This window comes from Saccopteryx bilineata, chromosome 7 (assembly GCF_036850765.1).
Source record: "Saccopteryx bilineata isolate mSacBil1 chromosome 7, mSacBil1_pri_phased_curated, whole genome shotgun sequence".
Lineage (NCBI taxonomy): Eukaryota > Metazoa > Chordata > Mammalia > Chiroptera > Emballonuridae > Saccopteryx > Saccopteryx bilineata.
The window spans coordinates 90,305,117-90,448,254 of record NC_089496.1 but is presented as its reverse complement, the minus strand read 5'-3'; the positions used below and the strand labels follow the sequence as shown (position 1 = coordinate 90,448,254).

At 46.2% G+C, this 143,138-nt stretch overlaps 3 protein-coding genes across 5 annotated transcripts in view; 1 reads left to right on the top strand and 2 right to left on the bottom strand.

The window, feature by feature from the left end:
• Nucleotides 1-10,595, bottom strand: part of BORCS7 (BLOC-1 related complex subunit 7) — an 11,329-nt gene extending 734 nt beyond the window's left edge. Inside the window, exons 1-5 of one of the 2 annotated variants that reach the window (XM_066240086.1) lie at nt 10,444-10,595; nt 2,039-2,101; nt 1,888-1,931; nt 536-556; nt 1-24 (exon numbers count right to left, since the gene is read on the bottom strand). The exon at nt 1-24 is cut by the window's left edge and continues 734 nt beyond it. In XM_066240086.1, coding sequence (XP_066096183.1) covers nt 21-24; nt 536-556; nt 1,888-1,931; nt 2,039-2,101; nt 10,444-10,581 — 270 coding nt within the window. In that variant the 5' untranslated portion in view covers nt 10,582-10,595 and the 3' untranslated portion in view covers nt 1-20. The remainder of the gene's footprint in view (nt 25-535; nt 557-1,887; nt 1,932-2,038; nt 2,102-10,443) is intronic. The other variant, XM_066240085.1, reaches the window with a different exon arrangement.
• Nucleotides 10,596-50,876: 40,281 nt separating this feature from the next.
• On the top strand, nt 50,877-57,966 carry CYP17A1 (cytochrome P450 family 17 subfamily A member 1). Its single transcript, XM_066239954.1, has 8 exons — nt 50,877-51,242; nt 52,912-53,050; nt 53,252-53,481; nt 55,145-55,231; nt 55,617-55,832; nt 56,127-56,296; nt 56,875-56,978; nt 57,455-57,966. Exons 1-8 carry the CDS (start codon nt 50,946-50,948, stop codon nt 57,736-57,738), a joined length of 1,527 nt encoding a protein of 508 aa, XP_066096051.1. The 5' UTR covers nt 50,877-50,945; the 3' UTR covers nt 57,739-57,966.
• Nucleotides 57,967-66,512: 8,546 nt separating this feature from the next.
• WBP1L (WW domain binding protein 1 like) lies at nt 66,513-141,302 on the bottom strand. 2 transcript variants are annotated; one of them, XM_066240296.1, is made up of 4 exons: nt 141,108-141,302; nt 88,018-88,120; nt 72,227-72,388; nt 66,513-70,051 (listed from the first exon to the last, which is right to left on the bottom strand). In XM_066240296.1, the coding sequence occupies exons 1-4, from the start codon at nt 141,195-141,197 to the stop codon at nt 69,303-69,305; spliced, it is 1,104 nt and encodes a 367-aa protein (XP_066096393.1). In that variant the 5' UTR covers nt 141,198-141,302; the 3' UTR covers nt 66,513-69,302. The 2 variants fall into 2 exon arrangements, with proteins under 2 accessions (XP_066096393.1, XP_066096394.1); XM_066240297.1 differs by lacking the exon at nt 141,108-141,302 and adding an exon at nt 112,653-112,829.
• Nucleotides 141,303-143,138: the final 1,836 nt, after the last annotated feature.

Sequence of the window (143,138 nt, the reverse complement as noted above, 5' to 3'; positions counted from 1 at the left end):
CTAGAGATTAGAGGAACAGTTTATCTGGAATGAGCAATAAAGACATCTCTGTGCAAATTATTTGTACTTTAGTGTATAAGTACTGTTGAAGTGAAGTCAAAATGTATATTATGGGCTACTAGAGTCCCCAAAGTTTTTAAACTACAAAGAACAGGGCTGTAAAGCTGATTAGTATTGTAAACAATATAAAAAGGGACAGATATAATCCTCTTGAAAAAACCCAGGCAGTTTAATGACTTTAACACATTTACTCTACTTAATGATTATCACCACTGTAAAAAGTTTTCTTAAGGTTGGTCTCTACACCCTGTAACTTTTAGAAAGCCTTTACTAGCAGTGCATACCTTTGACTTACTGCCTGCCTTTAAAATATGTACATTGTATTCTTTATATCCCAGCTGAGCTATCCCAGAGTGTGTGTCAATTTCAGGGCTTCTGTCAACCAGAGCTCTGCACTGATAGTAGGCCCAACAGTATAATTCCCTTCCGACTGCTTCAGTTGGCCATCCACTCTCCTACCTATGCAGTTACTTACTTCTTCTGAATAGCTTCTTGCCTAAATCAGAAAAGGAAAGAAGAAAATAAACATAAGAAAACTCAGTGAACTAGAAGTTAGTTATGGTCAGATACATATAGGCTGAACGAATTTCCAGTTTATGTCACATTCTGTATTTCTGCCCATCCTGTCCTAAGTTTGTGCTATGAACCTGTTCGCTGAGTGCAGAGCTGCTAAAGAGGTAATAATATTCCATCAGAGTGTGGGATGGGGTCCAACAAACCACACACAGAACTCAGATTCAGTTTGCAGAGTATGTGGAGTCAAATGGTCACATACCTGATATTTTTCACACCCAAAGAATGAACATCTAGTTATTTAAACATCAAGAGTTGAATTCCCAACCATATATTTCTAACAGGTACATAAATATAATATCGACTATCTAAAATATAAAACAAAATAAGATGAAAAGCTAATAAAATTATAATTTTATCCAAAATTATAATGGGAAAAAAATATATAATGGAGAAGGTATCTTTACATTTCAAAATCTCCTGGATGATATACATGTAGCTAGGACTAGGCCACATGTTGGAATGTAGGATGTACGTCACAGTTAACTCTTGACTCCCCAGGGAAGGAGCAGACTCTCCAGAGGGAAGCTTAATCACAGACAATCAACAAAGACTGATAAAGCCCTGGCCGACTGGCTCATTGGTAGAGCGTCCGCCTGGTGTGTGGAAGTTGATTCCTGGCTAAGGCACACAGGAGAAGTGCCCATCTGCTTCTCCACCCTTCCCCCTCTCCTTCTTCTTTCTCTCTCTCTTCCCCTCCCACAGCTAAGGCTCCGTAGGAGCAAAGTTGGCCCGAGCACTGAGGATGGCTCCATGGCCTCAGCCTTAGGTGCTAGAGTGGCTCCGGTTACAATGGAGCAACAGCCCAGATGGGCAGTGCATCACCCACTGGTGGGCTTGCAGGGTGGATTTCGGTTGGGCACATGCAGGAGTCTGTCTCTGCTTTTCACTTCAGGAAAACACACACACACACACACACACACACACACACACGACTGATAAAGTGCCTACTGGGTGCCAAGCACTGGCATAGTCCTGGCATGGGCCCTGCCCTGTTGGGTTTACAGTCTCTTCCTCTGAGAAGCCCTCAAATTAACACATAAAGTTCACAAAAGACAATCCTTGCTCCTGATCTCACTCCAACTTCTACTGCAATCTCAGGAGTCTTTTCCACAGAGAACTCATCCTCGACCAACCTCACCTGTACTCCTAATTCCTGCCTCCGCAGGAAAATGAGCTGAGCACGAGGGCAACAAGAAGCAGCCCAAGGGTAACGATTTTGTAGCAAGTAGTCAGCAGAGAGGGCATACTCACTGGTATTGAAGATGTGTTGTTATTATTGCCATTTTCCTTAAACTCTGCATTAAAAACAAAACAAAACCAGAAATAGAACATTCCACTTCCCTGTAGCCACTCAAACTATTCATATATATAAAACGCAAATCATAAAATAAATGATTCTTACATCTTCCGAGTGCAAGATGGCATCTTCCTGTAGTACCATGTTTCGAGCCGCCTGACCTAGCAGCTGGAAGACAATGGTAATATTCAAAACTTCCAAACTTCCTGTTACCCCTCTCTGCAGCTGTTATACCCCTGCCCTCTCCCTTCCCCCAACTCTCCCGCACAACAAACACTCCAAATATAATGGAGGATAATGTCCCATTTGTTCACGTTGAGAATCCATTTCACTGTCACAGTGACAGTTCTGGCACGGGCTCAACATCTGTTCCAAGGGCCACTGCCTGAGAAATCAGTGCTCCGTAACTGCTGAGCTCTCTGCCAGCTTCTTAGTCAAGTGCTGCGAAGAGAAGTCTGCCAAAAACACCTTTGGCTACGCAAGCCCAGTGAGAACCTAACTTCTGATTCTTTAAAGACAAATCTGAAACTGACCTATACGGGCACTGGAATGCTGAGGTCGCCGGTTCGAAACCCTGGGCTTACCTGGTCAAGACACATATGAGAAGCAACTACTACAAGTTGATGATTCCCACACAACCCACCCTCCTTTTATTTTTCTCTCTCTCTCTCTCTAAAATCAAAAAATAAAAATCTTTAAAAAAATAAAAAGAATAAAAAAGACAAATTTGGGATCTAGGGTGGTTTGAGAGGAGTGTGGGGCAGGGCTTCCAGTAGGACTGAAAAGGAGAGAAAAAATGCAGCTGTTTAGAAGTGGAATGAGAACCTCAGAGAAGGAGAAAAAGGGCCTGGGAAGAAGCTTGGGATTTGAAGTGGGGAACCCCCACATGAAGGACGGCAAGAGAGGGCTAGGGAAGAGGAAAGAAAGGAGACATGTGGAGGCAGATTTAATGAGTTCACTGACCGCTGGGCCCTGAGCTCTAATTCAGCTGGGTGGCCTGTGGTCAGATATGTGACTCAGCACCAAGAGACAAGAAGAGATCAACAGAGGTTTCTGGCTACTGTTGCCCCCTGATCCTGGCAGACATTAAGTCCACCATGGCCCTGGACGGTTGGCTCAGCGGTAGAGCATCGGCCCAGCATGTGGAAGCCCCGGGTTCGACTTCTGGCCAGGGCACACAGGAGAAGCACTCATCTGCTTCTCCACCCTTCCCCCTTTCTTTTTTCTCTATCTCTCTCTTCCCCTCCCGCAGCCAAGGAGGCTCCATTGGAGCAAAGATGGCCCGGGCGCTGGGGATGGCTCCTTGGCCTCTGCCCCAGGCGCTAGAGTGGCTCTGGTCGTGGCAGAGCGACGCCCCGGAGGGGCACAGCATCGCTCCTGGTGGGCGTGCCGGGTGGATCCCGGTCGGGCGCATGCGGGAGTCTGTCTGACTGTCTCTCCCCGTTTCCAGCTTCAGAAAAATACAAAAAAAAAAAAAAAAAAAAGCTCAATTACTGAGCAACGGAGCAGTGCCCCAGATGGGCAGAGCATTGTCCCATGGGGGCTTGCCAGGTGGATCCTGGTGTGTCTCTCTGCCTTACCTGCTTTCACTTAATGAAAAAAATATTTATTTACTTATTTTATTTATTTTTACAGAGACAGAGAGAGAGTCAGAGAGAGGGATAGACAGGGACAGACAGACAGGAAGGGAGAGAGATGAGAAGCATCAATCATCAGTTTTTTGTTGTGACACCTTAGTTGTTAATTGATTGCTTTCTCAAATGTGCCTTGACCATGGGCCTTCAGCAGACCGAGTAACCCCTTGCTCGAGCCAGCGACCTTGGGTCCAAGCTGGTGAGCTTTTTGCTCAAACAGATGTACCCGCACTCAAGCTGGCGACCTCGGGGTCGCTTCTCCTATGTGCCCTGGCCGGGAATCGAACCCGGGTCCCCCACACGCCAGGCCGACGCTCTACCGCTGAGCCAACCAGCCAGGGCCAGTAATTGAGATTTTTAGCGCCTGAGGCAGAGGCTACCAGAGCCATCCTCAGCGCCCAGGGCCAATGTGCTCAAATCAATGGAGCCACTGGCTGCAGGAGAGGGAAAGGGAGAGAAGCAGATGGTCACTTTTCCTATGTGCTCTAACCAGGAAACAAACCTGGGACATCCATATGCTGGGCCAACACTCTATCCACTGAGCCACTGGCCAGGGCCAATAAATATTTATTAAATGAATGCTGTGGGGACTACATCAGACTAAGAAGTTTTTGCTCAGCAAGAGAAACTGACAACAAAATAAACAGATAGCCAACTAAATGGGAAATGATATTTTCAAACAACAGCTCAGATAAGGGCCTAATATCCAAAATATACAAAGAACTCATAAAACTCAACAACAAACAAACAATCCAATAAAAAAATGGGAAGAGGACATGAACAGCCACTTCTCTCAGGAAGAAATACAAGTGGCCAACAGATATATGAAAAGATGCTCATCTTCATTAGTTATTAGAGAAATGCAAATCAAAACTGCAATGAGATACCACCTCACACCTGTTAGATTAGCTATTATTAACAAGACAGGTAATAGCAAATGTTGGAGAGGCTGTGGAGAAAAAGGAACCCTCATTCACTGTTGGGAATGTAAAGTAGTACAACCATTATGAAAGAAAGTATGGTGGCTCCTCAAAAAACTGAAAATAGAACTACCTTATGACCCAGCAATCCCTCTACTGGCTATATACCCCAAAAACTCTGAAACATTGATACGTAAAGACACATGCAGCCCCATGTTCATTGCAGCATTGTTCACAGTGGCCAAGACATGGAAACAACCAAAAAGCCCTTCAATAGAAGACTGGATAAAGAAGATGTGGCACATATACACTATGGAATACTACTCAGCCATAAGAAATGATGACATCGGATTATTTACAACAAAATAGTGGGATCTTGATAACATTATACAGAGTGAAATAAGTAAATCAGAAAAACCAAGAACTGCATTATTCCATACGTAGGTGGGACATAAAAACGAGACTAAGAGACATTGATAAGAGTGTGGTGGTTGTGTGGGGGGGTGTGGAAGGAAAAGAGGGAGGGGGAGGGGCACAAAGAAAACTAGATAGAAGGTGACGGAGGACAATCTGACTTTGGGTTATGGGTATGCAACATAACTGAATGACAAGATAACCTGGACATGTTTTCTTTGAACATATGTACCCTGATTTATTGATGTCATCCTAGTAAAATTAATAAAAAAAAAGAATGCTGTGGAATAAACATTTTACATATGAAAATTGTCAGTTAATCAAACAAAATAGCTTTGTGGAGTCTGCTGAAGAGAGAAGCAATGCTCTACGGGCTGAGAAGGACTGAAAATCAGTAAGACACTCCGATAACCTCCGAATCTACTAAAGGAAATGCTAAAAATATGTAAGCAATTATAGAAAAAGGAAATACAGTATGTGATAAGTATCATGTAAGAGATCCAGAAAAAGCCCCTGACCAGGTAGCTCAGTTGGTTAGAGCATAGCCCCAATACACCAAGGTGTGGGTTCAGTTCAATCCTGGTCAGGCACATACTGAGTACATAAATAAGTGAAACAACAAATCGATGATTTTTTCTCTCTCCATCTTTTTCTAAAATGAACAATTTTTTTTTTTTTAACAGAGATAGAGAGTCAGAGTCAGATAGATAGGGACAGACAGACAGGAACGGAGAGAGATGAGAAGTATCAATCATCAGTTTTTCGTTGTGACACCTTAGTTGTTCATTGATTGCTTTCTCATATGTGCCTTGACCGTGAGCCTTCAGCAGACCGAGTAACCCCTTACTCGAGCCAGCGACCTTGGGTCCAAGCTGGTGAGCTTTGTTCAAACCAGATGAACCCACGCTCAAGCTGGCGACCTCAGGGTCTTGAACCTGGACCCTTCGCAACCCAGTCCGACGCTCCATCCACTGCGCCACCGCCCGGTCAGGCTAAAATCAACAAATTTTAAAAATTAAAAAAATAGAGAGATCCAGTAAAGTTCAGAAATGTAAGAAATGATATGTCAATCCTGACCCAGAAAGCTGCAATGGTTTCAATTTAACTCAAGCCATACCACTTATTGAGTACCCTATTGAAATCTACTACAGAATCAGCCCATGTATAACATACAAGGAGGCCCTGGCCAGATAGCTCAGTTATTTAGAGCTTCATCTCCGGACGCCAAGACTGTAGGCTGGATTCCACTCAGGGCACATGTAACAGTCAGCCAGCCAGTGAATGCATGGATTGGCAGTACAGCAAGTCAACGTTTCTCTCTCTCCCCCTTCTTCCTCTCTAAAATTAGTAAGTAAAAAAAATAATTTTAATCTACTATTTAAAAAAAAAAAAAAAGCCTGACTAGGCGGTGGCACAGTGGATAGAACACTGGATTGGGATACGGAGGACCCAGGCTCGAAACTCTGAAATCACCAGTTTGAGCACAGGTTCACCAGCGTGAGTGCGGGGTCACTGGCTTGAGCGTGGGATCATAGACATGACCCCATGGTTGCTGGCTTGAAGCCCAAGGTCGCTGGCATGAGTAAGGGGTCAACTCACTCTGCTGTAGCCCCCCCCCCCGTCAAGGCACATATGAGAAAGCAATCAATGAACAACTAAGGAGTCACAACAAAGAATTGATGCTTCTCATTCTCTCCCTTCCGGCCGGTCTGTCCCTATTTGTTCCTCTATCTCTCTCTCTGTCTCTGTCACACACAAAAAAGAAAAGAGAAGTACACAAGGAGGAGGAACAAAAAGGAGGAAACCACATAAGGACAGTCAATGGTGGCACAGTGGGTTTTTGGCTACTTAATCCAACTAGTACCACATGGGAGGTGGTATCCAAAAACGTGGGCCTGGGCCTGGTTAGTTGGCTCAGTGGTAAACTGTCAGCCCAGCATATGGATGTCTTGGGCTCCACTCCCAGTCAGGGCACACAGGAAAAGCAACCATCTGCTTTTCTAACCCTCCCCCTCTGCCTTTCTCCTCCCTCCTCCTCCCATAGCCACAGCTCAATTGGTTGGAGTGAGCTGGCCCCTGGTGCAAAGGATGGCTCAGTGGCCTCCACCTCAGACACTAAAAATTGCTCAGTTGCCAAGCAACACCCCAGATGGGCAAAGTATAGCCTTATAGGGGGCTTGCCGGGTGGATCCTGGTCAGGGCACGTGCAGGAGTCTGTCTCTCTCTGCCTCCCTTCCTCTCACTGAATAAAAAAAAAAAGTGGGCCTAAAACCAACCTGCCTAGGATTAAATCTTAGCTCTACCCCTTCCTAGCTATTGTGTGACCTTGGACAAGTTAAATTCCTCTCTGAATCCTCTATATAAGAAAACTACCTCCTTTATTAGTGATTATAAAGACTTAATGAATTAAGCTATATAAAACAGCAGTGTCCAGCACATAGTAGATGCTCAACAAATGTAAGTTTATTATGATAAATATGGATGTTCAATATACACTAGTGGTTAATTATGAACACCATCTATTTTTTTAATTTTATATTATTATATCATGTTTCTCTCCAGAAAAGATTCAAGGCAATTTATACCAAACTATATGTGTATGTACACATACATACATACATACATTTTAAAAGCAGAAATAGAATCTAAAAGTCATGCCTGACTAGGTGGTGACACAGTGGATAGAGCATTGGACTGGGATGTGGAAGACCCAAGTTCGAAACCTGGAAGTTGCCGGCTTGAGCTCAAGTTCACCAGCTTGAGCGTGGGGTTGCTGGCTTGAACATAGGATCATAGACATGACCCCATGGTCGCTGGCTTGAGCCCAAAGGTCTCTGGCTTGAGCAAGGGGTCACTCGCTCTGCCTCCCATTCAAGGCACATATAAGAAAGCAGTCAATGAACAACTAAGAAGCCGCAACGAAGAATTGATACTTCTCATCTCTCTCCCTTCATTTCTGTCTGTCCCTATCTGTTCCTCTCTTTCTCTGTCCCTGTCCAAAAAAAAAAAAAAAAAAAAAAAAAAGGAATCTAAAAAAGAAGGCATGAAAAGAAGAAGGCAATAAATGTATCTATCACTAAAACTGACATAGGAACTTCTGTGCAAGCAATGCAAAACATGAAACACAAGTTGCATAATTCTTATTTGGTAAAAGGCAGTATTACAATTCTTTGAAAAAGATAACTTTTCTGATAATGAATCATAAAATGAGTACATCATGTGGGACCTCACAAAAAGTATATTTAGGACACCAGATCAGTGACTTCAACAACAGTGTTATGGTAAAGCAAATACCTCATACAGTTGTTTCTTATAGCCACTATCAATAAAAGCTAAAGACAAAACATGAAAGCTAATTCTGTAAAGACAGTTCTATTGGACCCTAAACTAATATGAATAAAGCTGAAATTAACATTCAAATATAAGTCTAAAGACTTGTATACATGTTATGCTTGCTACTGCAACTATAAATTTAATGAATATAGAAACTGATGTAAGATGAATTTAAAAAGGGAAAGAATTCATGCTATTTCTATGAAAATTAAGTTGAAAATCAAAAATACTTCTTGAAGACGAGTAGTGAAGATACACTACTGGCCCAGATAGCTCAGTTGGCTGGAGCGTCGTCCTGGAGTGCAGAGGCAGCCAGCACATACAGGAACGAATCGATGTTCCTGTTTCCCTCTTTCTCCCTTCTTCTATCACTAACGTCAATAAATTTAAAAAATTAAAATATACTACTGAGTTAATTATGAGAAAGACAAGAGTATATAGGAGAAAGTCATAGAAATCTAAAAGACTAAAAAAAAAAAAAAAGGCCCTGCACTCAAATTGTTCAACAAGTGTATTCAAGATGTTCTACTTTGGCCTGTTCTGTGGTGGCGCGGTGGATACAGCATCGACCTGGAATGCTGAGGTCGCTGGTTTGAAACCCCAGGCTTCCTTAGTCAAGGCACATATGGGAGTTGATTATTTCTGCTCCTCCCTCCCTTCTCTATCTGTCTCTGTCTCCTCTCTCTAAAATGAATAAATAAAATTAAAAAAAAAAAACAAAAAACCCTAAGCTTGCCCGGTCAAAGCCCTTATGGGAGTTGATGTTTCCAGTTTCTCCTCCTTCTCTCTCTCTCCTCTCTAAAATGAATAAATAAAATCTTTAAAAATTAAAAAAAAAAAAAAGATGTTCTACTTTAAGATTTTTTAAAATTCATTTTAGAGAGGAGAGAGAGAGAAGGAAACAGAAGCAGGAAGCCTTATCTCCTGTATGTGCCTTGACCAGGCAAGCCCAAGGTTTCAAACCTGCGACCTCAGTGTTCCAGGTCAATGCTTTATCCCACTGTGCCACCACAGTCAGGCCCAGATGTTCCACTTTAAAGAAACCAAAGTTGGAAATCATAGATGATATTTAATGTGTGTAAGGCTGGTTTACATAACAAAATGATGGGCATATTTTCCATTTCTCCTGGGTAAAAAATGACACATGGAATGGCTTGATCTTAGACCCATTTTGTTAGTCCATTCACCTGTCAGTGGGCAGTTGGGTTGGTTCCAGTTTGGTGCTATTATGGCAAAAGGTGCAATGAATATGTACGAGTCTTCCGGTGGTTATATATTTTTATTTTGCTTGGATGAATATCGAGGAATACAACAAATTTATTTTTTTTTTATTTTTTATTTTTTTAGAATGGCAGAGAGTAGTATGTAAAGCTTTCTGGTGTGAAAAGACATCAATAATTCCATACATGGAACCAACCTAATTAAGGGGAACTTACGACAGAGAAGAAACTTAATCTAAAAGGAACAAAATCAAGAATATGACCTCAAAAACAAATCACAAAGGAATAAATGCATAGACAGATCATGTACAAAAGTATGAGAGAAATACTGGATGTTGAAGGCAAAACCATGCAGAATTTGGGGGCCACAAGGGACAGAGACAACCCCGAGAAACAAATCCGGAACTGGTTAGGACCACTACCTCATCACGTCCTGCGACAATTGCCGCTTTAAAGCACAGATTCCGGAGAGAAAGGGAATTGGGGACTGGGTGAAAAAAGTGAAGATATTAAGCAAAGGGGAAAAAAAAAAAACTCACTCAAAAGACACAGACAACAGTATGGTAATTATAAGTGGGAAAGGGAAGTGGGAGTAGGTAGAAAAAGCTAAATGGGGAAGAAATGTTGATGGAAGGAGACTTGACTTGGGGTGAACACACAATACAATCTACAGATGATGTATTATAGAATTATACACCTGAAATCTATACAACTTTATTAACTGATGTAATTCCAATACATTCAATTTTTTAAAATAATAAAGCACAGATTTCCCATCATCTCCCTTTCTTTCCCCTCTTATACCGCTAGTCCTCCAAAAGAGACTACGCATCCCAGAATGCAACACTTGCCCCTGGCGAAAGAGCTCTAGTCTCCGCCACAATTCACGACCTACAATTCCCAAGATGCAACGCGACCTCCTTTCGCACAGTTCTGAAAGATAGGAGTCCCTCCGAGTATGTGTCCCAGAGAGTGAATTCCCAGCTCACCTCCGAGCTCCGGGAGCCCTTCAGCACCTGTTTAGTGAGGGCGATCACGTCAGTACCGCAGGTGTTCACCTTCTCCGTGAGAAGCCCCTTCACGGACTGGCCGAATCGCGCCTGCGATTCTGGCGTCCCAGTCGCCATCGCCTTAGCTAGTGAACGCCTCCGTACAAGCGATGGCGAGTCACCGGGGCCAAAAAAGCGGCAAAGCGGAAGGTAAAAAGGAGGCGTCTTTTTCTTTCCTACCGTGGGAAAAGGAAGGAACACATTTTGCCTAGCGCCTTGTATTTAACTTTAAATTCATTTAAAATACTCAGTTGAGCTCTGGCCAGGTAGCTTAGTTGGTTAGAGCATTATCCTGATACCCAAGGTTGGAGGATCAATCCCAGGTAGGGCACATAGAAAGATCATCCAATACGTGGATGGATGGATGGATGGGTGGATCAGCAGATGGATGTTTCTCCCTCTCATTTTATCTCTTCTTGCCTCTCTAAAATCAGTCAATCAATAATTTAAAATTTTAAAAATAAATAAATAAAATACTCAGTTGACACCCTAAAGGTGACAGGTCCCAGGCAAACGGCTCTGATGGGAATGAAGGACAATTTTAGTAAATCCATGGTTTAAAATCAGAAGGCCAAATTACAATCCCAATTGTGCCATTTGTGTGCCTGCAAATTACTCAACCTCTGCATCTTATGTTCCTCATCTGTGAAATAGAAATAATAATGTTAAAGTCTCCAAAAGGTCAGGAGAATAAATTAAGATCATTCAGATCTATTTTAGCAAACATTTCATGAATGAAATACCAAACACTGAGCTGGGCTGAGGATAGAGAAAGAACTGAAATCCAGTCGTTGTCTACAAGAATCTCCCAGGCTGATGAGGCCTATAACCAGAGAAACTAGAAAGAACAACCCAAAAGAAAAATTGGTAAAATTTACAAACAGGCAATTTTAAAAAATTTAAATGGCCAATTAATGTAAAAAATGTTCAACACCATTAGGTAATTTTTCAGTGATAAATGACCTCTTTGTTCTAACTTATTAGTACCTTGGAAAATTGTATCTGAAATGTTTCATGTAGCTTTATTTCTTTTTACCTAATGTATTTATATAAGAGAGGTAAGAATGACATATTACAAATTTTGTTGTTTTTTTGTTTGTTTGTTTTTTACAGAGACAGAGAGTCAGAGAGAGGGATAGACAGGGACAGACAGACAGGAACAGAGAGATGAGAAGCATTAATCATTAGTTTTTCGTTGCGCATTACAACACCTTAATTGTTCATTGATTGCTTTCTCATACGTGTCTTGACCGCAGGCCTTCAGCAAACTGAGTAACCCCTTGCTGGAGCCAGCGACCTTGGGCTCAAGCTGGTGAGCTTTTGCTCAAACCAGATGAACCCGTGCTCAAGCTGGCGACCTCAGGGTCTTGAACCTGGGTCTTCCACACCCCAATCTGACGCTCTATCCACTGCACCACTGCCCAGTCAGGCCAAATTTTGTTTTAAATCACCTGTAATCAGCCTTGGCTAGGTAGCTCAGTTGATTAAGAGCACTGTCGTGCCTGACCTGTGGTGGCACAGTGGATAAAACATTGACCTGGAATGCTGAGGTCTCCAGTTTGAAACTCTGGGCTTACTTGATCAAGGCACATATGAGAAGCAACTATTACTACAAGTTGATGCTTCCCACTTTTCTGTCTCTTTCTCTCAAATTAATAAATAAAATCTTTTTAAAAATAAAAAAGCATTGTCCCAACACACCAAAGTTATGGGTTCCATCCCAGAATCAGGGCACATGGGAGAATCAACCAATGAATACATAACTAAATAGAACAAGAAGTCAATGTCTCTCTCTTTCTTCCTGTTTCTCCAAGATGTTTCTCTCTTCCTCTAAAATCAGTCAATAAAATAAGTTTACAAAAAAAATTTTTTTAATAAATAAAATCATCTGTAATCATTATCAACATTACTTTTACTTTCAAATGCCTAGATTCATGTCTCTGTTGATTCTTTCATTTAATTCTTGGGGTTTCTTTTGTTTGTTTGTTAGCAAGAGAGAGAGACAGACAGAAAGGGAGAGAGATGAGAAGCATCAACTCATATTTGCAGCACTTTAGTTGTTCATTGATTGCTTTTTCATATGTTCCTTGATTGGGGATAGGGGACTTAAGCAGAACCAGTGACCCCTTGCTCAAGCCAGTGACCTTGGGCTCAAGCCAGCAACCATAGGGTCATGTCTATGATCCCACACTCAAGCCAGTGACCCAGCACTCAAACTGGAGACCTCAGGGTTATGAACCTGGGTTCTCAATATCCCAGGCCGATGCTCTATCCATTGTACCACCACCTAGTCAGGCTTGTATTTTTAATTGCTTTTGTTTTGTTTTTTAATGTATTTGTTGGTTTAGTCTTGTATGTGCCCTGACCAAGGATTGAACCCACAATCGAACCCACAACCTTGGCATGTAGGGAGGATGCTCTAACAAACTGAGCCACGACCTAATTTAATTTTTATTCTTTCTTTTTTTTTCTTTTTTTTTTTTACAGAGACAGAGGGAGAGTCAGAAAGAGGGATAGATAGGGACAGACAGACAGGAACGGAGAGAGATGAGAAACATCAATCATCAGTTTTTCATTGCGACACCTTAGTTGTTCATTGATTGCTTTCTCATAAGTGCCTTGACCATGGGCCTTCAGCAGACCAAGTAACCCCTTGCTCAAGCCAGCGACCTTGGTGATCTTTGCTCAAACCAGATGAGCCTGCACTCAAGCTGGCGAACCAGGAGTCTCGAACCTGGGTCCGCCGCATCCCAGTCCAACACTCTATCCACTGCGCCACCTCCTGGTCAGGCCTAATTCTTATTCTTAATCAACTTTATTATGGTATAATTAATTGATGTGCAATGGCTACATTCTTTGAAAGTATACAATTTTTTTATTTATGTTTTAATTTATTCATTTTAGAGAAGGGAGAGAGTGAGAGAGAGAGAAAGAGAGAGTGAGAGAGAGAGAGAGAAAGGAGGGAGGAGCAGGAAGCATCAACTCCCATATGTGCCTTGACCAGGCAAGCACAGGGTTTCGAACCGGCGACCTCAGTGTCCCAGGTCGATGCTTTATCCACTGCGTCACCACAGGCCAGGCTAAAGTATACAATTTGATGAGTGTTACAGATATGTAACACTAGTGAACCACCACGACTATTAAGATAAGATCCATAAGATTTTCGTCCCTGGTCAGTTCAGTTGGTTAGAGCATCATCCTGAAACACCAAGGTTGCAGGTTTGATCCCGGGTCAGGGCACATAGGGAAGCGATCAATGAATGCACAACTAAATGGAACAACAAATGAATGCTCTTCTCTCTCTCTCTCTCTCTCTCTCTCTCTCTGTTTTTCTAAAAATAAATCAATAAAAAAGATAAAGAACATTTTCATCACCCTCAGAAGTTTCCAAGTGCCCTTTGTAGTCCACCTGCCCCTCTCTCCAGGCAGTAACTGATCTGCTTTATTGCACTATAGATTAATTTGCATTTCTAGAATGTTATATAAATAAAATCATACAGAAAATACTTTTTTGTGTATGACTTCTTCCTCTCAGCATAATGATTTTTTGTGCCCCTCCTCCTCCCCCTTCCCCTCTCCCTCCTTCCCTCCCCCCGCCCGCCATAACCACCACTCTCTTGTCCATGTCTCTTAGTCTCATTTTTATGTCCCACCAATGTATGGAATCCTGCAGTTCTTGTTTTTCTCTGATTTACTTATTTCACTCCGTATAATGTTATCAGGATCCCACCATTTTGTTGTAAGTGATCTGATGTCATCATTTCTTATGGCTGAATAGTATACTATGGTGTATCTGTGCCACATCTTCTTTATCCAGTCTTCTATTTTTTTTTACAGTGATTAAAGCCTTTAAGCAAACTCTTGGACAATACAGCAAGAATCCATAAAAGAGTAGTGTCCTTAACATGTTCACCAAGTCCAAGTTGGCCCCAACACCATGCCAAATCCCTGAAAAATGCAACCCAACCCCAGTTCAGTCTGTTAGGAGCTGTCACAGGGAGCAGGAGTCCAGGAAAAGTCCACATCCAGGAAAAGTCCGCATGGCACTGGGATTGTTGTCACAAATCTATACTTTGCAGCTCACATCTAAGTCCCAATGACCGCTGCTTCTAGCTGGTAATGATTCAGGTAGACTGGAAAAGCCATCTGCAGCATGTGTGGAGATGGAGCTTCTGTTCTCCTCTGCCTGGAGAGATGAGACCAGGTTGCTTTTCCCTGGAGTTCTGCAACTGTGGCTTGGTAAAGAGAACCTTGGGATACACTAAGCTGGGTGGCAAAGGTAGATTCATAATAGAAGTTGGCAAAAGGGGGAAAGAGAGCTCTAAATTAGGAGTAGGTCCCACCTGAAATATGAGTGGGGCATTGAGGTAGGAGGAATAAAGGAAACACTATATATTAAACAAAGCAGCAGAAAATAGGACTATCAACACCCACAACAGATCTCTTCGAGGGAAGAATAAAAAACCTGACTATTCAGGCAAGACATAGTTAAGTGGCCCTTGTGCAAATGAGATCAGTTTACCTGCTTCTTGAAAGAAATACCTTAGGCTCATCCACAGTGTCATAGATGGGGCCGACAGCCCCGGGCACCTTCAGCCTTCAGTGGCAAACCCCAGCATTCTGGGCAAGGTTAGGTCATAGGTGGCTGGAGCAGGGCTGGAAGAGACTGAACCCTCCCTTAAAGGAGTGAGGGGGAAGCCTACCTTCCAGTGTTCCTGTTTCCTCACAGCAGAGGCGTGTAAGTCTGGCAGGCTTTAGCTCAATGACCTTCCTTTCCACTATTGAAGCAGGACCTGGATGGCATCCTATGAGACCCCTTTGGGGCATTGGAGCCTTTAAGGGCGTATCCTAAAAGCTGGTAGTTTCCCTGATCCCTATTGGGCTTTTTCTGCCTCTTGGTATCTTAAAAGCCATGCTCAGAAGATCTCGCTGAGGGGTTTGAGGATCCCCATCCGCCTATATAAGTCTTTTCCATATATCTGGAGCTTTTTGGAAAAATACAAAACAGTGTTATTAGCTGTATCAAATAAAGGAGGTAGTAGTTTGCAGGAGAAAAAGATTTGTTCAGCAGCATTCAAAAGAAATTAAAAAAATTTTTTTAAGTAAAAAGCATGATATGGTAGACCCGTAGGAGTTCCAGGATATGACTCCCCCCTTTTAAATTTTTTTTAATTGACCTTAATATTTTAAGGTCACTTAATAATACCTTGACTTAGCCTGACCAGGTGGTGGCACAGTGGATAGAGCGTCGGACTGGGATGCGGAAGGACCCAGGTTCGAGACCCTGAGGTCGCCAGCTTGAGCTCGGGCTCATCTGGCTTGAGCAAAGAGCTCACCAGCTTAGACCCCAAGGTTGCTGGCTCTAGCAGGGGGTTACTCGGTCTGCTGAAGGCCCGCGGTCAAGGCACATGTGAGAAAGCAATCAATGAACAACTAAGAAGTCGCAATGCGCAACGAGAAACTGATGATTGATGCTTCTCATCTCTCTCCGTTCCTGTCTGCACCTGTCTATCTCTGCCTCTGTAAAAAAAAAAAAAAAAAAAAAAACCTTGACTTTAAAGATTGTAAGAAATACACATAATTCAAAAGGTTTGACAAAATACAGTAAATACTTTTGCTCCATATGCAGGAGCATTGTCAGTTTAACAGTTTAGGAAATCTAATAATAGAAAAATGCATACAGACAATGAGCTATCACATGCTTAGCAGCCTCTCCTGTTCTGACAGAGGTTACTATAGATCCAGAATATGTATCCACTGTAACGTGGACATAGGACTGTTTGCCAAATGAAGGTATATGAGTAACATCCATTTGCCAAAGTTGTCCTGGTAGGGGTCCTTGAGGATTAACTCCAAATGAAGGGAGAGATTGTAGTATAGGACCCCTTGGACAGGATTTCCCAATTTGCCATGCTGCTTCCCGAGAAAGTTGAAACTGTTTACACCGGGCTGCAGCGTTCTGGTGATGAATAGTATGAGACTGAATTGCTCGATCTGTCATGGTTGCTCCACATAATTTTCTTTTGGGTAGCTTGATCAACAAGGGCATTCCTAGGCCCTGGCCTGTTGGCTCAGTGGTAGAGCGTTGGCCTGGCGTGCAGGGGTCCCAGGTTTGATTCCCGGCCAGGGCATCAGCATAATGATTTTGAGAGTCATCCACATGGTAGTGTGTATCACTAGTCTGTTCCTTTTTATCGATGAGAAACATTCCATTGTTTAGATATACCTCATTTTCTTTATCCACTCACTTGATAGATATTTGGGTTGTTTCCATTTAGGGGCTATTATGAATAAAGCTGTTATGACCATTTATATACAAGTTTGTTTTTTATTTTTTAATTAATTAATTAATTCACTTTTTAGAGAGGAGAGAGAGTGACAGAGAGAGAGAGAGAGAGAGAGAGAGAGAGAGAAAGGGGGGAGGAGCAGGAAGCATCAACTCCCATATGTTCCTTGACCAGACAAGTGCATAGTTTTGAACTGGCAACCTCAGCATTCCAGGTTGACGCTTTATCCACTGCGCCACCACAGGTCAACTATATACAAGTTTTTATGTGAGTTGTTTTCATTTATTTTGGGAAATATCTAGGAATGAAATGGCTGGGTCATATGGTAGGTATTTAACTTTTCAAGAAACTGCTAAAGTATTTCCCAAAGTTGTTTACCATTTTACATTTCTAACAGTGGTTTAGCAGACTCCAGTTACTGCACACTCATAAACTTACAAAAGCTTAAATGTTCTACAGTCATGGTAACAAGTAGAAAACTAGTAAATAGACTGATCACTGACAGCTGGCTTTCATGATCCCTATCTCCTGGTTTCTGGTTTTCAAGCCCTTGTATGGTCCCCTTCTCTTACTTGTGGGAAAAACATGCGACTTGTTTCTAACCGATAGTATATGCATAGATGTAATGCAGGAGGTCCAGACTTGGAAAATATATCTAATGTAAGTGTGGGATCCCAAAGAACCCACAAGGAGGAATAGATAGAGCAGACACAGCCTTTATTTCTTACCTACAGGGGCAGCTCCAATGGTGGCAGGTAGGTGAAAGCTCCTCATCTTGCTGGGTAGAGTCACAGTTTACCTAAGCCCTGGGCAGTTACACACATGAAACTTTTTGTCTACATGCAAGCAAGCCGGTGAACAGAGGGTAGGGGAAAGGGTACAAGCCATTCTGTGTTTTCCCTCCTTGATATATATCTGGTGACTCAGTTCCATTGTTCTTAGTAAAACCTTAGATACAGTTTTATTATCATTTATCCCATTCCCATGGCTCACAGCCAGGACCCTCGACCATGGTGCCACATGGTTGGGGAAGGAGAAGGGCCACGTCCAAATCAACTCTACAATCCACATCGACATTACTCTTCCACCTCACAATCTACTGTATAAGCAATTCTTATCCAAGCATCCCTGTGTGGGTAGAGCATTAGTAGCACATTGCACTCAGATACCACAAATACAGTATAAGCCATAAACACAAAAAAGCAAAAGGAGAAGGAAATCTACTAAACCAGCTAAAGCATATTCAAGATTGCCTCCTAGGGATATCCACCAGGAGGTTGGGGGCATGGCTTAGAAATGGTTTTGTTGCTTGCTTGTTGTACCTCTTCATATGCCAGCTGGAAGACTTGCCTCTGGGTCATGTTGAATGCTGGGTCAGTGGCGTTCCAGCATCTAAACCAGGACCTGCATAGTGTAGCTCAGGGGTCGGGAACCTATGGCTTGCAAGCCAGATGTGGTTCTTTTGATGGCTGCATCTGGCTCGCAGACAAATCTTTAATAAAAAATAATAATAACATTAAAAATAGAAAACATTCTCATGTATTACAATCCATTCATTTCCTACCGCTCATGTTCATGGTGGATGACACCAAATTTTTATTGGATAATGCGTAATATACACGGGTCGTTGTATGGCTCTCACGGAATTACATTTTAAAATATGTGGCGTTCATGGCTCTCTCAGCCAAGAAGGTTCCCGACCCCTGGTGTAGCTTCTTGTGCAGCCACTTGGCTGTGTCTGCCACTGGAGTGTCTCTCAGCCAGCGAACTGGCACCAAGGTATCTGCTTCATTGTTGCCCAGTCTCTCCAAGGCTTGGTGACCTCTGACGTGGAATACAGTCACAGTCATCTCATGGCACATACACCACAGGTCAGTCCAAAGAGCCTTCCCCAAAGGGGATTCTGATGTCACTGTCCACTCTGCATGTTCCCAGGCGGGGAGCCAGAGTGGCAGTCTTCAGTAAACTGCTGAACTGTCAGTGCAGGTGGTCAGTGGTCTAGACTCCCACTTGATGATGGTCCACACAGCTCAGAATTAAGCCCATTGGCTGCTTTGTCCTTCCCTGTCCTCTAGCCAGATGTTCCTAGTTGCAGGTTGGTACCCAACCGCACACCACCAGGGTGGGGTACTCCAACAGGAGCCATCCATATACCATGCTTCTTCAGCAATAGGTGGCTCCCCCTAGTGGACAGGTGATGGCAGCAGCATCTCTGGCTCAAACTGATTGTTCAGCATTCTAACACGTTACAGCCTGAATGAAGTTCTTTGATTAACTGACTAGTAGAAAGTGGTTTTTCTGATGGAGAAATGCACTCCACTTGATCAGAGTGGACCATACTCTTGGGCCATTGCATGGCCAAGTGCACCTAGCCAGCAATGGTATAGGTCAGGGGTCCCCAAACTTTTTACACAGGGGGCCAGTTCACTGTCCCTCAGACCATTGGAGGGCTGAACTATAAAAAAAACTATGAACAAATCCCTATGCACACTGCACATATCTTATTTTAAAGTAAAAAAACAAAACAGGAACAAATACAATATTTAAAATAAAGAACAAGTAAATTTAAATCAACAAACTGACCAGTATTTCAATGGGAACTATGGGCCTGCTTTTGGCTAATGAGATGGTCAATGTGCTCCTCTCACTGACCACCAATGAAAGAGGTGCCCCTTCCGGAAGTGCGGCAGGGGCCGGATAAATGGCCTCAGGGGGCCGCATGCAGCCCACGGGCCGTAGTTTGGGGACCCCTGGTGTAGGTGGTGAAGACGTTGAATGGGGCCGGTCCTGTTATGACTTCTGTTGCTAATAGGGCTTGTATGCTGCATTAACTTGTTGTTCAACGGGATTATTTGGTCGTTGGCCCCACACCACAGTTGGTGTCCTCATCCTGCCTTGACATTGCCATAATCCCCAACTATACCCCTCAAGTGTTACGTGCACATCTAGCTCACATGGTTGGCTCTGGATGACTATGCCCAGAGCCTGGACAGTGGCTACAGCTCGCTTAGCAGCCTAAAAGCTGCCTCGTGGTGCTCCGTCCAATCCCAGGCAGCCCCTTTATGCACAGTAATTGGGCCAAATTGAAGACGAAGACCCCTCCAGTCACGTAACAAAGATAAAAACTCCTTTAATTGTTTGGCCCACTGTGGTTCCACATAGCCCTGTATTTTTTTTCTTACTTTTAAAAAATTTATTTATTTATTTATTTATATTTTTCTGAGGTTGGAAACGGGGAGGCAGTCAGACAGACTCCCACATGCGCCTGACCAGATCCACTCGGCAGGCCCACCAGGGGGCAATGCTCTGCCCATCTGGGGCATTGCTCTGTTGCAACCAGAGCCATTCTAGTGCCTGAGGCAGAGGCCATAGAGCCATCCTCAGCACCGGTGCCAACTTTGCTCCAATGGAGCCTTGGCTGCGGGAGGGGAAGAGAGAGATAGAGAAAAAGAAGAGGAGGTGGAGTGGAGAAGCAGATGGGCGCTTCTCCTGTGTGCCCTGGCTAGGAATCGAACCCGGACTCCTGCACACCAGGCCGATGTTCTACCGCTGAGCCAACTGGCCAGGGCCTATTTATTTATTTTTTACAGAGTCAGAGAGAGGGACAGATAGGGACAGAGAGAGATGAGAAGCATCAATCATCAGTTTTTCATTGTGACACCTTAGTTGTTCATTGATTGCTTTCTCATATATGCCTGTCTGTGGGCTTTCAGCAGACTGAGTAACCCCTTGCTCGAGCCAGCGACCTTGGGTCAAGCTGGTGAGCTTTTGCTTAAACCAGATGAGCCCACGCTCAAGCTAGTGACCTCGGGGTCTCGAACCTGGGTCCTCCATATCCCAGGCCAATGCTCTATCCACTGCGACACCGCCTGGTCAGGCACTTTTTTTTTTTTTTAATGATTTTATTTATGGATTTTAGGAAGAAAAGAAAGAGAGAAAGGAGAGAGTGGGAAGCATCAACTTATAATAGTTAATAAGATGCACTCTTGAAGGCTGCGAGCCCGCCGCTCCTTGCAGGAGCGCCTCTGTGGAATCCCTCTGCTGAGCAGCAGGACTCTAGGGGGTCAGGCCATTGAAGACGGCAATTTGGAAGAAATGGAAGAGGAAGTGCAGCTTAAGAAGCAAGAAAGACGAAGAAATGTAGATAAAGATCCTGCAAAAGAAGATGTGGAAAAAGCTAAGAAGAGAAGAGGCTGCCTTCCTGCTGAGAAACTAGCACCAAATCCCCCCAAACTGACAAAGCAGATGAACGCTATCATCGATACTGTGATCAACTACAAAGACAGGTGTAATGTGGAGAAGGTGCCCAGTAATTCTCAGTTGGAAATAGAAGGAAACAATCTCGCGAGAAAAGCCCTGGTGCTCAGATCTGCGGTGCACTGTGCCTGACATTCTGGAGTGAAATCGGGGCGTATGGAGGGTATGACTTCTCGGCCTACCTGTCACGGGTGCTCCTGACTCTCCCGAGTGTCCTAGCCAGCCTGTTTAACCTTCGTGTGCCTTCGCTTCTGTTGGGTGGAGAGTAGAAATGCTTTTCTCCTAAAGATCTTGTGAGAATGCGATGATATTCGTTGAGAGGGATTTGTGTAATTTACTAGGGTCGGGAGTTGTTATTGATGTGTTGAAAATAACATTTGTTTTCCCGTTTCAGTCAGCTGGTACCTTTACAAAGTGTCAGTGTAATACTTTACCATCTGTATTCCACATTTGTCAGTTGAACCAATAACGTCCTTTAAGGCATTTTCTCCCACTTGTATGGAATCTGATTAAGGACAAGGAGGAAAAAGAACAGAAACTGTGTCCTTTGTTTCAGAACAAATGTCGATTGCCAGTTGTGGAGACTAAAGTAGGGGTGATTTGTACCTATCCAGATTTGTATGGAGACGAAACTATTGGGCAAGATTGTCCTTTTTTTAAAAAAAAAATATTTTATTTATTGATTTTTTAGAGAGAGAGGAGTGAGAGAGAGAGAGACAGCGAGAGAGAGAAGGGGGAGGAGCAGGAAGCATCAACTCCCATATGTGCCTTGACCAGGCAAGCCCAAGGTTTCGAACCGGCGACCTCAGTGTTCCAGGTCGACGCTTTTATCCCACTGCGCCACCACAGGTCAAGCAAGATTGTCCTTTTTTAAAAAATATTTTCTTTGGTGTTCAGTAAGCAGTTATCCATCTCCTGGAAGCCAGACACACCATCCATTACGTGTATTGGGAGATGTCAAAAATTGTGTTCTGTTTTTGCCACTATGAGAAAGAACTCAGTTTGGGTTTGAATTTTGGGATTGAAACAATAAACACTTGTCTTTATTAATGTGGGCAGTTTAAATAACGAGCCAGCTTGGGTAAATATGTCCACCCCTCAACATAGAAAGGAGGCTTTTGGGTCTAAATGGTATACTGTAGGCTAAAATGTAAACGAGGACGGATGAAAGCTTTTTCCCCTCTTCTATCAAAATGGTCATGTGACCATGGAAAGTGGATTAATAACAATATTAAAGGCTATTGCAAACCAAAAAAAAAGATTAAAAAAAAAAGCTTATAGTAGTTGCTTCTTGTATGTGCCTTGACCAGACAAGCCCGAGGCTTCAAACCGGTGACCTCAGCATTCCCCGGCTACACCGCACCCACTACGCCACCACAGGTCAGGCGGCCTGTACTTTTTCTATGACAATGGCCACATCACCTTTGTCTTACCTGACCAAAAAAACCTTCAAGAACTTGACACAAAAGCCAAGGCCTTGCACTTTGTGGTTATTGATTTCCCATCCTCGCTGTCAGAACTGAGTTAGTAAAGAGGGAGCTGCTTTCTCTAGGGCGGGAAGAGAGTCAGAGGTTAACATGACATCATCAATGTAATGATACAGTAGCATTTCTGCTGGCCTGGACAAGGCCTATAAATCAGTTGCCACTAGCCTGTGGCAGATAGTAGGGCTGTGCAGATATCCCATAGGCAACACAGTGAATGAAGGTCCATTGTTGTACCTCCCAAGTAAAAGCAAATTGGGATTGACTTCTTTCAGTAATAGCTATAGAAAAGAAGGCATTAGCTAGGTCAAGAATGTAGTGGTATGTCCCAAGCTGGTGACTCAAAGCATCTAACCCAGGGGTCGGGAACCTTTTTGGCTGAGAGAGCCATGAATGCCACATATTTTAAAATGTAATTCTGTGAGAGCCATACAATGACCTGTATACGTTACGCATTATCCAATAAAAATTTGGTGTTGTCCCGGAGGACAGCTGTGATTGGCTCCAGCCACCTGCAACCATGAACATGAGTAGTAGGAAATGAATGGAATGTAATACATGAGAATGATTTCTATTTTTAATGTTATTATTTTTTTATTAAAGATTTGTCTGCGAGCCAGAAGCCATCAAAAGAGCCACATCTGCCTCGCGAGCCACAGGTTCCCAACCCCTGGTCTAGCAAGTCTGTGATACTGGGAACCACTGTATACAAGGGAGGCACTACCTTGTTTAACTCTCCATAGTTCGTGGTTACGCTCCACGTGCCATCTGGCTTATGGATTGTAAGGAATATGAGCTGAACAAATTATGTCTACTTGGGCAAATTCCCATATGGTTGCTGTTACCTGAGTGTGCCCACCTCATCATTCACCACCTGTTGAGGGGTTGGTAGCTGCACGGGGGCACACTGGGCATGGCCCCATAGGACAGCCTTCACTACCCTCACTCTTAAGCAAAATTCCCCAGTGGCAGTTTGCAGGCGCATGCCTGCCAGTTCATCATTTTCAAGAATATATTCAGGAATGGGAGAGATGAACACTAGGAAAAGATGGGAAAAGGAGCCATCCCACCCCAAGGGTGAGGGTAACGGCTCGCACACAGATGGTGGATCCCCCATAGCCATCAATGATGGATAAAAGGCCCCTGAAGTGTTCAGGGTTGTCATATATGAGTGTACACTCAGCCGTAGTGTCCATGAGAGCCAATACCACAAAATGGCTAGTTCTACATGTGCCCTTTGGTCTCCCATGGTCCCCAGTGCTCAGGTCCCTCAACCTGCTTCCTAGAGGAATAGAAGGTCACCCCCCCCAAGGGTCATCCTCGAGGTGTGCAGAGGGCAACTGGACCAAGAGGTCCTTGATGTCCAGCAGTGGTGGGGCTGGTGCAGTAGCAGCTGTGAATGGAGCCCACTCCAATAAACACACACTTGTCTTTGGCAAGGGCTGCCACTTCTGCTCGCCCATTAACTGCTGCCAAAGGAGGGCCTGACTAGGCTCCCCGTCAGTCTTGGCAGCGACTACTCCCACTTTCCCAGGGTGTATCCGTGGCTGCTTGTGGGAAACCTTGGCCAGCCCGCTCTTACCAGTGGAAGCATCTTCCTTTTCCTTGTCCTGTTCTGCTTTCCTCCCTTTACCTGACTCACTCCCTTTTTCCACCTCATGGTCTCTTTCCCCAAATCAGCAACTGTTTGGGCTACAACCTGAATTGGCTGCCCCACAAGGAAGGACAGAATGGGAACGCGAGTGCTGAAATACGTGGGAGGGGCCCTGACAGCCTAAAGGTCTCTGTGAGTGTCCATGTGTATTAGGGTGTAAATAGAGTGCCACATGCCTAACTCACGGATGAAGTGCTGCAGATCTGTGAGGGTGGAGCACTGCCGTGAAAAGGAAGAGAGATCCCCTTCATCAGGTCCTGCCCTGCCGTACGGTATCATCAATCAAATCCCCAGGGATGGAGTCTGAGTGGCCTGGAGGCCTGCTCTGTGAATCCAATGGCGTTGTGAGAGATGAGTCGTGAGAGAAGACATTTGGGATAGCTCCTCCCCCATTAGAGAAATACCATCTGCAGCCATGTCCCACAGGTATAAAAGCCAAGCAGCTATGCTCTCAGTGCTGTTCTGGCGGAATTTAGCCACCAGTTCAACCAGCTCGGCCTGATAAGACAGCTTGCCGTGGTGGGGATGACCTGCTGGGTGGGAGGAGGCTGCACCCTTCCTGGCACCCTTGGTTGCTGAGACTTAATCTTTTGTACTAACACTGAGCAGGCTGCCAGGGGTGCCTCTGCCTCCCCCTCATCAATAATCATTATTTCACTGTTGCCATCAGAGTCCGAGTCACTCTCAGGGGTCGGGTACCACTTCCATAATTCCCACTCTCTTTGAGAGACCACTGCTCTGATCTGGGCCAGAGCAAAGGGAAGCCCCAACTGCAAGCAAAATGACAGGCTAATTCGCTTGTCTGTTCCAGCTGTTTTCTCAAAGTCTCTTTATTATCGGTTTGCGTAAGTCATATACCCCTTTCTAGCTTAAGTTCCTCCTCCAAACTCTGTACTTGCAATTCGGTGGTTAACTGTTTCTGTGTGATGGTGTGCAAGGCAACCAAAGGGACCACACAAACACCCCTTAAGTCTTTCTTCTCCTTCTTCATCTTCTCCTTCCCCTTCTTCTTCTCCTTCTTCCCCTTCCTCCTCTTCTTCTTCTCCTTCTTCTCCTTTTTTATTGAGAGGCAGAGACAGACTCCTGCATGGCCCGACCAAGATTCACCCAGCAAGCCCCCTACCAGGCAATCAGGAGATGCTCTGCTGATCTGGGCCACTGCTCTGTTGCTCAGCAACTGAGCTATTTTAGTGCCTGAGACAAGGCCATGTAGCTATCCTCAGCACCGCAGCCAACTTTGCTCTACTCAGCCATGGCTGCAGGAGGGGAAGAGAGAGAGAGATGGAGGGTAAGGGGGAGAAGCAGATGGTCGCTTCTCTTGTGTGCCCTAACCAGGAATTGAACCTGGGACTTCCACATGCCAGGCTGTGATGCACTACCACTTAGCCAACCATCCAGGGTCACGTCTTTCTTCTTACTCAATCCCGAATGGTCTCCCACTCGCTTAAGGGAAGCTAAGATACTAATGAGACTTCCAGTAATGTCCCATTTGTCCCTCAGTGGACCCCAAGAGCCCACCAACATGGCTACATCATGCCACATGCAGCTAACTGGTGAACCTGGGATTCCCCTCAGCATTCCCCCATTCATCACGTTGCTCAGGGTTGACTCAATGTGGAGATTCCTTGGGATTGTGCAATCCTGCCAGCTACATCAATTGTAATGCAGGAGGTCCAGGTCTGGAAAATTGAGCTGATGTTGTTGAAACATCCCAAAGAAGCCAAAAGGAGGGCCAAATGAAATGGAATAGCCTTTATTACTTACATACAGGGGCAGCACCAATGGCTGCAGGTTGGTGAAAGCTCCACACCCCACTGGGTGGAGTCGCAGTTTAAATAGCTAATCCCTGGGCATTTACCCAAGCACAACTCTGTCCACACGCAAGCAAGCAGGAGAGCAGGGAAAAAGGGAAGGTTATCTGTTATTCTGTGTTGTTCCTCCTTGATACATATCTGATGACTCACTTCCATTGTTCTTAGTAAACCTTAGTTATCGTTTTATTACCCTTTATCCCATGGACCACAGTCAGAACCCATGAGCCCGGCACCATGCAACTGGGAAGGAGAAAGGACCATATGCAGCATCAACCCTACGACAGGTGATGGGAGTCACATGATTCTATGATTGCATTAGATAAGATTGGAAGACTCATCTTGCTGGAGTCTCTCCTTTGCTGAGGAAGCAAATGGCCATGATGGAGACTGCACATGGCAAGGAACTGCAAGCATTATAGTCACTGAGGGCTGAGGCTCCAGCTGACCGCTAGCAAAAAAAATAAAGCTCTCATTCAAATAACCGAAAGGAAATGAACGCTACCAACAAGAAGGCAAGTGGAGAAGCAGATCTTTCTCCTGTCAAGCTCCTATATGAGAATCCAGCCCTTATGAGACCCTAGAAACATGACCCAGAAAAGCTGTACTTGAATTCCTGACCCACAGAAAGTATAAGATAATAAATGTGTTTTGTTTTAATTCACTATGTTTGGGGTTTTAGAGCAATAGGAAACTAATATACCACCAGAAGTTGTTTAAAATCTGTTCAGACAGCTGATGACGACTCACCTCAGTGAATCCCTTTCACAAACCAAGAGATCAGGGTCTGCCCCTCACTTGTTTTTTTTTACAGAGAGAGGGATAGATAGGGACAGACAGAAACAGAGAGAGATGAGAAGCATCGATTATCAGCCCTTCGTTGAGACTCCTTAGTTGTTCATTAATTGCTTTCTCATATGTGCTTTGACTGCGGGCCTTCAGCAGACCGAGTAACCCCTTGCTCGAGCCAGCGACCTTGGGTCCAAGCTGGTGAGCTTTGCTCAAACCAGATGAGCCCTTGCTCAAGTTGGTGACCTCGGGGTCTCGAACCTGGGTCCTCCACATCCCAGTCCGACGCTCTATCCACTGCGCCAAAGCCTGGTCAGGCTGCCCCTCACTTCTTGTATAGATGCCGATGTAAAAATTAAAAAAAACCCTTCTTTGTATCCCCCAGTTTCCCTGCTATGACTTTTGACCAACTATAATGTCCTTAGCAAAGCATACCAAAGCTTTCTAGCTGATTATATGTTCCTTAAAATGTAGCCGTAAATAGTTTTGTTAATGATGGCTGAAGTGACATGACAACTGAGATAAATATTAGACTGGTCTTGTTATCCATTGTAAACAATCTTCTTTCACAAGACTACCAGGAGATACGGCCCCTGGAACTATATTGCATTCTTTGTCTTACCAATCATTAGGACCTGAGTCACACTTTAAAAAAAATAAAGTACTGTAACAAGAGTCTGTTAGCAGAGAATAATTTTCTTAGAACTGCTGGGTCATCTGTCTGCTCCAACCCTACATTCCTTTAAGTAAATTACCCTGTTGAAGGAGTTGCCTTTTTCATTTGTGGTCTTATGATAGATACATTCTTGTTACAGTGGCAGTTACACCTTTGCCTCACCATCAGACACTTCTGAAAGTCAGTCATTCAGAGACAGATTCGTGCCAATAATCACCTTTAGAGTCCTGACCAATCAACACTCATCTCCCTAAAGAAATGGAACTTATACAAATGTTATCAACCTGCTCACATCCATTGATCCCTGAAGCCAGTGCTTCCCAATAACATTATTATGATCAACTTGGAGATCTCTCCTACTTTGCTTAGAGAGACTGCCTGCTCTTCTTTATTATAATAAATGGTAGATTCAGTTTTGCATTTTTTATTTTATATATTGAGTTTTATTCTTAGTACCTTTTGAAAATTCTAAAGGTTTGACCAAGATCATTGTGAAGACCCTCACCTGGCAGCATCCCAGGGACCTCAGGTCAAGAGATGACTCCCTGAATCCCTTGTGCCCACACTTGTCCTTCAGGTCACATGCCACATGAGTCAGTCTCAACAAGAATTTGAATTCTAACTAGTTCCAATGAGCTCTTGTTGCTAATTTTATTTTGCTATCCAATGACATATAACCAAATCAAGCTTTGTATAAGATAATTAGGCCTGGATTTTGTATTAAGCTTTTAGACCGTTGGGCTTGGAGATGCACCATTTAATTGTTCATTTTAGGTCTTTATATAAGGTTATTAGACCTTTCATTTGGTGGTATATTGTTTGATAAATATTTCTGCTATTAACATGATTATTCTCCTACAGTTAACCTTGCTTTTGCTGTTGTTTGTCTCTGTAAAGTTCAGTTTCAAGGGTTTTTGCTTTTTCCAGTTTTTTTTCAGATGTATTCCATAGGGAATGGATGCAGTCATAGGCACAACAGTCTACAACCCATTCCAAGTTGGCCCTTGAGGGTTAATGACTGAGGTCTATTAGAGTGGAGACTGACTAATGTTACCACATGTAGTAAATCTCTTTTGCTAACTGAGACCACCCAAATTTTTCTGCTAGCTAATTAATTATGAATTATTGTTACTTTCTCCCTCTCATATTATCATCTACTGGTGTAACTTTTTTTTAAAGTTCTTAAAAATTGATTTTACAGAAAAAGGATGGGGAGAAGGAAAGTGAGAAGTATCAACTCATAGTTGTTTCACTTTAGTTGTTCATTGATTGCTTGTCATATGTACCTTGATGGGGCAAACCCAGGGTTTTGAACCAGTGACCCCAGCATTCCAGGTCGATGCTCCATCCACTGTGCCACCACAGGCCAAGCTGGTGTAACTTTATTTTATTTATTTATTTATTTATTTTTAATTCAGTGAGGGGGGGAGGCAGAGAAAAAGACTCCCACATGTGTCCTGACCAGGATCCACCCAGCAAGCCCAATAGGGGGCAATGCTCTGCCCAGCTGGGGCCATGCTCTCAACCCAGCTCTTCTTAGTGCCTGGGCAGAAGCCTTACAGCCATCCTCAGATGATTCTGAAGCCAACTCGCTCCAGTGGAGCCATGGCTGCAAAAAGGGAAGAGAGAGAGAAGAAGAGACAGAGAGAGAGAAGGAAGAGGAAGAGGGTTGGAGAAGCAGATGGGAGTTTCTCCTGTGTGCCCTAAGAATTGAACCCGGGACATTCACACACCGGACTGATGTTCTACCACTGAGCCAACTGGCCAGGGTCAGGTATAACTTTTTCAAACCATAAACTCTATAATTTTGACCCAATGAAGGAGAATCTTGAGATTGTGTTTCTGAAATTTAAAAGGTGTTCATGACCAGAACAGAACTTTTGAACATGCCAATACTAAATCTCGATGCAGTATTGTTTGTTGATTGACCTCTTAGTAAATATAAAAAGTGGCAGTGCCAGGCTTGAAATAGGTAGTCCAAACACTCTTGTAAAATCCATCTTCTCATCAGAGGTCAAACTGTTCAAATGATTGAACTGTGGCCCTTCCTAGGACATATCAAATTACGCAAATAAAAGAGTAGATATGAAATCTAATAACTGGTACGTTTTTTTTTGTTTTTTTTTGTTTGTTTGTTTGTTTTTTACAGAGGCAGAAATAGACAGGGACAGACAGACAGGAACGGAAAGAGATGAGAAGCATCAATCATTAGTTTTTCGTTGCGCGTTGCGACTTCTTAGCTGTTCATTGATTGCTTTCTCATATGTGCCTTGACCGCAGGCCTTCAGCAGACCGAGTAACCCCTTGCTGGAGCCAGCGACCTTGGGTCCAAGCTGGTGAGCTTTTTGCTCAAGCCAGATGAGCCCGCGCTCAAGCTGGCGACCTCGGGGTCTTGAACCTGGGTCCTTCCGCATTCCAGTCCATTCCAGTCCGACGCTCTATCCACTGCGTCACCACCTGGTCAGGTACTGGTACGTTTTTATTAATTAACTTTTTTTTTTTTTTTTTCATTTTTCTGAAGCTAGAAACAGGGAGAGACAGTCAGACAGACTCCCGCATGCGCCCGACCGGGATCCACCCGGCACGCCCACCAGGGGCGACGCTCTGCCCACCAGGGGGCGATGCTCTGCCCATCCTGGGCGTCGCCATATTGCGACCAGAGCCACTCTAGCACCTGAGGCAGAGGCCACAGAGCCATCCCCAGCGCCCGGGCCATCTTTGCTCCAATGGAGCCTCGGCTGCGGGAGGGGAAGAGAGAGACAGAGAGGAAAGCGCAGCGGAGGGGTGGAGAAGCAAATGGGCGCTTCTCCTATGTGCCCTGGCCGGGAATCGAACCTGGGTCCTCCGCACGCTAGGCCGACGCTCTACCGCTGAGCCAACCGGCCAGGGCTAATTAACTTTTTTTAAATGCCATTTTAACAGGTTTATAACTTCCTCAGAAACTCTCTGATTGATTGATTGATTTTAGAGATTAAAGACAGGCAATAGAGAGAGAAATATCAGTCTGTTCCCATATGTGCCAAGACCAGGGATCAAACCCACAACCTTTGCATATTTACATATTGGGCTGATGTTCTAACCAACCAAATAATCTGTCCAGGGCCTCAAAAACTCTTTAAAAATAAATAACAAGGCCTGACCTGTGGTGGCGCAGTGGATAAAGTGTCGACCTGGAAATGCTGAGGTCGCCGGTTTGAAACCCTGGGCTTGCTTGGTCAAGGCATATATGGGAGTTGATGCTTCCAGCTCCTCCCCCCTTCTCTCTCTCTCTCTCTCTCTCTCTCTCTCTCTGTCTCTCTCTCATCTCTAAAAAATGAATAAATAAAATTAAAAAAAAAAAAATAAATAAATAAATAAATAACAAATGTGAATTACTTGATACCACCTAATATAATTGTTGATCCTAAAGGTGGAGAGTAACAATATTATACTATAGAAGCTAATACAACACTATAAACATATATTAAAGATAGTCATGTAAAACGGGCTGCTGTGATTGAAGGTTTATAAACAAGGACCTAATATAAAACAACAAAAATAATACAATTATTGGGAAGTTAAAGGATTCAATCATAAATACACAAAATTTTGCCATCTAAATTTGGAAAGAAACACAAGGAACAATTGAGTTTAAGACCTATAAAGATGTCTGACCAGGCCGTGGTACAGGCAGTGGCACAGTGGATAGAGCATTGGCCTAGGATGCTGAGACCCAGGTTTGAAACCCCGAGGTCACCAGCTTCAGCGCGGAATCACCAGTTTGAATGTGGGATCATGAACAGGACTTCATGGTCATAGGATTGAGCCCAAGGTTGCTGGCTTGAGCAAGGGGTCACTCGGTCTGCTGGGACACCCTCCCCCCAGTCAAGGCACATATGAGAAAGCAATCAATGAACAACTAAGGAGCCGCAACGAAGAATTGATGCTTCTCATCTCTCTCCCTTCCTGTCTGTCTGTCCCTGTGTGTCTGTCTCTTTCTCTCTTTCTCTCTAGCTAAAAAAAGAAATTAAAAAAAAAATCTTTCCTGGTTTGAGCAAAAGCTCACCAGCTTGGACCCAAGGTTGCTGGCTCGAGCAAGGGGTTACTCAGTCTGCTGAAGGCCTGCGGTCAAGGCACATACGAGAAAGCAATCAATAAACAACTAATGGGGCCCTGGCCAGTTGGCTCAGTGGTAGAGCGTCGGCCTACCGCTCTACCCGGGTTTGATTCCCGGCCAGAGCACACAGGAGAAGCGCCCATCTGCTTCTCCATCCCTCCCCCTCTCCTTCCTCTCTGTCTCTTTCTTCCCCTCCCGCAGCCGAGGCTCCACTGGAGCAAAGATGGCCCGGGCGCTGGGGATGGCTCCTTGGCCTCTGCCCCAGGCGCTAGAGTGGCTCTGGTCGCAACAGAGCGACGCCCCCTGGTGGGCAGAGCGTCGCCCCCTGGTGGGCGTGCCGGGTGGATCCCGGTCGGGCGCATGCGGGAGTCTGTCTGACTGTCTCTCCCCGTTTCCAGCTTCAGAAAAATACAAAAAAACAAACAAAAATAAAACAAACAACTAATGACTGATGCTTCTCATCTCTCCATTCCTGTCTGTCTGTCCCTGTCTATCCCTCTCTCTGATTCTCTCTCTGTCTCTGTAAAAAAAAAAAAAAAAATCTTTCAAAACCAGAATTGTACCAGGTTAAACTTCAAATGGACACTAGATAAAGTTCTTCAAGCAACACTTCATTCCAGGAAGTAAAACTTGGCCACAATAAAAAAAAAATTGGGAATTTTTTCTAAGTGAACAGAGGATGTGGCCAGTTCATGCCTCATCTATAATTAAATTAATTTACAAAATTTTATAAAGGTGTGATTCCAACTATAAGACATTTCAGAAAAAGCAAAACTATAGAGACAAGCCTGACCTGTGGTGGCACAGTGGATGAGGTGGCAACCTGGAATGCTGAGGTCCCAGGTTCGACACCCTGGAAGTGGCCAGTGAAAGCACATACAAGAAGCATCTGCGAGTTGATGTTTCACGCTCCTCCCCCTTCCGTTCTCCCTCTCTATCCTCTCTCTAAAGTCAATAAATAAAATCTTTTTAAAAAATTATTTAAAAAAAACTACAGGGACAGTAACAAGATCAGTAATTGCCAGGGGTCAGGGGATTGGCTAAGTATGTGAAACAGAGATTTTAGAGACTATCATTTTTGTCCTTACATATATAGTAGAATTCACTGATAAAACCATCTGAGCCTAATGCTTTCTGTTTTGAAGGGAAATTAATTATTCGTTCAACTACTTTGAGATATATTATTTTTTGGTTTTTTTTTTTAAGGATTTAATTTATTGATTTCAGAGAAAGGAGAGAGGGGGGAGGAGCGGGAAGCATCAACTCATAGTAGTTGCTTCTTGTATGTGCCTTGACCAGGTAAGCCTGGGATTTTGAACCAGCAATCTCAGAATTCCAGGTCGACGCTTTATCCACTGCACCACCACAGGTCAGGCCTTTAAGAGATATAGACCTATTCAGATTATCTATGTATTTCTTCTGTGACTTTTGTTCATTGGTGTTTTCAAGGAATTGGTTGATTTCATTTAGGTTATCAAACTTGTTGGCATAGAGTTGTTTATATGCTCTTAAATGCCCATGCCATCAGTAGTGATTGCTCCTATTTCATTTCTGATATTAGCGATTTGTGTCTTTTCTTTTAGAAAAAAAAAATGCCAGGTTAGCCTGGTTTGAGGTTTATCAGTTTTATTGCTCTTTTAAAGAACCAGCCAGGGCCTTTTTTTTATTTTCTAACACATGTATTCAATGCTATAAATTCTCTCTAAGTACTGCTTTCATGGCATTCTACAAATTTTGATGTTGTATTTTCATTTTTATTTTGTTCAAAATATTGTTAAAATTTCTCTTAAGATTTCTTTTTTGACTTATGCATTATTTATAAGTATGGCATTTAATTTTCAAATATTTTGGGATTTTCCCAGCTATCTTTCTGTTATCATGTGATCTGAAGGCATACTTTGTATAATTTTTAAATTTAATTTAATATATTATATTTTATTTTATTTTATCTTTACAGAGACAGAGAGAGAGTCAGAGAGAGGGATAGATAGGGACAGACAGACAGGAACGGAGAGAGATGAGAAGCATCAATCATCAGTTTTTTGTTGCGAGACCTTAGTTGTTCATTGATTGCTTTCTCATATGTGCCTTGACCGTGGGCCTTCAGCAGACCGAGTAACTCCTTGCTCGAGCTAGTGACCTTGGGTCCAAGCTAGTGAGCTTTTGCTCAAACCCGATGAGCCCGCGCTCAAGCTGGCGATCTCAGGGTCTCGAACCTGGGTCTTCTGCATCCCAGTCCGACGCTCTATTCACTGCGCCACTGCCTAGTCAGGCACTTTGTATGATTTTTGTTGAGATGTGTTATCTGGCTCAGAATATAGTCTGTCTTGAATGTTTCACATGAACTTGAGAAAAATGAGTTTTCTGCTTTTATGGAGTAAAGCAGTCTATAAATGTTAGTTAAATCCAGTTATTTTATAGCTAATGAACACTAATCAATGGGTCAGGGCAACTGCATTGCTGCCTAATTTTGGCTGGAAGTTCAGAGAAAACAGATATGAAACTTCCTTGGATAAATGTAATTACTAACAATATCTTCATGTTCTGATAAGACTTCTGCTTTTGACTAAGATGGAGTAAAAAAATTGGTTTTACACTCACACCTGAAGCAACTATATAAATAAAAAGTAAATATGAAATATATGAAATAACAGTTTTTAAGACCCTGGGCATCAGACAATAAAGGCCAGTGCTCTCAGATGGATGGGAAGAAATGAGTTGAACCACAATGATTTCTCCAGCTTACTTCCTGAACTAAGTTTCATGGGGAAGGAAAAGTTACGCAGAGCCTGGGAGAGACAAACCTGGGAGAGGAAGAGACAAGGGTGGGAATCTGGGGAGGCCAAGGAGGCTAGAGGTCGCAGGACAGTGGAGAGAGCTTTACAGAGAGAAACTCTAGATATCTCTATAGTGATTTAACTGAGTCCCAATCAGGGCATTCATGTGAGAAAACGACTGGGGCCATTGAGAGAACCACCTGAAAGGCTTAGAGGAAACCATGTTTGTTGTTCCTTCCCACAGGGCTGACAAATAGTTCCTGTTCCCATCCGCCTGAGTGAAAAATCTAATAATTCTTTGGGCATTGCGTAGAGCACTCACTCAAGTAAAAAAGAAGATCCAAAAAGCCCTGGCGAGTTGCCCAGACTGAGCATCCTCCCAAGACACCAACATTGCGGGTTCAATCCCCGGTCAGGACACGTAGAAGTGGCCAATGAACCCACTACTAAGTAGAACGACAAATGAATGTTTCTCTGTCTTTCTCCCTTCCTCTCACTGTCTATCTAAAACCAACCAATTAAAAAAAAGAAAAGGTAAGACCCAAAGGATCAAACCAACAAAGGTGATAAAATGCAGTCATACATATTTGGGAATTTCTGTTTTTATTTTGAAGTGGTAGCTTTACTTTTTACAAGTTAATTAAAATACAAACATTTAAAATTTTTTATTTATTGATTTGAGAGAGAAAGAGAGAGAGAAACATTGATTCGTTGTTACACCCATTCATACACTTACTGGTTGACACCTGTATGTGCCCTGACTGGGGAACTGGAACCTTGGCATATCAAGATAATGCTCCAACTGAGTTATCTGGCCAGGGAAAAATACGCATTTATTTCATAAACTAACACTTTTTAGTAATCAGATGATAGATGTTTTCCCTGATATCCAAGGAGGAAAATAAAATGTGATACTGCATTGTGACAAGCTCTCTTCAGTCAGTATCTGAGGTCACTGTCCCCATTGTTCATGGTGGTGCAGGGTCAAGTCAAAGAAAAGCGTTTGATCAGTTTAACTCAATCTGAGAATTTATTCCCCTTTGGTCATGTTATCCTAGTCCAATCAGGGTCACAAGACACAAATACACAAACTGTAGGTAAAGTCAGTTGAGCGTAGGGGGCAAGGATTGACGCCTCTAGTACGAGTTATCCATTTCTAAACTTATGACGGTCAAGAGCAGTACCTATTTGTTAAAGGTTAAATATCGATGATAGTTAAAACCTTGAGAGGGGTGAGATCAGCCAGGAAAAATGTAGTTGGAGAAGGGCCAAGGACAGACTTGACACGCACAAGATGACAGTAGAAACGATAGGAGAAACAAAAGAATTACAAAGAATCCAGAGCTACATGATTTTTCATGTTAGAGGGCTTAAGAAGATAAAAGTAATCAATAACGCTAATGAGAGTTTTTACAAGAGAAGATCTGAAAGGCCTCCAATGGATTTGGCAATATAAAGCCCATTGCTGACGTTTTTAACGGAAGTACCAATAGTGTGGTAGGGCCAGAGGCCAAACTGCAATGAACTGCAATGAGTTACAATAAGATAGAGACACAAGTATCCACTACATTATTTTACCAAAAAGTCTGATTGAAAAGAGAGGTAGAGGAATTAAAGGAAAATTATAGGGGAATGTGGCATCAGTGGAGAATTTTTAAATTTCATATGGGATAAAAGTCTTGAGTGTATCTGCCAGCTGAAGGAGGAGAAGCCAAGAGAGGTTGAGCTGAAGATGTAGGAGGAAAATGACAAAAGACACAAAATCTGTGGGAGGTATGATGGGGCAGGGTTAAGGGTCTAAGTGGAGGGGTATGGTTTTTTTTGTTTTTTTTTGTTTTTTGTTTTTTTGGTTTTTTACAGAGGCAGAGAGATAGACAGGGACAGACAGACAGGAATGGAGAGAGATGAGAAGCATCAATCATCAGTTTCTCGTTGCGCGTTGCGACTTCTTAGTTGTTCATTGATTGCTTTCTCATATGTGCCTTGACCGTGGGCCTTCAGCAGACCGAGTAACCCCCTGCTGGAGCCAGTGACCTTGGGTCCAAGCTGGTGAGCTCTTTGCTCAAGCCAGATGAGCCCGCGCTCAAGCTGGCGACCTCGGGGTCTCGAACCTGGGTCCTTCCGCATCTCAGTCCGATGCTCTATCCACTGCGCCACTGCCTGGTCAGGCTGGAGGGGTATGTTTTTAAAAATATATATTATTTAATACAGTCAGTTAATACACTTTATATCTCTGTTCTTCTCTTCCTTTTCTCTCTCTCTTTTTAAAATTTTCTTTATTGGTTTTAGAGAGAATAGAAGGGAGAAAGAGAGAGAAAGAGACAGATACATCAAACTGTCCCTGTATGGGCCCTGACCAGGGATCAAACCCGCAACCTTTGTGTATCTGGATAATGCTCTAACCAACTAAGCTATCCAGCCAGGGATTCCTTTCTTCTTTTTAAAAAGTTTAACTCAGCCTGACCTGTGGTTGCACAGTGGATAAGGCATCGCCCTGGAACACTGAGGTTGCCGGTTTGAAACCCCAGGCTTGCCTGGTCAAAAGCACATAAGGGAGTTGATGTTTCCTGCCCCTCCCCCCCCCCACCCCCCCAACCCCATCTCTGTCTCTCCTCTCTGAAATGAAAAAGTAAAACTTAAAAAAATTAAATTAAATTAAAAAAAAAAAGTTTAACTCGGCCCTGGCCGGTTAGTTCAGTCGGTTAAGAGCTTCATCCCAAAATGACGAGGTTGCGGGTTCGTTCCCCGTCAGGTCACACATGGGCAATGAACGCATAACTCGGTGAAACAACAAATGAATGCTTCCCTTCCTCCTCTCCTCTCTCTCCCTCCCTCTCTCTATCTCTAAAATAAATACGTAAATAAATAAATAAACATTAAGCCCTGGCCGGATAGCACGGTTGGTTGGAGTGTTGTCCCAGAGCACTAAGGTGGCCAGTTTGATTCCCCCATCAGGGCACATACAGGAGCAGCTCAATATTCCTGTCTCTCTCTCTCTCTCTCTTTCTCTCTCCCTGCTTCTTTCAAAAAAACAAACAAACAAACAAAAAAACCCTCAATTTTGAAATAGGTAATGTGTTCATATAATTAAATAATGTTTAAAGTTGCAAAAGGAAATACACTGGAAAGTCTTGTCCAATGATGGAGCGAAGGTGTAATGGCCACTATGAGAAAGTACATTAAGACTAACAAACAAAGTAGGCAACTCCATAGAATATAAAATATTTATTAGAGGTCCTGGCCGGTTGGCTCAGCGGTAGAGCGTCGGCCAGACCTGTGGAAGTCCTGGGTTTGATTCCCGGCCAGGGCACACAGGAGAAGCACCCATCTGCTTCTCCACACCTCCCCCTCTCCTTCCTCTCTATCTCTCTCTTCCCCTCCTGCAGCCAAGGCTCCATCAGAGCAAAGTTGGCCAGGGTGCTGAGGATGGCTCCATGGCCTCCACCTCAGGCACTAGAATGGCTCCAATTGCAGCAGAGCAACGCCCCAGATGGGCAGAGCATCACCCCCTGGTGAGCATGCCAGGTGGATCCTGGTTGGGTGCATGCGGGAGTCTGTCTGACTGCCTCCCATCCCCGCCACTTCTAACTTCAGAAAAATACACACAAAAAAAATTATTAGCCTGACCAGGCGGTGGCGCAGTGGATAGAGCATCGGACTGGGATGCAGAAGACCAGGTTCGAGACCCCGAGGTTGCCAGCTTGAATGAGGGCTCATCTGGTTTGAGCAAAAGCTCACCAGCTTGAGCCCAACATCGCTGGCTCAAACAAGGAGTTACTTGGTCTGCTGAAGGCCTGCAGTCAAGGCACATAAAAAAAAATTATTAGAGGATAATGTGCATACAGGAATGTAGGATCGGAGCAGACAGATGACCCAGCAGTTCTGTGTAAATGTTCTTCACTAACAGACCCCTGTTCCAGTACTTTTTTTTTTTTAAGTATAACTAGGGTACTAATGATTGATAAGACAAACAATGCAGTACAGGCCAGGAGCTATATCTTTTGGTGGTCATGTGAAAGATGATTGTTTATAATCTACACTTTACTGCCCTGGCTGGATAGCTCTGTTGGTTGGAGCATCTTCCCAGTGTGTAGAGATGGCCAGTTTGGTCCCGTCAGGTCACATACAGGAACAGATCAGTGTTTCTGTCTCTGTCTCTCTCTCTCTCTCTAAAATCAACAAGTAAATTTTTAAAAAATACTTTACCAGTTTGGTATTTATCTCTGTTGCTATACCATTTCAACTATTACTAACAAAAACATTTATTTTAAGGACCAATAACCATCAACTGACAGGCTTTGGTATGCTTTGCAAAAGACATTCATGTTGATCAAAGGTCAGAGCACTCCAGATAAGAAATTGGTTTTGTTTACATCAGCAACTATACAGTCTTCACCCCCCCACACCCCACCACCACCCCAGCTTTCTAATTCCTTTTTCTAAAAACAACCAAATTGGCAAGCTTCTTGTGTATCCTTCCATTTTACAAGTAAAAAGGTACATATATTCTCCTTCCCCCTCTTTTTTTTTTTTTTACACAAATGAAGACATTCACTACACACCATCTTTGCTTCTGCTTTTGTTACTTAACAATGTAGTTTTGGAAATCTGTCCATAAGTACATAAAGAAGTGTTTCCTGCCTGACCAGGCGGTGGCGATAGAGCATCTATCTGGGATTGCCAGCTTGAGCACGGCTCATCTGGTTTGAGCAAAGCTCATCAGCTTAGACCCAAGGTCACTGGCTCGAGCAAGGGGTCACTCAGTCTACTGTAGCCCCCCCTCCCCATCAAGGCACATATGAGAAAGCAATCAATGAACAACTAAGGTGTCGCAAACGAAAAACTGATGATTGATGCCTCTCATCTCTCTCCGTTCCTATCTGTCTGTCCTTATCCATCCCTCTCTCAGACTCTCTCTGTAATAATAAAAAAAGTGTTTCTTCCCTTTTCTGACTGTATTCCTGTCTCTTATTGATGCAGCATATATTACTGGCAATCATAGACATTGCTAAAATGTGTTTTGTATATCAAACTGTAAGACATCTGCAGGTTAAAGTCCTAGAATTGGAATAATTTATTCAAAGGTATGTATAAAGAAATTTTCAGCCCTGGCTAGTTTGCTCAGTGGATAGAGCGTTGTCCCAGCATATGGATGTCCTGGGTTCAATTCCTGGTCAGGGCCCACAAGAGAAGCAACTATCTGCTTCTCTCTCCCTCCCTCTCTGCCTTCTCTCTCTCTTCTCCTCCTGTAGCCAGTGGCTTGATTGGTTTGAGCGTCAGTCCCAGGGACTTAGGATAGCTCGGTTGATTCAAGCATTAGCCCCAAACTGGTTGCCGGGTGGATCCTAGTCAGGACGCATGTGGGAGTCTGTCTATCTCCCCTCCTCTCACTTAAAAAAATAAAGAAAAGAAATTTTCAGTCTATATTACAAGAAGCAGACTAGCACTGCAGTTAAGAGCTAAGAGCAATGCTGCACTTAGAACTGACAGGGTGTTGGGTTGTGCCCCTCAGACTGACTGTTCTGATGGGGCACAACCACTAGGAGTGGGCAAGGGAGAAGGTGGGCTACTGTCGTTCTAGTTCCACTGACCTGACCGAGTTTCCTCATTCTAAATGGATAGTGTCCACCCCTCATGCGACAGTGGTTTCTGGCCCAAGGTGAGATTGTCTTTTCAGTTGAAGGGTACCAAGGTAGGCCAGGTGGAAAAGCCCGAAGGGCTGACTGCCCAGCCATTGGGACAGCCTGTTCTTGCTAGCCCCCTCCCCTAACGGAGCCGGAGGGAAGACTGGCGGAGGGGTGTCTGTAGACTGAGGATATAGCAGGGGCTGGTGCTCCCCCACCCGGCAAAAGATGGGGCTCTGCCCGCTGTGTGCCTGTCAGCATCCAGTCATATCCTTGGCTTCCCAGATGGAGAGGTAGCAGGCAAAACTTTAAAAAAAAAAAAGAAACAAACAAAATCAGAAAACTATTGTGTTGAGGAGGTGACAGGGGAGATGGGAAAACAGTTTGGGTGTGTGTGTGTGTGTGTGTGTGTGTGTGTGTGTGTGTGTTGGTAGCTATCTGTAACTTTCCTGAAAGGTCTTTCTCTCTCTCTCTCTCTCTCTCTCTCTCTCTCTCTCTCTCTCTCTCTCCTTCTTTCTCTCTTTAACTTTTAAGCTGCAGGCTTTGGCTTAGGAAACCCCAGGGGGTGGGGAACAGAAACCTGAGTCTGCTGTCCCTTTATCTGCCTTCATGGAACTGTCCCCTTCCCCCAGCTTCTTTCTGACCCCAGGAGCCAGCCCTCAGACCTTCCAGCTAGCTGCTTCCCATGAGTCCCATACTCTGTTGTCAGTTTCTAATCAAAGGAGCTGGGGGTCTAGGCCTGGTGACCAACCCTTCTCGGCCCACTCAGTCAAGGGGCTCCCCACATGCAGGCAGGAGACAACACCGAATCTGCTACAATCAGCCCCTTCCAGACTCTACCGCCCCGCTCTGCCCTGCCCAGCCCAGCCATACCCTGCTCTGCCCGACGTCGGCTGCTCCGCTCCAGGGTGGACCAGTAGTGCTTCCCCAGCTTCCTTGATAAGCAGAGACTCCGGAAACCTCTGGGGTCCTGTTTTCTGGCCATGTGATCCTAAGGGTGCACATATGTCCCTTGGGTGTCAAAACAAAAGGGCATGGGATGGAGGGCCACACATTTGTAGTACTGCTCTGCTGGTCTAACAGGCAACTGCCCAGCCGACACCACACCACAGGCTCTTGAGTCAGCTGATTAAACATTTTATAAATTGTATTTTATTTGTTTATTGTATTTTATTTTATTTTCAGAAAGAGAGAGACAGGAAGAAATAGGGAGGGAGACAGAGTAAGAGCATCACCTCATCATTGCTTCATTGCTTTAGTTGTGCAATGATTGCTTCTCATATGTGTCTTGACTGGGGATAGGACCTCGGGCTCAAGCCAAGCCAGCAACCTTTGGCTCAAGCCAGGAACCTTGGGTTTCAACCAGCGACGATGGGATCACATGGAGAATCTCGCACTCTAGCCAGTGACCCTGCGCTCAAGCTGGTGAGCCCACGCTCAAGCTGGCTACCTCAGACTTTCCAATCTGCTACCTCAGTATTCAGGGTCAACACTCTACTGACCTACTGACTGCAGCACCACTGGTCAGGCACAACCTATACATTGTATTCTAAATATATATTTTAAATTAGTCAAAAATAAAAAATAAAAAGAACTAGAGCTTTAGACTGCTTAAATACCAGCATTGACTAGTACTGTGGCCTTAGGCGAGGCCTCTCTTTCCTCATCTGAAAAAGTGGAGATGGTGGTAATAACAGCACCCAGCTTATAGAGTTTTGGAAACAGGAAGAGCAATGCTTTACCTTTAAGATTAAAGAAGAGAAAGGGATGAAATAGAAATTAAGGGAGATTAAATTTAATGGTTTCCTTCAGTAAAAGCCAAAGTCTCTGCTGAGAATGAAAGAATGGGGTTGAGAATGAGGCTTGAATTTTGGAGGAGTAATTGAACCAGAGTAAGAGTGAGAATCTTCGGATCTGAGGAGATAAAGGAACCATGATGGTGGATGTCAGCTGATTGTCCCCCAGGGACTCTGAAGCCAGGCAGAATGACAGCAGTATGGAGAGGAAGGGTGTGAGCCTAATGTTTACATCTTAAATCTTAAAAAGAATCTTAAATTTAAATGAACAACAGGAAGTCAGTAAGTAATCACAGTAACAAAGGTAACCTGGACATTAGGTGTCTTCATTCAAAAGGACAGCAGGGGCCTGACCAGGCGGTGGCACAGTGGATAGAGCATCGGACTGGGACGCAGAGGACCCAGGTTCGAGACCCCGAGGTTGCCAGCTTGAGCGCGGGCTCATATGGTTTGAGCAGAAGCTCACCAGCTTGAACCCAAGGTCACTGGCTCGAGCAAGGGGTTACTCGGTCTGCTGAAGACCTGCAGTCAAGGCACATATGAGAAAGCAATCAATGAACAACTAAGGTGTCACAATGAGCAATGAAAAACTAATGATTGATGCTTCTCATCTCTCTGTTCCTGTCTGTCTGTCCCTGTCTATCCCTCTCTCTGACTCTCTCTCTGTCTCTCTAAAAAAAAAAAAAAAAGGACAGCAGGGAAAGAGCTGACTTCAGAGGAGAGTCCAGCTCAGGTAAGGCAGGAGGTAGAGATAAGGAAGTAAGGAATTATGCCTTTCCTAGACAGAGAAAACACTAGACAGCTCAGAGAAAGGTTTTGGAGAGAGGGAGAGAAGCAGCTTGAGGGTGGGTGGAGTGGAAGAATCGTAAAGCAAGATGGGGATGGGAACAAGTGAGGATACAGGGAACCTTGAGCCCATGGTGAAATCATTGTTTTGAAAAGCTGATGAAAGCTACGGGTATATTAACACATACATGCAAATTTTGCACACAATCTTAGAAAAGTCTCAGACTCCATTGGCACCAACTTTTTTATGAGTGCATAAATAAGTAGAACAACAAATTGATGTTTCTCTCCCTCTCTGTCTCACCCCCTTCCTCTCTCTCTAAAATCAATTTAAAAAATTAAAAGATATATATACCTGTGTTACCAGCAACCATATCAAGAAGCAGAACATTGCTCTGGCCAGATGCTCAATTGGTTAGAGCATTGTCCCAAAGCACAGAGGTTACTGGTTCAATCTCCAGTGAGGGCAGATACAGGAACAGATGCTCCTGTCTCTCTCTATCTCTCTTTTCCTCCCTTCCTCTCTCATTAAAATCAATAAATAAAATTTTTTTTTTCTTTTTTTGCATTTTTTCTGAAGCTGGAAACAGGGAGAGACAGTCAGACAGACTCCCGCATGCGCCTGCCAGGATCCACCCGGCACGCCCACCAGGGGCGATGCTCTGCCCACCAGGGGGCAGTGCTCTGCCCATCCTGGGCGTCGCCCTGTTGCGACCAGAGCCACTCTAGCACCTGAGGCAGAGGCCACAGAGCCATCCCCAGCGCCCGGGCCATCTTTGCTCCAATGGAGCCTTGGCTGTGGGAGGGGAAGAGAGAGACAGAGAGGAAGGCGTGGCGGAGGGGTGGAGAAGCAAATAGGCGCTTCTCCTGTGTACCCTGGCCGGGAATCGAACCCGGGTCCTCCACACGCTAGGCCGACGCTCTACCGCTGAGCCAACCAGCCAGGGCTAAATAAAAATTTAAAAAGAAGCAAAACATCATCTGCTCCCCCAAAGCCACCCCATGAGTCTTCTTTCAGTTGTTTTTATTTATTTATTTATTTTTAAAGATTTTATTTATTCATTTTAGAGAGGAGAGAAAGAAGGAGGGTGGAGGAGCAGGAAGCACCATATGTGCATTGACCAGGCAAGCCCAGGGTTTTTGGGGGGTTTTTTTTGTTTTGCTTTGTTTTTTTTTTACAGCAACAGAGAGAGAGTCAGAGAGAGGGATAGATAGGGACAGACTGGAACGGAGAAAGATGAGAAGCATCAATCATCAGTTTTTCGTTGCGCATTGCGACACCTTAGTTGTTCATTGATTGCTTTCTCATATGTGCCTTGACCGTGTGCCTTCAGCAGACCGAGTAATCCCTTGCTGGAGCCAGCGACCTTGGGTCCAAGCTGGTGAGCTTTTGCTCAAACCATATGAGCCTGTGCTTAAGCTGGCGACCTCGGGGTCTTGAACTTGGGTCCTCGGTATCCCAGTCCGACGCTCTATCCACTGCACCACCACCTGGTCCAGGCCAGTTGTTTTTATTTTTATTTTTTTTAGCGAGAGGGGGATGGAGAAAGGAACAGATAGGGAGAGACAAACAGGAAGGGAGAGAGATAAGACGTATTAATTCTTCTTTGCAGCACCTTAATTGTTCATTGATTGCTTCTCATATGTGCCTTGACTAGGGGACTCCAGCCAAGCCAGTGACCCTTTGCTCAAGCCACCTTGGGCTCAAGTTAGCAACCTTAGGCTTCAAGCTAGTGACCAACAAATGGTTATTTCCTAGTTTGGGATTTTTACAAACAGTGTTGCTCTGAACACTCTTGAATATGCCTTTTGCTGAACATATGTTCACTTTCGGTTGGTTAAATACCTAAGAATGGTGTTCCAGGGTCATATGTTCCAGCTCTCGGAGAGAATGAGCCTATGTTTTAGACAAGGAACAAGAAAAAGGGGGATGCAAGGGAAATGGAATTGATACTAACTTTCCTTCTGAATTCTGGTATAAAGTTACATTGCATGTTTTGCCTTGATCACTTATTAACATTGAGAACAAAATAAAACCACAATAATCAAAGACTTGGTGAATAAATCCAAAAGGAGATTCTTTGAAAACATTGATGAAACTTCTGGCAAGTCAAGAAAAAAAAAAAGATGATGGTGCCTGACCAGGCAGTGGCGCAGTGGATAGAGCATCGGACTGGGATGCGGAGGACCCAGGTTTGAGACCCTGAGGTCGCCAGCTTGAGCGAGGGCTCATCTGGTTTGAGCAAAAAGCTCACCAGCTTGAGCCCAACCAAGGTCACTGGCTTGAGCAAGGGGTTACTCAGTCTGCTGAAGTCCCGCAGTCAAGGCACATATGAGAAAGCAATCAATGAACAACTAAGGTCTCGCAACGAAAAACTGATGATTGATGCTTCTTATCTCTCTCTGTTCCTGTCTGTCTGACCCTGTCTATCCCTCTCTCTGACTCCGTAAAAAAAAAAAAAAAGAAAAAGAAAAAGAAAAATTTAAAGAAATAATAGTTACCAAAATTACCCAAGAAGACTCAGGAGAGTTAAGAAGGCCAATAGCTATTGAAGAAACTGGAATTGTTAGAGAATTCTCTCTCTGGCTGCCTTTGTGAGGACACAGTAAGAAGGTGGCCATCTGGCGTGCAAGCCAAGAAGAGAGCTCACACCAGAAAATGACAAGGCCAGCACCGTGATCCTGGACTTCCAGCCTACAGAAATGTGAGAGAATTAATTATCTCTCCAAAACAGGCTCCAAAATAGGCACTAGTACCTGGTACTTCTCATGGTCACCTTTCTTTAGAGCTTCAAAGAACAGACAATTCCTGCATTGTTTAATGTGCTTTAAGACAGAGAAAAAGATAGAAAGTTTATGTAGTAATTTTATAAAACTAGCAAAATTGTAATACAAAACTTGACAATGCATAAACAACAACAACAACAAAAAAAACCTACAGGGAAACATTTCATATGACTACAGATGTGAAAAAAAACCAAAACACTCTAAGTAAATTACAAAGAGAATCTAATTCTTTTTTTTCTTTTTCTTTTTCTTTTTTTTTCTTTCTTCTTTTCTGAAGCTGGAAACAGGGAGAGACAGTCAGACAGACTCCTGCATGCGCCGGACAGGGATCCACCGGCACACCCACCAGGGGCGACGCTCTGCCCCTCCAGCGCGCCGCTCTGCCCCTCCAGGGCGCCGCTCTGCCGCGACCAGAGCCACTCTAGCGCCTGGGGCAGAGGCCAAGGAGCCATCCCCAGCGCTCGGGCCATCTTTGCTCCAATGGAGCCTCGGCTGCGGGAGGGGAAGAGAGAGACAGAGAGGAAGGAGCGGGGGTGGAGAAGCAAATGGGCGCTTCTCCTATGTGCCCTGGCCGGGAATCGAAGCCGGGTACCCTGCACGCCAGGCCAACGCTCTACCGCTGAGCCAACCGGCCAGGGCCGAGAATCTAATTCTTTATTAAAAGAAGACTCTTTTGCCTGACCAGGCGGTGGCGCAGTGGATAGAGTGTCGGACTGGGATGCGGTGGACCCAGGTTCGAGACCCCGAGGTCGCCAGCTTGAGCGCAGACTCATCTTCTGGTTTGAGCAAGGCTCACCTCAAGCAAGGGGTTACCCCTTCTGCTGAAGGCCCACGATCAAAGCACATATGAGAGAGCAATCAATGAATAACTAAGGTGTCGCAACAAAAAACTGATGATTGATGCTTCTCATCTCTCTCTGTTCCTGTCCGTCTGTCCCTATCTGTGTCTCTCTCTGTCACTGTAAAAATAAATTAATTAATTTTTAAAAATTATTAAAAGAAGACTCTTTAGGTAAGTTACTATTTTTTGAGAAATGTTTGAATACCAAGATATCTATTAATATAATGCATCTCATAAATACATTAGTATTTATCACAAATCTTTTAAAAAGGTATACATAGCCTTTGACCAACAATCCCATTTTTAGGGTTCTATCCTAATAAAATAAGTTAAACACAAAGTTTCAGAACAAGGCTATTCCTTAGTGTTGTTGATATCAATGATAATAACAAAAATAGAAATAACCTGCCTGACCTGTGGTGGCGCAGTGGATAAAGCGTTGACCTGGAAATGCTGAGGTCACCGGTTCAAAACCCTGGGCTTGCCCGGTCAAGGCACATATGGGAGTTGAAGCTTCCTGCTCCTCCCCCCTTCTTTCTCTCTCTCTCCTCTAAAATGAATAAATAAATAAATAATAGAAATAACCTAAATGTCCAATAAAACAATAGAGGTTCAGTTGAATATGCTATGCTACACATATGAAATACATATAATGAAATCATATGCAGCCAAAAAATAATGTTGTAAAAAAGTCTTAAATAAAATAGGAAAATCCCCATGCTCCCAAAATGCAATATGGCCTCACTGAAGTTAAAAAAATACACTTCAAAATTTTTTATTTATTTTTAGTTATCCACATTTTCGAGATTTTATCACCTATAACTTTTCTAATATGGTGATAAAATGTAAAGCAACAATTTTTTTTAATTTCCATTTTTTTGTTTGTGATGAGGGGTGAAAATCAGAGAATAACATTGACATTCACTCTAGAAATAGAAAGTATCCATTTATGTTATTCTACCAGCTGGCTGACCCCACTTAGGACCCTGCCTGGATCACAGGACCAGGACTCCCTGCTTCTCACTGAGCTGTCCCCCTTTACAGGATCTCTTCATCCCATCTACCCCAGCACTGATGCCGGATTTACCCCCTACCCCAGATACCACTGTCCCCCGTCCCTCCACTGCTGCAGAAATTTCAGTAGCTCCTCGCCCTCCCTCGCTTATACGCCTGTCAGAATCTCCACGCACACTTCCACCTCCGTAGGTCTGCAGTTAGGCATCACCATGCCACGCACAACACGTCCCTTCCTGCCTCCACATAGCTGACTGCTGGAGTCTGTGGGCAGTGCCTTCCTCCCTGACTTTTTTTTTTTTTGTATTTTTCTTAAGTGAGAAGCAGGGAAGCAGATAGACAGACTCCCGCATGCGCCCAACCGGGATCCACCCGGCAAGCCCACTAGGGGGCGTTGCTCTGTTGCAACTGGAGCCATTCTAGAGCCTGAGGTGGAGGCCATGGAGCCATCTTCAGCGCCCGGGCCAACTTTGCTCCAGTGGAGCCTTGGCTGTGGGAGGGGAAGAGAGAGATAGAGAAAAAGAAGAGAGGAGAGGGAGGGGTGGAGAAGCAGATGGGCGCCTCTCCTGTGTGCTCTGGCTGGAATCAAACCTGGGACTTCCACATGCCAGGCCTATGCTTTACTGCTGAGTAACCAGCCCAGGCTCTCCCCCACTTTCTATGTATGCCTCTACCTAATAGTCTTCACTCTTGGTCAAGGCCACCACAAATTCCTCTCTCATGAAGGTTTCTCTGATCATAAGTTGTCCTAAAAGTCTGAACCATACTTGACCATTTGAAGTAGTGGGCAACCAGACGGTCTGACTCACAATTCCTTGACAGTTCCTGTTTACTCATCCTGAGGTCTCTTCCTGCTGTCTTCCTGCCTAATCCCAGCAACTGTCACACCAGCCTGTATTCCTCAAAGTACAGATATTGGCAGGTCATCCTCAGAGAGAGGCAGACGTCCATCTCCCACTTTCGTGAGTGTTACTCTCTGAGTCTTAGTTACCTGTTTGAGGTTCCACCTTTTCTGTGGTGACGAACATCAGGACTGTTCACCTCCCTGGGGTATGACTTAGCTGGTAATATCAAATCAATGATAAATACTGATGAGTGTCTGAAGGCTTTTGTCTATCAAGAAGATCTACTAGCTTGACCAGGCGGTGGCACAGTGAATAGAGCATCAGTCTGGGATGCTGAGGACCCAGGTTCGAAACCTTGAAATTGCCGGCTTGAGCATGGGCTCACCAGCTTGAGCATGGGGTTGCTGGCATGAGTGTGGGATCATAGACAGGACACCATGGTCGCTGGTTTGAAGCCCAAGGTTAGTGGCTTGAGCCCAAGGTCAGTGGCTAAAGCAAGGGGCTACTGGCTCGGCTGGACCCTCCAGTCAAGGCACGTATGAAAAAGCAATCAATGAACAACTAAGGTGCCGCAAGAAGAATTGATGTTTCTCATCTCTCTCTTCCTGTCTGTCTGTCCCTATCTGTCTTTCTCTCTGTGTCTCTCGCTAAAAAAAAAAAAAAAAGATCTACTAGTAAGAGCTCAGAAAAACCAACAGGCTCATTTTGGTGTAGTAATCATAGCAATATATATTGAATGAGCACTTACTTCATGCCAGGCAGCACTTTTATATGCACAATCTCATTGAATCACAACCTGAGAAGTAGATTCCATTATTATTTCCATTAATGGAGGAGGAAACTGAAACTTAAAAAGGTTAAGTTAAGCCTGATTGGTGTTGGTGCAGTGGATAAAGTTTTGACTTGGGATGCTGATGTCCCAGGTTCAAGCCCCAAGGTTGCCAGCTTGAGCACAGGCTCATTCAGTTTGAGTGTGGGGTCACTGGCTTGAGTGTGGGATCATAGACATAATTGCTGGGTTGAGCCCAAAGGCTTGAACCCAAGGACACTGGCTTGAACCCAAGGTTGCTGGCTTGACCCCAAGATCACTGGCTTGAGCAAGGTGTCATTGGTTCGGCTAAAGCCCTCCAGTCAAGGCACATATGAGAAGCAATAAATGAATAATTGAAGTGCTGCAACTATGAGCTGATTTTTCTCATCTCTCTTCCTTACTGTCTCTCTGTCTCTGTCTGTCTGTCTCTCTAGCACACGTGTGCGCACTTAAAAAAAAAGTTAAGTTAACATAACATTACCATATGATCTAGCAATTCCATTCCTAGGTATACACCCAAAAGAATTGAAAACAAGTACTCAAGCAGATACTTGTACACCCATGTTCACATTATTTTCAATAGCCAAAAGTTTAAAACAACCTAAGTGTTCATTAGCTGATGAATGGATAAACAAGATGCGGTACATCCATACAGTGGAATATTATTCAAGTCAAAAAAAGGAATCACCTGGCCAGGTGATTCAATACATAAGCATCATTCTGGTACACCAGAGGTTGCAGGTTAAACATACAAGAAGCAACCAATGAGTGCACAACTAAATGGAACAACTAAAGGAAACAACGAGTTGATGCTTCTGTTTGTCTCTCTCTCTCTCGCTCTCTCTCTCTTTTGCTTTCTTTCTCTTTCTCTTCCTTCCTCTCTCTCAAATCAATGGGAAAAAAAATTAAATAAAGAAAAGGAATGTTCTGATTCCTGCTACAACATGAATGAACCTTGAAAATACTATGCTAGGTGAAATAAGCCAGACACACATACACACACACAATTATTATGATTCTACTTATGTGGAAGAGAAATATTCATAGAGACAAAGTGGATTAGAGGTTACCAGGAGCCTGGAAGAGGGGGAAGTAAGAGTTACGGCTTAGTGGGTACATTTTCGGTTGGGATGATAAAAAAGTTTTGAAAGTAGATATGGGTAACGGTTGTACAACTTGTGATTATATTTAACACTACTTAGTTGTACACTTAAAATGGTTAAAATGGTAAATTTTATCATGTATATTTTAATGTAATAAAACCAATTTTTAAAATTTTTTTTATTTATTCATTTTAGAGAGGAGAGGAAGAGAGAGAGAGAGAGAGAGAGAGAGAGAGAAGGGGGGAGGAGCTGGAAGCATCAACTCCCATATGTGCCTTGACCAGGCAAGCCCAGGGTTTCGAACCGGTGACCTCAGCATTTCCAGGTCGACGCTTTATCCACTGCGCCACCACAGGTCAGGCAATAAAACCAATTTTTAAAAAATCATCATATAGCCAGAAAGTGGAGAAGCTAGGATTTGAACCCAACCTATCTGACTCTAGGGCCCATGCCCTCAACCTCAGGGCTTCACTGACTCTGGAAAGGGAAGCAAAATATGAATCAGGACATCTTGTTCCTTGTCATAACTGTTTTGTGTGACTTCTTATCGCTGGACCTTTTAGAGCCTCGCTTTTCTTAACTGTAACATAATAAGACTAGATAAAATGTCTTTGACAACTCCTGACAGTTGTCTTTCTGGTGACTTTGATTCTACAACATGAGATGCCCCAGACCTGATTCCTGACCCAGATACCATTTGCTTCTGGTGAACCTTGGGATTAGGAGGGGGCTGGCTGTCCTCCCCTTGTTTGCCCCTCCCTTAGAGGTTTTTCCCTGGAGTTAAGCCAGCCCTTGAGGAAGCCTCCGCTCCCCCTTCCTTTCCCCATTCTTGGAGAGGACTCAGGTCCTGGATGTATTCCAGGATAAACTTCCACAAGGCAAGAGATAACACCAAGTGAAGGTGAAGATTACAGCGGTCCTTAAAAAGGCCTCCTTGCACCCTAGAGTGGCTGCAGCTCTTCCGCTCCAGGGCTGTCCATCCTGCCTGTAAGCACCTAGCCACCATGTGGGAGCTCTTGGCTCTTTTGCTGCTCATTCTAGCCTATTTTTTTTGGCCCACGGTAAAGAGCCCTGGTGCCAAGTACCCCAAGAGCCTCCCATCCCTGCCTGTGGTGGGCAGCCTGCCGTTCCTCCCCAGAAATGGCCATCCGCACGTGAACTTCTTCAAGCTGCAGGAAAAATACGGCCCCATCTATTCCATGCGTATGGGTAGCAAGACTACAGTGATGATTGGCCACCACCAGCTGGCAAAGGAGGCACTTATCAAGAAAGGCAAAGACTTCTCCGGGCGGCCCCAAGTGGTAAGCAATGCCTATTGTCTCTCCTCTCTCACCACCTCCTGGGCAGGTTGTTCAGTTCTTGGGCCAAGGCCATGCCTGGAACAACCCTTCCAGCTCCAACAACCTATAATTCTTCCCTAAAACAGTCCAGCAGGGCTATGGCTGGGGAGCAACCCCTCAAGGTCTACCCAGCCTCTAAACTAGGCAGAAAAAATTAAAGGAAGACCTCATTTTCTGGGCTGCCCAGAAGGTGGATTAGGGTGGGAGCAAGTAGCCTGTGGAGTCAGGGAGCCTACTCCTGTCATCTCCCCATTGAACTGGATGATGGTCTGTCTGAGCCTAAGGCTTCCCTAATTAACTGAGACAGTGCACGCAAAGGCCTTAGCCCAGTGCCCAGCACAGGAAGGGCTCAATCAATAGCTTTATGGATGCTACTGTTCACGTGAGAAATGAGGGTAGTGATACTGTCCTCTGTGGACAGGTCAGGCATATTTTTCTAAAGTTAAGAAGCAGGGAGGCAGAGAACCGCTGAGCCAACTGGCCAGAGTCATAGCGTGCTTTTTAATTTTATTTTATTTTTTAATATTTTATTTATTGATTTTTAGAGAGAGGGGAGAGAGAGAAAGAGAGAGAGAGAGAGAGAGAGAGAGAGAGAGAGAGAGAGAGAAGGGGGAGGAGCAGGAAGCATCAACTCCCATATGTGCCTTGACCAGGCAAGCCCAGGGTTTCTAACCGGCGACCTCAGTGGGAAGGTGCAGGGGCAGAGCCTGCTCTGGGAGGCTCGGCCACTGTTTCTCCGGAGCCGTCCCAGCTGCTTCGGCTCCCAGGGGCTGACCCACGGTAGCGTTTCCACGATCCATCCTACAGAGCTTTTGGTGGTGTTCCTGGGGGCGTGGGGAGCTAGCCATCCAGGAACACTGCCAACATGCCACCCCACTGCCCTGTCACTGAGCACTGCCCTGGACACCCCAGGCAGGGCTCTCCAGCCACTCATCCCTCAAGCCAAGGGCTGACTGGTTTTTCCTTGAACCAGCCTGCTAGGTTTGCTGGCCACTTACCTCCCTCTCAACTCTGCTAAACTCTTTTATCCAGTGCAAGGAGGAAGGAGGAGGCTTGGGCTAGTATGCTTTTTGGGATGCTTGTGAAAAGAGGCGGCTTGACCCAAGTTCAAACTGGGTGGACAAGACATCTGGCACTCTTCAGACGTGGTCCTGCGGTGGGCACAGAGCTGTGCAGTGGAAGGGTGAACAGGAATGAGACGAGCTGCCGTGACCTGGCGCCCACAGAGGGACCAGGGAAAGACACAGGTCTGGGCAGCTCCCAATCTCTACAAGTACCCCTACACACACACTCTTGCCTCCGGGACAGGCCCAATTCAGAGAGCTTAACCTGTCCACAGCTGCCCTCCTGAGTCAGAAACTGATGAGAAAAGAGAGACCCAGAGGTCACCCTGTCATTTAACTGAACCCCAGAACCCTTGCATTCTGAGTGTTCTCCTCTGTCCCTCCGATGGAATCGGGAGTTAGATGGGCTTCGGCCCTGACCTCCATCGTGGTGCAGAGAAGCAGGGGTGCCCTGCAGCATCGTGGGTAGCTGTCTTCTCCTTAGAGCATGGAATTGGGTGTAGGAGACCCAGGGCAAAGGCAGGAGGGTGGTATCTAATTCCTACAGCCTTTCCTCTTCTCCAAAGATGTCTCTAGACATCCTGTCCGACAAGCAAAAGGGTGTTGCCTTCGCCGACTATGGTGCTGCCTGGCAGCTGCATCGGAAGCTGGTGTTGGCCACCTTTACCTTGTTCAAGGATGGCAACCAGAAGCTAGAGAATATCCGTAAGTGCCCTACTGGCCCTGGGCTTCTGGAGGGAGGAAGGGGCTGCGAGGAGGGATATGGATGGCTCAACCTAGCCTTTTCTTAGCTACTGCTGCCATCTAGTGGCCATCTGTTATCTATCCCTGACTAAGATGGACTTGGTAGAGATGGGGTGAGGGTGCTACTTAATTCCTCAGCCTCATGTCCCTCTCTCCCCTCAGTATGTCAGGAAATCAGTTCATTTTGTGACTTCCTGGCCACCCAGAATGGACAATCCATAGATTTGTCCTTGCCTCTCTTCCTGGCGGTGACCAACATAATCTGCTTCATTTGCTTCAATACCTCCTACAAGAATGAACATCCTATCCTGAACACCATACGGAGATACAATGAAGGCATCATGAACTCTCTGGGAAAGAGCAGCATGGTAGACGTATTCCCTATATTGAAGGTAAGGATGAAACAGGCCCCATCTTCAGATCCCAGGAGACCCTGACAGCATCCCCAATTCTCTTTTCTTATTGCGTACCTTTTTTCTGGCCCTCTCAGCCAGTGACCTCTACCTTCTCTGACTCTTAAAATGTTGCCACTTCTGTACATAAATAGGTTTAGCTTTTTTTTTTTAATGAAGTAAAAGGCGGGGAGGCAGAGACAGACTCCCACATGCGCCCCAACTGGGATCCACCTGGCAAGCCCCCTACTGGGTGATGCTTTGCTGTTGCTTGGCAACGGAGCTATTTTAGTGCTTGAGGTGAGGCCATGGAGCCACCCTCAGCGCCCGGGGCCAACTTGCTCAAACCCTTTGAACCATGACTGCGGAAAGAGAAGAGGAGGATGCTCACTTCTCCTGTGTGCCCTGACCGGTAATCGAACCCAGGACTTCCACACACCAGACCGATGCTCTACCGCTGAGACAACTGGCCAGGGCCAGGTTTAGCTTTTTATTTTTATTTTTTTGTGATAGAGACAGAGAGAGGGACAGATAGGGACAGAGAGACAGGAAGGGAGAGAGATGAGAAGCATCAATTCTTCGTTGCGGCACCTCAGTTGTTCATTGATTGCTTTCTCATATGTTCCTTGACTGGGGGGCTACAGCAGAGTGAGTGACCCCTTGCTCAAGCCAGTGACTTGTGCTCAAGCTGGCGAGCCTTGCTCAAACCAGATGAGCCCGCACTCAAGCTGGCGACCTCGGGTCTCGAACTTGGGTCCTCCACATCCCAGTCCAACGCTCTATCCACTGCGCCACCGCCTGGTCAGGCAGGTTTAGCTTTTTAATCATGCATGTTGCACATGTAATAATGGCTCTCGATTATTTACTAATTGCCATGTGCCAGGGCTGTATTGAGCACTCCACATACGTTAATCATGGCATGCTCCTTGGAAGTAGGTTTTATTATTCCCACACAGATGAAATACAGGCTTTGAGAAGTTAAGAAACTTGTCCAGACTGACCAGGCGGTGGCGCAGTGGATAGAGCATCGGACTGGGATGCAGAGGACCCAGGTTCGAGACCCCGAGGTCGCCAGCTTGAGCGCGGGCTCATCTGGTTTGAGCAAAAAAGCCCACCAGCTTGAACCCAAGGTTGCTGGCTCCAGCAAAGGGTTACTTGGTCTGCTGAAGGCCCGCGGTCAAGGCACGTATGAGAAAGCAATCAATGAACAACTAAGGTGTCGCAACGAAAAACTAATGATTGATACTTCTCATCTCTCTCCATTCCTGTCTGTCTGTCCCTGTCTATCCCTCTCTCTGACTCATTCTCTGTCTCTGTAAAAAATAAATTAAAAAAAAAAAAAGAAACTTGTCCAAGGCTTCAGACTCAGGTCTAAAGGCTAGGCACACAACAGAGCCTACTAAGTAAACATCAGTATTTGTTGTTTGATTGAACAGGAACGGGAAAGTTGAAATCATTCCCTTCTCCCTTGTTTGGAATTGTCCTAGTTGTCATTGATGGTCCCTTTCTATGTTCTCCTCTTGCCTGCCATGTTGGCTCTAGGCTGGGGTTGGAGTGGGAACTCTCCAATGACAAAAGGCTAGGCTCTATTTCCAGAAGGGATTGTTAGCTATAGAAACAAAATGCAAGAGGGATAGATTTGACATTTCCTCCTACTTTTCAGATTTTCCCCAACAAAACCCTGGAAACAATGAGGAATGCTGTTAAAATCCGAAATGATATGCTGAATGAAATCTATGAAAAATATAAGGTAGGTGATGGAGCAGAAGAGATTATGAGTTAGGTTGAAGGTGTCACGAGAGCAGGGTTGGGGTCCATTTTGAACATCATTGGATCTCCAGCTGCTAGCAGAGAGCCTGACACATAGTAGGTGCTCAATAAAAACTGACTTAACTAATGAATAGGGGTGGGGAAGTGAGGAATTGAAGAGGATCCTAGAAGAAACCCATCCACCACCACCCCAAATTTTAACAGGACCTAGAACTGCCTCACCTCTACAAGCTCATAGGTCCTGACTAGACTCACTCCATTTTCTCATCTCCAAGCGGTAGAAGCCTTTGTATCTCCAGTCTAGGATGGAAGTATGGCAGATTGGACTCCTTCCTTATCACTGTTTCCCAACCTTATTCAAATAGAAGAACTTCAGCAGCGACTCTGTCACTAACTTGATGGACATACTACTTCAAGCCAAGATGAACACAAGCAATAACAACACTGGCTCAGATCAGGATTCGAAGTTGCTTTCAGACCGACACATTCTTGCTACCATAGGAGACATCTTCGGGGCCGGTTTGGAGACCACCACCTCTGTGGTGAAGTGGACTGTGGCCTTCCTGCTGCACAATCCTCAGGTGGGCTTCTCCTTCCTCCAGTCTTCCCAACCACTCTTGACCCCAGCCAGATGCAACTCACCCCAGAGAGAGGGAGATTCAAGGCCCCCAGGCTTTTCATGCAGGATGACTAGATTGCTCCATCCCTACTAAGCAGTTCCTGCCCATCTTCTGGAAGCAAAGCCTAAGCTGCCGAGCCACCACTGGGAAGGGTCTGGCCAGTTCTTCTAGATTTGACAATAAGATTCCTCTAAGCCCATGCTTCTCCTGGGCTTAAAAGAACTTTGGTCACATCCACCCTTCTCTGGCCGCCAGTTGCAAAAGAAGATCCAGGAGGAGATTGACCAGAATGTAGGTTTCAGCCGCACACCAACTATCAGTGACCGGAACCACCTTGTCCTGCTGGAGGCCACCATCCGAGAAGTGCTTCGCATCCGCCCTGTGGCCCCCACGCTCATCCCCCACCAGGCTATCGTTGATTCCAGGTACGCCTTCTCTCCCAATAACACCCAGCCCTAAGATGCATTCACCATGGCTTGCCAGCCCCGTGGCCCTCCACCACTTCCCCAGTCCCCCACCTTGCTGGTCCACCTTGGACTATCAATCATCTTACCATGACCCTACTGATCAATGTACCCACCACCCACTAGCGCCCAATGACTAGTCCACAAATCTACCCGACCTCCCTCAGAAACTGCCTGCCGCCCCAGAGACCTGTGGTCGGGGAAGAAAGACTGCTGCTCTGGGCCCCTTCTCAGTCCGACAGCCACAGCACAAACTCACTGCACCAGCTCCGAGTGCATGCCCACGTCCCTGAAAGACACCAGTGTGCACACACAGAAGTGTTGGCGCATGCGTGCTTGTAGGAGGGGAGGGCTGGGGACGAGCTGGGTTCACACGGGATCCGGCATGGCTGAGGATGGGATGACGGCGTGGGCCTGAGGGAGAAGAGGACCCTTTACTTCCGGTGGGGGGACTGTGGAGTCTCAGGGCCGAGCAGGCGGGGGGAGGACAACACTCCAGACCCTCTCTTCCTCTCCTTTTCCTCTCACCTCTGGGACAGCATCGGAGAGTTTACCATTGACAAGGGCACACATGTCGTCGTCAATCTGTGGGCACTGCATCACAATGAGAAGGAATGGCACCGGCCCGACCAGTTCATACCCGGTGAGTCCGTGTTCTGTCCCAGGCGGTACTGCCAGCCGGTATCTGTGCTCCACCATGCCAGCACCACTTCCCCTCTGCCAGGTTGGCAACTAGAAATCTCCCGCCTCCAACTACACCCCCATTCTACCCTCCACTGACCCAAACTCTTCACAGCTGGGTTTCTTATGTTTTCCTCCCACCAACTGCAAATCTCCTCCTCTAAGAAGCCTTCATGAGGTTGGCCCCCTCTCCTCTTGGGTGTGACATTTCCACCTGCTGATGCTGCCCCCTTTCTGTCTTTCCTGAAGATTTCATTTCCTCTGTGTGATTAAGGGCCATCTGAGAGCAGAGCTGTACCTCTCCTCAGGCCGGGGCTCCCCCAGTGAGGCTGTCCCTGCCCCTCAGCCTGGGACTCCTCAGTCAGGGCAGAGGCTCTCCTCTGCGGACTCCCGTCCTGGCCCCTGCCTGACGCAGTCCCCATGTCCCCATGTCCGCAGAGCGCTTCCTGGACCCCACAAGGAGCCAGCTCATCTCACCATCCTTAAGCTACATGCCCTTCGGAGCAGGACCCCGCTCCTGCGTAGGGGAGAACATGGCCCGCCAGGCCCTCTTCCTCTTCATGTCCTGGATGCTGCAGAGGTTCGACCTGGAGGTCCCGGATGACGGGCAGCTGCCCGCCCTGGAGGGCATTCCCAATGTAGTCTTTCTGATTGACTCGTACAAAGTGAAGATTAAGGTGCGCCAAGCCTGGAAGGAAGCCCAGGGTGAGGGCAGCGCCTAGAAGCTGTACCTGACGATCCACCGTGTGTGTCCCCATAACACAGAATTAGAGGTGCTCCTCCACCCTGCCGGCCACCCCCCTCCTCCCGGCCTGCTCTTCGTTCTTCTCCACCCTGCAGCCCCGACAGTGACGTGCATATACGAACGGTTTTCTTAAGAACGTCCCTGAACTTATTATATATATATTCCTTAATATCATTAAATTATCCTTCTCTGGGAAAACAAAAAAGGTTGTGAGCAGCTCATCCATTTAATTTGTTCACCCACTCACTCAATAAACTTTTTTTTTTTAACAGAGACAGAGAGAGAGTCAGAGAGAGGTATAGATAGGGACAGACAGACAGGAATGGAGAGAGATGAGAAGCATCAATTATCAGTTTTTAGTTGCAACACCTTAGTTGTTCATTGATTGTTTTCTCATATGTGCCTTGACCGCGGGCCTTCAGCAAACGGAGTAACCCCTTGCTTGAGCCAGCGACCTTGGGTCCAAGCTGGTGAGCTTTGCTCAAACCAGATGAGCCCGTGCTCGAGCTCGGGGTCTCGAACCTGCATGTTCCACATCCCAGTCCGACACTCTATCCACTGCACCACTGCCTGGTCAGGTTCAATAAACATTTTATTAAGCACTTCCTATGTGCTGCTTGCTGTCCCTGGTCACCCCAGCTCCCTGGTCTCCTGAAGCTCACATTTCTAGTAAGGCTGACAAATAAGTAAGCATTTCAGAGACATGTCAGTACTTTGAAGTCCATGATACCAGGGGATGGTGATTTGAAAAGAGTCGAAGGCGTCTTCAGCCATACCACCCTGAAGCGCCCGATCTCATCTGAAAAGAGTCGAGCGGAGGCGGGGCGGGGCCCCTGTAAACAAGTGGTCAGGGAGGTGTGGAAAACCTGGCGATAGCGCCCCCTGGCGGAGGGAACAGGAGGCGAGACGTTCTCGAGGTGGGAGAGGTCAGTGTGACTGAGCAGAGCAGAGCAGAGCAAAGCAAAGGAAGGGGGGAGTGGTCCCTGATGAGGTCAGACTGGAGACAGGGGCCAGGTCTCACGGAAACTTTGAAATTAGCAGGAAGGAATATAGGTTTCTATCCCAACTGAGCGAGGTAGTCACTGAAGGGTTTAAACACGTAAGTGGAAAGGTCTGGTTTATATTTTTAAAAGATCACCCTAGTTGCTAAGTGGAGACTGGGCTACAGAGGGATGAAGGTGGGGGGCAGGGAGGGAAGAAGAGGAGGCTGTGCTGGCGACAGCAGCTGAGATGGCGAGAAGTGGTGGGATTGAGTTTATATTTTGATAGCAGAGCAATGATCTTTGCTTTGGTGGGCATCGACTGCATGTACTTGTTTGCTTTGGTGGGCATTGACTGCATGTACCGCAGTGTTTTGGCTTTGGAGGAGTGTGTGTAATCCACAAACTCAACCCACCCCTACCCTACCCATCCCTCCTGTCTTGATCCCTAATGACGAGCAGATCTCCTTTCCCTTGTCCTGTCCTGGGGTAGACACTGCCAGGGCAGGAATTCTGCAGGGGCCTTTTGCTAAAGTGCCCGGCTTCTGCCCTGCTCCCCACTCCACAACCCAGGGAGTCTACAAAAGTCTTGCTAGAAAATGGAACCCAGACTTCTTCAAACTTTGAAACCAGCGTCTTTAAACCTGGTCACTGGCCACTCTGTGAGTAAAGGATGTCCTGAGATGCCCCTGATCTTTAGCCAGCTTTCTGGTGCCAGGCAGACCAGGGTCAGATCATCAACGCTCCTGTCCTTCCCTTATGACTGGACGAAGCTCTGGAAGAACCAGCCGGGCAAGGCTGAGACCCCACCTGGCCAAGCTTTCAGAGAAGAAACCAGGGCATCCCCTGAAAGGAGGGAGGGAAGAGGTTTTCCATCACAGCAGCACCTTCTCCCTTCAGAGAACTAGTGCACCATTCCCTTCACTGGCCAGTGACCCCAGCACCTTGCTGAAAGCCCATAGGATAGTTTGTAGACAGCTGTAGCTGACCCCAGCCCCCATCACAAGCAGGCTGGAGAGATACAGACACCACAGTGAACTGATGGGAATGGGTTAAACTGGAGACCCCCCTCCCACTGCCCCTTCCTCTGCTCCCATCAGCTGGCTACTGGCCTAGTGCCAAGCTACCCACAGCTCAAAGCAGGGGAAAGCGGATTGGCTGGGGAAGAATTAAGTATTCCAAATTTGCTCAAAATTTGAAAAGTATTTTGCAGACTAATGATGAACAGACAAATAACTAGCAAAGGGTCTAGTTCAAGCACCAGGCGAGAGTAACTGGGATGGAAACATTTACTCTCCCACTAGTGAATCAGATCACTGACTGGCAGGAGAATGAGACTAGCCTTTCATTTTGAAGATGACAAAACTGAGGGCCAGTGGGGTGAGCAGGGGATGGGGCAGGGAGGTGACTCGCCCTAAGTCCCACAGCTACTAAGCAGCAGGGCTGGGACCAGAACCCAATACGTCAATGATACAGGATGAAGAGCCAGATATGCTCTCCTACCTGGCCCGTGTCCATGCAGAAGGGCTCTCAGGGGTCTGGCCAGGAAGAAGACAGGGCTGAGTGTCCTTTCAGGAGATGACCTCATGAACTCTGACTCCTGCCCAAACTGCCCTTCCCCTGCCTGGAAGGCCTTTGCCCACTGACCTAAATCCTCCCCACCAGAGTCTCAGAGTGAAGCCTCAGGACATATTTCAAGACCCCCAGCCCACCATGATTGTCCCGCGTTAGCCCTCAGTGTCTGTTTCATGGTACTAAATCCCACGTGCCTCTGAGCACCTGCCTGTTCTCAAAATGGGTGTGGTGTCTCCAAAGGACACTGTGTACCCCTATATCTCTGGAGTTCAAGACTGAGCCCTCTCAACCCTGGCCAGCTAGCTCAGTTGGTCACAGCGTCGTCCTGATATGCTAAGGTTGCAGGTTCAGTCCTGTCAGGGCCCATACAGGAATCAACAATGAAGACATAAATAAGTAGAACAAATCAATGTTTCTCTCTCTCCCCCTTCCTCTATCTCTAAAATTAATAAATAAAAATTTAAAAGTCTAAGCCCTCTTGCCTGACCAGGCGGTGGTGGCAGCGGATAGAGCATCAGACTGGGATGCGGAGGACCCAGGTTCGAGACCCCGAGGTCGCCAACTTGAGTGCAGGCTCATCTGGTTTGAGCAAAGCTCACCAGCTTGGACCCAAGGTAGCTGGCTCGAGCAAGGGGTTGCTCGGTCTGCTGAAGGCTTACGGTCAAGGCACATATGAGAAAGCAATCCATGAACGACTAAGGTGTTGGAACAAAAAACTGATGATCGATGCTTCTCATCTCTCTCTGTCTCTGTAAAAAAAAAAAAAAAAGTCTAAGTCCTCTTGTGTTCTTTATCCTGCACACCTCACCTGACAAGTAGGTTAGTCACGCAAGAGGACTGAAGCAAATGCTCTACGTCACTTGGCTAATTGGTCCAGTGATAACTGGACTCCATCTCCTTATTTGGAAGGAAGCTCAGATCTTTAGACAAGCTGGAAGGTCTTTGCCAAGATCCCAGTCACCTTTCAAGCCTCAGACCGCCGTTAACCAGTGAGGTGACGGTGAATAAACACTGACTCACCGTGCTCTGGCACTGGTGGTGGGGAATAGCCCTGATGTGTAGTGTGTGAGTACCATGATGTAAACACTTCCACCGTGACTGAGGCAAGCCACCAATGTGATGTCACTGACCACAGAGTTGGGAAGAGATGCACAGTTGTATTATGTGTTATTTACCATTATATTATATAGTAAATACCATCTACTACAGCTCATAAAATTCCTGACAATTTCATAATCAGCTCTTGGAGCTAAGAGCTGGCCTCCTAGGAGAAGTGAGCTGGCTAGTTCTTCAGCAGAGCAGTCCTCATTCTGAGGGGAGGGAACCCCGCTCTGGTAACCCTGGTGTGGAGCATGGGTGGGTGAGGGGGCGTTGGTCGGCCTCTGATGGCCACAAAACCTGAAGCAAATGAAGAGTCCTCTCTGTAGGACAGGAACCAATCACAGAGCGAGGTGGAGAGGACCCAGTTCCCGCTCCCAGACTCCAGGCTTCCTGCCCTGGATCTTAGGCCTATTGCTAGCTTCTTGAACCCCACCTTCCTCACCTGTACAGTGGGGTTGCTTACCTCCTGTGCTGTCCATTACCTAAGGTTCCAGTGAGGGTAAAGCAGCAGAGGTCCTGTGAGCGGGAGTTCCACACTGACCACAGGTAGAGGTAAGAAGTCAGGCTGTGAAGGCGAGTTTGGCATTGTCAGTTACAGATGGAATAACCGTGGGCAACTTACCTGGCCCTCTTAAACCCCAGCTTTCCATCTGTAATATGGGTGGCTGAGGTGTGCGTAGAAATAGCACCAGCAACCTCAGAGTGTTGCTGAGGACCAAATACATAAGGTGTTTAGTGCCTCCCCATAAATACTAGCGTTTTGTCACTGCCTGTATCCAGAGCCACAAAATAAGTCCTTCTTTAAGGGTTTATACAAACCTCCCAAAGGCAGCTGGCTTGGTCAGGAGGAGGAGCATGTGTGTCCAGACAGTCCCTCCGAAGGACAGGACGTCCAAAAGCCCAAAAGCCTGCTCGGGCAGCCCCAGAGGGCCCTGCCGCTGCTCCCTCCTCCCCTCCAGGGCCAGGGCAGGCTGGCAGCCAGGAGTCAGGGGAGGGCCCTGAGACAACTTTTCCTGGTTCCCACACTGAGGGTGTTTTGTAACCTTTCCGGGATTGGGTCTCTTAGGACTTCTTGGTGAGATGTGCAATGAAAGGTCAAACTGCTGAGGAGTGGGCTTACACCAAGTGAGGGGCGACTTCAGATCAGATGAATCCCCGTTGCCCTCACCGGCCACCCAAAGCTCTCTTTATCGCCTCAGAGAGAGAGCAAAACCCTCTTGCAAGAAACAGACACAGCCTAACCAGGTGGTGGCGCAGTGGATAGAGCATCGGACTGGGATGCAGAAGACCCAGGTTTGAGACCCCGAGGTTGCCAGCTTGAGCGTGGGCTCACCTGGTTTGAGCAAAGCTCACCAGCTTGGACCCAAGGTCGCTGGCTCGAGCAAGGGGTTACTCGGTCTGCTGAAGGCCCACGGTCAAGGCACATATGAGAAAGCAATCAATGAACAACTAAGGTGTCGCAACGAGAAACTGATGATTGATGCTTCTCATCTCTCTCCGTTCCTGTCTGTCTGTCCCTATCTATCCTTCTCTCTGACTCTCTCTCTGTCTCTGTAAAAAAGAAAGAAAGAAAGAAAAAAGAAACAGACACAAAGGAGACCCAGAGCTTTAACTCTGAAAAATTTTACAATCTTTTCAAGAGATCACACCTCCCCGTGGAAGCTGAGCTGATCTGCAGCGGGCACCACCTGTCCCGAGCAGGAGGCCATTCCAGCACAGAGGGGCCAGTTGGGAGAAGCCTGGTTTTGAGTGGGGCCTTTGAGGGCTACCGCAGTGCAAGGGGGAGGGGCCAGGGGATGACGTAGCTTCTGAGGAAAGGATGTCTGGCTCACCTTTCACCAGGCTCCTCTCCTATTCAGTATACCTTTCTCTGGTTCTTTCTCATACTTGAAATTTCTTCAAGTGACATTACAACTGTCCCACCAACTGGTGGACTGCCTGGGCTTTGGAGTCAACTGATTTGGGTTCAAACTCTGGCTCTACCTTTATCAGCTGTGTGATCTTGGACAAGTTAATTAACACCTCTGAATGCCTCAATCTCATCAATCAAGCAGGAATAAAGACAGTTCACATGTCAAAGGGCTGTTTTGAGGCTAAAACTTAAAATTGTGGGTAAAGGCCCTGGACAGGTGATTCAGTGGATAGAGCATTGTCCTGGCACGCCAAGGTCGTGGGCTCTATCTCTGGTCAGGGCACATAAGAGAAGCAATCAATGAATGCACAACTAAGTGGAACAACAAATTGATGTTTCTCTCTCCCTCCCTCCCCCTCTCTCCCCTTTCTCTCTTTCTCTCTCAAATCAATGGAAAATAAAAATTTAAATGTAGGTAAGATGCTGACACAAGTCCCGGCATTGTGTAAATAGTCAACAAATGAAACAATAAAGACGTTATTTTTATTACCAGCTTACCCCTTCAGCTTTATCTCCTGTCACTTCCCAGAATGCAATTATCTAGAACGATTAAATTGCTCACAGCTTTCGACATGACAGCCACACACACCCTCCTGTTTGAGACCTGTCATGCTTTTTGTGCTTTTCAGTACCTGGCACACAGTGGGTACTCAATAATCTACAGACTGAACATTGGCCTAGAATTCCCTTCACACCTTTCTTCACTTGGACAGGCTTAGTGCAGGAGTCTCTGTTCCAAGAAGGCTGCCCTGAACTCCAGGTGGGCACATTCTCTTCCAGTGTCCTCTGCACCAAAAGCATAATGGTACTGTTTATGCACCTTTCTTGCTCTCTAGACCATTGCTCTTCTAAAGAGGAGGAAGGCTTAAGGCATATTTACATTAACAATGCCTAGCCCATAGCAGGTGCCCGGTAAATGCTCAGCTCTTAAGGCCAGTCACTCCTCAGCAGGGTAGAAACCCGTATTTCCCAACACCTCCCAGGACCCACTGCCTTTGCAGGTAGGTCCAGCCACAAGCAAGTTGCCAGCAGTTTAGCCCAACAGTCAGCTCCTTCCTGCTCCTTCTCCGAAGTGAAACTTATTTTTCCCTTCCCCTAAAACAGAGGAAACTGGAGAATGGGGACTTTCTTGAAATTCTTGTTCGTCAAAGATACTCTGGTTTGTGCTTCAGAAGCACTGGCACTGTCTCCACTGAAAATCACCTGGGAGATGAACTCAGCGACCAGAAGCATCAAGGGCACACGCACAGTCTCTACATGCAATCTGTAAATGTACGTTTTTCTGCCACTCAGGTATATTTGATTTTAAAAGGCAGGGATGATGTATTCCTGCAGTTCTTCCCTGTGCTTTTAAAACAAAACTGACTCCAGATGCTTTTGGACTCCCTTGGGGTTACTTGGAGGAGCCCAACAGCTTAGACAGACCAAGGAAGCAACCATTCCCCTTAGAGTCACTGAAGGGCCAGGGCAGTGTCCTCTGGCCCAGGGTCAAAGATGGCAGAAGGGACATGTCTGGCTTACACTGGACTCTTAGAAACAAGTGCTGACGGCAGAGTAAACTCAAGCTATGGGAGAACGTGCTCTGGCCTCTGCCGGCACCCCTCGTGTGACACTCCACCCGGGGAGGCAGGGAGCCCTTCCGGGAGGGTCTCACGTTGTCCTCTTGTTTTGCCCACCTGCAGGCTGCCCCAGACTCCCTAGGTTTGGCTATTTCTTCCCTTTGAGCAGGGACTGAAACCTGACTCCATGTTCTAACAGAACAGTCTTAAATCGAGAGTAAAATGACAGTGAGTCTTAGGAAACAATCATTGCCCCATGATGGCAGATGTTGGCATACCAGTGCCCCCCCCTCAATCAGTTCTGAGTTCCCTGTCTGGTATTCAAGACCTCAAACTACCTCCTGTGGCTCTCCAGTCTCTGAATTTGTACTGCTCATTACGACTCTACCTCATCCTATTAGCTATGTCACATGGGTATGTTTTTGTCTTCCTAACTCTAATTGACTTCTAGAAGGCACGGAGCCTTGTCTTCAATATTTCTTTTGCATTCTCCTTAGCATCCAGCACAGGGCTGCACACCATGGGGGACTCGCCAATACCTATCTTGCATATTAAATTCCAAGGCCAATGCCTGACTGCTGGTGGCACAGTGGATAGAGCATTGATGTGGGATGCTGAGGTTCCAGGTTCGAAAACCCAAGGTCACTGGCTTCAGCACAGGCTTGTCCAGCTTGAGTGCAGGCTCACTAGCTTGAGAGTGCAGGGTCACCAGCTTGAGCCCAAAGGTCACTGGCTTGAGCCTGAGGTCACTGGCATGAGCAAGGGGTCATTGGCTCCACTTGACCCCTTGACTGAGAAGCAATCAATGAAGAACTAAAGTGATGCAACTGAGTTGATGCTTCTCATTTCTCTTGCTCTTAAAAATATATATATTCCAAAGCCATGCACCCATCCATGTTTTTATCATATTAAGAGAGATTTCAGAGTGCTTGCTTCCTTTTGAATGTCAGGTTTTAGCTCTGAAGTATCTGACAAAACTTGTTTCTGCTTTTTTACATCTGATTTTAACCTGTTTGTGGGACTTCAGAGTATTGAAACAGTAGACGCATACCCTCAGCAGAAAGCCTGGCCACAGCAGCAGCAGTACGGGCTTGCTCCTGGTCTGAGAGCCTGTCCTTATCCGCTGTGTGACTCCTCTCAGCCCGTGTGGGGAAGGGAAAAGCACATGCAGTTAGGAAATCTGGGGGTGTGACTCCCTGAAGTCTGAGGTAGAGGAAAAAGGTACAAAATGCTTTAAGAACCTGGCGTGCGGAGGACCCGGGTTCGATTCCCGGCCAGGGCACACAGGAGAAGCGCCCATCTGCTTCTCCACCCCTCCCCCTCTCCTTCCTCTCTGTCTCTCTCTTCCCCTCCCGCAGCCAAGGCTCCATTGGAGCAAACATGGCCCGGGCGCTGGGGATGGCTCTGTGGCCTCTGCCTCAGGCGCTAGAGTGGCTCTGGTTGCAACATGGCGACGCCCCGGAGGGGCAGAGCATCGCCCCCTGGTGGGCAGAGCATCGCCCCATGGTGGGCATGCTGGGTGGATCCCGGTCGGGCGCATGCGGGAGTCTGTCTGACTGTCTCTCCCCGTTTCCAGCTTCAGAAAAATGAAAAAAAAAAATGCTTTAAGAAAAAGGCACAGCCGAGCTTTTGGGATTGATTTTATTTGGGCTTCTCACAGTGGTTAGAGCCACACTGTTTTCAGAACAATCACAGCACAGGAAATGCGTCACCGAGACTGCCCAGAAAGGTCTGACCAGCTGAATCTTATTGCTTAAAATACACATATTCACAATAACTGACAAATGGTGATGTGCCTCACATAGGAATGTGTTAGCATTTGCAAATCTGACTGTAGCACCAAACCCTCGACCAATCCACTCCCTCTCATTCATCTGGAAAACCAAACAATCAAATCTCCCTGGCCTCTTAACTAGACCCTCAACTCCCCATTTCCACCTCTCTCTGCACACAGGGAAGCCTCCTGGAGTGGGGACAGCCTGTGACTGCTGTAATCAAGCCCAGCTCCGCCAGTTCCATTATTTTCTTCAGCCTTAAGGGTAGGGTGCTGCAATAAACCTGAATACTCAGTTCCCCACTCTAACGGGGGAAGGAAACGAAGGGCCAGAGCTCATCCATTTGATCAGTTAACTGAAGGAGGATTCATTTTGGTAAAACTGGTTCTCCCTGGAGACACTTCAGTGAGTTGTTTGGGATTTTTTATTTTTAATGGTGGAAGGAAAGGCCACCGAGGGCTGCTGATGCTCCTGCCCACTCACGCCACACGCCGGCTGGCTTGCATGCACTGGACCGCAGCAGAGGGAGGTGAGCCCTGTGTCTGCCAAACCCTCCTAGCAATTCTGGGCAGGGCTGACATCTGGGCCACAGCTAGTCCAAGCTTGTCCCTGAAGATCCAATTAAGCTTCTGTCTAAAGTTCCACCTTCACCTTATGTCTCGAGTGGTTGTGAAAACCCCCGAGGGGGCTGATACCGAGGGCGAGGAGCAGCGGAGGGAGGCAGGCAGGTTCAGAGCACGTTTCCACTTACAGGGAACAGAACACAGGCCTCCGAGTGTCCACGGAGCAATGTGCAAATTGCAGTGATGGGTAGAGTACAACCTCTACTTCGAGGACAGTGTCTCTGGCAAACACTGGGGACTGCCGTCGACAATGCTGCTGAATACACCCGAGTACACAGTCAGACATTTGTTCAGTAAACAGTAAATGCATAAAATAAATTACCTTGAGAGGGCCATGTTTGCTCCAAACGTGTGGTTAATGTGAGCAGATGGCTGCCATTCAAAGTATATTCACAGGAAAACAGGGCTGGGGGCTCATACACAACGAACAGACACACACAGGTTATCCAAAACATTGTATACGGACTTCACTTTGTTCAACATGGATTTTGGTTTTGTGGGCTCCAAACGCAGACATTTGTTCACCTCACAGCCTTGGATTTGTCTATTTTTGTATACATATATATTTGTTTCCTCTCTTCACAACGTCAATGCCTAGTCTAAATGTCATTGTTCAAGAGGGGGAAGGACCAAACTCTTCATATGAACAGGGCTGGGCAGGGAATGTTCGTTTCGGCTGTTTGCTTTCTCCCTTCAGATTACTCCTACCAAAGCTCAACTGGTTATCTGAAGCCAAACTACGGTAATAAGGATCCAGTAACCCTTCACCCCCCTCCCTGGGCCACCAGACTCTTTACATAGGAGACAACAATGACTTGTTACCCCACTCACAAGGAGTAGGGAGGAGGGAAAAGGCATGAAAACCACAGATAACCAAGGTATCGTTTTCCAAGTGGTCAGTTAAAAACAAACAAACAAAAAAACGAAAAAAACTTATTCAGAATCAAGAGAAAATACTGTGAGAGCCAGGCTATGGGGCTGCCCTTCCTTAGGACCCACAGCCTTATTTGTTCATTTAACAGCGAGACATGAAGGCCCGCTGCCCGTGCTTGGGTGGGGGGCGGGCCTGGTCACAGAACACAGGGCAGCCGCGGCGGGAGCCTCCGCGCCCCGGAAGTCCCAGAGCTGCCTCCACCCGACCCACACGCAAACCATCTCCTCTGGCTGTCCGCGCCGGCTCTCTGCCAGCCCACCTGGGGAAGCACTGCAGGCTCCCCTTTTCCTAACAGAATTCTTCCTGCCCACTGGTGAAGTTGTTGTTTTCAACTCGCTTTTGTTCTTTTTACTTTTTTTTTTTTTTTTTAAGAAAACCTAGAGAAGGCAGTACACTCGTCCACACCTGAACCCATCTGCAGCCAGCCCGAGTGTGCGGCAGGGCCCCTCAAGGGTGCTGTGATGCTCCGACCTCATCACCTGGAGTTTGGGAACGCAGCAAGCCCTTACCCACCTCCCACACAGCTGCCTGTCAGCTCTCACCCCCCCACACAGGATTAGCCCACGTCCAGTTCTGCAGACACTGGCAGCGAGGGGGGACATCACCTGGGTCTCCGTGGGCTTCCTTCACCCACGGCTGAGACCCACTGCCTCTCCCGGACGACAGAGCAAGGATCTCTTACACTAACACCAGAGCAAAAATGCACACCATCACCAAGAGTCACCTCAGGGCACAGTTTCAGTCCCCTTCCTTGGGGACTTCCTAAACACACATCTCTGCCCCAGGCAGGTGGTGAGATGTGACTTGAAAAGGAGAAGGAGAGTGGGGCAGGGAATGAGGAATGAGTCACAGAACGACCTTCTCGGCCCTCCACAACACTGTGCTCCTGTGGGGAGAGGCGCCCACACCCCAAACGGTACCTGGAGACGTAGGAAAATGCAGGAACAAAGGGGGAAAAAGAAAGAAAGAAAAAAAGACTCAAGTGGCTGTACCACTTTCTCCGAAAGTCACTTAATGCTTGTTCCGTGGTTCTCCCCACACTGGTTGCTGTGCCAAGTCCTCAGGTGCAGGCAGGGCCTGCTCTAGCTGGGGGAGCTGCTGCTCTGGGAGTTTGGGGAGTCCTGCTCATTGATGGTGTTCAGCAGCAGGCACGCGGGTGGCCGTGGCAGGTGGGGGTGCCCGGGATCTCGGACCTGCTCCTCGGAGGGCTGGCAGAGGCCTTCCTCCTCATCACCGGGGGGCCGCACGTGGCAGCTGTCGCAGAAGTCCAAGGGTCCATCCAGAGCATCATCGATGAGTGTGTTGAACTCTTTGAGGTCGTCGTCATGGTGGCCCCGGTTGCACACACACACCTCAATGCCCGAGTCACCCGTGAAGCGGCGATGTCTGCCAGGCGTCTTTTCCTTGCTGTCAGGGAGGGCGCTGCCCTGGTGGCAGCTGTAATCTTTCAGCAGCTCCTCCTTACACTCGGAATCCTTGTCCAGGAAACCCCCAGGGGCCAGCTCCCCCAGGCCAGCCACCGAGCTGCTGGGCTCCATTCCAGTGGCTTTGGTGGCTGCCAGGTTGGCTGGCACTTCGGAGCTGGAGGGTTCAGGGTCAGCAATGATGCTTGGCGGTCTTGTGCTGCTTCTGCTGGGCCCAGACAAGGGGCTGCTCTGCGCCCCCTGGGAGCCCCTGGTGGGATCGGCGCCTGGGGGGCTGCCGCCTGCAGGAACACACTGTGCAGACAGCTGCTGCTGCTGTAGCTGGAAGGCACTGTATGGTGGGGGAGGAGTTGGAGGTCGGTTCACCACTTCCTCATAAGGAGGTAGTAAGTAGTTTGGCAAAAACCCTGAAATGGGGAGGTAGGGAGGAGAAATTACTGCACTGGCAATTGTTAGGACAGAGACACTAAATATAAGTCTCTTCCCACCCCCAGCATAACCACCGAGTGAGAGCTACAGCTCTTGGTCTTGGGCAGGGCAGAGGGCTGTGGGAGAAACCCAATCTAGCTTCTTGACACCCGAGATCCCCTAAAGCTGCCTCACAGGCAGACTTCTGTCTGTCTGGTCTGGAGTGAAGCAGAGGGTCATGCCAATGTGGTGGGTGGCCAGAAGGTCATTTCTTCCTGGAATGGACCCATTTCCAAATGCACACACGTCTCACGTCTCAGTCACTGTCCTCCATCCACGTCCCATGGGCCTCAGGGTCAGGGACCAGAATTTAAGATTCTCTGATCACTTCTTTCTTCCCCCGCCCTTACTGATATTTGCCAAGCAGAAAGCCTTTTCCTGGAAGATTAGAACTCTATGTTGTCTTTCACTCTAGCGTGGCTGGAGGTGGTCTGGAAAGACAAGGCAAACCTCATCCTGACTCAGATCAAGAGCAGGTGGTTTAGGCCTGACCTGTGGTGGCGCAGTGAATAAAGCGTCGACCTGGAAATGCTGAGGTCGCCGGTTCGAAACCCTGGGCTTGCCTGGTCAAGGCACATATGGGAGTTGATGCATCCAGCTCCTCCCCCCTTCTCTCTCTCTGTCTCTCTCTCTTCTCTTTCCCTCTCTGTCTCTCTCCCTCTCTCTCTCTTCTCTAAAAATAAAAAAAATAAAAAAAAATAAAAAAGAGCAGGTGGTTTACCAGCAAAGCATAGGATAAAGGGCCTGTCATCCAAGGTGTATTAAGAACATGCCAGGAGAGTTATCATTTGTGTTGAATGCCTTCAGGCACTGATAATTTAACTATAATATAAGAACAATTGTTAGCAGTTATTGAGCAATTACTATATGCCAGGTACTGTGCTAAATACTTAATCCTTCTACAGGTGAAATCCCACATTGTGATCACTTTTTTCTATAGAACACACTGCAGAATGGCTTTGGACAAGCTGCACAGCTAGGCCTCCACCGACTCTTTGAGAAGTCATAGGTATGGAGGCCCAGGGAAGTCAGGGGAGTGCCCTTCATTGAGTCACTCAGCAAGTCCAAATGTCACCAACACCTCCCCTTTCATGGCAGCCTCTGCTCAGCATATAACAGGCAGTAAACAAAATGGGAGGATTTGTGACCACTGAACTCTAATTTTTTTTTTTGTATTTTTCCGAAGTTGGAAACAGGGAGGCAGTCAGACAGACTCCCGCATGTGCCTGACCAGGATCCACCCGGCATGCCCACCAGGGGGCGATGCTCCACCCATCTTGGGGCGTTGCTCTGCCACAACCAGAGCCACTCCAGAGCCTGGGGCAGAGGCCACAGAGCCATCCTCAGCACCCGGGCCATCTTTGCTCCAATGGAGCCTTGGCTGCAGGAGGGGAAGAGAGAGACAGAGAGGAAGGAGGGGGTGAGGGGTGGAGAAGCAGATGGGCGCTTCTGTGTGCCCTGGCTGGGAATCGAACCCGGGACTCCTGCACGCCAGGCCAACGCTCTACCACTGAGCCAACTGGCCAAGGCTGAACTCTAAATCTTAATTCACTCACATCATACACAATCCAACCCCCTGCCTAAAAAAATCTGCTAAATGGGGTGGGGGGAGGGGGTAGAGGGATTGAGCAAAAACAAAAAATACTCATAGACACAGATTGCCGGGGAGTGAGGGGAAGAGGAGGTGGAGTAGGGAACAGGGGGATAAATGGTGACGGAAGGAGACTTGACTTGGGGTGGTGAGCACACAATTCGGTGTACAGATGATCTGTTGTAGAACTGGGCACCTGAAACCTGTATAATTATGTTAAACAATGTCACCTCAATAAATTCAATACAAAGGGAAAAAAATCTGCCAAAGAAGCAGAGTCCTGGTCAGAACCAGCCAGGAGAGATTTGGAATGGCCCTGGGCTTCAAGGAGCTGCAGCCACAGCACTGGCTCCTCTACGCTAAATGGGACCGCTCCCAAGTCCTGTTCTTTGAAAACTCTGCTCTGCACTGGGCAAGGAGGCAAACCCCCAGTGCCCATGCCTCGGAGCCCTAGCCAATGACACGCTCGGTTTGTGTGTCCTGCGCTCCCCAGGGCGGGGCTGGGTGCTTTGGGTGTACGTACTGAAATAAAATGGCAGCGCTGAGTAATTGTGGGCTTCCCGGTAGGCAATCAGGTTGATTTCATGTTGCCGCTGCTGGGCCTGAAGGCGGTGCTTGGCTCGGCGGTGGTGGCAGACGCAGCAGCAGCTCAGGATGATGATGATGGTCCACACCAGCCAGAACCCTGGAGGAGGGGAAGGAAGACAGAAAGGCAGGGGCAGTGAACACCAGTCAGGGGGCAGAGTTTGGAACAGGGAGATCCCTGGCAGTGCCACCTGGTAGGAGCCCACACTGTCAGGCCTCACTCAGTGAATTCACACTTAGAACCTGCATTCAGTTTTCATAAATGTCTGTGCCAGAGGGAAAGACACGTGGCAGGGAAGAGGGCAGGACTATAAGTGACAGTGAAGGAGGTCACTCACTCTGGGAGCCTCCAGTGACAACAGGGGAAGGGAACGCAACTCTCCAGCACCATTGGTCCTCCCATATTTTAGGTTTGGTGGGCATTATATATGCTCCCCATTTATTCATTTATGTTTATTGATCAATCAATTGATTTTAGAGAGAGGAAGGGAGAGAGAAAGAAAGGCAGAAACATCTATCTGTTTCTATATGTGCCCTGACCAGGGATCAAACTGGCAATTCCTACATATCAGGATGGTGCTCCAACCAACCAAGCTATCTGGCCAGGGCAAATATGTGCCCTTTTTAGGACAGCATGCCCTTCCTCACTCTCGCTTTAAACAAATAAATAAATGTAATGTTTATTGTACTGACTTGAGAGAGAGAGGAAGAGAGGGACAGGAACATTGACCTGCTCCTGTGTGTACTCTGACCAGGGACTGAACTGGCAACCTCTGCACTTCAAAATGATGTTCTAACCAACTAAGCTATCCGACCAGGGCTTCTCTCTTTAAAAAAAAAAAAAAAAAAAATTTAAGAGTTTATTTGAATAAAAGTTGACTCAAATTTGGCAGCGATAAACCAGAAGTGGTTGGGAACAACCCACTGGAAGAAGTTGGGGAAAAGACTTTCATAGAGAAAAGGAAGGACATATCTGATTGGCTGTAGCTTAAGCATTTGCATTATTTGGAAAAGGCTGGTTGGTTGTACTCGGTAGGTACTGATTTCCTCACCTTGAGGTGTTCGCAGGCTCAGGCTTTGCTTTGTCTACATTGGCTGCTAAGGTCTTCCTATCTGAAGAGATCTCTGAGAAAATGCTTCACCTTCTTAGTGCCCATCTTCTCCCATAGAAACTGCTCTCAGGCTGACTTCCTGCAGCTGACTCCAGGCTGCTCGCCAAAAGCAAAGCGCCTCTCAAAACCCCAACTCAGCTGATTAGCTGCTGCAAGGGGACCTCGGAAGGGCTGCCTCATAAATACATTCTCAGGTTTCTCCTGATACCACCAAAAAGATCTGGGCTTTTCTCTCCCGTGTATGTCTCTATAACAGAAGAGCCCCTTCTGTTACAGTAGAGGTGGAAAATTCTAATTGCCTCAAGTCCATGTCTTCCCTAGGGAGTGCAAATGACTTCCTCAGCTCTTGATATAATCTGGTACAATTCCATCTCCTAAGGTCACACAAAGAATCCACTCCCACCTCCTTCTGCCCTGCTGTGGCCTTAGACTCAGGGCAATGAGCGGCCTCCCCTTCTTCTTCCCTGCTCCAGAGAGGGCGAGAGGAACAGGGGAGAAGGCCCACGGCCCTCTTTGCCCCAGCTGCATTATTTCTTCTCATTTCCCACTGGTTCGCTTGGATAGTTACTCAGAATATCTTGGCAAAACCCAATATAAGACCCTTCTCCAAATTTCAAATGTATGCAGAAAAGTACCATTTAAAATTTTATTTATTGATTTTAGAGAGAGAGGAAAAGAGAGAGAAAGACACAGAAACATCAATCTGTTCCTGTATGTGCCTTCACCAGGGATTGAACCTGCAACCCAGGCAATACAGGACGATGCTCTAACCAACTAAAGTATCCAGTCAGGGCCTAAAATTTTTCTTTAATTAATGAACAATTGCAAAACATAAAGATAGTGACTTTAAGTAGTGAGATTAAGATAAACTTTAATTTTCCCAGTTATTTTCTTCTTTCAAATTATAAACCAGAGCCTGACCAGGCGGTGGCGCAGTGAATAGAGCATTGGACTGGGATGCGGAGGACCCAGCTTCAAGACCCTGAGGTCGCCAGCTTGAGCACGGGCTCATCTGGCTTGAGCAAAAGCTCACCAGCGTGGACCCAAGGTCGCTGGCTCCAGCAAGGGGTTACTCGGTCTGCTGAAGATCCGCGGTCAAGGGACATATGAGAAAGCAATCAATGAACAACTAAGGTGTCGCAGCAAAAAAACGGATGATTGATGCTTCTCATCTCTCTCCGTTCCTGTCTGTCTGTCCCTATCTATCCCTCTCTCTGACTCTATCTCTGTCCCTGGATTTAAAAAAATAAAAAATAAAAAATAAATATATTATATATATAAAAACTGGAAACAAAGTAAAATAAAATATCTCTGATTAATTTGATTTCTGCTGGCTTTTACTTTAAAACTTAATAAATTTCTGGATGGGTTTTTAAATTCCTCTGGAAATATAGTCATACAATAAAATAACATGAGTAATTAAAAATTTATTCATATACTAAAAAGCATATTACAAGACAGTAAAGTATGGTCCTAATTTTTACTTTAAATATATAAACATCCAGAGGAATGCTCTAGAAGGTAATCATGAGGTTATTCCAGGATAACAGGGCAATAGATTTTCTGGTTTCAGCTCCCTTGGTTTTTTCTTTTGTTAAGTTTTGTGTTTTTTTGCTTGTATTCATTTCCTAATTTTTCTAAGATAAACATGTACTTCTTTGAAATTAAAAAATTTATCTGAAAAATAATTTTAAAGGTGAGTTAAGTGAGAATAGATTATATTCTTGTTCATTTGTTCTCATTCCTGAATAACTTCAATATTTTTCCATTACAAACACTACATCTATTTTTTATCATCTGCTTTCTAGTTATAAATCTGTGTTAAGAATCTGTTAAGTATTTCCATATGTATCTCTTGCCGGACTGAGTTAACATTGTTGTGTTGTTTTTTAACTCCCTTCTCCTTACATACAAACTTATAAATGAATAGAATCCTGACTTTTTTTCTGTTTGTATCAAAATACAATATTCTGAAAGATCCCTCTGACACTGAGGGTGTAGCCCCTAGCAACAGCTCTCCCAAAACTACCTTTACAGGCTCCGGCAAGCTGGGTGACACCTAACTGCTTGCGGGCCATGTACCTGTTCAAAGGGAATTTCTGTGGAGGCCTGGCAGCAGGACAACAGGTGGAGGGCAGTGGGCAGAGGACTCTCCCCTTTCCCCATCAGCAGAAAGAAAAATCTAACCCCTAACCAGAGAACATAAACGCAAGTTGAAGTTAGGAGTCTCCCTTGTGGTCCCCTTTCCCAGATTCACTATTGACATTTGCTTAATTGAACTTACACTCCTCTCCTGCTGCTGGCTGACTGAAGACGCGACAGACACTGTTAGAGGAGCCCTCAGAGAACGGTGCTAAGGCCAGAAAGTAGCTCCGGGAGTGAACTGGCTACCTACTGCCATCCTATGCCATCTCCTCGAGCCCCTGCACTCAGTGTGCTCAGCTCTCAGCCTCCTAGGGTGGCGCTACGGGCAGCGAGGCAGCACAGCCAGCCCAGTGCCTTCTGCTGAAGAGCCTGACTCCAAATGCATTCCTTTTATTTTTTAAGCTAGAGACAGAGAGAGGGACAGACAGGGACAGATAGACAGGAAGGGAGAGAGATAAGAAACATCAATTCTTCGTTGCAGCACCTTAGTTGTTCATTGATTGCTTTCTCATATGTACCTTGACTGGGGGGCTACAGCAGACTGAGTGACCCCTTGCTCAAGCCAGCAACCTTGGGCTTAAGCCAGAGACCATGGGGTCATGTCTATGATTCCATGCTCGAGCTAGTGACCCCTGATCAAGCTGGTGAGCCCGTGCTCAAGCCAGATGAGCCCACGCTCAAGCTGGGGATCTCAGAGTTTTAGACCTGGGTTTCAGCATCGCAGGCTAATGCTTTATCCACTGCATCACCACCTTGTCAGGCTCCAAATGTATTTCAAAGCTGAAAAGATTCTGGGTTGAACACTCTTTTTATATTACCTATATTTTTCTTACTTTTCCCAGCATAATCTCACAATCCTTCATATTTCTGTTACTTGATAATTTACAAAGTACACTCTCCCATTAGATAATCAGCATTTAACTCTAGGATATTTTACTTACCGAGTTATTTTTTCGGTAGTTTCTTAACAAAAGGTAAACCAACTTTTAACTTTTATAATGCAAGGTAATATTTCTCAGCTTTTATAACATGCTTTAAAAAAAACAACCATGCTTTTTAATTTTTTTTTTTAAACAGGGACAGAAAGAGAGTCAGAGAGAGGGATGGATAAAGACAGACAGGAACAGAGAGAGATGAGAAGCATCAATTATCAGTTTTTCGTTGCGACACCTTAGTTGTTCAATGATTGCTTTCTCGTATGTGCCTTGACAGCGGGCCTTCAGCAGACTGAGTAACCCCTTGCTCAAGCCAGCAACCTTGGGTCCAAGCTGGTGAGCTTTTGCTCAAGCCAGATGAGCCCACACTCAAGCTGGCGACCTTGGGGTCTCGAACCTGGGTCCTCCGCATCCCAGTCCGACGTTCTATCTACTGCGCCAGATAGAACTAAATTCTATCTGGTCAGGCTAAATTTTATTTTTTGTTGGGGGGGGGGGAGAGAGAGAGAGAGAGAGAGAGACAGGAAAGGAAAGAGATGAGAAGCATCAACTCATAGCTGTGTCACTTTGGTTGTTCACTGATTGCTTCTCATACACGCCTTGACCTGGGGGCTCCAGCTGAACCAGTGACCCCCTGCTTACGCCAGTGATCTTGGGCTTTAAGGCTCAAGCCAATGATCTTGGGATTATGTTGATGATCCTGTGCTCAAGCCAAAAACATTGGGGTTTCAAACCTGGGATCTCAGCATTGCATGTCAATGCTCTATCCACTGTGCTACCACCATTCAGGCAAAGACCCATGCTTTTATTTTTATTTATTTATTATTTTTTGTTGTTTTGGGGTTTTTTGGGGTTTTTTTGGTGACAGCCAGAGTCAGACAGAGGGACAGATAGGGACAGACAGGAAGGGAGAGAGATGAGAAGCATAAATTCTTCATTGCGGCACCTTAGTTGTTCATTGATTGTTTTCTCATATGTGCCTTGACCGGGGGGCTACAGCAGACCAAGTGACTCCTTGCTCAAGCCAGCGACCTTAGGCTCAAGTTGGTGAGCCCTGCTCAAACCAGATGAGCCTGCGCTCAACCTGGCAACCCTGGGGTCTTGAACCTGGGTCTTCCAGGTCCCAGTCTAATGCTCTATCCACTGCGCCACCGCCTGGTCAGGCAAAGACCCATGCTTTTAAAATGGAGAAAGAAATCTCATGCATTGGTTTTCAAACTGGCCAAATATTACTGGATTTACCCTGCTCTGGGCCTGTGAATAAGTTGAACTCTCTGGCCCCCTTTGGATTGGATGAAGCTTTCAGACTGGTTCAAAACTAATGAGTTGGGATTGAAAATAACCTGTGTCTCTTAGAGACCAGAACATTTCTTTCTGATGTGAGATCATCCATGAGTCTTCCATTTGCCATGGCAACTGGCAACATTCCAGACTGTGACTTCAGGGTCAATCTGGCCCCGGAGAATGATGAAGTAGGAACAAAACTCCCAAGCAACCTGCAATGAATATACTGTAGGGTGAGTGAGAAGTAAACCTATTGTTTTAGTCTACTAGGATGTTGGACTTGTTTGTTACTGCAGCATGACCTAGACTTCCTGACGGATGCAGTATGTTTAAAGGCTTTTTTAATCAAGAGGATTTAAAGGGTTCATCAGATTCTTCGGTGGATCCTAGATTCAGAAAAAGGCTGAGATCCACTGAACTAGAAGTATAATAGAAAAAAAAGGCTTTTTTTCTAAAAGAAAAAAAGAAAAAATTAGGCAGGTCAGAAGGTATTTGTGTGGATCAGAAGTGGGAGAAAACTAACTTGGGAGCAGAATGGGTCTAGTGGTAATAATGCAGGATTAGTAAAGGTTCAGAAAAGACCCCTAATGAGATGGGTCCAGGTCACAGAGGGTCTCAAATATGCGTATTTACTTTCCACCTGAGAATGCCCTTCATGGAGCAGAGAGAGCAAAGAAAAACCAAGACCGGGGGAGGCCAGGAGCATACTCAAGGCCAAGGAATGAACTTGGACCTCCCAGTTCTCATCCCAGGGCTCTTTCCACTCACCTGGCTCCATTCTGCAGGGAGAGGTCAGAGTTGGGAATTTCTGCTCCTGAAATAATTTGGGGGAACTTCAATCAGGTATTAGTTTCCCCTGGTTTGGGCTTGAATGAGAAACTGGGGAATGTTTCTAGACAGTAGAATTTCCCTGAGATGACATGAAACAGATTATTAGCAAATCCAGTTAACACTGCCCAGATTTTCACATACTGTATTAATGTTCTTGTAAGTTTTAGTTTGTCCTAAGATAACCATTGTTGAGCTGCTCTTAAAGAAGGCCTACATCTCTTGCCACTGAGCAAAGGGAAGAGTGTGGAGCTGGGGCCTCCTTCTAAGTCCCAACTGGACCCCCGTTCCCTAGTGGTCTGGGCTTCAGGACAAAGACAGGTTGATCAGTAGCAGATAGGCTGGTTTTCCAGTGAATTTAGCCAAGGATAGAACCTAGAAGCAGACCTTGTACTTGCTTCTTTTTTTTTTTTCTGAAGTGAGAAGCAGGGAGGCAGAGAGACAGACTCCTGCATGCACCTGACTGGGATCCACCTGGCATGCCCACCAGGGGGCGATGCTCTGCCCCTCTGGGGCATTGCTCCGTTGCAACCAGAGCCATTCTAGCAGCTGAGGTGGAGGCCATGGTGCCATCCTCAGCGCCTGGGCCAACTTTGCTCCAGTGGAGCCTTGGCTGCGGGAAGGGAAGAGAGAGATAGAAAGGAGAGGGGGCTCCTAATGAGATCCCACTTAATGGAAAGTAGAAGGCATTGTTGTCTGACCCTCACAAAACTAACCATCCTGGGAGCCATTCTAGTCAAAGCAGTGTCCAACAACCTTAAAAGGGAGACTATCGAGACTGGTCCCTATGGAATTGTACCAACTTTTTAAATCTTTTTGCTAGATTTCACAAATAAGGAAGAGCTTAAAAAAAAAACTTAATGAGAGAAACACACAGGGAAGACAAGCAGGCTCTCCTTCCCAAACACACACCTACCCATAGATTACAGTCCCCGATGACTTTTAAATTTGTGATCTCGCCTGACCAGGCGGTGGCGCAGTGAATAGAGCTTCGAACTAGGATGTGGAAGGACCCCAAGGTTGCCAGCTTGAGCGCGGGCTCATCTGGCTTGAACAAACAAAAAAAAAAGCTCACCAGCTTGGACCCAAGGTTGCTGGCTCGAGCAAGGGGTTACTCAGTCTGTTGAAGGCCCGCAGTGAAGGCACATATGAGAAAGTAATCAATGAACAACTAAGGTGTTGCAATGAAAAACTGATGATTGATGCTTCTCATCTCTCTCTGTCTGTCCTTATCTATCCCTCTCTCTGACTCTCTCTCTGTCCCTGTAAAAATAATAAATAAATAAGTAACAAGAATTTTTTTTTTTTTTTTTTTTTTTCATTTTTCTGAAGCTGGAAACAGGGAGAGACAGTCAGACAGACTCCCGCATGCGCCCGACCGGGATCCACCCGGCCCGCCCACCAGGGGCGGTGCTCTGCCCCCCAGGGGGCGATGCTCTGCCCATCCTGGGGGTCGCCATATTGCGACCAGAGCCACTCTAGCGCCTGAGGCAGAGGCCACAGAGCCATGCCCAGCGCCCGGGCCATCTCTGCTCCAATGGAGCCTTGGCTGCGGGAGGGGAAGAGAGAGACAGAGAGGAAAGCGCGGCGGAGGGGTGGAGAAGCAAATGGGCGCTTCTCCTGTGTGCCCTGGCCGGGAATCGAACCCGGGTCCTCCGCACGCTAGGCCGACGCTCTACCGCTGAGCCAACCGGCCAGGGCAAGAATTTTAAAATAAATAAATAAATAAATTTGTGATCTCACAGTGGGGAGCATTTGTCATATTAAGCAAAATGGAAATATGTTTATAAAAACAATCACAGTCGAATGTAGGTACTGAGTCATGTGCCCCAGAGTTCACAATAAACTTGGGAAAACACCACTCCCCAACTGGCAGGAAATTCCTCATTAGGAAGCCAAAGCACACTGTAAAATAGCTCTCCTTTTACACACCGGTGGGTGACCCCTTTTGAACTCTCAGTAGGAGATCCTGCCACTGCCACTGTGGGAAAGGCCTGGATTTGGGAAATGAGGACTTCAGAGGAATTGCCACATCACCTGAAAGACTAGATAAGTTTCCTAGAAGCACGACTGCAAAAGAAGAGAAGAGAAGAGAAGAGAAGAGAAGAGAAGAGAAGAGAAGAGAAGAGAAGAGAAGAGAAGAGAAGAGAAGGGCTGACAACCTGTTTCCAATCCCAGCTCACACATCTCCTAGCTTGGTGACCTCAGTCATTTTTTTAATTCCCTCATCTGTAAAATGGGGATAATAATGCCCTCCTACCTAATTGGTCATTGTGAGGAAAATTAGCTAATACATGCAGAGTATTCAGAACCATGCCTGGTATAGAGTAAGTTCTCTAGCTTATTATTACTATTGTTACAGGCATGGCCATAAAAAAGCAAGAGTGAGGAAGTAAAAAAAATAAATAAAAAGGCAAGTACAGGCCCTGGCCAGTTGGCTCAGTGGTAAAGCATCAGCCTGGCATGTGAAAGTTCCAGGTTCAATTCCCAACCAAGGCACACAGAAGTGTCTTTCTGCTTCTCTACCCTTCCCCCTCTCCTTTCTCTCTATCTCTCTCTTCCCTTCCCGCAGCCAAGGCTCCACTGGAGCAAAGTTGGCCCAGGCGCTGAGGATGGCACCATGGCCTCCACCTCAGCTGCTAGAATGGCTCTGGTTGCAATGGAGCAATGCCCCAGAGGGGCAGAGCATCGCCCCCTGGTGGGCATGCCAGGTGGATCCCAGTCAGGTGCATGCAGGAGTCTGTCTCTCTGCCTCCCTGCTTCTCACTTCAGAAAAAAAAAAAAGAAGCAAGTACAAGGTCTGCTTCTAGGTTCTATCCTTGGCTAAATTCACTGGAAAACCAGCCTATCTGCTACTGATCAACCTGTCTTTGTCCTGAAGCCCAGACCACTAGGGAATGGGGGTCCAGTTGGGTCTTAGAAGGAGGCCCCAGCTCCACACTCTTCCCTTTGCTCAGTGGCAAGAGCTGTAGGCCTTCTTTAAGAGCAGCTCAACAATGGTTATCTTAAGACAAACTAAAACTTACAAGAACATTAATACAGTATGTGAAAATCTGGGCAGTGTTAACTGGATTTGCTAATAATCTGTTTCATGTCATCTCAGGGAAATTCTACTGTCTAGAAACATTCCCCAGTTTCTCATTCAAGCCCAAACCAGGGGAAACTAATACCTGATTGAAGTTCCCCCAAATTATTTCAGGAGCAGAAATTCCCAACTCTGACCTCTCCCTGCAGAATGGAGCCAGGTGAGTGGAAAGAGCCCTGGGATGAGAACTGGGAGGTCCAAGTTCATTCCTTGGCCTTGAGTATGCTCCTGGCCTCCCCCGGTCTTGGTTTTTCTTTGCTCTCTCTGCTCCAAGAAGGGCATTCCCAGGTGGAAAGTAAATATGCATATTTGAGACCCTCTGTGACCTGGGCCCACCACCCTTCTAGCCTGGTACTTGGCGTTCTGGAAGGCTTTGGAGTGAGGAGCACGAACCCTACTGCTCAGCTACATACCCCTGCTCCAGAGACACGGGGGGATATGCATACCTAGCAGGGTTTCCTTAAGGTGAAGACCTTACTTACTTTGTGCCTGGCACCAGGACACTTCTGTGCACATTACCACCTTATTATTACCCATTTCTTCCCAATCAAGCCCCAGGGGAAAGGTTACCATTGTGATCCATTCTGTTCTTTCTCATGGGTCCTTGCTCTATGGCAGGGGTCCCCAAACTTTTTACACAGGGGGCTAGTTCACTGTCCCTCAGACTGTTGGAGGGCCGGACTATAAAAAAAACTATGAACAAATCCCTATGCACACTGCACATATCTTATTTTAAAGTAAAAAAACAAAACGGGAACAAATACAATATTTAAAATAAAGAACAAGTAAATTTAAATCAACAAACTGACCACTATTTCAATGGGAACTATGGGCCTGCTTTTGGCTAATGAGATGGTCAATGTCCGGTTCCATATTTGTCACTGCTAGCCGTAACAAGTGATATGACGCGCTTCCAGAGCCGTGACGCGTACATCCCGCGTCACCGGAAGTAGTACTGTACGTGAGCAATGCCGTGCTTTGAGGACCACCACATACAGTGCTCCAGCATCTGCATCTTGTGCTCCTCTCACTGACTACCAATGAAAGAGGTGCCCCTTCCAGAAGTGCGGCAGATGCGGATAAATGGCCTCAGGGGGCCGCATGTGGCAGTGGGCCGTAGTTTGGGGACCCCTGGTCTATGGTGTTCCTCTGCCCAGAAAATCATGCTACCCTTCTCCCTGTGTTTAAATCCTATCTATCTTTTTTTTTAATTAGTTTTTATTTTAATTTTAATTTTGTTTTTTTACAGAGACAGAGAGTCAGAGAGAGGATAGATAGGGACAGACAGACAGGAACAGAGATGAAAAGCATCAATCATCAGTTTTTCGTTGCGACACCTTAGTTATTCATTGATTGCTTTCTCATATGTGCCTTGACCGCAGGCCTTCAGCAGACCGAGTAACCCCTTGCTCGAGCCAGCAACCTTGGGTCCAAGCTGGTGAGTTTTTTTTTTCTTGTTTTTTTTTCTTTCCTTTTATTTTTTCTGAAGCTGGAAATGGGGAGGCAGTCAGACAGACTCCCGCATGCACCCAACCAGGATCCACCCGACACGCCTACCAGGGGGCGATGCTCTGCCCATCCGGGCATCGCTCTGTCATGACCAGAGCCACTCTAGCGCCTGGGGAAGAGGCCAAGGAGCCATCCCCAGTGCCCGGGCCATCTTTTTGCTCCAATGGAGCCTCGGCTGTGGGAGGGGAAGAGAGAGACAGAGAGGAAGGAGGGGGGGTGGAGAAGCAGATGGGCGCTTCTCCTGTGTGCCCTGGCCGGGAATCGAACCTGGGACTCCTGCACGCCAGGCCGACGCTCTACCACTGAGCCAACCGGCCAGGGCCGCAAGCTGGTGAGCTTTTGCTCAAACCACATGAGCCCGCGCTCAAGCTGGCGACCTCGGGGTCTCGAACCTGGGTCTTCCGCATCCCAATCCAATGCTCCATCCACTGCGCCACCGCCTGGTCAGGCCTAGCTATCTTTTCAGGCCCACTTCAAATGCTACCTCTTCCACGAAAACTGCCTCACTGCTGTCCAGCCAAAGCAAACTCTCCGGAGCATTCACAGCAGTTCTGGCAAACACATCCCATTCTCTACTTTGCATTATAAATCTGGGGCATCTTGTCTTATTTCCTCTCTCTGCTAGGAGATGCCCTTCTTGATGGCAAGACTTATATTTGCCCACAGTTTCTAACACAGAAGAGGCCAGAATATCCAGTAGAAACTTGTTAGAATTGCAAATTCTCGGGTCCACCTCAGACCTATTGAATCAAAAACTCTGGGAGTAGGGCCCAGAAAACTGTGTTTTAATGAGCCCTCCAGGAAATTCAGACACTTGCCAAAGTTCAAGAACCACTGGAATAAGGGTTTGCTGAATGAATAGATGAATCGATGATGAGTTAAAGTACAAGTGACATAAAAATGTGCCGGCTGATAATAATCGTAAAGACCACGTCCTTCTAGCCTCAACCAGTGCACTGGGAAAACAGACCCTTTGCCTGCTGTCTGATGCAGGCCCAGTAATGACTGCTGGCTTGGGTCACAACAGACTGAAAAGACATGGAAGAAAGGGTGCTGGCTGAAGCTCAAGGTCTGTCTGTGCTTGTGTCTGTGTAAAGGTGTGTGTGTGCGTGTGTGCCCTCAGCACACAGGAAAACTCAGCTTAGTGGAAGTAAAGGGGTGGTGGAGATGGCATTTTTCCCCCCTTAAGGTCCTCTGCCAAGGATTTCCTGGCTGAGATTTTTTCCTTCCAAAGTTAAGAGACAAAAAGGAATAACCCGGCCCTGGTCGGTTGGCTCAGCGGTAGAGCGTCGGCCTGGCGTGCGGGGGACCCGGGTTTGATTCCCGGTCAGGGCACACAGGAGAGGCACCCATTTGCTTCTCCACCCCCACCCCCTCCTTCCTCTCTCTCTCTCTCTTCCCCTCCCGCAGCAAGGCTCCATTGGAGCAAAGATGGCCCGGGCGCTGGGGATGGCTCCTTGGCCTCTACCCCAGGTGCTAGAGTGGCTCTGGTTGCGGCAGAGCGACACCCCGGAGGGGCAGAGCGTCGCCCCTGGTGGGCATGCCGGGTGGATCCCGGTCGGGCGCATGCGGGAGTCTGTCTGATTGTCTCTCTCCGTTTCCAGCTTCAATAAGAAAAAAAAAAGGAATAACCCAAACCCATTACTTTCACATTTTAGTTAAAGTTTAGAGGTAATCAGGAGGATGAGGCTTCAAGGCTACAAAAAGTGAGGTTCTGATGAGAACTGAAAGGGCTCATTCCAAAATTCAACCTCTCTCTGTCCACATCAGGCACAGGCCAAGACCCTAAAAAGGAGGAAAACCAAAGAATTTGCAGAGGGGTGGGACACTCGCTGGGCTTCTCCTGACCAAGAAGTCATTTCTGGGCACAGATGAGAGGAAAGTTTTGCTTCTACAATCTCCGTCCCTGCAGAACTTGGAAAGTATGCGCCAACTGGTATAATGGTAGCCTTTTCTCCTCCTCCAGACTCTGGTTTCTGTCTGGCCTCCCGCTTCCCCCACTGACCATAACTGGAGAGATAATTAGCCACTCGTGCAGCTCTTCCTCTGGCTTTTTCTGAGCCCTTGTGGTGAAGTGCCTGGTTCCCAGAATGCCTCCCTGCCATCTGGGTCACCCTGTCCCCGCCATCCCACCACCCTGCCCTGGCTTCGGTGACCCAATTCTGGTGGCTACTGAGTCTGCTCTGCCAACAGCCCAGGAGGCTCTGTCAATCTGAGATGGGGCCATCAGCTCTGTCCCTTTCCACAACTGATGCGCCTGGGCCAGGCCCCAGAAAAACAAACTGTCAGCTCTGTGGCTTTTTGGCAACCCAGCTTGGACTTTTGTTTTAACAAGGGGTGGGAGGGAGAATTTGAACCCTGTGGTTATCTGCATTTTAAAACATTTAAACAGAGTCTGTCCACCTGCTTGGCACTTGTGTTCGCTATTAAGTCCCTAAGCCCCACCCCTTCTAAAATAGCAACAATTCTGGGCCTCCTTAGTGGTTGCCTATATACATGAAGACTAAGGTGGGGGGCCTGACCTGTGGTGGCGCAGTGGATAAAGCATCGACCCGGAATGCTGAGGTCACCGGTTCAAAACCCTGGGCTTCCCTGATCAAGGCACATATGGGAGAAGTAACTACTAAGTGTTGATGCTTCCTGCTTCTCTCCCCTTTTCTCTCTCTCTATCCTCTCTCTAAAATCAATAAATAAAATCTTAAAAAAAAAAAAAGACTCAGGTGCAGTGGGGGGAGGATGTGTCCTGAGTCCCGTCCTCTCCTCGGGGGAGGGGTCTGCACTTGACTGCCCTGGGCATTCTCAGAAGGACAGGTGAAGGTGAATAGGTCCCTCAGTCCTCAGAGGGGAAGGACCAGGGTGAAAAGAGGTCCTCCTGCCTATAAGATCCATTTGCATTTAGAGGGAGTCTTCCCGGCCCTGGCCGGTTGGCTCAGCGGTAGAGCGTCGGCCTAGCGTGCGGAGGACCCGGGTTCGATTCCGGCCAGGGCACACAGGAGAAGCGCCCATTTGCTTCTCCACCCCTCCGCCGCGCTTTCCCTCTCTGTCTCTCTCTTCCCCTCCCGCAGCCGAGGCTCCGTTGGAGCAAAGATGGCCCAGGCGCTGGGGATGGCTCTGTGGCCTCTGCCCCAGGCGCTAGAGTGGCTCTGGTCGCAACATGGCGACGTCCAGGATGGGCAGAGCATCGCCCCCTGGTGGGCAGAGCGTTGCCCCTGGTGGGCGTGCCGGGTGGATCCCGGTCGGGCGCATGCGGGAGTCTGTCTGGCTGTCTCTCCCTGTTTCCAGCTTCAGAAAAATGAAAAAATAAAAAAATAAAAAAAATAAAATAAAATAGAGGGAGTCTTCCCAGACAAGAGTTTATTTCCTTTCCATACCAGATAATAGCCCTTCTAGCTGCTTTCTGACCATATCACTGATGTGGGGGCAACAGGGAAGTCAGAAAGGAGAGGGGAAAAAAGAGGCAGGCGTGATGGTGGCAGTAAGAGCATGGTTTTACAATCAAGCCCAAAGCTTGTTTCCAAATGCAGGAAGTGAAGGGATGCTTAGAATTATCTGGGAAAAAAGTCTATAATTTCCTCACTGGTCATGAGAACTAATGCAGTGCTGGCCACCTGGGGACTCTCTGCCCTAAGGGCTCTCCCGTCCTCCCATTCTTCATCTAGCACCTTACAGTGTCTTGTCTGAGTACCAAGATGAGACTACAAAGTGTGTTAGTGAAGTCTTTAAGCCAGGTCACTCCCGGAAGACCATAGTGGTGTCACCACCCTTGTGCTACTCTGGAAGGTGCTACTGGTCCCGGCCACAACCAGACAAGACAAGGAGTGTTTCGGCAGGGCACTTCGCTCACAGTACAGGGGAGGTGCACTGGAAAAGCCTCTAGACACTTCAGGTCGAGAGCTGGGGCAAAAGCACCAGGGCCCCCCTCTCTTCAGGAGGGCTCCGCAGGCAAAGAGCTACGGAAACATTACCCATTTGAGAGGGACCCTCAGAAACAGAGGCAACACTTGATGCTCCATGGGAAGTTCTAGACCCTTATAGTTCTTATTTAAAAAACGGATTTACAGCCATTCACAGGGCCCAGCCTGGCACTCACAGCAGCTGGGCTGCTGCCACCTCTCTTCACAAAGACAGCAAGCCTAGGATGCTGGGATGGCCCATGTGAAGAGCTAAGTGGTTGTCCCTGCTCGGCACACACTGAAGAAAGCATTAAAGAAGACCCAGGCAGGAGTTTCCGCAGCAGGCCTGGTGACCATGGCCGCTTAAGAAGGCTCAGACCACCTGACCAGGTGGTGGCACAATGGATAGAGTGTCGACCTGGGACACCAAAGACCCAGGTTTGAAACCCTGAGGTCGCCAGCTTGAGCACCGGCTCATCCAGCTTTAAGCACAGTATCGCGGGCTTGAGCTTGGAATCACAGACATGACCCCATGGTCGCTGGCTTGAGCAAGGGGTCACTAGCTCAGCTGGAGCCCCCCAGTCAAGGAGCATACAAGAAAGCAATCAATGAACAATTAAAGTGCTACAACAACGAGTTGATGTTTCTCACATCTCTCCCTTCCTGTCTATCTCTGTCTGTCCCTCTCTCTCTCTCTATCTCTCTTTCTCGCTTAAAAAAAAAAAAAAGAAGCCGCAGACCCTTCTCCAGTCTTCCTTCCACAATGTCCACAGAGCATCAGAGCACTCCTCCTCTACAGAGGAGCCTGGAGCTGATTCCACCTCCCAACACTGCCCGGAAGAGAACGATACAAAGGTTGACTAGTCCAAGGTTTCACAACAGGCAGAGGCAGTAACCGGGACCCTGGGCCACCAAGAAACCCGCAGGCAGGGACTTACACCAGAGTTCATAGTAGTAGTTGCAGCACTGAGACTGTCCACAGCAGTGTCCTGTGTCACAGATGTAGCTCTGATTGTTGGTACCCACACAGGTTTCCTTATCCTAAAAAAAATAAAAATAAACATTTTAGCATATTAAATTATAGATTTTAAACACCACTTCACTCTCTCATCCTCCTCTTTCTGGTCATCTGCTCACACTCCACCAAAATGGTTTGTACCAATATTTATTCCCATAAGAAAAAAATACTGGGAAGAACAGTAGGTTTAAAGGGGGAAGATGGTTTATTAAAGGGAGAAGAGGATTCAACACACACGGCTGAGTAGTAAAGAGCAGAGTGCCCCTCAGACAGGAAAGGGTTATGTCACTTTCTTCATATCCAAGCAGAAATACTTAATGTTGCAGTGTTATTTAGACTCATCTGGTAACAAGGTGTTGACTCTCCTATAAATAGCAGTACTTTAAAAAAAAAACAAAAAAAACTTTTTCTGTGAAAGTTCCTGGAATAATTTAATGCAGTATGTATTCTAAGATCAAGATTAGCATCTATCTAGTCAATCATTCCATCCTCCCTTAAAAACACATGATCTGGGCCCTGGCCGGTTGGCTCAGCGGTAGAGCGTCGGCCTAGCGTGCGGAGGACCCGGGTTCGATTCCCGGCCAGGGCACACAGGAGAAGCGCCCATTTGCTTCTCCACCCCTCCGCCGCGCTTTCCTCTCTGTCTCTCTCTTCCCCTCCCGCAGCCAAGGTTCCATTGGAGCAGAGATGGCCCGGGCGCTGGGCATGGCTCTGTGGCCTCTGCCTCAGGCGCTAGAGTGGCTCTGGTCGCAATATGGCGACGCCCAGGATGGGCAGAGCATCGCCCCCTGGGGGGCAGAGCACCGCCCCTGGGGGGCGTGCCGGGTGGATCCCGGTCGGGCGCATGCGGGAGTCTGTCTGACTGTCTCTCCCTGTTTCCAGCTTCAGAAAAAAAAATGAAAAAAAAACAAAAAAAAAAAAAAACACATGATCTGGCCCTGGCCGGTTGGCTCAGTGGTAGAGCGTCGGCCTGACGTGCAGAGGTCCCGGGTTCGATTCCCAGCCAAGGCACACAGGAGAAGCGCCCATCTGCTTCTCCACCCCTTCCCCCTCTCCTTCCTCTCTGTCTCTCTCTTCTCCTCCCGCAGCCAAGGCTCCATTGGAGCAAAGATGGCCCGGGCGCTGGGGATGGCTTTGTGGCCTCTGCCTCAGGCGCTAGACTGGCTCTGGTCGCAACAGAGCGACCTCCCCGGATGGGCAGAGCATCGCCCCCTGGTGGGCGTGCCGGGTGGATCCCGGTCGGGCACATGTGGGAGTCTGTCTAACTGCCTCCCCATTTCCAGCTTCAGAAAAATGCAAAAAAACAAACAAACAAAAAAACCCCACATGATCTCCAAGGTTAATTACAGTGTGACTCAAAAGAGGGCTAAACAACCTGCTACCAAATTCTTCACTTTTTTTTTTTTTTTTTGTATTTTTCCAAAGCCAGAAACGGGGAGGCAGTCAGACAGACTCCCGCATGCGCCGGGCCGGGATCCACCCGGCATGCCCACCAGGAGGCGATGCTCTGCCCCTCTGGGGCATCGCTCTGTTGTGACCAGAGCCACTCTAGCGCCTGAGGTAGAGGCCACAGAGCCATCCCCAGCGCCCGGGCCAACTTTGCTCCAATGGAGCCTTGGCTGCGGGAGGGGAAGAGAGAGACAGAGAGGAAGGAGAGGGGGAGGGGTGGAGAAGCAGATGGGCGCTTCTCCTGTGTGCCCTGGCCGGGAATCGAACCTGGGATTCCTGCACGCCAGGCTGACGTTCTACCACTGAGTCAACCGGCCAGGGCCTGAATTCTTCACTTTAAAAAAAATGTATTTCTTGATTTTTAGAAAGAGGAGAAAGAAAGGCAGGGGAGAGGGAGAAGCAGGGAGTACCAACTCGCAGTTGCTTCTAGTTATGTGTCTTGACCACTCAAGACCCTGGGTCTCGAACCAGCAACCTCAGCACTCCAGGTCAACATGTTACCCACTGTGCCACAACAGGTCAGGCTCAAATTCTTCACTTTTAAGAAAAAGGGAGACCTGCTCAAATAATCTAGTCCAATTTCAATTTGCTAGATCATTTTTTACTTATCAAATGATCTCTCGATAATTTGTTGTTGTTGTTGACTTTTTAGAGAGGGGGAGAGAAACAGAGAGGGAAGCATTTGCTTCACTTTATTTTTTATTTATTTTTTTGCATTTGCTTCACTTTAATTGTTCATTGATTGCTTCTTATATGTGCCATGATTAGGGGAGGGGGGCTCAAGCTGAGCCAGTGACCCCGGGTTCAAGCCAGTAACCTTGGGTGACCCCACACTCAAGCTGACAACTTTGGAGTATCAAACCTGGGACCTCAGAATTCTAGGTCAATTTTCTATCCACTGTGCCACTACCAGTCAGGCACTAATAATCTTTTTTTTTTTAATTATTTATTGCCCAGGCCAAGTGGCTCAGTGGATAGAGCTTCATTCACATGTGCCAACGTCATGAGTATGATCCCCCATCAGGGCACAAATGAGAAGCAATTGATGAGTACATAACTAAATGGAACTAGGTAGAACACCAAGTTGATGCTTCTCTCTCTCTCCCTTCTCAAGTCAATGGGGGGCAGAAGCTTATTAAAATAATTGACTGATTAATTTTAGAGAGAAAGGAAGGGAGAGAGAGAGATTGATTTGTTGTTCCACATATTTATGCACTCATTGTATATGCCCTAACTGGGGATCATACCTGCAATGCTGGCTTATCAGGATGACTCTCTAACCAACTGTGCTACCCAGGCAGGGCTCTCTTACTAACCCTGACTGGATCTAGGATTCATACTGTCCCTTGTCAGGGACAGCTACAGAAAGGGCAATGCTGAGTAAGCACCTAGTCGTCTGCCAAATTCTATTCGCAGCACTGGGGAATGGGACTGGAGGTGGAAAAAGTTTTTTTACATTTCACATTTAAAAACCCCACCAGCCATGATCTTCAGCCCAAAATGTACTCTGGACCACAGTGTATATGATAAGACTTATAAGTCACCTGCTCTATTTGGCTTTCAACATTTCTTTATCCTAAAAAAAGTAACACATGCATTTCTATACACTGTTTTGTGCCAAGCACCGGGTTGGGTACGAGGGATATACAAAGATAAGTAAGATATTGTTCCTATCCTCAAGAAGCTCAGAGTTAAGAAGGGAAAATACTGTGCTCAGCACAGAAACCAAAACCACAGTATTGTATTTGCTGCTTGTCAGGCTGACCCCGCCCACAGCACACATTGGGGCGGTGTCTGCGGTGGAAACTTAAGTCACATGCTTAGTTCCTTCTCTCTCGGTCTGGCTTTACTAGGCTGTCTACTTGGCCAGCGGTACAAACAAAGCACACCACTGACTGTCCACAGGGCTAGAGGCTTGGGAGACACAGTCCAGGCACCTGAAGCCACAGTGAGAGGACAAGAATGGCTAAAACCCAGATCCCTGGCTTCATGCAGGTTTCCACCCCACATCCTCAGGTGTTTCCTGGTCTTGAGAGATTCTTCCACCCCAGTGTAAAGGGGTCTAGGAAGAAGGAAACATGAGAAAGTCATTTGTAAACTCTGACAATGAGTGTTTCATCATATTGCAAACAATCCTTCCTTATCTTTGCCTTCCTGTGTATACCACATGCAGAAGGCAACCACCCATTGGTGGGTGGCTGTCCAGTGAGATGTCTCCTGTTAGGCCTGGTGGACGTGGGGAAAGCTGATCTGTGCTCACTTTTGATAAAATGCATGCTCTCCAACTTCAGAGTAAAATATTGCTTTCATAAGAACATTAGAAAGTTTCTCCCAAGTCTACGTAGTCTTGAAACACCACTCTTCTGGCGCTGGCTCAGAAGAGCACATTTCACACAGTTTCTAAAAGAGGCCATGCTGCCCACACCCCAACACAATGAAGAATCCAGTGATACTTCTGCCTCAAGAAAATTCATCAGAGGAGGTCCAGGCTCTGAGCACATAGGGCCAACTGGTCCTAAGTGAGGCATGGAATGGAATGTGTTTGAAATCTAAACAAGTGGCATCCTCATGACCCACTGGTGTCAGCTCTTCTCCTGGCTCTTCCATCCCCCAAGGCAGAAGGCCTGACATCCACAGGGCCCCACTCCTTTTCACAGGAAAAGCAGAACTGTAGTAGTATTCTTTAATCCTGAGTTCTTCAAACACTTTTGAACCAGTTTATCTCATCCCCTGTTCTCCCTCTGCCACAGATAAGAGCCTGGGATGGTCTTGATTATGAGAATTGTCATTTTCTGCTGCAGGAGGAAACAAAGAATTAAAGAATGTAAGTGTGTAAGCTGGCCCATGAACTGTTAGCAAAGAAAAAAAAAATGAAGATGAGCAGTGGTGAGATGCACATGTCAAAGTGAACTCCTCCAGAGAGAGACCTGCTGGTGTGAGAAAAAGATTTAGGCACATGGGTCTGGTCCCAGCTCTGCCACAGTGGAGGCACAGAACTTTGGGTAAGTTAGTCAGTAGCCCTAAGACTGGTTAAGATGCTCTCTAATGTCCCCTACCCACTACTCATCCCCTCTGACACAACATTCCTGAGCCAGCTATGTCTACTCTCATTCAAAATGACAAGAGCAGTGGTGTGCAATGTTGCTGGTGCTCTCCACCCTGCCCTAAAAAGAGCTAAATAGCAGGCTCCCCAAAGGCCTCCCGCAGACCTCCATGTGGCTCAGGACCCACCATAAGGAGGATTAAGAGTCAGTCAGATCTGGGTTCAAAACCCAGCTTATTAACTTATTAAGTCGATTATGCTTATTAACTGTGAGCTTGGGTAAGTTACTTAACATCTCTGAGCTCTTAATAGCAATATTATTTTGTGAGCCATTATTGCCAGCATGAAGGACCATCCAAACAGCACTCTGCACTCATTTAGAACTCTTTCAGAATAGCAAAGTTCATTGGCAATGTCATCTGTTCCAGACACACAAAGAACAGAAGGAAGTGAAGAGAACGTAATGGGAAGTTCAAATATGGAATCTTCTCAGCTCCCTTGATAATTATCTTTTGCTTTTCTTCCAAGCATCTCAAGCCCTTTACACATATGTTGTTCAGGCCAAGTCTGACCGGTACATATCCCTCCCAACCCTGTGGGCAGGAATTCTGTCTCCTTATTCTCCTCCTCCACCCCCAGGATGAGCACAGTGCCTGGCAGATAAAGGTTTGCTTCATGAAACAATGGCAAGGCAGCCTCTCTGAAGGCAGAGCAAGCTGGGGTGAATATAGCTAATGTGTGCAGAACACCTGCTATGTGCCAGGCACTGTCTGAAATACTTTACATGTATTCCTCTATCTTAATTTGAAAGCAAGCCTATGAAATGGGTAGTAACAGGGAATTGAGGCCAAGAGAGGGTTAGTAATTTGCCTAAGGTCACACAGCTAGGAAGTAGTGCAATGTAGTTTGTCAAGACTTCAAGCCCGAGCTTTAAACTATTATTAAGCTACAGCCTCCTTGGTTGAAGTTATACTTCTGCAGTTGTTTTTTTTTTCCATTTCAGTTATTTAAATAAATCCAATAAAAGCCCCAAATAAAATAAATTCAACATTTTTGTCTTTGACAGAAAAGATAAGGACCACACCCTGTGGAGCTCTCTGATACTGAGAACAAGATCTTCCCTTTTCTATTTGGCAGTGAGGAGGGGCAACATACCTGGGGCTCCTCCACTCTCTGCTCAAAAGCCTTTTGCACATACTGAGTTTCTGAAGAGCAGAATGGTTTCCCATCCCAGTGTGCAACAGTGACATTCCCTCCTTCAACATCTATTGAGCCCCGCACCAGCACTGTACTAGGGGTGAGGAACCCAATGGGGAAATGGCTGAAAACAGTCACGATCCCTGTCCTTGACAAGCTTGCGGGCTTAGGAAAAAAGATAATGCAGCCTGACCAGGCGGTGGCGCAGTGGATAGAGCATCAGACTGAGAGGAGGAGAACTCATGTTTGAAATCCTGAGGTCACCCCCTTGAGCATAGGCTCATCCGGCTTGAGCATGGGGTCACTGGCTTGAGAGTGGGATCATAGATAAGACCCCATGGTCACTGGTTTGAGCCCAAAGGTCGCTGGCTTGAAGCCCAAGGTTGCTGGCTGGAGCCCAAAGTCACTGGCTTGAGCAAGGTGTCACTTGTTCTGCTATAGCCCCCTGGTCAAGAACATATGAGAAAGCAATCAATGAACAATGAAGGTGCCTTAACGAAGAACTGATGCTTCTCATCTCTCTCCCTTTCTGTCTGTCTGTCCATATCTGTCCCTCTCTGTCTCTGTAAAAAAAAAAAAAAAAAGAAAGAAAGAAAGAAAGAAGAAAAGATAATACAATCATACAGATAAAACTGCAACTGAAAAGGAAAGATATCTGATTTAATGAGAGGTTATAAAATCTAGAAGCTATTCCTCAAGGTTCAGAATGGCTTCCGGGAGAAAGGTTTAAGTCGGAACTGAGATCGTCAGGATGGTTAGAAAGTCAGTAACTAGGGAAAGGGACAGGAAATACATTCCAGGCAGAGGAAACAAGAAAGCAAAGTCCTTTAGCTAGGATGGTTGAGGAAGTAGGTAGGACCAGACCATGCAGGCAGGTGACAAGGTCAGATTTGCTTTTTATTTATTTTTTTGTTTGTTTTCTTTCAGATTTCCACTTTAAAGATACTTTCTTCCTGGCAGTTTTCATTTGCACAAAACTCCATGCTAGAAAGGTAAAACTTCACATAAATAAACTTTGTGCAAATAATGTGCTTTTATGCCACAGTCCTTTACCTCAGGCAGGACTGTGGCGAAGACCATTAGGGTCCTTATGTGTTATTGGCATATGCCTTCAAGCCCTGGTACCACAGTGACCAGCTCCAAGATATGGGGCACATACGGTCACCAAATAAAAGCACAGGCACAAAGAAGCAAGGATGACCAACACTGAACTGGAAAGAACATTTTTTACAATGGAAAAGGATGAACAGCGTGCCTTTTGCACACATGCAAGAAATTATCTCATCTCTCTGGTGGCAGCATAAACTGTGGGACCAACAACATTTTCCTTAAGAGTTTCCAGGTCTTATAGTTGCTATTCTTAGCTGAGCCCCTGTAAAGGTCAATTTAATCAGCACAACAACTTTCAAAGTGCCAGCATAAAAAGAGCCACTGGGCAGCAATCGTTGCCGGGGCGGTTTAATTTGTCAATCTATGGGGCTGGGAAGGTCGCTAGCAAATCGGCAGCAGCATCTTCCTGTGCTCAGGAAAGCACTGAGGTTTTCAAGTTTTGAGGTAAAAAAAAAAAAAAAGAAAGAAAGAAAATAGGAAAACTGAAATACTTCACAGGATGCTAAAGCACAGGATGCTAATAAACATCTTGGCTCCTGGGCATGGATGATTTTGGAGTACCACCTCTGGCTTTCCTTATAGAGAAAAGAAACGGTTTCTAACAGAAACATCCAGTTCCACAAGTCCAATAACAAATATGTATTGCTACTCCCTCCCCACGTGCCAGGCACTATGCTGGATGCTACAGCTACTGCAACGAGCAAGAGATCTTCTGTTAATTTTTTTTTTTTTTACACAGAGACAGAGAGAGAGTCAGAGGGATAGATAGGGACAGACAGACAAGACAGGGAGGGAGAGAGATGAGAAGCATCAATCATCAGCTTTTCATTGCGACACCTTAGTTGTTCATTGATTGCTTTCTCATATGTGCCTTGACCGTAGGCCTTCAGCAGACCCAGTAACCCCTTGCTCGAGCCAGTGACCTTGGGCTCAAACCAGATAAGCCCACGCTCAAATTGGCGACCTCGGGATCTCAAACCTGGGTCCTCTGCATCCCAGTCCAACGCTCTATTCACTGCGCCACCACCTGGTCAGGCTCGAGCAAGAGATCTTGAGGAAGAGATCCTGCTGCTGGCAATCAGCTGGGTAGGTACCTTAAACATTCTCTGTCAAGACACCTGAAAACATTGGCTATATGACAATATCCCTTTTTTTTTTAGAGATACAGAGAGAGTCAGAGAGAGGAATAGATAGGGACAGACAGGAATGGAGAGAGATGAGAAGCATCAATCATCATTTTTCGTTGTGACACCTTAGTTGTTCATTGATTGCTTTCTCTTATGTGCCTTGACCGTGGGCCTTCAGCAGACCGAGTAACCCTTTGCTCGAGCCAGCGACCTTGGGTCCAAGCTGGTGAGCTTTACCCAAACCAGATGAGCCCGCGCTTAAGCTGGCAACCTTGGGGTCTCGAACCTGGATCCTCCACATCCCAGTCCGACGCTCTATCCACTGCGCCACTGCCTGATCAGGCTGACAATATCCTTTTAATTACAAGCTGAGCTTGCAAAAAAGCAAGGAGGATCCCCAGGGACCAAAAATATTGTGGGGAACTAGAAACTACACTGGTAAATGAGGTCAAGCCTTTCCAGTTGCCCTGGAAAGTGGCTGTTTATTGCTGTTGGGCCTTTCTGAAACAGAGACTGGGAACTGAGCACCGATATAAAGTGAGGATCCTCAAAGAGGGAGAGTGCAGACTAGGAAATACTAGCCCACTGGCACAAAGTGACAATAAGAAGGCTCTGAATTGAGAGCAAAAAAGTACCTCCTCTTATAATCTGTAACCATAAGCCTTTCCACAAGCTAATTTTAGACTTGAATTGTACTACTACATGGTCTGAGAATCCCCAACACAAAAATTTAACAAAAAAAGTGGCCCTAGGCTGGCAATAACTCTGTGACATCTGAGAGAAGAATGTAAAACTCTGATAAGACTTACCCTCAATCAGGGCATAAAGTATTCCCACAATAAAGCTCTGTTGAAGATAAACTCAACAACACAAAATACATCCTGACCAGGCGGTGGTGATGGAGCGTTGACCCAGGATGCTGAGGATTTAGGTTTGAAGCCCCAAGGTCACCAGCTTGAGCACAGGGTCACCAGCTTGAGCGTGGGATCACAGACAGGACCTCATGGTCACTGGCTTGAAGCCCAAGGTCACACTGGCTTGAGCAATGGGTCACTGGCTCACCTGGAGCCCCCAGGTCAAGGCACATATGAGAAGCAATCAATGAACAACTAAAGTGCCACAACTGTGAGTTAATACTTCTCATCTCTCTTCCTATCTGTTTTGTTCCTGTATGTATAATCTGTCTCTCTCTTTCACTAAAAAATAAAAATAAAAATGCAGAAATAATATATCACAAAAAAGACAAGAAATTTTGCAGGGGGGAGATGAGTTACAGGGATTAGACTAAGTTAAAGAAAGAGTTAGTAAACTGGAAAATAGATTTGAGAAAATTACCTAGCAAAGGGCTTCTACCAATTAAGAGGAAAAATGGAGCCCTGGCCAGATAGCTCGGTTGGTTAGAGTGTTATCCCAAAGTACAGAGGTTGCCGGTTTGATCCCTGGTCAGGGCACATACAGTAACAGAACAATATTCCTGTCTCTCTCTCTCCCCCTTCCTCTTTGAAAAAAGAGAGAATATGGAAATGACAAATAGGAAATAAAAAGTTTGAGAAGGAAAGGACAAAACAGGGGAAAGGTAAGATTTAAAGAAATAATTGAGGCCCTGGCCGGTTGGCTCAGCGGTAGAGCGTCGGCCTGGCGTGCAGGAATCCCAGGTTCAATTCCCGGCCAGGGCACACAGGAGAGGCGCTCATCTGCTTCTCCAACCCTCCCCTTCTCCTTACTCTCTGTCTCTCTCTTCCCTTCCCGCAGCTAAGGCTCCATTGGAGCAAAGCTGGCCCAGGCGCTGAGGATGGCTCTATGGCCTCTGCCTCAGGCGCTAGAATGGCCCTGGTTGCAACAGAGCAACGCCCCAGATGGGCAGAGCATTGCCCCCTGGTGGGCATGCCGGGTGGATCCCAGTCGGGCACATGCAGGAGTCTGACTGCCTCTCCGTTTCGAACTTCAGAAAAATAAAATAAAATAAAAGAAATAATTGAAAATTTTCCAGAACTAATTAAAGACATAGAATTTTCACACAATAATAAACTCACACCTGGGCACACTGTTTAAAACTAAAGAACAACACAAGTCCTAAAAGATCTTAAATAAAATACATTCTAGTGGAGAAGACTGAAAATTAACAAGTGAAATTAGAATTTAAAATGGTAATAAGCCTTATAAGGATAATAAAACAAAATAATAGGACACAGCGCTTTAGATGGAGTAATTAGGAAAGGCTTCCCTGAGAAGGTGGTATTTGAGTGAAGCCCTGAATCATGAGAAAAAGCCAGCGTAAGCTAACTTACAAGCCCAGTGTTCCAGGCAGAAGGATTATCAAGTGCATGAAAAAACACCAATGCAGGGCTGAACTTGGTGTCCTCAAGGAAAAGAAAGAATGCTAGTGTGCCTAAGTATACAGTAATCTCAGGGAGAGCAGAGTGAAAGGGGAGACAGGGGTGAGAATTCAACAGAAGCCAGACCTCAACTGCTTTCTACAACAGATAAAATAATATCCGAAGTACCACAGTTTGAAAATTCATTGTTGGCTAAAATAGCTAGTTTCTCCCTAGCTAGTGGAGATTTGAATAAATCAAAATATTTTTGTAGCCCTGGCCGGTTGGCTCAGCGGTAGAGCGTCGGCCTAGCGTGCGGAGGACCTGGGATCGATTCCCGGCCAGGGCACATAGGAGAAGCGCCCATTTGCTTCTCCACCCCTCCGCCGCGCTTTCCTCTCTGTCTCTCTCTTCCCCTCCCGCAGCCAAGGCTCCATTGGAGCAAAGATGGCCCGGGCGCTGGGCATGGCTCTGTGGCCTCTGCCTCAGGCGCTAGAGTGGCTCTGGTCGCAATATGGCGACGCCCAGGATGGGCAGAGCATCGCCCCCTGGGGGGCAGAGCACCGCCCCTGGTGGGCGTGCCGGGTGGATCCCGGTCGGGCGCATGCGGGAGTCTGTCTGACTGTCTCTCCCTGTTTCCAGCTTCAGAAAAATGAAAAAATATATATATATATATTTTTGTAACTCTCATATTTACTTTTCAACTTGGGCCCCTTCCTTTTTCTTTACCCCGCTACCCAATTTGTGACTGCTACTGCAGAGTCAGCAACAAAATCAACTTTCCTTCCATTTTTGAATCAGGAGTGACTTTTCAGAAGGTAGACCAAATTCTAGCATTGCACCACTACTCAGAGTTCTATCTGATTTCGGTAATGCTCTGGGACCAAAGGTTCATACATAAGACAGATTTGAAATGGCCAAAGTAGAAAAGATAGCAAGCAATGTTAACTTAGAAGCAGCAATTAGTGTTCTATCCTAGATAGAATCTTCAATTTCTGAAAATGCAGCACATCCAGGTCTTTAGAAAAAGACTTGCAGGTGGTCATAAAAAATATTCCAGAAGTTTTGTTTAAAATGTAGGGTTTACCTATATTTTACAATAAGAAAGTTAAGCCTGGCCCTGGCTGGTTGGCTCAGCGGTAGAGCGTCGGCCTGGCATGTGGGGGACCCGGGTTCAATTCCTGGCCAGGGCACATAGGAGAAGCGCCCATTTGCTTCTCCACACCCCCTTCCTCTCTGTCTCTCTCTTCCCCTCCCGCAGCCGAGGCTCCATTAGAGCAAAGATGGCCCGGGCGCTGGGGATGGCTCCTTGGCCTCTGCCCCAGGCGCTAGAGTGGCTCTGGTCGCGGCAGAGCATCGCCCCCTGGTGGGCAGAGCATCGCCCCCTGGTGGGCGGGCCGGGTGGATCCCAGTCAGGCGCATGCGGGAGTCTGTCTGTCTCTCCCCGTTTCCAGCTTCAGAAAAAAAAAAAAAAAAAAAGTTAAGCCTGACCAGGCGGTAGTGCAGTGGATAGAGCATCAGCCTAGGACTCTGAGGACCCAGGTTTGAAACCCCGAAGTCATCAGCTTGAGCACGGTCTCACCATCTTGAGCTGCGGTCGCTGGCTTGAGTGTGGGATCATAGACCTGATCCCATGGTCACTGTCTTGAGCCCAAGGTCACTGGCTCGGCTGGAGCACCCCCAAGTCAAGGCACATATGAAAAGCAATCAATGAACAACTAAAGTGCTGCAATTACGAATTGATGCTTCTCATCTCTCTCCCTTCCTGTCTATCCCTGTCTGTCCCTCTCTCTCTCTCACTACAAAAAAAAAAGAGCCCTGGCCGGTTGGCTCAGCGGTAGAGCGTCGGCCTAGCGTGCGGAGGACCCGGGTTCGATTTCCGGCCAGGGCACACAGGAGAAGCGCCCATTTGCTTCTCCACCCCTCTGCCGCGCTTTCCTCCCTGTCTCTCTCTTCCCCTCCCGCAGCCAAGGCTCCATTGGAGCAAAGATGGCCCGGGAGCTGGGGATGGCTCTGTGGCCTCTGCCTCAGGCGCTAGAGTGGCTCTGGTCGCAACATGGCGACGCCCAGGATGGGCAGAGCATCGCCCCCTGGTGGGCAGAGCGTCGCCCCTGGTGGGCTTGCCGGGTGGATCCCGGTCGGGCGCATGCGGGAGTCTGTCTGACTGTCTCTCCCTGTTTCCAGCTTCAGAAAAATGAAAAGAAAAAAAAAAAAAAAGAAAGAACGTTAAGTTCACTTTTCCCCTAATACTATTATTGGTTTTAAGACTGTTTGAGGAGCTGAGAAAAAAAAGTAGAACTGTTTAAGGGCACACATTTTGAATTGGGTGGAAAGAAGTTTCAGAGGGGCTGGGGGTAAAGGAAAGTAGGCTTAGCTAGGCAGAGGAATGATTCAGCAAGAATCTCTCGCCTGTTAGTCTAATCACCCTCTCTGATAGTAGGAATTGTTATATGCTACTTTTGTCTCCATCATAATATACATCAGATATGATAATTATGCCTTTAAGATAAAGGATCTTAATTTCATCCTTTCTGATAAAGGGCAAGTCATTACTAAGAAGTTTAGCAAGAGTCTGCTATGTATGGACTGGATGTTAGGAATGAACATTTTTCTGCTGTATGGTTGAGTTCAGTAATTTTCCAAAAGGACAAATAGCTGGGGGCAGGCTCTTCTAACCAAGCCAGTAAATCTCGTCTGAAAAGGTTCAGCCTCATCCCTCAAAATTTGACAGTGTGCCCTTAAGGCCTCTAGACTCCAGCTTTCTCAGCTCAGTAACACAGTCTCCCATTTTCTATATAGTTATAAAAGTGCCTTTAAGTACAAAGACTGGAGCTACTGACAGACTGGAGAAGAGCCTAGAAACAATGGGGGCAGTGGCTGCTTCAAGATTTGGCTAAAGTGTGTGCGGCCGAAGGGGAGTACGAGGGACCCCCAATGTAGCAGCAATGGGGGTGCATTTTCTTCAACCTGTGAGGGCCTCCCAGGACAATTCTATCAGTCTTCTTTTTTTTTTTTTTAATTTAGTGAGAGGAGGAGAGGCAGTGACAGACTCCTGCATGTGCCCAGACTGGGATCCACCGACAAGCCCACTAGGGGGCGATGCTCTGCCAATCTGGGGCTGCTGCTCCATTGCAACCGGAGCCATTTGTTAGCTCCTGAAGTGGAGGCCGTGGAGCCATCCTAAGCGCCCGGATCCAACTTGCTCCAATCGAGCCAGGGCTTTAGGAGGGGAAGAGAGAGATAGAGAGAAAGGAGAAAGGTAGAGTAGTAGCAAATGGGCACTTCTCCTGTGTGCCCTGATCAGGAATCAAACCCGGGACATCCACACGCTGCGTGACACTCTACCACTGAACAAACCAGCCAGGGCCACAGTCTTCTTTTAAAGAATGACACTCGGCCTGACCTGCGGTAGCGCAGTGGATAAAGCGTCGACCTGGAAATGCTGAGGTCGCCGGTTCGAAACCCCGGGCTTGCCTGGTCAAGGCACATATGGGAGTTGATGCTTCCAGCTCCTCCCTCTTCTCTCTCTCTCTGTCTCTCTCTCTCTCTCTCCTCTCTAAAAATGAATAAATTTTAAAAATGCTATTTGATAAAGAATGACACTCTGGTCCTGGCCAGGTAGCTAAGTTGGTTAGAGCGGTGTCCTGATACACCAAGGTTGCGGTTTGACCCTTGGTCAGGGCACATGCAATTTTTGCCCCCTTAAAGTGGAGGAGTCTTAATATTCGTTTCCTAGAATCCCAAACACATCCCAACAGTTAACCCAAGAGTAGCCACTTAGAATCAAGACATTAAATTATAATTTCTCTGCCTCAGTCCCTAAAAATATATATACAGTATACCACAAATATAAATATAATTTTTAAAACAAGTACTGTGTCAGTTAGGTACACTCCTGTCCCTATCAGCACTGCTGCAGTCAAAGCTACAATGCAACTGGGTCCTCATTAAAGAGTCCTCAAACAGAGCAGCCAGGAAAGAAATTAAAATCCATTTCCTGTGTTGCTATTAGGAACCTGAATAACAAATTCAGATAAAGCCACTTGACCCAGTAGGAAAATCCCAGAGCAACGATTGGAAGTTGCAACATACCCCATGGTTTTATTAAGGGCTACTAGTTAATGTCGTAGCGCAAGCAGGTCTGCGGGAGCTGGCGGGCTGCAGCAGTACAGGGCAGTGGGTTAATGTGCCGTTCTTTCCCTGCTGGACACTTAGAGAAGGAAAAGCAGTCCTGCCTCAAGGTCACCCCCGCCCCTGCAATCCCTTATCACTGGTTTCTCTGCCATAGAATAAAGGCCCTAGAAATGCTGCATTTCAGGAAGAACTGGCACAGAGCTGAGAAACAAAACAGTAGGAAGCATGCCACAGGGCAAGTGGCACTTTGAGCAGGAGGACAATTCAGCTGATGGTCTATGTCCATAGTTGGTCCTGTGGGGGTAGGTTCTTCCCATGTGGTATCACAGCCTCTCCAGCTTGAACATAGGGATTGCAAACTGGTGGCCCTCAGCACACAATGGGCCCCCTACTCAACATTTTAAAATGAGAACAATTCATATATGTTGGGCAGATAAAATATATTATACTCACTTTGTTAAAGATGGCGCTGCCCACGTGGAAGCCCATCACCCAGGTGATGATATTAGTTGCCCTTCTTGCTTGGGATGAGTGTGATTATATTAATGTGTGTTGGGGGAGGGCTTTCTCGCCAAAAGGTTTTAAAAGGAAGAGAGATCACGTTGTTCTGGGAGAAGAGTGATTATGTTCTAGGAGAAGCCCATGCTGTAGGAGAGCAGATAAAGGCCACGTGGAGGAGAGGAGAGGCAGCCAAGATGGCGGAGTGCTGAAGGAGAAGCCAGTTAGTGCAGAGTTTGTGCAGAGAGAAGGAGATGGAGAACATAGGTGAATAAGGCTGGTGAGGTAGAACCTTTGATTCTAGGAAACTCGGATAAGTCAGTAGCTTTGTGAGCACTGAATGAGTGGGTTTTGGAGCCCAGAGTGTGTTTTTACTTGCCCATTGGATGCAACCTAGGATTAAAGGTAATGGCCCACCAGTTCTTGGCTCCATTGTTTCATTACCATCTGTCTGAATCAAATGCGAACCTGCTTGGGCCAGGCAGCTGTGATGGTGGCCATGGCTACTGGCTTTACAATACAGAAATTCAGATTTCCAGCTTCTCTTGAAAATCCAGGACCAATACTGTTGGGCAGATAAAATGTATTATGCTCACTTTGTTAAAGATAACACGAGGAGGCCGTCGCCCTCGCCCAGGTGATATTAATGTGTGTTGGGGTGGGCTAAAGGCAGGCAGAATCCTTGTAGCCTGGGGCTTGGTTTTGGGATTAAGCCTTTCCCACCCATCTTGATGTGGGGTGGTACAATCCAATCATGCCTCAGAAAGTGACTTTGTATTGGAGACTTCCCTATTCTGTATATTGGATTAGAGGTTGTGAAGCTACAATATAAAATGGGGGTGGAATGGGAGTTTGCGCTCTTGGTTCCTGGGATGATTAGCATGAGAGAGTAGAGCCAGCAGCAGAAGGAGGCCACGTGGAGGAGGCCAGGAGAAGCAGCTAAGATGGCGGAGTGCTGAGTGAGATGCCAGTTTGTGTAGAGTTTGTATCTGGGATAAGGAAGGAGATGGGGAACAGAGGAGAATAAGTCTGGTGAGCTAGAAACCTTTGATTCTAGGAAACTCGGATAAGTCAGTAGCTTTGTGAGCACTGAATGTGACTGGGTTTTGGAGCCCAGTGTGTGTTTTTACTTGCCCGCCGGGTGCAAGCTAGAAGCTAGAATTAAAGACTATGGCCCACCAGTTTGTGGCTCCGTTGTTTCTTTACCGACTGTCCGAATCCAATGCGAACCTGCATGTACCAGGCTGCTGTGATAGCGGCCCTGACCTTGGCTGCTGGCTTTACAAATACATTAAGGGCCTTTGGGGCCTCCCCCACAATTCCTACTGTCTAGTACCCCATCTGCTTGACTCAAGCATGCTCCTGCCTGGCCCCTATGGGTATCTGATCAGTTTCTCTTGCTCTCAAGTTCAGTAACAGTTTGTTCATCCCCACACCTTGAGGTTAAGACATGCCGCAGAGGCCCAAATATAAAGACATCTGAATTCTTCCCACCGAAGCTCAAGAAACACTGTACACACAACATGTAAACCAGGTACCAGGACAAAGAGAAGGGACCCTCTTTCCTGCATGCAGGAAATACCTCTGCAGAACGAGGAAAAGCTCCTGCCACAATACTCAAGTGATGAGACAGAGAACCAAGTTCTGCCCAGTGACTGTTTATCAAGCATTTGGCTGGGTGTTTTTGTTTGTTTGTTTGTTTTTTCTGAAGCTGGAAACGGGGAAAGACAGTCAGACAGACTCCCGCATGCGCCCGACTGGGATCCACCCGGCACGCCCACCAGGGGCGAAGCTCTGCCCACCAGGAGGCGATGCTCTGCCCCTCCAGGTGTCGCTCTGCCGAAACCAGAGCCACTCTAGCGCCTGGGGCAGAGGCCGAGGAGCCATCCCCAGTGCCCGGGCCATCTCTGCTCCAATGGAGCCTCGGCTGCGGGAGGGGAAGAGAGAGACAGAGAGGAAGGAGGGGAGGGGTGGAGAAGCAAATGGGCGCTTCTCCTATGTGCCCTGGCCAGGAATCGAACGGGGTCCCCCGCACACCAGGCCGACGCTCTACCGCTCAGCCAACCGGCCAGGGCCTGGGTGTTTTTAATCTGTGTTATAAATTGCCCCTTTTATAGGAAACTAGAAACCTGAGGTTTAGAGTGGTCACACAGCTAGAAAAAGTTTTCTGGACCCAAAACTCAAATTTTAGTGGAAAGAATTTCATGCTTAGGGGTTATCGTCAAGTTTCATGCTAAAGACTGACAAGCACTAAGAACAACAGATAAGATGTGAACTCTGCCTCTGAGGAGCTTCAAAGAGAAAAAGTTCACCCTTATCTTATAGATAAGGAACTAACACTTAGCCTAAGGCTGCAGATGACAAAACTGGGATCCTCAAAACACTGGTCTTCTGGCTTCTGGTTCAGCATTCTTTCTATGCCTGCTTCTAGCTCATCAAAGCCCTTGTTGTATCTTGAAATGGCTTTTGATCAAATAAAATACTTCTCTGAAAGGAATATGAACTATTGAAGGTACAAGTTAACTTGTTGCTGGCGTGCTCTAAAAACAGATTCACCATAGTCATTTGACTGTGAAGAGCACATGTGGGGTCTCAGGGACACAGTCCTCATTTTAAGCAAAATTCTAAATTTAACTCTGTCTTTGGTCAGCAGTTCTATCCTGCTGCACTGGCTTTTGTTGGGACATAAAGAACAAATAACTGAGGCCCTGGGTGGTTGGCTCAGCGGTAGAGCGTCGACCTGGCGTGCGGGGGACCCGGGTTCGATTCCTGGCCAGGGCACACAGGAGAAGCGCCCATTTGCTTCTCCACCCCCCACACCTCCTCCTTCCTCTCTGTCTCTCTCTTCCCCTCCCGCAGCCAAGGCTCCATTGGAGCAAGGATGGCCCGGGCGCTGGGGATGGCTCCTCGGCCTCTGCCCCAGGCGCTAGAGTGGCTCTGGTCGACGCCCCTGAGGGGCAGAGCCTCGCCCCCTGGTGGGCAGAGCCTCGCCCCTGGTGGGCGTGCCGGGTGGATCCCTGTCCGGCGCATGCAGGAGTCTGTCTGACTGTCTCTCCCCGTTTCCAGCTTCAGAAAAATACAAAAAAAAAAAAAAAAAAAAGAACAAATAACTGGACGTGCCTGTGTGACCATTTGTCTGTAGACTAATACCAGAGATCTAATTCCAGTAAAAAGTATGACGCTGTTCAAGGAAACAGTTTACTTCTACCTCGGTCAAGGGGTCACATTAAAAACGGTCTCCCTGCAAAGAGACACAAAATTAAAACATAAAAATTCTTCAGAATCCAGAGGCTCCATCTCCAAAATACTCTGAATAACTTTAAATAACTTTCTGAACTCTAAGACCTTATACTTAAAGATTAAAAGGTGATTTAGAAAAGGGAGAAGTTAGCATGTTATCAGAGATACAGTAAACCCAAGCCACAGCAGTAGGCACCTGGCTTGAAATATGGCCTGTTATTAAAGTAACTGTAGCTTGGGCACCACTGAGGTCCTAACCTTCAGGGTTGCTCATCCAGATTATTCAGATTAAGAGACTATCAGTTCCAGAAGGGCTGGATTTTATCTATTGGCCATAAAATGTTAACTCTGTACCTACCCTCGTGACCAGATCTTGCTGATTAGGGGCAACCAAGATGTCACGATTCTAAATCTCTGAGCATGTAACTAACATGTATTGCTTAGAACGCAGCAAAAAAATAAAAGGTGCTTGTTTTCCCTTTATTAAAACATTCCACCTTTCCTGAGGCCTGTGACTTTCGTGACTATTTCCTAAGCAGAGTGGACCATACCAACATCACTCATCAGTATTTTCTAGCCCAGGGTTTCTACCAATATTGACACTTGGAGTCAGATCATTCTTCACTGTGAAAATTGCCCTGCACATTGTAGTATGTCTATTAGCAGTGTCCCTTTTACTCACTAGATGCAGGTAGCAACACCCCCCCCTTGTTGTAATAACCAATAATGTCCAAACGTTGCTAGATGCCCCTGGATAAGGTGGCAAAATTACCCCTAATTTAGAACCACTGTTCCAGACAAATTTTCCCACACAGTTTAGGGCAGAATCATGTCCAATCCAGCCTTGTTGCCAGATGGCTTCATGGTCTCCTCGACCACTCTATAAATTCCTTGAGCTGTACAAGACTGATGTTTACCTTTCAAGGGCACCCACCCTAGTAAAGGGTCAGACATACAAAACCTTCAGAAAGTACTGATCCTGGTGACTGATGGTAACGTAACTTCAGGGGCTAGTCCTGCCCCACACTCCCTATGCCTTTTGGCTACAAAGCTGTGGTGATGTGATTTCACAGGACCGCAGAAGAGACCTACCTACTCATGGCTCTCTGGTCATGACAGGTTTACAGTAACCCAGCACAATCTGAGCCTGGCCCACAAATCCGGAGCCTCACCCAAGCCTGAGTGTGAATACACATTCTATTTCTGTTGGCAGCCTGCCCCAGCCTGTCCTGGGCCTCCTCACCATGCTCCAGAGCCACACCCAGAGGAATGGGAGGGCACAGGTAGTCACCTCCCGGCTTGGTGGGTAACCAGGGATTTCCAAACCCTTTGATGAAAACCACATAAGTTGGGAAGCATTTGAAAACAAGAATGGGACCACGTGTCACAGTTCTGCAGTAGCTCCTGAGAGGTGTGTTAAGCAAGAGACCCAAACAATAATAGAGACCTCCTTCACACAGCGCCCAAGGGAACCAGTGTCACTTAATGCATCACAGTCCCAGCAAACCCTGAGCCACTTCCAGGGACAGAAGCTCTGTCACACTCCAGCCATTCTCAAAGTATGTCTCCCCTTTTCCTGAAATGCACATAGTTTTCCGCCACTGCCTCTCCTCTCCCTTTCGGTTAAAAGAACAAGACAGGTCAAGCCAGTCGCCTAATTGAATCACCATTTCCAGCAACCAGCAACAGAGGCCTTTTGTGAGGGCCAGGGTTCAAGCCCAGTTGAGCCCTGCCCAGAGAAGCAATGGCTCCAGAGGGGCACAGAAATGGCCAAAGCAGGTCAACCTGCAGGGCTGTTTCAAATTAGCACAGTCAAGAAGTGCTAAGGGTGGGGAGGGTAAGAAACGAGTGTCTGGCTGGTAGGGAATTAGGGCAGGAGACATTTTATAGCCTAGTTTTTTAAGTTGCCCCAAATTATTTTTTTCTGGACTAAAATTTCCCTCTTCGAGGGAAAGGGGTGGGAGGGGCGGATCACACTCATGGGCTGTCACTGGAGGAAGTGAATGTTTTCTTTGGCTTCATCCTGGATAAAAGTTTCAAAATCAGCAAATAGGTTTCTTCTCCACTAAATCACTGTCCAGTCCACTGGTTTCTCTTTGCTTTGATAACAGGAATGTGATGAAAAACAAGCTACATTCCTCTAAAAGAAAAAAGCACCTCTTGCAACAGAGATGGTTATGGTTTAAAAATTCACCTGAAAAGACTTAGATAACAGCCACCCTTACTCACCTTTAGGGGACAATAGGGAACTGGGGTGTTCTGTGGTGCTGTCACTTACAAGACTTTTACAAATCAGTTCCAATAAGGATTCTGGCTCCAACTCAGGTTGTTCAAACACCAAGTGTCACCTTGGCATGTGCTGCACTCTATATAGCCAGTTCCTTCTCATCCAAGCAGGATCTTGCTTAATGTGTCCTGAACGTGGTAGAGAGAGGCTAAGCACACACTGGAAGGTAATGGTGGCTGGAAGTCAACACTGAGTCCTCTGTTGAGCTTTAGGCTGGCTAACACCACAGCATTTTTAGTGTTGTCCTATAAGACCCTACAATCTCTTACCATGCCCAGGGAGTAACTGGGGTTCAACATTCTGGTTGTCCTGACAATCAGCATCAAGTCAATCAAGGGCCTGCAGGTACCAGCTCCCCTTTTCAAGCATGCAAATGCCCCCTGGGCCAGGAGTTGGTCCCTCTTAGATGTCCCCAGCCATTACAAATTCTAACATGGCGGGGCACTCTTCCCAAGAGGGTTCCAGACTCACCCCAGTTTTACTGGCGACGACTCATTTCCACTATCAGGGATCATCTCCCTTTAACAGTGAGGACCATTTGGGGCACAGTGGGCCCCTCCCACAGAGAAAGGCAACATTCCAAGGTACAGGATATAAATTATTGCCTTGATGGACCTAGCCTGCATTCCATAGACTAGAACGTATCAGCTGCTCCTTCCATACACCTACAGTCAACAACTGAGATGACCAGACTGCGAGAAGAGCCACCTGCAGAAAGCCCTCTCTTCACTCTTTCACTCCTGAAGCACTCTGGTCCTCTGTAATGTCACCCAGCACCACCTGCCAAATGTTCCAGTTACCCGCATACTTGTTCTATTTCCTCTACCCGACTGTAAACCGCTTGAGGGCAAGGACAGAGTTTATACTCTTTGTGTGCACAACCTTCTTTGAATAGAAAAGATGCACAACACTTTTCAGATACAGAATGCTAGTCATAAGAGAATCCTCCAGCATTACAAAAATCAATGCCTTCTGAATCAAACAGGAAATCAAATTCATGCAAATCAGCAGGTTAAGAACATTCTATTGCAATCTTGTTGCCTAGAAATCAGTAATTCATATGTTAGGTATACATGATAGAGTCTCTCTTAACCACAAAACTCATTTTCTAATCTTGCCAGAAAATGAAAGAATAGCATGCTCAATTGTGTGTTTTATCCAAAATTTGGTACATGGTGCCATTCCCAAAAAGTTCAGCAGGTGACTCTCTTCTGAATTTTAGCTCCTCTAAGCACAAAAGCTATTTATTCTTTAGTCAACTCTGTGTTAGTTGTTCCTTGCAAAAACAGTTAAGACAGCTCACTGGAAGGAAGCTACAGGCTTACAGACACTGAATTCATGTCACACGCATTATTAGACTGAAGGACCCTAATGGTTTCCTCCTTCTCTGTGACATAAAGGACACCAATAACCGGTGAGCCAAGTTCTTTAACACCAAGGCTCACACATGACAGTTTCCCTTCTCATCCACAGGAGAAAACAAAAACAACACTCCCAACCTGATCTGTCTAGAATGCTCTTACCCCAGCTCATATGACTGGTAAACTCCTACTCATCCTTCAAGATTCAGATCAGGTATCACCTCCTGAGGAAAGCCTTCCAAACCACCTCCCCTCCCCCGACCTGAAGCAAATGGGCGCTTCTCCTATGTGCCCTGGCCAGGAATCGAACCTGGGTCCCCCGCACGCCAGGCCGATGCTCTACCGCTGAGCCAACCGGCCACGGCCAATCTATGTTATTTTTTAAAGATAGAATTATCACCGAGTAATCTTTAGAAGGCTGGCTTTTACATAGGTCCAACAAAGAACACAGTTACAGTCAGACCCAGAAATCCTAGAAATATGCAGAATTTTATAGCCAAAATACTCCAAGGTTTTTATAGGCCAGGCTTGAATCACAAAAGCCTAGGGCAGAAAGGGCCTTCAAGAGGTCCAGTAACTCAGCCTTCTACTAGGAACCTGTTCAGAAACAAGAGCTAAAGAATCACCTGCTGTTGGTCCACTGAGATGCTCCCATGACAATCAAACCAGCCCTTTACCCATTACTGCATCCTCTCATTTAACTGAGGAGAAGGCACTGAATCTCCCCTTCTTGCCCTCCAATACATAAGATTAACAGGCCCTGGCCTGGTTGCTCAGTGGACAGAGCATCATGCTAGCATACCGAGGTCACAGGCTTGACTCATGCCCCATCCCGCCACACGCTCAGGGAACACAGGAGAAACACTCAACACATGAAACACCTAGGTAGAACAACAAGTTGTTGCTTCTCTCTCTCTCCCTTCTCCCCCACCTCTCTCCCTTAACCCCCTCTCTCAAATCAAGGGAAAAAAATTAAAAATTTAAAAAAAAAATTTTTTTTTAATTTATTCATTTTAGAAAGGAGAGAGGGAGAGAGGAGAGAGACAGAGAGAGAAGGTGGGAGGAGCAGGAAGCATCAACTCCCATATGTGCCTTGACCAGGCAAGCCCAGTGTTTCGAACCGGCAACCTCAGCATTTCCAGGTCGTAAAATGTTTTTAAAAAAAGATCAACAGTATATCGGTTCAATAAGCCACAGCCTCCCAACTGTCAGTCAACACACAATGGTAGTCACTAAATGACCAGAGCAAGAGTTCCTGCCCACCACACCTCCACCTCTGTAAAGGAATCTGTCCACCACAGCTTCTACTTTCTGGGACTCTTGCATCCTTTAGGAATGAGTAGATAAAAATAATAGTTATGCTTTTAACTAAATGCCTTCTCTCAGCCATCCAAGGTGCTACTGTTTTAAATACATTCTTTCGTGAAATCCTCCCAATAATAACTCTTTGAGTAAAAGGTTTTATTACTTCCGTTTCAAAGATGAGGTCCAGAGCAGTTAAGCAAGCCAGCCCTGCCGAGATCCCGAGAGAGCCAGGAGATAGACACAGGTCTTTCTGACCCCCAGTCCTGCTCTTTCCTCCGTCCCAGGCACTCTTCCTGCCAGGGGACGTAGCACGGGATGCTTCATCCATCCCATTTCAAATGCAGCTCAAAAGCCTCCAGTGCTCACTCTGTTCATAGGTTAAAAACACCGTCTTGGGGGACAGAAGAGGTGCTTAAGTGGAACCCCTCTCCCTGCCTATCAGCTGCATCAAAGGAACGAACGCTGAAGATCAGCAACAGTGGAGTTTTTCAGAGAAGCTTACTCTTAAAAGAATTTCAGGCAACCCAAGGGAGATTTTGCTCACCTAGCACTTTTCTGAGTGAGATCAGACCAGCAGTCCTTAGCAGGGACTCTAAGATTTCTGGTCAGATCTTTTCTATGGCTTTTCCTCACCCAGAAACAGGCAGCAGAGGGTGTGTGTCCCTCCCCACCCCCTCTCACAGCCTCTACTGGTTACAGTTACACATTCCGATACAGACATGCCTTTCAGACCAAGGAGGGGGTGGGGGTGGCCAACTCTCAGAAGCCCTGGAACAAATAGTTGGCAACAGCTGTGTTCGCAGCAGACAGCAGTTGGTCACTTGCTACTGTTTTCTCATCCCACACTAGATTACTGGCTATAATGTAGAGCCCCTACTTCAAATAGCCGCTTCCAAAGCAATCAAGTCTCGGCCATAGGGGTCTATTGGTTTTGAAAAACCAGTCTGGAAGGCCAAAAGGAGGTCGACCCCACCCACACCCGTCTGCAGGATGTCCCTCAGCCACACAGTCCTGAGCACAGGCTTAAAGGGAGAAACCTTCCCTTTAAAAGAAGGTGCCCTCTCCCCACTCAGAAATCCCTTTAGAACCATTGAACTGTGAAGAAATCTCTGCTAAATAGCCAAATTAAAATAGAGAAGGAATAAAAAGGTTTTTGATCAAGAAGCCCACTCTGTCTCTCCCCCTCCCCCCACATCAACCTCTCAAACTGTTTCCTCCATGAAGCTCTGAAAATGGTCTTGTGGAGTCTAGAGGAAAATCAGAATGGACAGCCCCAGCGAGACTCAGGGATGTTGAGGGTTAAGAATACAGTGGCTCTAGATGTAAGGAGCCACTGGCAAACAAGAAGGGAAGACTGGAAATTTCTGTATGGGAGCTGGCCTGTTATAACTGCAAGACATTTTCTAGAAAGGTTCCCTCCACCCCAAGCAGTAGTACCATAAACAAGCTCCCACCCTTCTTCCCTTCCCACCCCCCACCAGTTCATTACCTGTCTAAGACCCAAAAGGAAAGGCATCCTGTAAGAGCATCGTCCACACTAACGTTTTGCAACAAAAGGCTTTTACAAGTTAAGGTCTTGGAATGAGCATTTCCCCTGGCGGGCCTACGAGCTCCGCAGTTCCCGTTGAGCAGCCTTCCCGAGCTGAGCAGAGAAAGTAAACAGAGTCCTGGGACCAAGCAGGCACTCTCCCTCCTTCTCTCCTCACTACTCCCCCCTGCCTGGCTCTCTGACCCACCCCCACCTTCTCGTGACATATCTCAGACGCAGCAGAGCCCGAGCTGTCTGCCAAGGGGGAAATGACATCAGTTCAGGCACAGCAGAACAAGCTCCAGACAGCTGCTGTGGAATACTAAGGAGGATGTGCTGCAAACCCACGATGGCCAGTGCTGGACCCACTAGAGCTGGAGCCTGCAACAGTGGACAGAGGCAAACCCCTCCCCCCCACCAGCTCCCATGGGCTCTGAGCAGGCTCCGGTGTACATAAATCAAGAGTCTAAAGCTGAAAAGAGCTTGTTTCTCTGAATGAGGAGTGGACACTACAACCCCTGAGGTACTGTTGCTTCTCCTGGGGAAAGAAAATCAAGCTGAGTGACTCAGTTTTACAGAACCTTTCCACCCCCACCCCCACCAGAGTCTGTGTGCAATAAATAACAGTGCTTTCTGTCTTGCTGTCCCAACTTTCTCTACGGATTGAGGCAATCTGCAGAGTGGGTGGAGAGGCACCTCTTCCCCAGCTCAGGTAGGACAGGCTACCTTGAACGCTGACCTCTCGAGCCCTCACTTCAACAAGACAGTTTCTATTTCATAAACAAACTGCGCACGTACAGGTGCCAACATCTTTCCTCACTTGTCTTACAAAAGGTACAACAAGTCCCACTACAGCCTCCAAGTTGCCAGGAAAGCAGATCATCTATATTTAAACCAACTCTTCTTAAAAGTTCACCACCTTAGGTTTATCGTGCCTTCCTCTCTAAGCTCAGTTTATGGAGAAAATGACTCTCTAACATCAAGCTTTGCACAAAATCGTTTCCTATTCAGTGGTGTAAGCCAGCTGTCATCTGGCCCAGGTGCCCTGAACAGCAGGACACAGTAGCTCTGTCGCACCTGGAATCCTCTACCAAAGAAAACACTAGCAAAGGACAAAAGGTCTATGTTTGGATTTGGACTTGCTGAGATGACTCTCCTTAAGGAGAACACTATTCAGAAGAACTTTATAAATCCAAAGTTACTTTCTATTAATTCCTTAAGATGCAAATTAAATATATTTCCCATGACTCAAAGCAAGTATATCTCACCTTATTTTCCGCAACAATTTTCTTTTCAGTGATATTTATCAAAGGCCTCCATGGGAGTGGCACTATACTGGGCATCAGAAATGATTCTTGCAAATTAGAATCTATCACCCCCACCTAGGACAATAAATTAACAGTACACAACACTTACAGCACAGTGTGTTTGCCAAAAGTACTTTTCGATCTTTAGTGAATCCAGCCAAACACAATGTGCTTGCTGCACATCTCCCACTGACAGTCAAGGTCACACCGACTTTCTGACAAGGAAATGAATGAGCCAAGCCAGCTGAGCCATCTCCTCGAGGCTCATGAAAAAGAATGAATTGCAGCCTCACTGCTATGGAGAAGAGGGGAAATGTGCAGAAAGAAGTGGCTTCTGCTGCTGAAGGTGTCTGAGGCCTAGGAAGCCATTCCTCAACATACATGTATTCTCAAGGCACATTTAGACAGTCTATCCCCTGCCTTGGTACAGTCCTCGCCTATAGGCCAAAGTGCCAGAAAGGCAGGCTTGGACATCAAAGCACAGCCACACAGGAAAGAGCAAAGAAGCTGTTTTCAACACCTTCCTTTCATTCTCTCAGTTCCCTGGCAACAGCTGACCACCACAAAACACATGCACCATTATTCAGCTTGACAGCCAAAACTAAAGGAAAGGTCACCCTCTGCCCTTCAAGAACAACTCTGATCTGAACACACCTAACAAGACAGGGCACTTGCAGTTCTACAGAAAGAGTACCATGGCATAAGCATACTTATTCATTTGTCCCACACCTGTGGAACACCTGCAGTGTGCCAGGCACGTTCTAGGCACTGGGGATACCACCATGAGCAAAATACTCAAGAACTCTTGCTCTGATGGGCTATGGAAACATTCCTCATTTCTAAACAATAGTCATCAGCAGTGATCTCTGAATATGTGGAATTGCAACAAAATTACTATAAATCCAAAAATAATTTTGTAAAAGTTCAATCTAAATGATCAAAATTGCATCACAGATTTCCTTATTTCCCCGTAATGAATCATCCTTTTATGGATGCCACTCAAGACAGTGTTTCTAATCAGCATTTTTCTACTTTTTCTTCTTACAAGATTATACATTCCTGTGTGCAGGGCAACATTAAACCCAAAGCATTACACCTAGCACAATACCGTAACAGAGTGATTACAGACAATGGCTACTTTTCACTAATCTAAGTCTCCTTGCCCTAGCCCCTTGCTAACCAATCCTGATTGAGAACTGAGATTTGGGCTGGGGCTGTATGTTTGGGGATGGGGGGAAGAGGCCAAATTAACAAATGAAGGCATTCCCAGAAAGCAACTTCATTTTTGCCACACCTGCAAATGTTACCATAACCCAATGACAAAGTAGTAAGCTTTAGCAGTGGTGGGATTCAAATAATTTAACAACCAGTTCTCTGTCCTAAAGACAGTTTTAAGTATAAAAAAACTCTATACCGAAAAGCAGTTTATTATTTCATGCATTTAATACTTAAATAAGAATTAAAGAGCCTGACCAGGTGGTGGCGCAGTGTCGGATTGGGATGCAAGGACCCAGGTTGGAGACCCGGAGGTTGCCAGCTTGAGCCCAAGGTCCCGGGCTTGAGCAAGGGATCACTCCGTCTGCTGTAGCACCCGGGTCAAGGCACATATGAGAAAGTAATCAAGGAACAACTAAGGTGCCGCAACAAAGAATTGTTGCTTCTCATCTCTCTCTCTCTTCCTGTCTGTCACTATCTGTCCCTCTCTCTGACTCTCTGTCTCTGTCACACACACACACACGAATTAAAGAGGTACACAAAACTAGACTGTTATAAGAGTTTTAAAATATTAAATAATACCTGACATAAAACAAAACTGTTAAGATATTTCCATATTGCTTCTTGGTTGGCGTCCTCACTTGTAATTTTTTTCACCTATGGACGACGGAATGACGTTATTACCGGTGCTTAGAATACACTGTTGCACAAATGAACGTTAAAAAAGTAAGGAACGTAAAAAAGAAAAAGTAAGGAACGTAAATTTGTGATTTACACGTTGGGCCGCTGCCCAGGCGCCCACCTTAGAGAGAACCCTGATGACCAGTGCCGTTTTAACAACCCGTTCACCGAACTCAACAAAAAATTAGGTATCAGTTCTGCCAGACCGGTGCAAATGGGCTGAATCCCACCACTGCGCTTTAGAATCTAAGAGGCAAGATGATCAGTAACAATTTCTGCTAGTCTGAAAAAAATGAGAGATTTTTTTTTAAAGACGGAATTTGAGAGTTACGCCATTTTCTCGAATCCCTGATTGGTCTTCTAGAGAGGAAGGCGGCCAACGTCACCAAGTTCCCAGGATGCCCATTGGGGGACAAGGCAGGACTGCCAGCGCGCCAGTGTTGGCGCGAGAATTCGAACGGCCGCCGGCATTCCAATCGGCAGCGCGGCACTGGCGCTTGGCCGCGTTACAAGGGTATGCGGCTTGACCGCCGGCTCAAGCTCGTGAGTTCACCGGATACTGCCGTCGTCACCCTGGAGGCTCACTCCTGTTGCCTCTGTCCTCAGACAGGATTGACCATGGAGAAACTTGGAAGCACCATAGGTGAGAAAGGGTGGGTGAGAACTGTAGGGCAGGCGTGGTGTGGAGCCTTGGCGCCTGCCCAGTGCGCGGGCGGGGCAAGGGGCATCCTGCACAGCCTGGATCGCATGCGGAAGCGGGCGGTCGCCAGTCGGCTCTCCCTGTTGCCCTAAGTGCTCACTCACTCTCCTACTCTTCATCCCTATATCTCCGCCTTTTCTTAAGCAATTACCTTTTCTAAAAATTTTTATTTATTGATTTGAAAGAGAGAGGAAGGGAAAGAGAAACATCGATTTGTTGTTCTACTTACTTCGATTGGTTGATTCTTGTATGTGTCTGGGCCCCCGCGGAGGGCGGCAGGGATGGGAATCGAATTTGCAAACCTGGCTATCCCCCTAATATTCTAACAAACTGAGCTACCTGGCCAGGGCTGCAAAATTAAATTCAATGACGAATTCATCAATTTAAAAAAAAAAAAGCGTGCGGAGGACCCAGGTTCGATTCCCGGCCAGGGCACACAGGAGAAGCGCCCATTTGCTTCTCCACCCCTCCGCCGCACTTTCCTCTCTGTCTCTCTCTTCCCCTCCCGCAGCCAAGGCTCCATTGGAGCAAAGATGGCCCGGGCGCTGGGGATGGCTCTGTGGCCTCTGCCTCAGGCGCTAGAGTGGCTCTGGTCGCCAACATGGCGACGCCCAGGATGGGCAGAGCGTCGCCCCATGGTGGGCGTGCCGGGTGGATCCCGGTCGGGCGCATGCGGGAGTCTGTCTGACTGTCTCTCCCTGTTTCCAGCTTCAGAAAAATGAAAAAAAAAAAAAAAAAAAAAAGCGCCACACTAAACCAGGACTGCGCAGGATTATGTTGTCAAATGCTGCAGTTTAACAACTGTTTATGGCCCCAAGAGTGTCTGAGACATCTTTCTACTGATCAGCCCCTTTCATCTCAGTTGAGAAAATCCCCAAAGACAGTAATGCTCTGTAGTCTTTTTTTTAAAGATTTTATTTATTTATTTTAGAGAAGGGAGAGAGAGAGAGAGAGAGAGAGAGAGAGAGAGAAGGGGGCGGAGCAGGAAGCATCAACTCTCTGTGCCTTCACCAGGCAAGCCCAGGGTTTTGAACTGGCGACCTCAGCATTCCAGGTCAACGCTTTATCTACTGCGCCACCACAGGTCAGGCAATGCTCTGTATTCTAATTAATTTATTATTTAAGAAGATATACTGCAACAGTAAATACATCCACAGCCATTGGCATTCATTCTTTCACTGCAGTAGATTTACGAATCTTTTGGCAACATTTTTCTATGCAGTTTATATATTTATAACTTTTTAATTCTGGGATGGAGATGGGAAAAGATAATTATTTGTTCAGCACTGACAGTCAGCCAGACTCTGTGCTCGGAACTCCATTTAACATCTCACAATGCCACAACTCCCCTCCACTGCTCCCCCACGAGGCAGGTACTACTGCCCCTATTGTTCAGTTGCAGAAACTGAGGCATGTGGAGACCTTGACCAAGGTCACAGAGCTAAGAGAGCAAGGATTTTAGTGAAGTCTCTTGCTCTCAAGACTCTTTTCTTTACAATAATACAAGAGTCAGGATATTAGATCAGAAGTCATTTATAAGACAAAAATCAGAATTGAGGGTCAGTTAAACTTTGTCTCTGGTTAGTGCACTAGAACCCTGTTTACGGGACTGCCACTTAGACAGGATCTGACAGTGATGTCCTGCAGTGTGGAGTCAGGGTTCCAGGACTCCCCATTCTGAGCCACTTTGTAGCCAGAGTTCTGTGAGGTGAACGGCTGGGAAAGCCCAAAAGTTCCCATCTGTTCCCAGTACACAGTTGGTCCCCATACAAGGAGCAAGCTGGAGTGGAAAATCTTCCCCTGCCTGGATCTCAGTAACCTGGTGACCTGTTCCCACACACTGGTCACCTGGCCAGTTCTTCTGGGGTTAAAGATCATTCCTCTCCAGACCTAAGGCCACTGTATTTCCAGTAGCAGTGAATAGAGACTCCTAGGCAGACACAGGATATCTAAGAGACCTTTTTATTTTTCTCTGGTTGGGCACAGGCACACTTAAATGCCTGAGAGCTCTGACAAAAAAACTAGATGTGAATGCTAATTCAAACCCCAAAGCAAGGTGAGCACTGCAGTAAACGTCAAACCGAGTATCTTCACGTCATGAATGTAAGGGCTGGGCATCAGTAAAAAAAATCCTGAAGTAATTATGTTGGGGAAGGCCATGGGAAGAATTCCAAACTCAGAACAAAGATTCTCAGTACTTTGCCACGTAGAAATTCTTGCCAGAAGCCAAGAACACTAGCTTATCTATGTCCTGGGGCTGGACAAAGGCAGGCATGTAGCAAGCCTGCTGAGGCAAGAAAACAACTGTTCCTGGTTTCTGAGCAGGACAAGTCACAGGGCTAATTTCTTCTACACAGTCTCCATAAAAACCTGTAGATGCTTTCCTACTATTGAGTCTTTCCAGAAAGAAGGCTGAGCATACAGCTCTCACCTGCAGTGTAATCATCAGATGATCTATTTCAGAGAGGGAGGACCCTAACGTATGTTTATATCTGACATTTAACAGATGGAAAACATGAGCTTCAGTGAAGTTAGGTAACTCATTCAAGGACACACACCTAGTAGGCAGTGGAACCAGCATTCCAGCTAGGTCTGTCTGGCTCCAAAATGTCTTGAACACATATAGAGAAAATATTTTGATATTATGATTGTCATTTCCTCCTCTTTTGAGACCTGATAGTCACAGCCATTCACAATACACCATGGGAATGAGAAGGAGGGACGAATTAGTCTTGCCCTGGAGGATTTATTTATTTAATTACCTATTAACGAGAACAGACAGCAGACACAGAAACAAACACAGGCACTTCGTAATAAATATTGGGAAGGAGTAAAGACAGTAAGTCCGAGAAGAGCTTGAACAAGGGAGGCTTTTGAGAGAATGGCCAATGTGTATTAAAATAACGTGGAGGGTTTGGGTGGAAAGGCAAGCACACTAGGCATGGCCAAAACCATGGAAACAAGGGCACACTGGGCATCCGAAAGAGGCAGAAGATGAAGCAAAGGTCGGCCAGAGGTAGACTACAGAGGCCCTAAACACGTGTGTCTTTACTGAATACCTTTGACCACATTTTTTCTTTCTAATGATGATAGTAGTGCCACAAATATCAAGGACAGGAATTTCTAGTTTACTAAGTATCTTAGGCTCTCTTTTTGCTTGTTTAATTATATTTACTACTAAAATATGATACATCTTGGAGCTGATTTTGTTCCATTCTAGGGGGTGGGACAGGCAGAGGGACACCCATGTCAAGGATACAGTTTCAGACTTAAATAGAGAAATGAAAGTAGCAGAAGCTGAAACCAGTTTACACAGCTTCCTAAGGTTTCTGCCTCAGGCTTTTCTGCCCACGAACAAGAAAATCCTTCTGTGCTAACAACCAATCACTCCACAATATTTATTACCTTCATGGACAGATATTTGCTGCTCTCTCCAGAAGAGTCTCCGAAACTCCCCAATGACAGTGGGCTGTCACTGATGGTTAATGGGCTGTTGCTGGATCTGCAAATTTAGTTTTATCAAGTATAACAGCAGCCTTGTTCGCTTTCAAACCAAAATGCAAGGTTCCTTTTTCCTGCCCTAGAAGCAGTTCAACCTCAACCAAACTGTGCAAGTAACCAAGAATTACATAAAAATTAGCCACAGTTCAGGGCTATCCCCAGACACATTTTGTGCCCCCTGATGAACTGTTCTTTAAACTAAAGATCAGAATAAAAAGAAAAGGAGGGATGTAGGTCACACAAACTACATGATACTCAGATATAACTTGGAAAGAGAAGTCCATTAGGAAAATTAGTCTTCTGCGTCTCCACTAAATCTGATTTTACTTTCACTTTCACTTTTATTTACACTTTAGGCGAAACAGAGAGACGTGGTCCACATTAGGTGGGAATGGGAATGCGACAGTAGTAGGCACACAGAAAGGACTAACACTGAAAGTCATTTTATTAAGGGCACGTCCACTCTGAGTCCCTGGAAGCCGCTCCCAGCCCTCTCGGTTTAAGGTTGTAAGAGCAATCTCACATTTTCCAGAGAGAGGTGATCTTGGTGTGCTTTTATAGAAAAATCCACTCACTCTTTTCTGTGCTCATAAACTCAGCAAAGTTATTTATTCCTAGGCGTACCTCCTACAGTTCAAGCAATTTAAGGGCAAGATGCGTAACTTTCACTTGTGTCTCTCACAATACTTAAGCAATGCCCTGCACAAAATAATCCCTCAAGAAAAGGTTGTTACATGGATGAGCAGACTTCATGAGTAAATAGAAGGTTATAAAAATGAAGCTAATATGGCTGAATCCCCAAACATCAGCGTGGCGACATTTTCCTGGCCAGAGCAACCTGATAAACAGAAAGAGATAAGGACAGCACCTGAATATGCCTCCAAGCTCATAGGTTTGACGCAGGAACTGGAAAACCCTCTGGGGATCTCATTATCTACATGTCTCTAATTTCTCAGCTGAGGGATTTAAGGTACTTAAGCCACCTCCAAAGCTAAAAGCCCTTCCTCAAGGTAGAGCTGGAACGTGATCTAAATCGCCAACATTTGTTTTTCGATTATGGCGAAGGCAATGAAGCTGCTCCTGGTTTTGTCTTCCATTCCCCAGGTAACTCCATTAGCAACACATGGAAGCTGCCTGTTCTGTATAAAGGATTGTGAAACTTAGTAAGATTTAGTTAAAAGCAAAGCTCCCAGCACCATGCCTTCCCTCATTTCCTGGATCTTATGTAAATCAAACATTACCTCCTCCCTCCTTAGGCTATGTGGTAAACAAATCTAATCCAGCTCTGAGATTTCATGTTCAAAAACACCAGAAGAAAACATTCCGTTGATCCTTCCCGTAAATTGTAGCAAGTGGGGAAATTCCTGGAACACACCCCCAAGTAAAATGATGACTAACAGGGTGAAACTGGAGAGGGGTATCATACAAGATGAAGGGAATACTGGCCCTTTCGTCATTTAATGTTCAACCACAGGCCACACCTGAACCCTGTACTCACTCCCTCCCAGGATATAGTGTGTGAGGCAACACAGGATAACAGCAGTAAGTAAACCTACTTTAAAAACACCATGACCTGGGGTCTAAATCATGAAATCACTAGGGCAAAGAAGTGCGCAGAAAGGTGCTACTATATAGGTGTAAGGTTTAGGAGGAAAAATCTGGAAGTGACTTTGGGAAAATATCCCTGTCACAGAAATAAGGAAAGTCAGTTCAGGCCACCATTCCTCCCTGAAGAAAATTAGCAGGTGCTATTATGTTTGCACTTAATCCATTGTTTTAGTCTTTCACTTTGCTCAAGATGCATATACTGGGCAAGGTATGCTCAATATGCAGACAAGGCCATGCTAACAAGTGAGAAATACAATGAATCATCATCCTTGCAGAGACCTCAAGGTTCATATATACCATTTTCACATCCATTTTAGTTGTTCCTTACATCTGCTGGTGACAGAGTTATTTACCATCTCCACCTGCAAGACTAAAGGTCTGAAAATGTTAGAGGAGTAAAATCCAGGGTTTCTACTGAAGGGACAGAGATCTTCCCAGGGAACCCCCGGAACAGCCCAGGGGGAGATTTACCTTTCAATTTTCTCGACCAGCCGTGCAACCACCTATCTCATGACCCTGGGCCAATTACTTTACTACTCTAAGCATTCATTACTTCTATCAGCATTGCCCAGAGGCCCCCCGAGGCAGTCATTTCTGCAATAACAGGCCCCTGTAGTCAAAGACTGCTACTGTCCCTTTTGGACATTCAGGATGCAGGCCCTCTCGCTCTCCCGTTAAGCCTCTGAAGAGTCCCAGAGTTAAGAAGCCTGTTCGACCCTGAATCTGCTACATTTTGAATAGCACAGACTCTTTGTTACTGAACTCTCTTGCTTTCAGAGCATCATCTCTACATTGGCTTTGAGCCTCCATATTCTGCCTTCCATTTCTCCCTCACCAGCATTGTTAATCTGCTATGAAACCACCAATACTCCATCTTCTAGAGAGGGTGGGCCCAGTCAGCCAGGCACGGGACAGAGGCACACAGCCTAGCCCCTGGAGTCTCCTTTTCCCAAGTTTCTCTGAACATCTGTGCAATCTCAGATAAAGGGATGATTTTCCTCACAAATTCTCCCTACACTTGAAATTGAGGGCACAAGCGATAAATTAATCTTTCACTTTATATACGGGGCAGAAGTTGGAAATGGGTGTGTCCAACATAATGACAAAGTTTTGAGGGAGTGAAAAAGGTCTGCCATGATTAAAACCCCACCACTAGACCTGTTTAAGTTAAAAGAGAGAGAGAGAGAGAGAGAGAAGTCTGTCATTGGAGAAGCACTTTTTTTTTGGGGGGGAGCACTTTTGAAGGGTATTGTTGGGAGTGACACTTAAGTAGTGGAATAGTCAGCGTTAATTACTTATGAAAACTGGAGAATCGTCATAGCTAGTTGAATTTCCTAATAGTATTTTTACCTTTTTACCCCAGGATCTAACTTTAAATCTCCCATGCAAGATCCTATAACATTAAGGAATTATTGTCCATTGTTTAGGGTCTGATATGGTAGGATGGTTATTTTAAGGAAAAGAATCCATTTATTTCTTAGAAATTGAAATGGAACTATTTATGATTCAAATAATTTCACTAAGGATGAATGGAAATGAAAGTGGATAGAGATAAAACAGGACTGGCCATGTGGCCTGACCTGAGGTGGTACAGTGGATAAAGTGTCAACCTGGTACACTGAGGTTGCTGGTTCAAACCCCTGGGCTTGCCTGGTGAAGGCGCATATGGTGGTTGATGCTCCCTGCTCCTCCCCCTTCTCTCTCTATCTCTTCTCTAAAATGAATTTTTTTTTAAACTTTTTTTTTTTTTTTCATTTTTTTCTGAAGCTGGAAACGGGGAGAGACAGTCAGACAGACTCCTGCATGCGCCCGACTGGGATCCACCCAGCACGCCTACCAGGGGCGACGCTCTGCCCACCAGGGGGCGATGCTCTGCCCATCCTGGGTGTCGCCATATTGCGACCAGAGCCACTCTAGCGCGTGAGGCAGAGGCCACAAAGCCATCCCCAGCCCCCGGGCCATCTTTGCTCCAATGGAGCCTTGGCTGCGGGAGGGGAAGAGAGAGACAGAGAGGAAAGCGCGGTGGAGGGGTGGAGAAGCAAATGGGCGCTTCTCCTGTGTGCCCTGGCCGGGAATCGAACCCGGGTCCTCCGCACGCTAGGCCGACGCTCTACCGCTGAGCCAACCGGCCAGGGCTAAACTTTTTTTAAAAGCCTGACCAGGCGGTGACACAGTGGATAGAGCGTCAGACTGGGATGCGGAGGACTCAGGTTCGAGACCTCAAGGTCGCCAGCTTGAGCACGGGCTCACCTCGTTTGAGCAAGGTTCACCAGCTTGAGCCCAAGCTCGCTAGCTTGAGCAAGGGGTCACTCCGAGGGGTCACTTGGTCTGCTATAGCCCCCCCCCTGGCCAAGGCACATATGAGAAATCAATCAATGAACTAAGGAACCACAACATAGAATTGATGTTTCTCATCTCTCTCCCTTCCTGCCTGTCCCTATCTGTCCCTCTCTCTGACTCTCTCTGTCTCTGCCACACACACACACACAAAAAAAAAAAGTAAAAAAAGAAAAAAAAAAAAAAAGGCCTGACCTGTGGTGGCGCAGTGGATAAAGCGTCGACCTGGAAATGCTGAGGTCGCCGGTTCAAAACCCTGGGCTTGCCTGGTCAAGGCACATATGGGAGTTGATGCTTCCAGCTCCTCCCCCTTCTCTGTCTCTGTCTCTCCTCTCTGTCTCTCCCTCTCCTCTCTAAAATGAATAAATTAAAAAAAAAAAGTGGCCATTACAATAAATTGCTAGAGTTGGTAATGAGATGGGTACATAAGTTAATTCTCTTTGTCTTTATTAAAAGAGCTAAGGGAGCACCAAAAGCTCAAGTGACAAAAGAAAAAAACAGATATATTGGATTTTGTCGAAATTAAAGCTATATACTTCAAAAGATTCCATCCAAAAAGTGATAAAGCAGCATAGAATGGGAGGAAATATTTGCTAATCATTTCTCTGACAGGGACTCATTAGGCTTAACTATAGGATTCTTCAGAGGCTTAACTACAGAGTACATCAATCTTGAATCTCCAAAAGAGATGGCAGACTTCTTTAACCACAGGGACTTCTTATTGTAGAAATGGCTGCCCTGGGCAATGCTGATAGAATGAATGAATACTCAGAAAGGTAAAGCAACTGGCCTAGGGTCATGCAAATAGGAGGTAGCCAGAGCCCTGAAACTAGTTGAAAAGAAAATCTCCCCACAGGTAGGCAGTCACTGGGGTTCCCTGGGATGATGCCCTTCCCTTCAGTCAGATGAAGGACTTCAAAACAGGCCAAAAATCAAAAGAGGTATTTCTCCAAAGAAGATATACAAATGGCCAATAAGAATATGAAAAGATGTTCAACCACTAGTTATTAGGAAAATATAAATTAAAACCAAAGGGAAATACTGATGCAGACCCACGAGGCTGGTTATGATATAAAAGACAGACAACAAGGGTTGGAGAGGATGTGGAGGAATTGAAACCCTCATACATTGTTAGTGGGGATGTAAAATGATACAGTTGCTATAGAAAATAGTGCCACAGTTCCTCAAAAGTTAAACATAGAGCCTGACCAGGCAGTGGTGCAGTGGATAGAGCGTAGGACTGGGACGCAGAGGTCACTGGCTTGAGCATGGGATCATAGACATGACCCCACGGTCGCTGGCTTGAGCCCAAAGGTCACTGACTTGAAGCCCAAGGTCACTGCCTTGAGCCCAAGGCTGCTGGCTTGAGCCCAAGGCTGCTGGCTTGAGCAAGGGGTCACTCGCTATGCTGTAGCTCCCTGGTCAAGGCACATATGAGAAAGCAATCAATGAAAAACTAAGGAGGCACAACAAAGAATTGATGCTTCTCATCTCTCCCTTTCTGCCTGTCTGTCCCTCTCTCTGACTCCTCTGTCAAAAAAGAAAAAGGAAAAAAAAGTTAAACATAGAGTGATCATACAATAGTGATATACCTAGCAATCTACTTCTAAGTATATACCCAAGAGAATGAAAACTATGTCCACATAAAAACTTGTATACCAATTTTCCTTAGAAGCATTATTCATAATAGCCCCAAAATGAAAACAGTCCAAATATCCATCAACTGATGAATAGATAAATAACATGGGTTATACCCATACAATGGAATATTAATCAGCCATAAAAAGAAATGAAGGCCCTGACTGGTTGGCTTAGTGGATAGAGCATCAGCCTGGCATGTGGATGTCCGGGTTTGATCCCTGATCAGGACACAGGTGAGAAGCTACCATCTGCTTCTCTTCCCTTCCTCCTTCCCCTTCTCTTTCTCCCCCTCTTGCAGCCAGTGACTCACTGGTTCAAGTGCTGGCCCTGGACGCTGAGGATAGCTCAGTTGGTCTAAGCCAGGGGTACCCAAACTTTTTACACAGGGGGCCAGTTCACTGTCCCTCAGACCGTTGGAGGGCCGGACTATAAAAAAACCTATGAAGAAATCCCTATGCACACTGCACATATCTTATTTTAAAGTAAAAAAACAAAACGGGAACAAATACAAAATCTAAAATAAAGAACAAGTAAATTTAAATCAACAAACTGACCAGTATTTCAACGGGAACTATGGGCCTGCTTTTGGCTAATGAGATGGTCAATGTCCAGTTCCATATTTGTCACTGCTAGCCGTAACAAGTGATATGATGCGCTTCCTGAGCCGTGACGCGTGTGTCCCGCGTCACCGGAAGTAATACTGTACGTGAGCGACGCTGCGCTTTGTGGCGCTGCCACATATAGAGCTCCTCTCACTGACCACCAATGAAAGAGGTGCTCCCTCCGGAAGTGCTGTGGGTGCGGATAGATGGCCTCAGGGGGCTGCATGCAACCCAAGGGCCATAGTTTGGGGACCCCTGGTCTAAGCAGTGGCCTCAAGCACTGAGGATAGCTCGGTTGATTCAAGCATCGGCCCTAGATGGGGATTGCTGGGTGGATCCTGGTTGTGGTGCATATGGGAATCTGTTTCTCTATCTCCTTCTCACTTAAAAAATTTTTTATTTACTGATTTTTAGAGAGAGAGGAAGGGAGAGACAGAAAAAATGAAACATCAATTTTACTGTTCCACTTATTCATGCCATCACTGGTCAATTCTTTATTTATTTATTTATTTATTTATTCATTTTAGAGAGGAGAGAGAGAAGGGGGGAGGAGCTGGAAGCATCAACTCCCATATGTGCCTTGACCAGGCAACCTCAGCATTTCCAGGTTGACACTTTATCCACTGCGCCACCACAGGTCAGGCACTGGTCAATTCTTGTATGTGCCCTTGAACCCGCAACCTCAGCATGTCGTGACGACGCTTTAACCCACTGAGTCACCCAGCCAGGATCAATACAGCATTTCTCTTTAGGGTGATAAAAATGTTCTGAAACCAGATAGTGGTGGTAGTGATCCAACCTCGTCAATATATTAAGACCACTGAATTGTTCGCTCTAAAAGGATGATTTTTATGGTATCTGAATTAAGCTGTTATTACAAAAACAAAAACCTAAAAATCAGCCTCAGAAACCATCTTCACCTCAGAATAGGAAGTACCAAATGGAGGCTGGGGTCAGGTGTCAAGAGGCCCCAAAGAATACCTCACCTCAGTACAGTACATGGTGTTCTGAGAAAAGACAGATCTGCATGTGGTCTAGCACTGTGGTCGGGAACGATGGCAACCACAACTCCCACACTCAAGACAACAGCACACTTCCTTGCTGGTGGTAACCCCTCAGTCTTTTCTCTACTCAAGAGAGCACAATGATGTGCAAATCAGATTAACAGTATATGTTCTAATTTACCTGCCCTAAGAATAATTCTGTACTTTATAATTGGAAAACAGTTACTGGAAAAACACTTCTCATCTGATTGCCAAGTCTGATGATATGGAAAGTGATGTGTATGCCTTCTGGACTAGGAGTTAACCAAATATATAAATATTTTTTAAATTCCTATTATTATTATTATTATAATCTAGCTCAACTTCAGAAAGAAACAAATACAACATTTACCAGACAAAAACTTGGACACAATGTATGTTCATCTATAAAGGAATGGTAAAATAAATCATAGTCTAAAGCAGTAACATATAGGCATTTAAAAACCATCAGAGATATAATGCAGCATGGAAGTCTACAACATATTAAGGTTTAAAAAAGTGAATGTTGTGCCTGACCAGGCGGTGGTGCAGTGGATAGAGCATCCGATTGGGATGCGAAGGACCCAGGTTCGAAACCCCGAGGTCGCCAGCTTGAGCGAGGGCTCATCTGGATTAAGCAAAAAAGCTCACTAGCTTGGACCCAAGGTCGCTGACCCAAGGCCCACGGTCAAGGCACATATGAGAAAGCAATCAATGAACAACTAAGGTGTCACAACGAAAAACTAATGATTGATGCTTCTCATCTCTCTCCGTTCCTGTCTGTCCCTATCTATCCCTCTCTCTGACTCTCTGTCACTATAAAAAAAAAAAAAAAAAAAAAAGTGAATGTTGTAAAATACTGCATATAGCCCTGGCTGAATGGCTCACTTGGTTGGAGCATTGTCCTGCAATGCAGAGGTGGCTGGTTCAGTCCTTGGCCAAGGCACATACAGAAACAGATTGATGCTTCTGTCTTCCCCTTACCCCCTTTCCTCTCTCTGGATTCAATAAAAATAAAAGATTAAAAATAGAAAAAGATAAAGACAAAAAAAGGCAACAGAGAACATTAAAAAAAGTACTGCATATAAATTATTCCATTTTTTTAAATGAAAGAAAATAAAGAACCCTACACATACCACCAATTTTACATTTATATATAGTAGTTATATATATGTATGTATATACAATGGCACCTTGAGATACGAACAGACCAACATACAAATTTTTTAAGATACAAGCTGCGACTCGGTCTGTATTTTTGTTCGAGATCTGAGTGAAATTCCAAAATATGAGTCGTGATTCAGGAAGTTGCCACTAGTTGATGCGTTGGCGCATGGGTCCAATATCGACAGTTTGATATATGAGTTGACTGACTTACGAGCTTGGTTACAGAACAAATTAAATTCGTATCTCAAGGTACCACTGTATACATATGTATATATAAAGTCTACCAGAAAGTTCTGTCCGTTTCTATCACAACAAGTTTTGACATGTAAGCACATGTTTATTTGGCGCATATGTGCCTCTCTATTTTTATCACTTAATGTATACATACTGACGTAGCAAATTAACTAAAACAAAGTTGATTCACGTTAGTCTTATGTGTGAAGCAATAGTGTACCCATGGCTACTGATAAAGTTCATTTACGCCACTGTAATTTTTACGAATTTCAACAAGGAAGAAATGCTACAGAAGCATGTAGAAATTTATTGAAAGTGTTTGGTGAAGGTCCAGTTTCTGATAGGACATGCAGAAGATGGTTCGAAACAGGTGATTTCGACCTTTCTGATAAGCCACGTTCTGGGCGACCATCTTTGATCGATGACGATGTTGTTAAGACCATGTTGGAGCAAGATCCTTTTCTGACAACATCGGAGATCGCAGAAAGGCTTAATTCAGCTCAGCAAACCATTTCGGACCATATTCGGAAGATAGGATTGGTGTGGAAATATTCAAGATGGGTGCCATATGAATTAAGTCAGAAGAATTTGTATTTTGTTTTATTCCAAAAACGGACAGAACTTTCCAGTAGACCTTATATATATACACATATGTACATGTATATACATGTACATATCAATAAATGTATATATGAATTTTATTATTGCAGGATAGGGCATAATTAGGTTTACAGCTGCAATACGAATAAATAATACAGCCCTGGTCAGTGTCACAATGAATAGAGTGTTGTCCTGGAGCACTGATGTTGCAGGCTTGAGCCCAGGGTCACCGGCTTAATCCCAAAGGCACTGATTAGAGCCCCAGTCAGGGCACATATGAGAAGCAATCAATGGCACAACTATGTGGAACAATGAGTTGGTGCTTTTCTTTCTCTCTCAAAAAATTAATATAATTAATAAATAAGACAAGAATAAACTGTGCTTCGTGTACTCATAACTGTAAACCTACTTTTTGCTCTACTCTGTATATCTATAAATAGGCAGCATAAGCAGAAAAACCACCAAAAAATACACTCCAGACCACAGACTTTCACTTTTTACTCTAAGCATTGCTGTATTTCTGTGTTATTTACCATTGTTACAAGCATGCGTCATTTTGTCTAATTAAAAACTGATGCGGTCTGACCAGGCGGTGGCGCAGTGGATAGAGCGTTGGACTGGGATGCGGAGGACCCAGGTTCGAGACCCCGAGGTCGCCAGCTTGAGCGCGGGCTCATCTGGTTTGAGCAAAGCTCATCAGCTTGGACCCAAGGTCGCTGGCTTGACCAAGGGGTTACTCGGTCTGCTGAAGGCCCATGGTCAAGGCACATATGAGAAAGCAATCAATGAACAACTAAGGTGTTGCAACGAAAAACTAATGACTGATGCTTCTCATCTCTCTCTGTTCCTGTCTGTCCCTATCTATCCCTCTCTCTGACTCTGTCTCTGTAAAAAAAATAAAAATAAATAAAATAAAAAAACTGATTTGAACAGGTAAAAGATACCTTAAAGCTCAAATAAGAGCAGCAGTGCCCTGGCCAGGTAGATCAGCTGGTTAGAGCATCATCCTAATATGCCAAGGTTATGGGTTTACTCCCTAATCAGAGCACATACAAGAATCAACCAATGAATGTATAAATAAGTGGAATAAAAAATCAATTTCTCTCTCTCTCCCTCTGCTCTGCTAAAATCAATAAATAAATGAAAAGTTAAAAAAAATAAAAGGAGCAGCAGCAATGGAAACATAGTGAACCTTGGTGGACCTTGTGCCAAGTCAGATTGGTGCCAGTTTTCTTCCTTCCCCAGCCCCTGCAAGTATAGCAAGAGGATCTGCATATTTAAAAACAAAAGTCTCGCCTGACCTGTGGTGGCGCAGTGGATAAAGCGTCAACCTGGAAACACTGAGGTTGCCGGTTCAAAACCCTGGCTTGCCTGGTCAAGGCACATATGGGAGTTGATGCTTCCTGCTCCTCCCCCTTCTCTCTCTCTCTCTCCCCACTCTTTAAAATGAATAAAAAAATAAAAATAAAAAATAAAAACAAAAGTCTCAAAAAAAAAAAAGTACACAGGATGAACTTCTCATACTATTCCAGTCCTAAAGAGCTACAGTGCTCCAACATCCCAGTATAAAAAGCCAAATATTAACTTTCTCACCTAAATAAACCACTAGGAGGGATAATGTGATCTGATTGATAAGCAGAGCTATAGTGTTTTTTGTTTTTTTAAGTGAGAGAAGGGGAGATAGTGAGAAAGAATCCAGCATGGGCCCTGGCCAGTTGGCTCAGTGGTAGAGCGTCGGCCTGGCGTGCAGGAGTCCCAGGTTCAACTCCCAGCCAGGGCACACAGGAGAAGCGCCCATCTGCTTCTCCACCCCTCCCCCCTCCTTCCTCTCTGTCTCTCTCTTCCCCTCCCACAGCGAGGCTCCATTGGAACAAAGATGGCCCGGGCGCTGGGGATGGCTCCTCAGCCTCTGCCCCAGGCACTGGAGTGGCTCTGGTCGCAACAGAGCGACGCCCCGGAGGGGCAGAGCATCGCCCCCTGGTGGGCAGAGCGTTGCCCCCTGGTGGGCGTGCCGGGTGGATCCTGGTCGGGCGCATGCAGGAGTCTGGCTGTCTCTCCCCGTTTCCAGCTTCGGAAAAATACAAAAAATAAAAATAAAAAAAAGAATCCAGCATGTGACCGAACCAGGATCCACCAAGCAACCCCCATCTTGGGCTGATGCTCAAATCAACTGAGCTATTTTTAACACCTGAGACTGATGCACTCACACCAATGGAGCTATCCTCAGAGTCCGGGGCCAACGCTCGAACCAGTGGAGCCACTGGCTACAGGAGGAGAAGAGGGAGAGGAGGGGGAGAGGGTGGGGAAAAAAGCAGATGGTCACTTCTCTTATGTGCCCTGACCAGGAATTGAACCTGGGACATCCATATGCCAGGCCAACGCTCTATCCAGTCAGCCAACCAGCCAGGACCCAGAGCTGTGGTTTCTTTTGTTGTTTCTATGTTAGGTTGGTCTTTAATACAACTGGAGTGAAACTGCTAAGGTTAGGTGAGGAAGGTAACTTAGGAAATAGCAAACACAAAAGCATGTAGAATTTTTTTTTTTTTGGATTTTTTTTTTTGCATTTTTCCGAAGCTGGAAACAGGGAGAGACAGTCAGACAGAATCCCACATGCGCCTGACCGGGATCCACCCGGCACACCCACCAGGGGCGATGCTCTGCCCATCCTGGGCGTCGCCATGTTGCGACCAGAGCCACTCTAGTGCCTGAGGCAGAGGCCATAGAGCCATCCCCAGCACCCGGGCCATCTTTGCTCCAATGGAGCCTTGGCTGCGGGAGGGGAAGAGAGACAGGGAGGAAGGCGCGGCGGAGGGGTGGAGAAGCAAATGGGCGCTTCTCCTGTGTGCCCTGGCCGGGAATCGAACCCGGGTCCTCTGCACGCTAGGCCAACGCTCTACCGCTGAGCCAACCGGCCAGGGCCAGCATGTAGAATTTTTAAAAATATGAATATTTTCTCCAAGAATGGATGCCTCTGATCTGCAGGAATGTGTAATAAAACTGTTACAACATAAGATGTCTTGCTTGATATTTAAAAATGAAAACAGACATGTTTTTATAACTTCACTCTAGGTCCCACCCTTCCCAGCCACAAATATTCTTGCAACCTCTTATGTTCACTTTTACCTCTTCCAAAACAAATTTAAATTAAATTCTTTAAAACACCTAAGATTGTGAATCAAAAGTTAGCTGTGGCCTGACCTGTGGTGGCGCAGTGGATAAAGCGTCAACCTGGAAATGCTGAGGTCGCCGGTTCGAAACCCTGGGCTTGCCTGGTCAAGGCACATATGGGAATTGATGCTTCCAGCTCCTTCCCCCTTCTCTTTCTCTGTCTCTCCTCTCTGTCTCTCTGTCTCTCTCTCTCTCTGTCTCTCCCTCTCCTCTCTAAAATGAATAAAAAAACCCAAAAAACAAAAAACTAAGAAAAAAAATTAAAAAAAAAAAAAGTTAGCTGTGGCCCTCTGAGGGTGATGATGGCACCAGGAACAGTAGATTCATACCCAGCTCATCTGTTTTCCCACAGAAGCAAGTATGGAAAAAAGAAAACCAAAAGTAAATAAATCAAGGCTCTGGGAATGTAGCTGAGTGAGAGCACTGCAGAAACCCAGTCCATGCAAGACTGGCGATCTACAAGTCTGGGAGAATGACCTACTTTAATTCCCACACTGGGAAAGCCCAGAATTGTATCAACAAGCCACAGAATTCAATAGGATGAGATATGTTTCCTCTCTCCTTATTTCCCAGATTGCAATGTTCTGGATTTATTTGTATTTCTTTGTTTGTAGTTTCCACAGTTTTCAGCCAGACTTTGCTCCACCTAGTGGAAATACAAAGGATGATCCAAAACGGAGGTGCCCACAGCCAGACATCGGCCTGTCTGTTGTATGCCACTGAGTAGACAAGTCACCACAACCAGTGTACTGTCACTACTCCGTCACTCAGTGGCTTCTCTTACTGTTTCTTAAGTTATAGTGGGATTGGTGACATTGGTAATGTGCACAACACAGGTTGTAGGATAATAAATAAACCCATATCATGTACCACTTGGGTGGGTCCTAATGGCCCCTCAAGCATTAGTCCTAACAGTTTAAGGCAGAAGAGAAAAGAGGCCCTCCTTGGGCATATGGTGAGGCTGAGAACACCTAATAGTTTCTTCAGGCTGAGCATGTGTGAGAACAAACGAACATCCGTGAGGTCAAAAAATAAGAGTGAAGCCAAGACTTGGAATGGAGAGAGGAAAAAGTTCTAAGAACATGACTCAGTTCAGATTGGTTATGGGACCATGAAGGACACTGAGAAAGAAACTGGCCATCAGCTTCACTGGGGCGAAAACAAACATGTTCTTCAAATAAAACCACAAAGGCAGACCAAGGCAAGGGAAAAGAAAGTTCAAGACTGGGTGACTAAGGGCTCACCTGCTTACTAAACCACATACTAAAAAAATGTGCTTGTTTTCAAATTGTTTTTGATGTTGGCCCTGAGGCAGATTACTGTCAGTTGAGGCCCCAGGCGCAGAAGAAAATATTGGGCCCCTTAAAAAAAAAGAAAGACAGGGAAGATCAAAATATATGTTAACCATATTTTTAAATAAATAAAAAATATTATGTACTTTTAATGTGAAAATTGCACATATGAAATCAAACTGGTGTCATTAGAAAAAAAGTATAAAGTTGGGGTTCTGCGAGGCCCTTCAGAAGTTGGGGCCCAGGGCGCACGCCCAGAGTGCCCGCCGTTAAATTCGCCTCTGTTTTGGCCGACAAAGCAGGCTGACTGGTAACATGTCAACAATTCTGAGAGTAAGCAAGATTCAGGATGTTAAAGCTTTAAACCAGGGGTCAGGAACCTATGGCTCGCCAGCCAGATGTGGTTCTTTTGATGGCTGCATCTGGCTCGCAAATCTTTAATAAAAAAAAATGTTAAAAATATAAAACATTCTCATGTATTACAATCCATTCATTTCCTACCGCTCATGTTCATGGTTGCGGGTGGCTGGAGCCAATCACAGCTGTCCTTGGAACAACACTAAATTTTTATTGGATAATGTGTAATGTACATGGGTTGTTGTATGGCTTTCACGGAATTACATTTTAAAATATGTGGCGTTCATGGCCTCTCGGTCAAAAAGGTTCCCGAACCCTGCTTTAAACTGTCCCACCCAAATCTTGCTGTGAGAGGATATTTCGTACACTTCAAATGCTATGCTCTCTCTTCATAGGAAGGCTGACTTGAAACCCTGGGATAAGGAGCAGGATCTGATAAGAAACCAGGGTTTCTCCTTCACACTGCTCACATTTGAGGCCAGACAATTCTTTGTTGGGGGTAGTCTACCCTGCACATTGTAGGATGTTTAATAGCATCCTTGGTATTCACTCACTAGATGCCAGGGACACTCCCAAGTTGTAACAAACCAGAAAACAAATATGTCTCCAGACACTGACAAGTGTCCTCTGGAAGGTGCAAAACTGACCCCACCTGAGAACCACTACTCTAAACACCTAAGTTCTCCATGAAAATTTACCTACATATAGCTAAAGCTCACAGCGACAAACCTACACTCAGTGGTAGAACGGAATAAAGTAAATCACTTTCAAACTGCGGTTCCCAAACTTAGTTTGGAAGGTAACACTTATCAACCACAAGGTACTCTGAGGACCACCAATAATAGTAGTGACAATTATTCTATTTAATAACCATTAAATATATTCCAAGAGCCTTACATATATCTTTTTTCTTCACAACAAACCAATTAGGTTTATTACTTTTATTTATTTATTATTCCCATTTTATAGTTAGAGAAACTAAAGCACAGAGGTTAAGTAATTTGCTCAAGAATAGTAAAAATTGCCTTACCAGGCGGTGGCGCAGTAGATAGAGCGTCAGACTTGGATGTGGAAGACCCAGGTTCGAGACCCTGAGGTCGCCAGCTTGAGTGTGGGCTCATCTGATTTGAGCAAAAATTCACCAGCTTGGACCCAAGGTCGCTGGCTCAAGCAAGGGGTTACTCGGTCTGCTGAAGGTCCACGGTCAAGGCACATATGAGAAAGCAATCAATGAACAACTAAGGTGTCGCAATGCGCAACGAAAATCTAATGATTGATGCTTCTCATTTGTCCATTCCTGTCTGTCTGTCCCTGTATATCCCTCACTCTGACTGTCTCTGTAAAAAAAAAAAAATAGTAAGAATCAGGTTTGGAACTCCGGGGGTCTGCCCCCAGAGCTCATGACCTCACCACTATGTTAGACTATACTCCATCCCCCCACTGGAAAGCTGCTTGACCTACATTGTCTCATATATAGTTAGTACCACCTGTAGCTATTTCATTTAAGTTGATTAAAATTAAATATCATGCCACCTTGGAAACAGTCTGGCAGTTTCTCAAAAGATTACATATAGCATATAGAGTTACTGTATGACCCAGCAATTCCACTGTTAGGTACATACATACCTAAGAGAAATGAAAATACATGTCTACACAAAAACATGTACATGATTGTTCATAGCAACTTTATTCATAATAACCCAGAGGTGGAAACAACCCAAATGGCTGTCAATTGATGGACAAATAAAATGTGGTATATTTATACAACTGACTATTAATCAGCCATAAAAAGGAGCAAAATATTGATACATGCAATGATATACTGGCCAACATTGATAAAACTTAAATACATTATGCTAAGTGAAAGAAGCCAGTCATACAGGACCACATATTACATGACTCCATTTATATAGAAAGTCCAGACGAGGCAAATTCATAGAGAGAGAAAGATTAGTGGTGGTCAGGGACTTGGGGAAGAAGGGGTGAAATGGGGAAGGACTGCTAATTGCTACAGGGTTTCTTTATGTGGTGATTGAACATGTTCTAAAATTAGATAGTACTGATGGCCACACCACTCTGTGACTTACTAAAAAGACATTTTATGTACACTTTAAAAGGGTGAATCTTTTGGCATGTTAATTATATCTCAAGAAAGTTGATACAAAAATTAATGGGCCCTGGCCAGTTTGCTCAGTGGTAGAGCGTTGGCCCAGCGTGTGAATGTCCCAGGTTCAATTCCCAGTCAGGATACACAGGAGAAGCACCCATCTGGTCAGGGCACATACAAGAGTCAACCAACGAATCAACAAATTGATGTTTCTCTCTTTCTCTCCTCTTCCTTTCTCTCTATAATATCAATAATTTTTTTTTTCTTTTCATTTTTCTGAAGCTGGAAACAGGGAGAGACAGTCAGACAGACTCCCTCATGCGCCCGACCGGGATCCACCCGGCACGCCCACCAGGGGCGACGCTCTGCCCACCAGGGGGCGATGCTCTGCCCATCTTGGGCATCGCCATGTTGCGACCAGAGCCACTCTAACGCCTGAGGCAGAGGCCACAGAGCCATCCCCAGCGCCCAGGCCATCCTTGCTCCAATGGAGCCCTGGCTGCGGGAGGGGAAGAGAGAGACAGAGAGGAAAGCGCGGCAGAGGGGTGGAGAAGCAAATGGGCGCTTCTCCTGTGTGCCCTGGCCGGGAATCGAACCCGGGTCCTCTGCACGCTAGGCCGACGCTCTACCGCTGAGCCAACCGGCCAGGGCTCAATAATTTTTTTTAAAAGGGCTTCCAGCCCTGGCCGTTGCTCAGCAGTAGAGCATCGACCCAGCGTGTGGAAGTTCTGGGTTCAATTCCCAGTCAGGGCACATAGGAGAAGTGCCCATCTGCTTCTCTACCCTTCCCCCTCTCTTTTCTCTCTATCTCTCTCTTCCTGCAGCCAAGGCTACATTGGAGCAAAGTTGGCCCAGGTTCTGAGGATGGCCTCCACCTCAGGTGCTAGAATGGCTCTGGTTGCAACAGAGCAATGCCCCAGATGGGCAGAGCATCGCCCCCTAGTGAGCATGCCGGGTGGATCCTGGTCAAGTGCATGTGGGAGTCTGTCTCTCTGCCTCCATGCTTCTCACTTCAGAAAAATACAAAGAAGAGGGGGAGGCTTCTGGACTGAAAACTGAGGCAATGAAGGTAAGTAATGGTGGGGATGGGGGCTAATGGGTATACTATTGAGGGATGGGGAAAAAATAGGAGCTAGAGCCCCCATCCAACTCAAAGTTTTAAGCATGGCAGAGGAAAAACAATGACTGCATCTGTAGAGATTTGTGCCCAGGCCATTGGCTGAGTCACTTTATGGAAAAAGACTTTTTTACTAAATCTATATTTTAAATTATATACTCAAGTTTTTCTGGTTAAGCCTAACCAAAAATAGAAAAAAAAGTAACTCTGTGTATCTCAATCATAATTTAACTGGAAAACACAAATGCCAAGGCCTTACTATTTGGAGATCTTACTGCATTTTTACTCTTTATGGATTCAAGGACTCATATCTTGAGTTGCAGTGACCTATAGGACAGTTAAGTCTAAGTTCCTAATCACAGAAGTGAGCTATGCTAATGAACTTTCCTGGGCCAGGCTGGCAAAGAAATGGCTGTTCCAGTGCAGATCTATTAAGAGAGAAAGCAAGCCACCTAATATCATGTATTTTTAATATTAAATGCATATAAAAAAGGCCCTAGCCAGGTAGCTCAGTTGGTTAGAGCACTGTCCCGACATACCAACACTGGGGTTCAATACCTGGTCAGGGCACATATAAGAATCAACCAAAGCCCTGGCCAGTTGGCTCAGTGGTAGAGCGTTGGCCTGGCGTGCAGGAGTACCGGGTTCGATTCCCGGCCAGGACACACAGTAGAAGCGCCCATCTGCTTCTCCACCCCTCCCCCTCTCCTTCCTCTCTGTCTCTCTCTTCTCCTCCCGCAGCCAAGGCTCCATTGGAGCAAAGATGGCCCGGGTGCTTAAGGATGGCTCTGTGGCCTCTGCCTCAGGCGCTAGAATGGCTCTGGATGTAATGGAGCGAAGCCCCAGAGGGGCAGAGCATTGCCCCCTGGTGGACATGCCAGGTGGATCCCAGTCGGGCGCATGCAGGAGTCTGTCTGACTGCCTCCCCGTTTCCAGCTTCGGAAAAATGAAAAAACAACAACAACAAAAAGAATCAACTAATGACTGCATGAGTAAGTGGAGCAGTGAACTGGTATCCCTCTCTCTGTCTCTTTCTCTCCGTCTTTCTCCCTTTCTCTAAAAATCAATTAATAAAATAATTTTTTTAAATACATATAAAAAAAGGTTGTACTTGACAGAGCCATTTCGGGGGTGTGGGGGGAATGCAATGAGGTACCCCTATTTCAACATGGAATGAGTTCAGAGTGTGTTCTCAATTCAGAGTTAGCTGAAAGTAACTTGTTGAAATAAGGACAGTGAGTACCTGAACTAGGTCCTATGCCAAAATGGTCTGATTTTTTTTTTTTTTACTGATTTCTACAAGCTAAAAAAATCAACAAAAACCAAGCCAAAGACCAAATTGGCTAAATTGTGGCAGATTTTAGAGTTAATAATTATATAATAGCTTCTATTCCAAAGGTTAAAATTCAAAACACAAACCTCACTATAGCTATCTAGTATTCTCTGACAGAGAAACAGGGGTATTAGGTGGAGGTGGGAGTGTACAGGGGAGGGGTCAGGAAGAGGGAGAGGAGCATTACAAAAGCCTTCCCTTCTCTGCAGGAACTGTAACCACATAATAGCTGCCAGTCAGTGCCAGCATCCATCCAAATGGAACAAAGTACAAAAGCCACCCTGTCCCCAAAATAAGTATTGGAAGTGCCAGAGAAATGATAAGAAAATGGCCTGTGCTCAACAAACTGCAGTTAGGACACGACATTGAAGATCCCCTCCCACATCTTCCAGCCACTTTCCAGGCTTGCGTGACATGGTCAGGAGCCTCCACTTGCCATCCTTCCTCCTGCTAAAGACATGGACGTTTCCCACTGTTGACTGGGAGGTCCACCACTGCTCTCCATCCTGGTGAAGCAGTCCACAGGCCCTGGGCACCCACCTCCAAAGACTCCAATGTTCCTAAATCAACCCTCTAGCAGTGTTATTTATTAGTTATAGATAACAGCCTACAGAGATACAAAAACAGATAAGTGCAAAGGAAAAACAAGTTTGTTCTCTGTTGTTCTGTCAGTATTTGTACTTAATTTTACCAGTCCAAAGGGTTATAACTTTTCTAACAGACTAAAAAATTTATTTCTCCCGCTAGTTTGATTTTAACCCCAACAAAACCTAAAACAGAAGGGGTTCAGATTCAGTCTTACAAAAAGGAATATGCTGGCCCAGAAAATGAGCTCTATTCCTTTTATGTGTTATTTCTAATATACATAAATATGTATATTCTGAAGGGAAAAATATAGGACATTTCAACAGATAAATGAATAAACAAATTGTGCTACAGCTATACAATGGAGTATTATTCAGCCATTAAATAAGTAATAAATAAAGTCCTGTTTAATGCTACAACAAGGATGAACCTCAAAAATATTATGCTAAGGAAAAGAAGCCAGGCACAAAAGGTGACATTGTAGGGTTGCATTTATATGAAATATTCTGAATAGGCAAATCCATAGACAGCAGATTGGTGGTCGTCAGGGGCTGCGGGAAGGAGGGCACAGGGAGGAGTTGCTTAACCCTTAGGGGGGTTTCCTTTTCAGGTGATGAAAATGTTTTGAAATTAGATAGAGGTGATGGTTGCACAACATTGTGAATATACTAAATGCCACTGAACTTTTCACTTTAAAGTAGTTAAGTTTTAAATAGTTTGTATGTGAATTTCATCCTATTTAAAATTTTTAAATAAAGGATACTAATGGGCAAAACAAAGTATGTGAATAGGCAGCCAATGAACTCCTAGAGAAAATATAAGTATTTTTGCTGGGGTTGTGCTTCTACTCTTGATCACAATGCAAAGTTCAAGTGCTAAGCTGTATGGGCTCTGCCATTGTGTGTGTGTTCTTCTAAAAGACAGGGAAGGGGAGAGAAAGTGAAGAAAATAGAATGGTAAAGCCTTGCTAAACACAAGGGAAGGAGGCGTGATTACCCCTAGTGCACCCCACCCAACTTGACACCAGGAGTTATCGCTCCCATTAGGTTTCGAAATGCCACCCGGAGCTGGAATCAACACAAGCCAGCTTCTCTGCTTGAATAAAAAGCAAGCCACCCAGCAAGAAAAGCTGGGGTGCTCCAATTGCTGCCCATATTGGCATCAGCACCATCGTTTGCTCAAAAGCCGTAGGCTGGCCCAGATCAGCGTCAGCTACGGTCTCTCCCAAGCCAGCCAACATAACAGTAAGAGCTTATTACAGCTCACGTGTGTCCTCCTCCTGAGGGGTCCCATCTACTTCATCCCACCTGCCTTCCAAGAGTCCTGACTCCAACCACTTAACTCCAACACGATTAAAAATGGTGCCCTGAGAACTTGACCCTGAAATAAATATCGTCTCCGCCACTCCACCCTCTCAGACTAGCTCAGCAGCGCACGTAGCCCGACCCGCACAGATGTCCGCGCGGCATCGCTGCCTTGGAGGCTTGCTCCGCGGTAGGACACGAATGCACCCCACACGCCCCAGCTTGGCACCCCTATCCAGTAAGTCATTCCAGCCCACCTGACCTAACTGCCCTGCGTCTGAAAGGCCCCGCAGTCGTTTGATACCATGTCTCTGCCACCTCCGTGACACCAAAACAGGTGTCCCTCAGCTAAACACCGACGCCCCCTTAGATACTGTCCACTCCACGCATGGGTGTCCCTCTCGGGACCCCTCAACTCTTGGCAAAGATACTCCTTCAGCCCCCTTCAGCTAGCAGCAAGGCCGTTTCCAGCCCCCTCCAGCCAGGCCTCGACGACCCCCAGGCCCCGAGCCTGGCCCGGACACCCCCTCCCCCTTACCTGCGGGGGTTCAGCCCTGGCTGACAGGGGGCTGGGCAGCGCCTGGAGGAGCAGGAGCGCCATGCCACCCAGAATCCTTCTCCTCTCCATCCCCCTCCTGCTCCTGCTCCTCCGCCACGGCGCCGCCACCACCCTCCTCCTCCTCCCTCTCCTCCTCTTTCCTCTTCTTCCTTCTTCCCTTCTTTTCTTGTTTCGCTCTCCCCTCCCGCTTCCGGCCCTGCTCCACCCCAGCCAAAACACCCTCCCAGATACTAGGGAGGTTCTCCAGTTCCAGCGCTTCATTGGCCTATGCCCTTCGTCCATTGATCAAAATAGCTGTCGATCAAATTAAAGTTCCGCCCTACTTTGAGGTCCCGCCCCGTGAAGACGGAAAACCGGAGGGTTTCAGCCAATGAAAAGTAGGAGGAAGCTGGGACATCTTGAATGCTGCAAGGCGGAGTAAAAGTAGAGTGGTAGAAGTGGCTCCATTGAGAGGGCGGGGCCACCTGGAACGTGTAGTATTTAAAAGTTCAATTCGGATATAGCCATCTTGAGTGTGGCGGAAGTATTAGATTTCCAGAGTTGAGCAAAGGGGAAAGCTTTGGTAATTCTAAATGGTGTTGGCAAAAATAATAATTTTTTTTAGAAGGTTACTGGGCGCTGCTAAGGAATGAAACTACAATATAAAAAATCTTTTGGTCATGGCTGGTTGGCTCAGTGGTTGAGCGTGGCCTGGCGTGCGAGAGTCCTGGATTCGATTCCCGGCCAGGGCACACAGGAGAAGCGCCCACAGGCTTCTCCACCCTTCCCCCTCTCCTTCCTCTCTGTGTCTCTCTTTCCCTCCCACAGCCAAGGCTCCATTGGAGCAAAGTTGGCCCCATCGCTGAGGATGGCTCCATGGCCTCTGCCTCAGGCGCTAGAATGGCTCTGGTTGCAACGGGCGACGCCCCACATGGACAGAGCATCGCCCCCTGGTGGGCGTGCCGGGTGGATCCCGGGCGGGCGGACGCACGCAGGAGTCTGACTGCCTCCCCGTTTCCAGCTTCAGAAAAATACAAAAAAAAAAAAATCTTTTGAGGCCCTGGCCGGGTAGCTAAGTTTGTTAGAGGGTCTTTCCAACTCTACGGTTGCAGGTTCCATCCCGGGTCAGTGCACAAACAAGAATCAAATAAATGCATAAATAAGGGAAACAACAAACCAATGTTTCTCTCTCGAATCAATTTTTTTAAGTTTCAATAAAAAAAATTTTTTTGTATCTTTTGTCTTGAAACACAGCCCCAGTACTTGGGTCCCTTTCCTGGCCTCAAACTGCCCAAGCAGTAGTGTGGGTCCACTTGAATTCCCTAGGAGACAGAATCGTTACCAGAGCTTTGTCACTTCTTTCAAGTTCCAGATACAAAATTCTATTGACTCTAGCTCTGAGATCCACCCCAATTGCTTCAATCAATTTTCTTATCTTCTGCTTAAATAAAAATGGTTTCTTTTCACACACCACAGCTCTACCACACAAAAAAACAAACATTATTGCCTCATGGCTTTCCTTCTTAAAATACTTCTATTACCTACAGGATATATAGTCCAAACTTTTTTTTTTTTTTTTTTACAGAGACAGAGAGAGAGATAGATAGGGACAGACAGGAATGGAGAGAGATGAGAAGCATCAATCATTAGTTTTTTTCCTTGCGACACCTTAGTTGTTCATTGATTGCTTTCTTATATGTGCCTTGACCATGGGGCTACAGCAGACCGAGTGACCCTTGCTCGAGCCAGCGACCTTGGGCTCAAGTTGGTAAGCCTTGCTCAAACCAGATGAATCTGCATTCAAGCTGGCAACCTCAAGGTCTTGAACCTGGGTCCTCCGCATCCCAGTCCGACGCTCTATCCACTGCGCTACCACCTGGTCAGGCAGTCCAAACTTCTTAATATGGTCCTGTGTCCTGGTTCCTACATACTTCTCCTTATCTCACTTGCCACCCACACATTGGGCTCACACTGAACAATTAAGAGATCCACAATGTGCTGTGCTATATACTACACTTAACTTCATTTTCA

What these genes read in the sequence shown, in the direction of transcription:
- WBP1L (XM_066240296.1), bottom strand. Translation starts at nt 141,197, where the DNA reads ATGGAGAGGAGAAGGATTCTGGGTGGCATGGCGCTCCTGCTCCTCCAG. An exon ending in CCAGGGCTGAACCCCCGCAG is followed by an intron (nt 88,121 to 141,107) that starts GTAAGGGGGAGG and finishes TATTTTTTTTAG; the next exon opens with GATAAGGAAACCTGTGTGGG. An exon ending in CTACTACTATGAACTCTGGT is followed by an intron (nt 72,389 to 88,017) that starts GTAAGTCCCTGC and finishes CCCCTCCTCCAG; the next exon opens with GGTTCTGGCTGGTGTGGACC.
- CYP17A1 (XM_066239954.1), top strand. Translation starts at nt 50,946, where the DNA reads ATGTGGGAGCTCTTGGCTCTTTTGCTGCTCATTCTAGCCTATTTTTTT. An exon ending in ACGTATTCCCTATATTGAAG is followed by an intron (nt 53,482 to 55,144) that starts GTAAGGATGAAA and finishes CCTACTTTTCAG; the next exon opens with ATTTTCCCCAACAAAACCCT. An exon ending in AAATCTATGAAAAATATAAG is followed by an intron (nt 55,232 to 55,616) that starts GTAGGTGATGGA and finishes TTATTCAAATAG; the next exon opens with AAGAACTTCAGCAGCGACTC.